Source organism: Schistocerca americana, chromosome 1 (genome assembly GCF_021461395.2).
Source record: "Schistocerca americana isolate TAMUIC-IGC-003095 chromosome 1, iqSchAmer2.1, whole genome shotgun sequence".
Lineage (NCBI taxonomy): Eukaryota > Metazoa > Arthropoda > Insecta > Orthoptera > Acrididae > Schistocerca > Schistocerca americana.
This window is the reverse complement of record NC_060119.1, coordinates 106,821,366-106,965,544: the sequence shown is the minus strand read 5'-3', so window position 1 is coordinate 106,965,544 and position 144,179 is coordinate 106,821,366. Positions and strand designations below refer to the sequence as shown.

At 41.6% G+C, this 144,179-nt stretch overlaps 1 protein-coding gene across 1 annotated transcript; it reads right to left on the bottom strand.

Moving 5' to 3' along the window:
* Window positions 1-24,682: 24,682 nt before the first annotated feature.
* LOC124620513 (heparan-alpha-glucosaminide N-acetyltransferase-like) lies at window positions 24,683-130,070 on the bottom strand. Its single transcript, XM_047147074.1, has 11 exons — window positions 129,755-130,070; window positions 108,908-109,020; window positions 108,710-108,813; window positions 108,407-108,534; window positions 87,326-87,432; window positions 69,570-69,677; window positions 60,946-61,215; window positions 53,145-53,431; window positions 49,899-50,023; window positions 47,407-47,590; window positions 24,683-26,902 (listed from the first exon to the last, which is right to left on the bottom strand). The coding sequence occupies exons 1-11, from the start codon at window positions 129,890-129,892 to the stop codon at window positions 26,724-26,726; spliced, it is 1,743 nt and encodes a 580-aa protein (XP_047003030.1). The 5' UTR covers window positions 129,893-130,070; the 3' UTR covers window positions 24,683-26,723.
* Between the last annotated feature and the right edge of the window lie 14,109 nt (window positions 130,071-144,179).

Below are 144,179 nucleotides of genomic sequence, written 5' to 3'. Positions count from 1 at the left end.
GACTGGCATATTGTGACGAGCCAGTTGCTCGGCCACCATTGACCAGACGTTTTCAGTTGGTGAGAGATCTGGAGAACGTGTTGGCCAGGGCAGCAGTTGAACATTTTCTGTATCCAGAAAGGCCCCATACAGGACCTGCAACATTCGGCCGTGCATTATCCTGCTGAATTGTAGGGTTTTGCAGGGATCGAATGAAGGGTAGAGCCATGGGTCGTAACACATCTGAAATGTAATGTCCACTGTTCAAAGTGCCGTCAATGCTAGCAAGAGGTGACCGAGACGTGTAACCAATGGCACCCCATACCATCACGCCGGGTGATATGCCAGTATGGCGAGGACGAATACATGCTTCCAATATGAGTGCACCGCGATATCGCCAAACACGGATGCGACTATCATGATGCTGTACACAGAACCTGGATTCATCTGAAAAAATGACATTTTGCCATTCGTGCACCCAGGCTCGTCGCTGAGTATACCATCGCAGGCGCTCCTGTCTGTGATGCAGCATCAAGGGTAACCGCAGCCATGGTCTCCGAGCTGATAGTCCATGCTGCTGCAAACGTCGTTGAACTGTTCGTGCAGATGGTTGTTGTCTTACAAACGTCCTCATCTGTTGATTCATGGATCGAGACGTGGCTGTGCGATCCGTTACAGCCATGCGGATAAGATGCCCGTCATCTTTACTGCTAGTGATACGAGGTCATTGGGATCCAGCACGGCGTTCCGTATTACCCTCCTGAACCCATCAATTCCATATTCTGCTAACAGTCATTGGATCTCAACCAACACGAGCAGCAATTTCGCGATACGATAAACCGCAATCGCGATAGGCTACAATACTCCTTACACGAGGCATCACAACAACGTTTCACCAGGCAACGCCGGTGAACTGCTGTTTGTGTATGAGAAATAAGTTGGAAACTTTCCTCATGTCAGCACGTTGTAGGTGTCGCCACTGGCGCCAACCTTGTGTGTATGCTCTGAAAAGCTAATCATTTGCATATCACAGCATCTTCTTCCTGTCGGTTAAATTTTGCGTCTGTAGCACGTCATCTTCGTGCTGTAGCAATTTTAATGTCCAGTAGTGTATTTTGGTGCATACTTTGAGCCTCTATATCTCGGAAACAGATAAAGATAGGATGAAGTTTTCGAGGATGTTCGAGATAGAGATCTTACTAATATATCATAAAAACCACACTCGTGTGCTGTGCATAGCCATCTTGGAATCTGCGGCTCGATTTTATTACCCAAAAACCACGTTTTGTGGTGTTTCTCATAACGGATAAAGATTATTGCAAACAGGGAGATGGCACTTTTAGATAAATGCCTGGAGAATACAACGTTAAAATTCAAGCAACTTGATGCGGTTATTTATTATCTTGATTATGCCTCACATCGGATTTTACGTGCGTAGTTTACGTGTAGATGTAGGGTAATTTTTGAGTCTCTGTATCTCGGAAACGAATGAAGATATCAAGAAAATTTAATACAAATATATGATAAATGTAATGTCGAAATGATACGGATACATCAGCTTCATGTACGTTGGACACTATTTTGCAATTCATGTCCCTCACCCACTTCGAAATGTTTCATTTGTGTCTATTTAGTCATCATCACATTATTTGTTTTTGATTTCAACAGCAATCTCCAACACGTATGGAACATGTACCTGAATGTAAACCACCTGAAGATTGGCACAAGCTCGAAACCGGCTGTGTGTTAAATAAAATTATCATCTATTGCGACTGGAAGCATTTATTATTCTACACCCTATTTTCAAGATTGGTCGAGATTGAGCTCTTAGGAACATATCGTAAAAAATTCAGCTAATTGCTGCACATAGTGTTGTGGACTGACAAGACAGCCAGTCCACAGTGACGGGTAACCGAAAGGCACGCACTTAAACTCACGCAGGCTGGCGTGAGGTCTGAAACAGGATACGTAATGAATGCTATAAAGAAAAGTACGTAGCTGCTGGAATACTTAACTTTAATCCACAATTGGTGAACATTGGTCTTGTTACTGTACATGCTTCATTAGATACATAGCAAAGGGTAAATGGCGCCTTGCTAGGTCGTAGCAATTGACTTAGCTGAAGGCTATGCTAACTATCGTCTCGGCAAATGAGAGCGTCTGTAGTCTGTGAACCATGGCTAGCAAAGTCGGCTGTACAACTGGGGCGAGTGCTAGGAAGTCTCTCTAGACCTGCCGTGTGGCGGCGCTCGGTCTGCAATCACTGATAGTGGCGACACGCGGGTCCGACGTATACTAGCGGACCGCGGCCGATTTAAAAGCTACCACCTAGCAAGTGTGGTGTCTGGCGGTGACACCACACATAGTAACTTGGAATCCGCGACTCGGTTTTGGGAAAAAAAAATTTTTTTGGTGGTTTTCTAAAGAATCGCCCAGAGCTAATTGTGCCTAGATAAGCTCCTTAAGGATGTTCGTAGATTACATCACATGTAAAAAGAACCAACCACTTTGCTTCATTTACCTAAATAGGAGGATATTCATACTTCGACCCTGTACCATGTTCACACCTAGAGCTGCATCTTCCAACGACAGCAAGCCACCATCAATATAGGACAAATCATTCAGCTGGTTTGTCAAGGGAGTAGTTTCGTCGCTCGCTTTACGTGGTTCCTTTACATTTGTTATGATCCTCATTAGATGCGAGGTACGGCAAAGACCCATCACCAGCGTTTGCTCTTTCATTGTTACACCCTATTCAGAAAATAAAAATTTTAAAAACTGTGTGGAGGAAGTGTCCACATTGTATGAATTAGAAGGGATGAGATCAGAAGCCAAAGTGTAGCGCACTTTTTGGATAAACAAACAGGAAAACTTTGAAACTTTGGAGATGGCAGAATTAATCCAACAAGCAGCATCTTTTTATCCAGAGGTGAAAACAGGCCTAGAAATTTTACTGACAGTGCCTTATTCCACGGATACAATTGAAACGTCGTTTAGTACACTCAGGTGGATAAAAGCAAGGCTCAGGTCAACAATGACTGAATTTATGTTAAATGAGCTTCGTATGCCCAGTGTATATGAAGAACTTGTACTCACTATGGGCGATTCTATCATGGAAAATATCATAAGCCATTTCACTGAATATCCTCGAAAATTACTTTTAGGACAGATGTCTAATCAAACAATTTAAAATAAATAAAGACATATTTATATTTATTTCTTTGACTATCCATTATGCAGCAATTCCCCGTAGGCTTTTCTCCTATACCCTACATACACCTAATGTTTCATATAGGTGTCTTTGTATAATTTGTAGGTCAAAACAAGAGCAGGGGACACAGCTTAAGAAATTTTTTTATTCCCTCCCTCCTGCACCTCCCCCCCCCCCCCCCCCCAAAGCCAACAGCAGGGTACGCCCATGACCTGCACTTGCAGGACAATGACACTAAGATGATCCTTCTGTTGGCTATAGAAAATGTGGTGTCACCGCCAGACACCACACTTGCTAGGTGGTAGCCTTCAAATCGGCCGCGGTCCGTTAGTATATGTCGGGCCCGCGTGTCGCCACTATCAGTGATTGCAGACCGAGCGCCGCCACGCGGCAGGTCTAGAGAGACTTCCTAGCACTCGCCCCAGTTGTACAGCCGACTTTGCTAGCGATGGTTCACAGACTACAGACGCTCTCATTTGCCGAGACGATAGTTAGCTTAGCCTTCAGCTACGTCGTTTGCTACGACCTAGCAAGGCGCCATTATCAATTGCTATTCATCTTTTATTCCCTCCCTCCTGCACATCCCCCCCCCCCCCCCCCCAAAGCCAACAGTAGGGTACGCCCATGACCTGTACTTGCAGGACAATGACACTAAGATGATCCTTCTGTTGGGTATAGAAAATGTGGTGTCACCGCCAGACACCACACTTGCTAGGTGGTAGCCTTTAAATCGGCCGCGGTCCGTTGGTATATGTCGGGCCCGCGTGTCGCCACCGTCAGACCGATGTTCACCAATTATGGATTAAAGTTAAGTATTCCAACAGATACGTACTATTTCTGCTAGTATAACTCCTTTAACTGTTCCAGACCTCACACCAGCCTGCGTGAGCTTAAATGCGTGCCTTTCGGCTTCACCTCCTTGTGGCTTGGCTGTCTTGCCAAGTCACAACAGAAATGCCCAAGTTCTACCCAAAGCAATTGACCCTACCTTTCTATCACTGTCACATGAATAGCGATTCTATCACTGTTGCATGCATACCGATTCTTTATTTCTATTTATTCTATGGCTGATCTGAAATGTGGCTCTAATAGACTTCTGAATTCATTCGTAGTCTCTTCACAGAGAAATGATATGTGGTCTACCCCACAGTGGCAGCTGATCAAAGGAGCCAAGGCAGGCCCAGCTTTCTCTCTTTTCTGTAGTAGAAGTAGATGTAGTAGTAGTAGTAGTAGTAGTAGTACAAAAATGGTTCAAATGGCTCTGAGCACTATGGGACTTAACTGCTGAGGTCATGCCCCCTAGAACTTAGAACTACTTACACCAAACTAATTTAAGGAAATCACACACATCCATGCCCGAGGCAGGATTCGAACCTGTGACCATAGCGGTCGCACGGTTGTAGGTGGTGGTGGTGGTGGTGGTGGTGGTGGTAGTAGTAGTAGTAGTAGTAGTCGTATAAGCAATAATTATTTTTACAATAAACATTTATACAGTTTTTTCAGCAAGCATTAAAGATGTTAACTTGCTATGTTTCTTCTAAGCCACCAGCACTTGACAGCAAGTCAAAGCACGAAAGCTTAGCCCTGACCTAAACTGGAGAGAGGCGTGAAACATATGGCGAAGTGGCCAGATACTGGCCAGGCTTCAATTCCAGTGAGAACTTGGGGTGCTGAAATACTGCTATTTTGCTAGATTTTTTGGAGAGAAAAATTGGGAGTAGGAATTAAAATCCAGGGAGAAGAAATAAAAACATTGAGGTTTGCCGATGACATTGTAATTCTGTCAGAGACAGCAAAGGACTTGGAAGAGCAGTTGAACGGAATGGACAGTGTCTTGAAGGGAGGATATAAGATGAACATCAACAAAAGCAAAACGAGGATAATGGAATGTAGTCGAATTAAGTCGGGTGATGTTGAGGGAATTAGATTAGGAAAGAAGACACTTAAAGTAGTAAAGGAGTTTTGCTATTTGGGGAGCAAAATAACTGATGATGGTCGAAGTAGAGAAGATATAAAATGTAGACTGGCAATGGCAAGGAAAGCATTTCTGAAGAAGAGAAATTTGTTAACATTGAGTGTCAGGAAGTCGTTTCTGAAAGTACTTGTATGGAGTGTAGCCATGTATGGAAGTGGAACATGGGTGATAAATAGTTTAGACAAGAAGAGAATAGAAGCTTTCAAAATGTGCTGCTACAGAAGAATGCTGAAGATTAGATGGGTAGATCACATAACTAATGAGGAGGTATTGAATAGGATTGGGGAAAAGAGAAGTTTGTGGCACAACTTGACTAGAAGAAGGAATCGGTTGGTAGGACATGTTCTGAGGCATCAAGGGATCACCAATTTAGTATTGGAGGGCAGTGTGGAGGGTAAAAATCGTAAAGGGAGACCAAGAGATGAATACACTAAGCAGATTCAGAAGGATGTAGGTTGCAGTAGGTACTGGGAGATGAAGAAGCTTGCACAGGATAGAGTAGCTCGGAGAGCTGCATCAAACCAGTCTCAGGACTGAAGACCACAACAACAACAACATTAAATACGTAGTTTACCGGCCATCTAAACAAATTGATGGCCTTAAAATCCAACCCCCCCCCTCCCTTCCCCATCACTATGTTTCCCTCCTGCATCAACAACCAAAAAAATTTTACCTGCACCAGCAATACCCATTAAAACTACAGAAGAGTATTTCAGTTTGTTGAAATAAATTGATCCACTATCCAGTGAACATTGAAGTTCACAAAGGCCTCAATCTATTGCTCCAATGCAGTTCAGAAATTTCAATAGCGGAAAATATTTTAATGTTACATTCTTGAGGTGCTTTTTGCTAACCGGAGGCTTTATTTCAAGTGCAAACTCTAGTACAATAGCAGAACATGTGTCAAAATATGAAAGTAACAGTACATCTTCTAAGCATAAATTCAAATGCTAGATGTCTTAAGTGGTAAAAGAGGCACACGTTGCCAAAACACTGAAAGAAAAGAGAACAAATTGTTTTAATATGAAATAATTTATTTCATATTGTTAAAATTAATCAGCAATTGTCTAATTAAAGAAATAATTAATAATTTTAATTATGATGGAAATAACTAATTAAACAGATTTGGCACTTACTAGCAGTGTAAGAGCCAATTCCGTTTATTTATTTTTCCACTATAAACAATTAAAGAACAGCAGAAATATGCTATTTTTGATTTTTTATCAAGATAAATTCTCATTGTTCTAAGGGGCGAAAGCAGTGGAAAAACGTGAAAGGTACATTCAGGAAGAATGTGCTAACTCCACATGTCCATTTTGTGTTGCCTCCAATCCTCCACACAAGAAGCGAAAAATTTGCACCTACCATGAGTTCGCCTGGGATGTTGTTCTTTTTAGCACAATGATAGGAAACCTTACATCTCCTTCAGGGGATAAGACCACACCACTGGAATCAATGGCAAATTACAGAGACCAATGACATAGAACCTATCTATCAACAATGCACAGTGAATATGACAATAGGCTTTCCAGACCCACCGTTCCAAGAAAAGCTTAAGGAAAAAAGACGTGGAAAAGTGAACGATGGGACTGTAGGAAGAAAATGCTATTTCAAATATGGGGAAACAAACCGCTACTAAGGGAGGTGACCATAATTTCTCTTAAACTTTACATCCGTAAGTGAGTCATTATATGGGAACACGAAATGGGGAAGGTGCATCAACAATATCCTCCATGCTATGAGTCATTGTCAACCAGTAGTAGTTATGTTGAAAGAGAAAACACCTATTGAGGAATGAACAGATACATGAATCAAATGAAAATATCATGTATTTTTTTAATAAAATAAACTGATTATTTTCTATGTTTACTCTTCTTTCGACTCTGTCAGCCACAGAATTCTACTAAAAAAGCTCCACTGCTATGGTTTTAAAGGTAAAGAACTATCTCTGATTAAATCTTATCTGAATGAGAGAAAACAACTGTACATTTGAACAAAAACAAATCAGACATTCTGGGTGAAACACAACGTGTCCCATAATGTACCATGCTTGGGCCCTTGCTTTTCATAATTTATATAAATGTCTTGTCCAACATGATAGGACCTTGAACACAATCAAGCAGAAAAGTGCAGAACACCTCAGAATATCCGGTATATAGTTCAGAACAAATGAATAACAAATTAACCACTCTAAAACTGTATATATTCTTTTTAGCCTATGTAACAGCAGCAGCAACAAAAACGACAACAACAACAACAATTGTAGTGCCTCATTTAAGCTTCTTGGGATTCCTCTTGATCCAAAATTAACTTGGGAAACTCACACTAAGTATGTATGCAAAACATTAGCCCATGTCACCTATCTGCTAACTAAACTTACGACTTATGTGATGGGCAAGCTACTGCTGAACTCCTATTATGCCGTTTTTTCCATATCTACATCACATATGCAGTACTGTAATGGGGAAAAGAACTTTTATTTGCCAGAAAAAGGCCATTAGGCGCATTGTTGGAGTAAGAAACCATGTATTATGTGGGGAATACTTTAAAGAACTCAAAATACTGACAGATCACTGTTTGTTCTCAGCAGCCTGGTGACTATTGAGGAAAACGAAGACAGTCATAAACTGAGTTTCTATACATAACCATGACACAATAAAGGCAGAGGATGACATTCCAGTTACTAGACTTTTAAAAAACCCAAAATATTTACATATACAAAGGGGTACAATCACTTAATATGTTACCACATACAGCACAGAGCATATCACTGAATGTCTTCAGAAATGTTACAAAAAGGTGGCTTAAGCAAAAAGCCTTCTTCACGGTAGAAGAATTTAAAAAAAGCAATTGAAATGATCTAATCTACTAAAGGTGCTGTATGATATGACCACTATATTACTTCAGCTTTTCCGGATATATTATTGTATCGTACACTCATGCTTTACTTTCATAATACTTTTATACTTAATGATTAACGTGTGTCAAGCATATCTCATTTATATTTGTCAAAATGTTTTCCTCAACATTGAGTATTGTTTTACGCATACTGTTTCTCCTTTTGTCATTCTGCATTACACATTTATATTTAATGATTACTAAAATGTGTCAAGTAAAAACCATGGATATTCCATCAAGATGTTAAAAATGTATGACTCATTATGTAGCTATACAATATATGTAAAATGCTGATATCAATTGCATGGAAAATATTTATAGATGGATCGATAAATTAAATCAAATCGACTACTTTCGAGATACACTCCTGGAAATGGAAAAATGAACACATTGACACCGGTGTGTCAGACCCACCATACTTGCTCTGGACACTGCGAGAGGGCTGTACAAGCAATGATCACACGCACGGCACAGCGGACACACCAGGAACCGCGGTGTTGGCCGTCGAATGGCGCTAGCTGCGCAGCATTTGTGCACCGCCGCCGTCAGTGTCAGCCAGTTTGCCGTGGCATACGGAGCTCCATCGCAGTCTTTAACACTGGTAGCATGCCGCGACAGCGTGGACGTGAACCGTATGTGCAGTTGACGGACTTTGAGCGAGGGCGTATAGTGGGCATGCGGGAGGCCGGGTGGACGTACCGCCGAATTGCTCAACACATGGGGCGTGAGGTCTCCACAGTACATCGATGTTGTCGCCAGTGGTCGGCGGAAGGTGCACGTGCCCCTCGACCTGGGACCGGACCGCAGCGACGCACGGATGCACGCCAAGACCGTAGGATCCTACGCAGTGCCGTAGGGGACCGCACCGCCACTTCCCAGCAAATTAGGGACACTGTTGCTCCTGGGGTATCGGCGAGGACCATTCGCAACCGTCTCCATGAAGCTGGGCTACGGCCCCGCACACCGTTAGGCCGTCTTCCGCTCACGCCCCAACATCGCGCAGCCCGCCTCCAGTGGTGTCATGACAGGCGTGAATGGAGGGACGAATGGAGACGTGTCGTCTTCAGCGATGAGAGTCGCTTCTGCCTTGGTGCCAATGATGGTCGTATGCGCGTTTGGCGCCGTGCAGGTGAGCGCCACAATCAGGACTGCATACGACCGAGGCACACAGGGCCAACACCCGGCATCATGGTGTGGGGAGCGATCTCCTACACTGGCCGTGCACCACTGGTGATCGTCGAGGGGACACTGAATAGTGCACGGTACATCCAAACCGTCATCGAACCCATCGTTCTACCATTCCTAGACCGGCAAGGGAACTTGCTGTTCCAACAGGACAATGCACGTCTGCATGTATCCCGTGCCACCCAACGTGCTCTAGAAGGTGTAAGTCAACTACCCTGGCCAGCAAGATCTCCGGATCTGTCCCCCATTGAGCATGTTTGGGACTGGATGAAGCGTCGTCTCACGCGGTCTGCACGTCCAGCACGAACGCTGGTCCAACTGAGGCGCCAGGTGGAAATGGCATGGCAAGCCGTTCCACAGGACTACATCCAGCATCTCTACGATCGTCTCCATGGGAGAATAGCAGCCTGCATTGCTGCGAAAGGTGGATATACACTGTACTAGTGCCGACATTGTGCATGCTCTGTTGCCTGTGTCTATGTGCCTGTGGTTCTGTCAGTGTGAGCATGTGATGTATCTGACCCCAGGAATGTGTCAATAAAGTTTCCCCTTCCTGGGACAATGAATTCACGGTGTTCTTATTTCAATTCTTTGCTAACATAAAACAATAAATACATAGTTTAAACCAGAAAGAATTTTTTTAAACAATTTTTCAGTAAAGTGTCTGTAATTTGGTAAATTTATTTTTTACATACCTCAGTGCTACGAGTTTCTCTGCTGATGTCATTTGCAGTGGAATGCTTGATTTTTTTCTGTGTTCAAGCTAGGAGCTATTTTATGGAGTATTTAATCAAATGTTAGACAGACATTCTTGCCTCAGCCAAAACCCTGGTTTGGTCATTTCTTAAATCACAAAATATGTGGTGCACACTTCATAAACTTTTCTACTCCCATTAATCGTATTCCCTCCAACAACTCACATTTCCAAAAACAGCTATTTTCACTCAAAATGAGGAGCTTAGCTAGATCATGTGATGATGCCATGTTACAAGCTGATGGAAAATATCGCTCTGCCACTTTTATCATTGCCAACAACACTCACCATTCCCCCACTCATGCCCACTGCTCGACGACTCACATTGTAACTGTGGCCTTACATGGGTCTTGCACTCAGAATCTGGTATTTTATGGTCACATCTCGAGAACTTGATAAAATACCAATATTTTTTCAGAAAAATATCACTATATATTTTTTCCCCATGTATCAACATATCGATATCGAAATGGCATTATTGAGTGCTGATATTTTTGTTTCATATTTTTTCACAGTTTTCGGTAAATATTTGAAATTCTTCTTTTGAAATTGTAGTAGAACACTATTTTACTTTAACTGTGTGAAGGAGTCTTACCAATTTTTGAGCCTTCATCACGTCCAGTCTTTCTCTTTGAGTGTGTGAAGCAAGTATTGGCGGCACAAAGAAGGAGTCTGATTGCACTGGGCATGGTGGTGTGAATAGAGTAACAGGATTTTTTATGCGAAGGGAAATAGCACACCAATTGCAGTAACAAACAATTTTTGAAGTAACTAGTGTGCTACTCCTTAACTTCAGCAGTTGCTGAAAATAATGAAAAAAAATCTAAATGAGCAGAGTGGTCTTTGCAGTGGGTGGAGACGTGTGAGGGGAAATGCTGATGTAATTGACACTCGGCACTACCAACAGAAACTGCAATATTGAACTTCACAACACAATTCTGACACTACAACTGCTATGTTCCTGGCATTTGCAGAAATGAAAAAACAGGGAAGTCAACATGAAGCACTTCAGACAAATCTGATGTGTGATGAAATCGGATGATAGACCCATCAGACACCTTTTACTGTGCCACTTACATGGAGTTACCATTGTTAGCAAAGTGGTTATCGCCAAGTGTGTTGTGCATCGTTTTCCTTTCAATTCTTGTCCTAAGGGGAGTAAGCAAGCTACTAGATTGTTGATGCACAGAATATCGAATAATAAATCAATAATGTACCTAAATATACAGCTCTAAAACTGGAAGTATATTTAAGATGTGGAGCCGATATTTTTATAGGCCAGTAAGTTGATATTTGCTCCTTCAATATGACGATACATGGATCTTTTTCTATATATCGAGAGCTGATAATGATATTTTTTTTAAATATTGATATAACGGATTCCCAATATTTGTAAAAATATCAATAATCCTTGTTACAACCCTAGGCCTACGTCTTATTGTGCAAGGGCATGGCAACAAAAAAAAGTTAGGCGAGCTTTGGTAAAAAAAGTTACAGCAAACAATCTCTGACAAAAAAATTGTGATATATGTTTGTAATAATGCACAGTAGGCCATAGTGGGGCAGAACATGTAACTAAAACTTTGGTGCTAACGTGCAATACGTAAAATGTTGTTTAAGGCAATAGAATTCCCATCAACTGAGGAACATTGCCTGTTTTTGGAAATGATTACTTTTGGGCACTTTACAAAGTTTCTGACTAACCAGTGCGCTCATCACAGTTTGCTTTGCACACAAACATGTTTAACAACTTCAATTTTGCGCATTTTCAGCATTTTTGCAGGTTTATACTGGTGTTTCTGCTTTCATCTTGGAATATATGATTTTTTGGTAGTCTAAAAAGGGTCTCACCCTTCTCATTCATTTACATATGGGAATTATCTATTTATCTTTCCTAATGATCCACATAATTCTCTATCAAATACACACATCAAAAGAAATTTTTCATTGGTTGCAAAGATGGACTTCGCGATGGACGTCGGGAGTGAAGTTGCGCATCATGCAGCCTACTGCGCAAAGTTTGAGTCGTAACACGACGTCCTGCGGCTGCACGAAAAGCATTATTCAACATGATGGCATTGCTGTCAGGGTTCCTCCGAACCATAATCCACAGGTAGCAGTCATCCACTGCAGTAGTAGCCCTTGGGCAGCTTCAGCAAGGCATGTCATCGACAGTTCCTGTCTCTCTGTATCTCCTCCATGTCTGAACAACATCGCTCTGGTTCACTCTGAGATGCCTGGACACCTCTCTTGTTGAAAGCCCTTCCTTGCACATAGTAACAATGTGAATGCAATCGAACTGTGGTATTGACCGTCTATGCATCGTTGAACTAATGACAACATGAGCCGTGTACCTCCTTCCTGGTGGACTGATTGGAACTGATTGGCTGTCGGACCCCCTCCTTTTAATAGGCACTGCTCATGCATGCTTGTTTACATCTTTGGGCGAGTTTAGTGACATCTCTGAACAAAGTGTGTCTGTGACTGTGATCCAGTATTCACAGCCAACGTCTATCTTCAGGAGTTCTGGGAACTGGGTGATGCAAAACTTTTTTTGATGTGTGTACAATTTAAGATGTGAAAATTACTTCGCATTACCTGGTAATGTTGCACCAGCAAGACTGATGGAAATGGGACAACTTTTTCTGCACTTGTTTTCAGATTGTGCTTTTTTTAAATTTTGTTTTAGATGCCATGATGCATGAGGACCAGGCTGGGAGGCAGCAGTGATCAAAGCCATCATGAAACTGCTCACCAACTTACTGTCTCTGCAACGGTTATTAAGGAAATGTGCAGTGGGACAGCAGCCCAAACATATTTCAGCTAGAACAATTGAAAATAAAGTGAAGTGCCTTTATCCAAAGACACCAGAGGCACCAGCTGCAGCACCTTCCCCCAAATCCCTATGGAAAAATTACGCTATCTTCACAGATGTAGCATTCTGTACCACCACATAGGCACATGCACCAGTGTAGCATCAATTTGAAGAAAGGCAGATCATGTAACACATAGTGACTAGTACCTGTCCAAAGCAGAAAAAGGAAAAATGAAAGACAAATTGAAATGGAGAGGAGAATTGGAAAATTAGTAAAATCAGTCAAATCACTCCTTTTTCCTCCCAAGTATTAGTCGCCATACGCAGATCAAGTGCACTGCTACGGAACATGACATAACAACCTGACATAGTGGCATTCAATGTACTAGTTGAAACTGATCAGTCAATGAGAGCAACCAATGGCAGGTGACTGCTACGAAGATTGCCAGCAATTTATCATCCATTTGTTAGGCATTTAATGAACTCACCGTTGAGCAGACTACTCAATGTGAAAAATAAGGTGGTGCACAGCAGCGTAAGAGGTCATGTGCAAATTATACAGGCTGCTTTAAAGCAACTACCACAGAATCACAGAAATGAAATGGCATTAAGTAGTGACATCCACAGTGTGAAGCCTATTGCTTAAATTATTGGTTTGACACCAAAGGTGGCACTGACCTATATGTATCCACTACTAAGAGAAGCGAGGAGCCAGAAAAATACTGGCATGTTGAATTGTGATAGAGGATACAAACTGCACTGACTTAAAGATGATTACTGTAATTATTTTCAGCAGAAGTATCAACTTCAAATTCCATTAAAATTCAACCCCTTTTAATAGCAAATTAGATTTATGACAAAAATACAGCTCAATGCACAAAATTTGTCTATAATAAGCTATAAATTATTATTCAAGTGTATTATTTCTAATGATATGTGCATGGAAAATGTCTTTTTCAAGACACTGCCATGACACATTCAACTGTTTGCTTTATCTGTGTGAATGAATAAGTGCAATTGGCATGACAACTTCAAAGGAGAAGGGATAATTTTTAGTAGTCTGACATTTGTGTAATTACAAAATTTATAAAATTCAAGTTTCTCCAACATAAAATGCTTCAGGCAAGTCGTGAAACGGTTTGGATGACTTGTTTGCATTATCAAACATCTATGAATATAACTGCCATGACCAGAATCTCCAATTCATTAAACATACACACTGGTGACAATTTATGTTATGCATCCGCAGAAAAAGGCAATTGATTTGATGCATGTGTTTTGGTTGCCAGGGACTGGCTACCCCCAGATGTTGTTTGATGATGGCTTACCTTCTGACTGCTATCACTTGTGTGTGTTGTTACTGTATTGCACAGTTTTCTTCTTTGCTGGCTAGGGATGAACACAGTTTTGTTGTCACCAACTGTTTTGCCTCAAACTGATGCTTAGCAACAGTATACCTGTTGGAGGGATCCTTGTATTGTGAGAACATGTCAGGCCAGCCTGAGTGGCCGAGCAGTTCTAGGTGCTTCAGTCTGGAACCGCGCGACCGCTACGGTCGCAGGTTCGAATCCTGCCTCGGGCATGGATGTGTGTGATGTCCTTAGGTTAGTTAGGTTTAAGTAGTTCTAAGTTCCAGTGGACTGATGACCTCAGCAGTTAAGTCCCATAGATTTCTCTGTGAAGAGACCACGTCCCATAGTGCTCAGAACCATTTGAACCATTCTTTGAACAGTGTCACATATTTACTCTCAGGAGTACATGTGGAAAATAATCCCCAGATAATTTAGGAAACCATCCTGTGACAATAGCAAGAATATAATTATGCTGGGGCAAGTGGAATAATGCCTAGGGACCTCAGAAAGGAACACTTGAAATGGAAATGCACAGTAGAAAATTTGTTGTTATTGAACTTGAAATAAACACGCGGTTACAGTGAAAGAGAACATAAATGCTTTTATTAACATGCATAGAACAAATGTAACCCAAGGGCAGGCAACACACTACTATGTTAATGGAACGACTATAAAAGCGTCCGTAGCAACTGCAGCAAAGATAAATATTAAGCAGAGGCATCAAGTCTAAATTCCAACACCCCCGCTAGAAGCGATGTCTCTCAGTACCTCATTCTCAGAGTCCAAACTCTTGTGTTAGTTCCTGATGTCTGGTTCTTGGCAGTGGCTTTGTCATCATATTGAAATTCGCTCCACTGTGATTTCTCCTGAATCTATCTTTTCCCCGATAAAATGATGCATGGTGTCAAAGTGTTTAGTGCGACCTCTGTATCCACTTGTCTTTGACGGATCAATTGCATCTTTGTTGCTGCAAAACAATCTTATCGGTCCCTCTTTTGGCAAAGAGGATATCTCTCTTTGTGGACATTGCAGCCAAAGTGCTTCCTGACATGCAGAAGTTACAGCCATATATTCTGCTTCTGTCGTCAAGAGAGCTAGTGTTGGTTGTTTTTTACTATTCCACGAAATTGCTTGCACCTTGTGAGATAGATAAAAAACCAGTGGTTGATTTCCTATCTCCTATGTCCCCAGCCCAGTCAGCATCAGTGTAACCTGTGATGTCATGATCGTCTTTGGAAAATTGTAGCTTGAAGTCTTTAGTTCCCTTTATATACCTTATGATTTGCTTTACAGCTTGCCAGTGGGATATTCCAGGATTATTATTAAACTGACTCACAATTCAAATTGTGTACGCTAGATCTGGTCTAGTATGTAGTTGTGTATACATTAGACTACCTATGGCTTCTTTATATGGGACTTTCTTCATCGCATCTCTTTCTCTCTCTGTTTTTGGGCTCATTTCATGAGTTAATACTTGGTTATTGTCAAGCAGAGTGTGATACTGGATTACAGAGATTCCATGTTATACTTTTGTAAAATCTGATTTATGTAATGAGTCTGATCCAACCATAAAAGTCCAAGCTTATAATTTCTTGTCACTCGAATCCCTAGACAACTGGATACTTCTCCAAGGTTCTTTAGTTTAAGTTGTTCCTTTTAAATGTATCGTATCACTGGTGAGTATGTTTCTTCATAATCTAAACCTTTAACTTGTGAACATCCCTTAACTACAAGTTGAGCTTTATGGTGAATTATCTGTCCTTATAAGTCTCTTTTTATCTTAAAGACCCACCTAGTTTCAATCGCTTTTTTGCCTTGAGGCAGGATAGCTGGTTCCTAAGTTTTATTTTCTGCATGCGACTTCAATTCTTCTCTACTGCTTGAAACCATTTCTCTGAATCCTTGGATTGCAAAGCTTCTTCCAGAGTTGATGGCTCAGATTCTTGTGAATCTTCTGTAGTACAATAGGTCACATAATCATCTATCTTCTTCAGTCTGGGTAGTTTGGAAGATCTTCTGAGCATTTGTTGAGGCAGTTCAGATTCTTCTTCTATTTTGAGTAATCCTGTTTCTTCTGAAATGCTGTTATCTGATCTGTTGTCCCTTGAATCATCTTGAATCGTAAAGTTCTCCTCCTTATTTGTGAATGGAATAGATATCTGATTTGGTTCCAGCAAATGATCACATGTTCCTGGCTTGTTATCATTCTCTTGAATTATTTCTCCTTTAAATATCACATCACTGGATTTAATGATTCTTTGTTGAACCAGACGGAACAACCGGTATGACAGCTGTCTTCACAGTATCCAATGAGTATGCACTGAACACATTTCTTGTCCCATTTTCGCCTAATGGTTTTTGGTAAATAGACAAATGCCTTACTGCTGAATAATCTTAGATGTCGGAGGTCAGGTTTCTTTCCTGAGAAAGCTTCCTGTGGCGTTATGTTGGAGGGCTTTTGTTGGTGATCTGTTAATGAAATAAACTGCAGTGGACACTGCTTCTCCCCAAAAATTTGTAGGTAATTTTGCTTCCAATAACATACATCTTGCCTTTTCCACAATTGTTCTACGAGGTGCGGCTAGAAAAAAACTGGACTGATGCTGGAAAAAACATTTATTTACAATTATTTACAATTTCATGTTATCTCCTTCAATGTACTCTCCTCCTCGGTCTCTACACCGCTCCATACGAATTTTCCACTGTTCATAGCAATGCTGCAGATCATTTTGGGTAAGTCCATACATTACTTCCGTCGCTTTTTCTTTTACTGCTTCTACAGTCTCAAACCTAGTTCCTTTCAAAGCTGACTTGACTTTAGGGAAAAGAAAAAAGTCACAGGGGGCCAAATCAGGTGAGTAGGGTGGATGATCTAAGATGGGAATGTTGTGTTTTGCCAAAAACGTCTTCACTGACAACGCACTGTGAGCTGGGGCATTGTCTTGGTGAAGGATCCATGACTTTTTTTCTCCACAAATCGTTCCGTTTTCTCCGTACTCGCTCACGTAGGGTAGCCAGGACGCTAATGTAGTAATGCTGATTCACTGTTTGTCCCTCTGGTACCCAATCAATGTGCACAATCCCTTTGATGTCAAAAAAAACGATCATCATTGCCTTGAATTTCGATTTTGACATTCGTGCTTTTTTTTGTCGTGGAGAACCAGGAGTTTTCCAATGCATCGATTGGCATTTAGTTTCGGGATCGTAAGTAAAAAACCACGATTCATCGCAAGTAATAACATTTTGTAAGAAGGTGGGATCACTTTCAATGTTTTCCAGGATGTCAGAACAAATCATTCTTCGGCGTTCCTTCTGTTCAATTGTGAGACACTTTGGAACCATTTTTGAACACACTTTGTTCATGTTGAAACTTTGATGAAGAATCTGCCTAACACTTTCCTTGTCAACTCCTGTTAACTCAGACACTGCTCTGATTGTTAAACGGCGATCTTGTCGAACAAGTTTACCGATTTTTTCATTGTTTGCATCAGTTTTTGCTGACAATGGTCTGCCAGTGCGAGTGTCATCACTGGTGTCTTCGCGGCCATCTTTAAATCGTTTAAACCACTCAAACACTTGTGTTCGCGATAAACAATCATCGCCGTACACTTGTTGTAACATTAAAAACGTTTCACTTGCAGATTTTCCTAGTTTGAAACAAAATTTGATGTTAACATGCTGTTCTTTCTGTACACTCAACATTTTCCGATGCACAGACAAAATGTCAACTACTTAAAACAGACGCCACAGGCAGGCTGAGTGCAGGAGGCAGATGAAACTCGAGCAGTAGGCGGAGCGAGAATCACGTGACAGGCCACGCGACTTTCAGCCTTATTGCATTCGTTTTATTGTTTCACCAGTACTAGTCCGGTTTTTTTCTAGCCACACCTCGTATAGCGCTTTGCAACACCATTTTGTTCTGCAGTGCAGGGAACAGTGAATTCATGTTTAACTCCTCCTTCCCTTAAAAAATTTGCCAGTCTATCATTTACATACTCTTTTTCATTATCAGTTCGCAAGATACAAAGCCTCTCGCCTGTCTGATTCTCTATGAACTTTTTAAAATTGCGTATAATGTCAGGTACTTGGTATTTATTGCTGACCGTATACAAAAAAATCTTTTTAGAGAAATCGTCAGTCAGGGTTCGAAAATATTTAGGTCAACCAATCGATGTGGTTTGCATTGGACCACACAAATTTGAACGCACTAACTCCAAAATTCTTTTAGCTCTAGAAGTGGAGTGAGGAAAGGAAAATCTAGTTTGCTTACCTTCTAGGCAGGTAACACATGGAGTGTCGACGGCTCCTTTATATTTGATGCCATTAGCCAAATCGTTTCGTAATTCTTCCATCACATCTTGTAGGTGGCCTAATCTTCTGTGCCTTAGATCAATCACTTGGTTGGTCCAGCCTCTATACATTCCGTTGATTAACGATGCTGTAGCTATCAGTTTCTTCTCTTTATATCGAATGCGACAACCTCTATTGTCCAAAATGACTGAGTGACCCTGTTGCACTATTTTGCTTACAGAAAGTAAATTTGTACTCAGCTGAGGAACATAAAGTACATCCGTCACCTTAATATTTATTTTCTCTTGGCCTGCCACAGTTTTAATATGCGTGCAACCTGCCCCTTTAACGGGGAAATTTTTGTTGTTGGCCATGACCACTTGGGAACTGGGAACTGACGCTACGAAATTTAAATCACATGGATGGTTTGACATGTGAGCTGATGCACCAGGATCGACAAACAACTCTTTGTGTATAGCTTTAGTTGACAGTGGCATCATGAAGAATGCCTTGTAAACTGATTTCTTTAATTACTGATTTTTTGCTTGCCTTGTTTTTACTGTGACAATTTTTTGCTATGTGTCCAATTTTGTGGCTGACACTATGACAGAGCACCTATCATAAGTGGTGTACACAATGTGTGCGAGTAAGAATAAAGTTACAATTTAGTCCTTAACGCCCCTGTAGATAGATGCTAAAACAGCCATATATTTCAAAACACTTGTAAATAAGTAAATATTTTTTATCATAGCATGCTTCTGTGGCAGGATTTAAAAACTTTTCCACAACTATGCCCAATATTATACAAAGGACACTAAATTCAATGCGTCTGGCTGCCAGATACGACACCATTTATTGGGCTGCCAGATATGACACCATTTATGCACTTAGAGATCGACTGATGTTCTAAAGGATATGACAAACCTAATTATTAGGAGTAAGAAAAATAATAAGCAGAGTTTAGAAATAGTTCCTAAAAGCATAATTGAATCATACAGATTTGTTGTACAATGCAAAGTACTAAAATGAATCACTATAATGCTCAAAATCAATGAGATTGGTGGTTGGAGTTACATGGCATCTTAGGCATGGTGCTTTCAGACAGGATCATTTGGCAAACATTCAACATCTGTGAAAGATGGGACATTAAGTGCAAATTTCCTAGGAAATACATACAAACAGTAAAGCAGCACATTGTCAAGCTATTCGAGTATGGGAGGCTGACAGAGCCTGTACATAGAGTGACGCTTTATTTACCCAATGACTGGCAACATTTATTCAGAACAAAATATTTTGTATTACAGAATGAAGTAAGTTATAGACCCAGACAGAGCAAACTAACCTTTGTTCATGCCTACTGTCTGTGAAGAAGATCTTTATAATGAAACGCTTTTTTTCTGTGGCATTTCTTGATGACATTCCTCTTTTGTTTCCAATGCAGTTGATGTTTATAAAAACATCATTTAAAGTATAAGTGCTGAAACTGTGTTATGTGCAACACTTAAGCACAGCTGATATTGACCTCCCCTGAAGTACGCACAAATGTCCTTATGTATCAAACGGAACCTACAACAGCTGCAAAAAGCAGAGTGTTCTCTTTCCAAGATAAAAATAATACACTGACTGAGGAATGGATGTCTAGTCTATCAGCAGGAGAAGGGCAGTGTGCATAGCTGCAGGCTGAGAGACTGGCGAGAGACTGTGGACCGAAATGATGAAAAATTTTAACTGGCAGAACTGGAAGTAAGACAACGCACATCTTGCAAGAATATACTGTGATAGATGACGAGATGAAGTGGTGATGTTTTGTTGAGATGAGAATGGGATATGGGCAGGCTCGAAATGATCTGCAATTCAATTCAGTACCACATCATTAGTTATCTGATCTTACCACTGAACTTCCACCATTATTTTGTACCACCACGTTTTGAAAGCTTCTCTTCACTCCTTGTCCACATTATTTACTCATACTGTCCACATTTCACCTCCATTATAGGCTACTAAACTCTATACAAATACTTTCAGAAAATGCTCCTAACAATTAAATTTATATATGGCTTATAACTATGAATCCTTTTTGCTTATCACCTCTTGCAAACAAACCATTCTTCCTTTCATCATAATCCACTACTAATTTTTCCCCATGAGGCAAATGGACACTCTCTGGGCAGGTCCTGATCTGTGCCTGTTCTCTGATAAACAAATTTCGGAATTTTCCTCACAGTTAATGCACATAACAATGTGTCCTTTCAGTATTGCAATCTGTAAGTCCTTGCACTTCAAAAAATTAGAAATGGCTTCATTATTGCAAGAATAAATCTAAAAGCCTGTGCAGACTCAACATCCTTGCCCGTGTACAGCCTCCTCAAATTTGTCCAGAAATTATCAGGCAACAAGAATGGAAACACATAGAGTAAAATCATTGTAATTGCTCTATATGGCCCTATTCTTGCTGGTACCTCATTATAGCCTGAATGTGGTGGGTGGCGAGTATGTAAAAAAGGCATGGGATGGGGAGGGTAAGGTATACAGTAAAAAAGACAATGTAGATGTATGTGCAAATACAAGAAGCAGCTAGTTATGAAGTGTGGTAAAATGAGGGTTGGGGGGATTGTTAACATAAATACTGAAAGAATAGTACAATGTGAATGTGGATTATCTGGAATGAGAGAAAGAGGCATAAAAAGTTTTAGAGGGGAGTGTGGAACTGACCTGAAGACAGGAGGGTGGAATGGAGTGGAAACAGAAACAGAGCAAGAGATGAAGAAAACAGTGACTGGTGAAAGAAAGAAAGTGAGACTAGTGTTTTAACATCCCATCAACACCGCAGTCATTGGAGCACCAGCTCAGGTTATGAAAGGATGGGAAAGGAAATAAGCCATGCCCTTTTCAAATGAACAATCCTGGCACTTGACTGGAGCGATTTAGGGAAATCACAGAAAACCTAAATCTGGATGGCCATCAGGGATTTGAATAGACGTCCGCCTAAATATGCGTCCTATGGACTAACCAATGCGTCATCTTGCTTGGTGAGACTGCTGGAGATTAAAGCGAGGAAGATTGTATAAATAAAGACTATGTAGGGGGGTCAGTTCCAATGCGATCTGTTCGATCAGCAGTGTTGGTGGTTGGATCCCAATGACCTATGTCACTGTTAGTCTATGTCCTCAACATGCTCTTATCACCCACTAGTGTTCTCACCATGTTATACTCTCCCAGTTGCTAGCCAGCTTCTTTTTCCACTGCCAAAGTTCATCTATGTTTTCCTTCTTCCCTTTACTCATCTCTCTCAGGATTCTATATAGTTAATTTGCAACAAAGTTTAGCATTTATTCTTTTGCTCCCCACCTCATCTTGATTCCAGTGTAGGTGACAGTCCTTCCCATTTGCACACCAGCATGTTTCAAAACTGCATTACCTTTCTGTATTAATGAAGAAACAGCATAACAGTTGCTGAATGAACAATCTTTTGTTGCATATACGACCGGTTTTGGAACACTGAAAGTTCCATCATCTGTTATAAACTGTAATAATGAAAATATTATGTTACAAGATAATGGGAGGGGATCCTCAAGTCTTTTGTTGGATAAGGAAATATACAGTTAAAAATTTCTAAGTAAAATAAAACAGAGAACAGGATGTTACTTACAAATAAAACAAGTTAACGCCTCTGAGGTCATCTTTGCTCCCAAGTGTTGTCATGGAACAAAAGTTCCATGTCAGAAGATTAAATGATTTTTTTTTTTTTGGGGGGGGGGGGGGGGGGCGCTAGAAAAATTCTAAATACCAACATTACAACTGGACACCAAAAGTTACCACGATCATAAAACATGTTAAGATTCAATAAATATGGGAAGAGAAACCATATATTGTGTGGAATTACATCAATTCTGTAAAAACTATTCCCCTGTGCCGCCTAACCAGGAACACTAAGAGGAAAATTATGCAACAGTAAATATCTACTAGGCGTGAGTATTGGGGGTGTACACAGCCTGTAGCACAGGTGCTGTCTTTATCAGGTACATGATTGGTAAACTTTTTAAACTGGAAAAGTAGGAAGTAACAGCAAAAAGGAGACAGAATCATCACAACATTAGGAGAGAAGAGAAGAGGGGAGAGAATCTGTACATCTATTACGTTACACACACACACACACACACACACACACACACACACACACCTTAACTTGCCTGAATCATGTTGTAACTAACTAAAATATTTTTGTGATACAAGTCACAGCATTAATTAATAGTATCAAGAGAATGGGAACGGAGACTTCTTAAGATATCAATTTCTTCCAGGACATGGAGTATTTGACCTTTCTCTGCAGTGTGTAAGACAGATAAATTATTGCTTACCTGCTACAGCTGATGCTGGCTGTCAGTCAAAATCATTATCAAAGATCACCTGGAATTGGCTCGATCTTTGTGCTCTTTAAACCTCATATGAAAATTCCCATCTGTCAGGCCAATACATCTGCTCTTACACATACAGCTTGTATCACACTCAATACGACACTCAAGAATAGGAGAAGAATGCTTTTTGAAAAACTCACAGTTCCTTAACCAAATTTTTTGGTATGAGAACTGCTGGAATTATGTTAGCTGACAACAGTTTCTTTCCCGACCTCCATGATGCAGAATCTTATAACACTTGTTCCTTTTCTCCACTGGATTGATAGCGATTCCCTTCAGTGCTCCCCTTCCCCACTAGTATTTTTTTATTCAGTTTCTCAACCACAGACTACAGATATACATTACGTGTGGCAATATACTTGATTATACTGAACTCCCTTTCATATACCTCTGGTGTCAGGGGAAAATTATTTATCTATTCAGGAAAGACCTGAAGGCAGCAATTTAATGTTTAAATGGGTGGTTTGATGTTAAATGTTCAAATGTGTGTTAATTCCTAAGTGACTGAACCGCTAAAGTCATCAGTCCCTAGACTTACACACTACTTAAAGTAACTTACACTAATGTATGCCAAGAACAACACACACACCGATTCCCCAGGGAGGACTCGAACCTCCGGTGGGAGGGGGCACACGATCCGTGACATGGTACCTCAAACCGCGTGGCCACTCCACTTGATGTTTCATTTGGAACTAAATCACTGGTAGACTCTTTTCTAAAAATATCAAACTCTATCTTACCTCCATTTAAGGTGATCTTCAAGTCAAAATACAGCAAGGTCCCCTTGATTTTATGTTAAACAGAATATTTAGAACTATTATTTTTTTCTGCATAATCCACGAGTGCAGCAATTAATGAAGATACCTACGATGTTTCAACATCATGTGATGTATACAGCTCACACTGCAGCACTCTGAACACTATCATTTTAATAAATAATTTTCAGGCAGTTATGGAGATGTGAATTTATTTCCTACCTACCTACCTATACCTAATTTTTAAGTCTGCTTGTAGGAGCCCAAAAACTGTCTTTTCATAAATCTGAGATTTTTACATGAACATATTGAATGCAGATTGGGAATTAAGTTACAGATGATGAAACAGCATACTGAATGATGCTCAGTCACACAGCGTAGGGCTACTCTTGGGTACAAATTTGTTGATATTTGGGACATACCAACTCAACACTATTTCGTTATTTTACAACTGGTCCCATAACCTCAAGGAACAAGTCCAGCACTAATAATTTTATTTGCAACTACAGGTGGCTGAATATATTAAGACATTCAATGTAATACATTTTGGCACCATTTGCTTGCAGCTCTACAATGCTTATATGTGTTGTTCATAAATAATTTTACTTTTTTATATTTGCTTTGAGAAGAACACTAACTCAACAGTTATTTTAATGCCAACAAACTGCTAATACTATTCATTTCCTGTAGTACCACTGATTTTTATTTTCTTGACTGTAAAATTCCATGTTTGAATCATTTCCGTTTACGTACATTTTATTTTTCTTCTTAGTTTTTTCCTTTATATTTTGCTTCTATTTTTATTCTCAAGCAAATAATTCTTTATGCCTGTTTCACTGACACTTTTTTTGGGAATCTTTATACCTCATCATTAAAAAGGGATGAATAAACACATTGTTTATAAAAATATTTCAGAGTCACAAATATTCAGCACGAACTGTTTGTTACTGGGCATTTTCTCCAGTGTGAATTTCCATTTCATTTAAAACTCTGTATTAAGCTGCGTTTGAATAAAAAATTAAAATTTAGGAGCACTTGTAAAAGAAACGTACATTTAAACATTTCTGTTATTTTTATTTATGCACATAATATTACAATGTAAGGAGATCTAAAAATAGGTGTATCTAGCATAAAAGTAGTTAAAAAATACTTATTTCTCTGTATGGTTTCGTTCTTTAACTTTTTTTCAGTGCTGATACCAATTAAAACAGATAAAAGACTATTAACAGTAGGTCTTAAGGCCATATTTTTACACATGAATCACATTACTATTGATAAACTGATTTTACACCAATGTTTTAAAAGAAAACTATTCAATAAATACAATAAAATTTTAAATTCATGTGCTCAGATCATTTTAAGCCAGTATTTGCTTGAATTAAATTTGAATCATATTCAAGTTCACTTACGTCACGTTGGATTTTTATTACACGCAAAGCGCAAATGTTCAGCTAATGTCACACTTACAAAATTGGGAGGCAAGCTCACCGATCAGTTGAAGTAATCAGTGGTTGCATATTGTACACTCTTAAGGCACAAATTTTATTCTTTTTCTTATGGTACTTTTAATGATAACAAATAAATCCTAATGACACATGATTAGCTGTTTCTGAAATTAACAACAATGCTGGAGCAGTCTTATTAATAACAAATAAAATGCAATCTATTTTGCAAAAATACTCAAAGTTTGTTAAATAAATAATGTATACTAAAAACAAGCCCTAGAACAGGGAGATTAAAGTCAAATTTCAGATTTAATGTAGTTGATAATAAATGGCAATGGGACATTGGGATTCACATTTTGCTTCCTGCTCTACAGATTATACTTGCTAGGGAAATCCTTCATGAAACGTGAGGGACAATAATGCTTTACGAAATGTGCAACATAAACTGAAACAGATAGTTCATAGTTGTCAAATACAAAGGAAAGGACAATAAATCCTTAATCCTAAGGACCAGCAGTGCTGCTTCTGGAATGCAAAATAAGACAAAAGAAGTGACTGTTAAGGAAAGACAATGACGTAGAAGAGGCAGCAGTGATCACCTGGATCTCTTTTACCAATCCAGGTCAGGTCCACATGGTCCTTTTTTTGTCATTTACATACTTATCTTTTTCTATTTTAGACAGTAACCGTTTGTCTCTTATGTGACCTAAGCATTGCCACTGACCTCAGTGATAAATATTACAGATGTGGACTGAATACTATATGAGGATTACTGATGGGAATATGAACTGTGGCTGTAAAACACAGAGTGGTTAAATTCCCAATTGTTCAGCAATATGAAGAGTAACAGGACTGTCTGCTCCTCTGCTCCTATATGAAGGACTGAATTGACTGACACAACTGAGTAAAATACATATTAGAGGATCACAACATCATAAATACAGCTTTTCAGGGAAAATTCATTTCACTGCATAAATGCTGGACACAATGTTCTTGCATATGAGAGGACTTTTTCAGGGATGACAATGACGACTACCTTTTACACAACACAAAATTATTATGAAGTTAAAAAGGATAAGGACAAGACAAGGAAATTTTAAGATAATCACAGACATGTTTGTAAAATAAATTGTAAGCTCACCAGAGTATTTTCAAAAGTTGGAGAGTTGGATGAGGACAAAGTACATGAATTCCAAGCAACTGAATAATGAAATAATTCAATGTAAAATGTAACACAATAGTTTGCAGGGAATATATATGAAATCCTCACTGATTCTTTAAAATTGTAAAATATAAAATCTGTGTGTTACAGTAACTTAAAACAACTAGTATCAAGTGACAGCAGTCTGAAAATTAATATAAACTAAGATAATTTTTTTACACATTATTTGGAAAACAATAATTAACAAAAAGCTGCCAAATGCTATGTTGACAAAACAGAATTTATAAATTACCATTCATTCAACAAAGAATAAAAATAAATCAAAATCAACTTCTGCTATATGAAGACAGCTGTATAATCAATTCCTGTGTACCTAGTAGTACTCAGTGACAATAAATAGTGTACAAGATATATCCTTGAGTATTCATCTCATATCACGTGTGTGTGTCATGTATAGCAGATAAAATCAGTCTCTTAGTAACACTTCTCAAACAGTCACAAAACAGTCTTTGCGATACATAAAATATGCTATTATTAACCACAGAGCAGTACCCCAGATGTTCATTGCCAATAGCTCAGAATGATTATTGTAGAGAGGTTTCCAACTCCATGGAAACATATGCCTTGTCAACTCATGGCCAACATACAGCACCAATGAATTCATGCCTGAATAAAATAAACAACCAGTCAATTTTACAATTACTATACAAACAAATGGGTAATACAGGTACAAGCAAAAAAGAAAAAGTCCTAAAACAAATAAAGCAACAAGTGGTAAGAACATCAAAACCGCTCCTTTCCATGATGAGGCATGCTATGAAGGCAAAAAATTAAAACAGTGAAAGTAAAAGTTATCACATGTATATGAAATAAGTTATTCAACACCTCCAACTCAATGTTTCTTCTTACTGAAACTGTTTAATATGCACACACTGCAGCAGTACTTTTTGGGTTGGAGTGATCATACTGTGGTAAATCTGAGAGAAAACTCCTGCTTAACTTAAGTATGACATCAGTATTCACCATTTGTTCTTCTCCAGTGCAAGGACTTGTATCGAATTTTATGAGAAGTTACATTACCACATAATTTATTTTTACTTCACAGTAAAATAAAGCTGAAAGGGTCCACAAAAATAGCAATTCAACATGTACAACTATCACAACATGCTCAATCTTTATGTTATAAATTATTTCAGTCTCCCTCATACAAGAAGTGATTACGCAAATACTTTAAACTAATTACTTACGTTTTTAAATAATACAGGGTGTGTAAAAAAGAATCACTCAATTTTAAAAAATCATAACTATTATGTTATTTGAGATATGGGCGTGAACAATGTACTGATGGAAACAGAAAACTCTTGAGTTTTACATGGTTCCCAGTAGGTAGAAGTGTGCGCCTACTTCAGTTCTAGCAAAAATGGTGTCAGGACAACAGAAAACGTTTTGTGTTCCACATTTTGTGCAGTGCAGGTCAGTAATAACTGTTCAGCAAGACTTTCGTACTAGTTATGGTGTTCCTACAGCACATAGCATAAGGTGACGGCATGAACAATTCCGAGAAACAAGTTGTTTGCGTAAAGGCAAATCACCGGGCTATTCTTGAGTGTCTGACGTAGATGTCGAGCGCATCCGCCACAGTTTCACAAGGAATCTGCAGAAATCCATTTGCCACGCAGCTCTATGGCTCAACATGCCCCTGCTGTCTATCTGTCATGTTTTGTCAACGTTTATGCATGAAACCATACACAATTCAACTACTGCAAGCTCTTCATGAAGGTGACAAGGAACAATGTTTGGAGTTCTATAATTTCATTCTTGGAAAGATGCAGGATGACAGTTTTCTTCCACACTTTGTGTTTAGTGATGAGGCAACATTCCATTTAAATAGGAAGGTGAACCGTCACGATGCGAGAGTATGGTGTACATAATAACCACATGAATTTTTACAACATGAGAGAGGTTCTCTAAAATTTAATGTGTTTTGTGCAGTTTCACGGGTAAAAGCATATGGTCCATTTTTCTTACCCGAGAACACTCTTACAGGAAGCACATATCTTCATTACTGGCCTCCAAGGTCACCGGACCTGACTGTATGTGATAATTTCTTGTGTGTGTGTGTGTGTGTGTTTGGGGGGGGGGGGGGGGGGGAGTTTATAAAAGAATTTGTTTATATGCCTTTGTTACCAACAAAAATGAATGAACTGAGACATTGCATAACAGCAACTATGGAAGCTGTAACTCAAGACAAGCTCGCTGCAGTGTGGGGACAACTTGAATACTGCATTGGCATATGCCGTGTATCTCAAGGGAGTTTCCCATTCATCAAAAAACAAAATTCATTGTAGATGTTTATTAGTTTCAGAAATATAGACATGCTAAATCAGATGTTTCTTTTTGATACACCCTGTATTATGGCACAGATATCCAAGGCCAGTGTCAATTTACTTGAAACCTTTTTCATCATTAGAACGCATCACTCTGTAACAAATATAGAGCAAAATATGATGTTCAGACCAAATTTTAAAAAATCTTCTTTGGGGTGACAAAATCCTAAGGTTTAGTTTCAACGTCCCAAAGAGGACCATTGAAAATTCATTGAAACATTGGCTTCTGTTTTATTGATATTTAATTTTCAATCTGTATATGGACTTCACCCAAATTGCTTTATAGCAGAAAAGCTTGGATGCTGACACAAAAACAACTGAGTAAAATACAAAGAAGTGTTAAGGGACGTACGAGGAATGGTGGGATGTGAAATTAATATATTAAGCATAGAATTGGTACATAGTAAAAAATAAAATAAAAGACAGAACTGGATGCCTAAAGACAAAAATGATATTTTCATATCTTTAAATAATGTTGTTTCTGCCTTCACTTCTCACTGGTTCCTTGTAGGCCACAATCAGCAATCTCAAGACTGTTACTTAAAGCCCCCCCACCCACCCTAAGCAGCCATTTTTTTTTAAGTGGCCCATCTCCATAACTGAGGCTCTGAAGGCCCTAGTCAGGATCGGGTATAGAAGTAAATTAATATAATTTAAAATCATAAATGACAATTTGATAAAAAAGCTCAACTTAGTACGTCGTCACAAATTTTTTCGTGGGGAGGGAAGGGGTGAGGGGAGGGAAGAGATGTCATATATTGATGACATGTTGACATGTATGTTGTTAACTTCAGGCTATTGGAAGCCTGGGAGGACACTCCAAGATAGCAAATCAAGAGACACAATGCAGAGAGAGGGCAAAGCATTACCATTTAGGTTACCAGAAATAAACAGTAACACTGTGGCCCTGCAAATTGCAGTCACTCTGCGCAGCTGTCCCTGAGTAGATGTTCCAGTTCATTTCAGAAAATTAACTGCTAACTCCATTTACAGCCTAGATGCTGTTGTAAGGCATTAAAGTAGAAGATGGTCACAAACAGGTATATCTTAGCACATGCAGCAAGCTCGATGCTCTCTCCTGAGAACAGCAGCATCAGTGGGTCTACCCAAGTTAGAGCAGATGGGAAATACGTAAACCTGCTCGGACAGTGGTCTCCACTCATGAGTAGCCTCAGAATGGGACAATGTGATTTACAGCACCGTCGTTACTAGCTATAACTGCAAGGGCAATGGCATTTAGCTTTCAGCTGAAAGCTGTTGCTACCAAACTTTGTGTTTCTTAATGTGAAAGCCAGGAGCATCCCTTTCCACAGAGTAGGAGACAATGAAGAATCTGAAAGTGGTTGGACAGAAGCACCAGGGAGATGCAGAGTCACACATTACATTGGCCAATGTCTGTAAAGTGCTGGTGGATTGATGAGCCAACTATAGATAAGCAGAAATAGAGCGCTGCCACAATCCTTTAAAAACCCAGAGTTCTCGTTCAGATCATTGGGATTGCCAATTCTGTGTCACTTGTCACCAGCCTTGGGTACACTGCCACAAGTCTGTTTATCACTTGGAGTGTTGCTCTCTATTGCTACTTCTGACAACTCTCACCCCACACATTCAAAAATTTACTTATGTTGTGCAACCAGTTACATCCTTTACTTTTTCAGATGTGTAGAATTAGCTTTCAGTGTAGCAGGTAATTTGAATGCAAATAAATAGTGTTATTCAGACCTCTGAGTTCCTTGAGTCTCCTGCTGCAAGTATCCTATTGAGTCCAAAAATGCGTGCCTCTCATAAGTTCCCTTTGACAGTATTTGGGGCCAGTTGAAGAAGTCAATATGCCGTCACTGAAAGTTAGTCTGTCTGCATTTGCTAATTGCTCGGAAACTGGAGAATGACCTGTAGAACCCTTATTCCCTCTCTCCTATCCAGAAAACTACAATATGCAATGTGTTATTGCAGCCACATTCAGCCAAATCTACATAGAAGTCTTAAAAAATTCGATGAAACTATTATGTTTATAGTCATCTCAGTAGCTGATTACTGCCAGGAACAAATGGCAAACTCCAAATGATTTGAGGGTTGGAGTCTGGTACACCGCTGCACTATAGAAAGATATTCAAAAGCGATATACTATTGTGAAAGTTTCATATCAGCGCACACTCCACTGCAGAGTGGAAATCTCATTCTGGATATACGATTGTACCACCCAGCGATGATGATATATCAGCCAAAGTAGTAACCATCTACCCAGCTTCACGTGCTGTCTATGGCAGCTGGTCCTCCCAACAAGTATCTAACAACAGGAAGTCACATGATCACTGAGATTCGACTTACTGCAGCCAATGATATTCGAGGGACAGTTCTGTATGCTGCTAAATTCATTCAGTCTTTATGTGCTAGTCCCACACTACTGACACAATACAACAATCAATAGATAACAATAAGGGAAATTCCTGGAAGGAACAATATGTAAAATAAGGAAAAGGGAACCACTCACCTACAGTGGACTGATGGGTGAAACACAGAATGAGCTTATCAAGTGACTTATTGGGGGGAGGGGGGCAGCCTCCTCCCCCACCCTCCCCCATTTTCCATGACCCCTTTGGGGACAGATTTGCAGCTTCATGTCAAATTCCTTTTTGCTCACTTGCGGGCTGAATCTTGGAGGGGCTACCCCTCTGTCTAATAAACTATATGCAACCAAGGGCACTCCCACCATGTGGCATTCTTCCTTCTGCCTCTCCCAGCAGGAATCTACTATCCTCTGCTGTCTTCATATTGGCCATCCCATTTTGACCCATGGTTTTTTACTCTTTAATGAGCCCCCCTCCCCTACCCCTTTTGTGTTTGCATGGCCCCTGTCTTGGTGGTTCATATTTAGCTGGACTGCCTCTACCGTTTGACCATTTACACTAAACATGTCCTCCCACCTTTCTTGTCTGTGGTGTTAGAGGATGGCCTTTTTTTTTAAAGTAGTTTGTCCTCCCAGATTTAAGTACCTGGATTTTCTTCCAGAAGTTGGGTCCCTCAGTGTTGGCTTTGAGAGGCCTTCAGTCTTGCTTCCATGCTGGCCAGGTTTTCCCCCCTTTTCCCCTACATTTTGTCTGGTATTTTATACCATTTTGTTTCCCCTTTTCTTGTGTCTTCTTCTCGTGATGTTGTCTCAGTTGTGATGTGATCATGGTATGAGTGAGGATTGAAATAGGTTGGTGGCAGTGCTGCTGCTCCATTCTGCATAGTGCCTTTGGGCCCCCCCTCCCCAAACTCTTGTCCTTTACTCTTTTTGCTGCCTCAACTTTCCATTTGTCTCTTTGTTTGCCTATTTTCCTTACCCCTTGACTGGGGTGTGCTATTTGTGTTGTCCCTGCCTTAGTTTCTGTCACCTTAGATCCGATGACCTCCCTGTTTGGTTCTCCCAACCGTCCTCCTTCCCCCAAAATCAACCAACCAGCCAACATCTGCTGGTTCTTTAGGATTTGTGCAAAGAATTTGTTTTTGGAATTGGATATGCCTGGAGTGTAATCAAATTAAATCAGGTGATGCTGAGGGAATAGATTAGGGAATGAGATGCTTAAAGTAGTAGATGAGTTTTGCTATTTGGGCAGCAAACATACGATGATGGCCAAAGTAGAGTGGATATAAAATGCAGACTGGAAATGGCAAGAAAAGCGTTTCTGAAGAAGAGAAATTTGTAAACATCAAGTATAGATTTAAGTGTCGGGAAGTCTTTTCTGAAGGTGTTTGGAGTGTTGCCATATATGGAAGTGAAACATGGAATATAAGCAATTTAGACAAGAAGAAAATAGAAGCTTTTGAAATGTGGTGCTACAGAAGAATGCTGAAGATTAAATGTGTAGATCATGTAACTAATGAGGAGGTACTGAATAGAATTGGGGAGAAATGAAATTTATTGGCACACACTGACTAGAAGAAGGGATCGATTGGTAGAGACACATTCTGAGACATCAAGGGATCACCAATTTGTTGCTGGGGGGAAGTGTGAGGGGTAAAAACCGTAGAGGGAGACCAAGAGATTGATACAGTAAACAGATTATGAAGGATGTAGATTGCAGTAGTTACTCGGAGATAAAGTGACTTTCACAGGATAGAGTAGCATGGAGAGCTGCATCAAAACAGTCTTCTGGCTGAAGATCACAACAACAACAACAACATGCCTGATACTGATGTTTTACATCAAGATTGGAATAAAACACCATGTTGGATCCTAAGACTCCACGTAGCAGGTGGCCCACTATATGCATGACTTCAGAGTATGCCCATCCTGTACTTGACTGTCACTCCAACATCTAGTACAAAGACAGACAATCTCTCTCTCTCTCTCTCTCTCTCTCTCTCTCTCTCTCTCTCACGCACCCGCACACACCACACACACACACATACACACACACACAAAGAAATGGGACATCTTGGAGGGGCTTCCATGCACAGGGCAGGGTGGAAGATTGGAAAGTAATGAAAGGCTTCCGCTTATTCCAGATGGAGCACATTCATCTGACATTTCAATATGATGTCCTTTACCAATATTGTGACTGTTTGGACACGACTTTATTGTACAGAATGTGTGAGCCATCAACAACCTGGTCGCTGTGCATCCCAGCGCTCACTACTTTATTTTCATAAATGCTGCCATAAACAGTTACATTTCTGCCCCTAGCGAGAACATGCCGTCATTATATGCAGCAGGCAGTATGTTTACAAAATTCAGAAAACCAGAATGTAGTTAATGTTCTAGTTTCTTCAGATGTGATTGTCACAGTTTGTATACCTGCAGCGAAGAACATGTGTGTGTGGTTTTTTTAAATGTTAAAGTATTGGTTTTAAAGTGACCAAATTAATCCTGCCAAGGACTTTGGACTTCGAGAAAGGAATACGATACTCAGCTTTCTGTTCCTGTGTTACATATTGTAGTATACACTGAATGGAAACCAACCATGCAAGAAGCATGTGTAAAAGCTGTTAGTTATGGCTACTGATACCATAGTACAAAGAATGTACTGTTATCTGTGTACAATATCCTGCCAAATTATTCAAGTACAAAAGTCGTTTTCGTCCAGGCCTGTCTTTCAGGCTTAGAATACAGCTGTTTCACCACATGGGCCAGTTGGTTACTTCGTTCCAGTACAAGTGTTTCTGAGCTGTGCAGGTGGTCATTGTCTCTGCAGCATATCCTGCATTCTCACATTTTCCCTGTCCTAAACCTCCACTAACCTGTTTCCCACTTCCTCATCCTACCTTTCCCTTGTCTCTTCTGACCACACAACTCCTTCCCCATCCAGATCATGCAGTGCCTTCTCCTGCCACTTGCCCCCCCCCCCTCCCCCTTCCTCCATCCCTTCCTCCATCCCTCAAGTGAGTTCCCTCTGTGGTGTCACCGCCAGACAGCACACTTGCTAGTTGGTAGCCTTTAAATCGGCCGCGGTCCGTTAGTATACGTCGGACCCGCGTGTCGCCACTGTCAGTGATTGCAGACCGAGCGCCACCACACGGCAGGTCTAGAGAGACTTACTAGCACTCATCCCAGTTGTACAGCCGACGTTAATAGCAATGGTTCACTGACAAATACGCTCTCATTTGCCAAGACGATAGTTAGCATAGCCTTCAGCTACGCCATTTGCTACGACCTAGCAAGGCGCCATTACCAGTTATATTGTGAAGCATGTACAGTCAAGAGCGATGTACACCAATTGTGGATTAAAGTTAAGTATTCCAAGAACTACGTTCTTTTCTTTATAGGATAATTACTTTACCTTGTTCCAGACCTCACGCCAATCTGCGTGAGCTTAACGCGTGCCTTTCGGCTACCTCCGAGTGGCTTGGCTGTCTTGCCACGCCACTACACCCTCTTCCTCCCCTCCCCTCCCCTCCCTCCCTCTTTTCCACCAGTCTCCCGTACTCTCTCCTCTTCCTGTTCTTCTCCATCTTCCTTCTCTCCTGCCCAACCCTCTCCCCCCTTCCTCTATCTCTTATGTTCTCTAACCTCTGTACCCCTTTCTTCTTGTCATGCAACCTCTGAGTGATCTGTCGCAAAACCGGCTACACAGTATCTCGCTACCTCCTCTTCGCCCTGTGCATTCTTCCATATCTCCTCCCCACCTCCATCAACACAAGCAACTGCTTTCACTAGTAAGTAATCAGTCCCATAATTGGGAGTGTGCACTTGGGTGTCTATGTAGTTGTGTGTGTGAATGTGTATACTTTTGCAGAAATGAGAGAGAGAGAGAGAGAGAGAGAGAGAGAGAGAGCACTTGGAAGCTAATATGAATATGAATATGAATATGAATATCCAGGTGGGAGAGAATGTGAGGAATAGGGCAAAGAGGAGGGAAGGTGGAAATCACAGCGAAGAGAAGTGTGGCAGAGTCCAACTGGTAAACCCACCCAAGGGCGGGCAGCAGGTACGCAACATCTCGAAGCCACAAAAAGAATAGAATAGGATGTGTGAGCAGGGGAAGAGCAGCCAACGATGACACAGGAAACCAAGAGCTGAGACCACTGAACCAGAAGAGGATGGGGGTGAGGTCCCAGTGTCAACTAGAAGACTATCAACAGTGCTTTTGTAAAGGGCATCTTTGGCCAAACAGATACCACGATTGCGAACTGTGTCCAAGAGGAGCAGTGTGGAAGGCGCAGCTGAGCCATAAGCTTGATAGCAATAGTCCAGATGGGACAGAACTAAGGCCCAAGAAACAGAGAAAGTACAGTTCTGGTTCAGGATGGATCATAGTACGGAGACAGAAACGCACCACCCACGATTAAAGGGGTGGACAATTAAAAACCATGCAAAAGTGTCCATGTGGAAGTGCACCAGACGGGACCCTGCAGCTGTTGGTTTGCAGAAAATCCTAAGAAATTTTGGTCTTATGTCAAAGCGGTAGGTGGATCAAAACAAAATGTCCAGACACTCTGTGACCAAAATGGTACTGAAACAGAGGATGACAGACTAAAGGCCGAAATACTAAATGTCTTTTTCCAAAGTTGTTTCACAGAGGAAGATTGCACTGTAGTTCCTTCTCTAGATTGTCGCACAGATGACAAAATGGTAGATATCGAAATAGACGACAGAGGGATAGAGAAACAACTAAAATCGCTCAAAAGAGGAAAGGCCTCTGGACCTGATGGGATACCAGTTCAATTTTACACAGAGTACGCGAAGGAACTTGCCCCCCTTCTTGCAGCGGTGTACCGTAGGTCTCTAGAAGAGCGTAGCGTTCCAAAGGATTGGAAAAGGGCACAGGTCATCCCCGTTTTCAAGAAGGGACGTCGAGCAGATGTGCAGAACTATAGACCTATATCTCTAACGTCGATCAGTTGTAGAATTTTGGAACACGTATTGTGTTCGAGTATAATGACTTTTCTGGAGACTAGAAATCTACTCTGTAGGAATCAGCATGGGTTTCGAAAAAGACGGTCATGTGATACCCAGCTCGCGCTATTCGTCCACGAGACTCAGAGGGCCATAGATACGGGTTCACAGGTAGATGCCATGTTTCTTGACTTCCGCAAGGCGTTCGATACAGTTCCCCACAGTCGTTTAATGAACAAAGTAAGAGCATATGGACTATCAGACCTATTGTGTGATTGGATTGAGGAGTTCCTAGATAACAGGACGCAGCATGTCATTCTCAATGGAGAGAAGTCTTCCGAAGTAAGAGTGATTTCAGGTGTGCCGCAGGGGAGTGTCATAGGACCGTTGCTATTCACAATATACAGAGCCCACACAGAGGCATACCGACAATCCTTCTTTCCACGAACAATACGAGACTGGAATAGAAGGGAGAACCGATAGAGGTACTCAGGTACCCTCCGCCACACACCGTCAGGTGGCTTGCGGAGTATGGATGTAGATGTAGATGTAGATGAAGCCATTGAATATGAACTAGTGCAGATACAGCATCATCCACATACAGAGCAGGAGTGATCAACAGTCCAACACAGACCACAAAGTCCACTAACAGCGATGAGAAGAAAGGCACTTAATATAGATCCCTGTGGAACGCCATTCTCCTGGGACTGTGGAGATCCGAGAACATTGCCAACCTGAACCTGGAATGACCACTGGGTCAGGAACTGGAAAATAAAAATCAGAAAGGGACCCAAAAGGCCCCAATCATGGACAGTTAGAAAGATTTGATAGCACAAAGTCATGTCATAGGCCTTACAAAGATTGAAGAAAACTGTGATAAGATGCCAATGCGGGGAAAGGGCCTGTCATTTTGCAGTTTCCAATTGATGCAGATGATCGACTGGAGACCGTCCCTTCCAAAAGTTAAGACTGGCAAGGAGACAAGAGGTCCCCAGATTTGAGGACCAAACAGAGCTGATGAGCTACCATCTGTTCAACTAACTTGCAGAGGACATTGGTCAGACTGATCGGCCTGTAACTATCAAGGGGTGATGGCTTCTTCCCGGGCTTTAGGACAGGAGCCACAATACTGTTCCTCCACTCAGGGGGAGAAACATATTGGAATCAAATATGGTTAAATATCTGGAGGAGATATTACCAATGTGGAGGACTGAGGTGTTGAAGCAGCTGCTTATGTATGGAAGTTCCCATTCATTAGAATGTTTATTGTACGATTCGTCTGACAAGGGGTAAAATGTAAGTGGGAAGCTTCAGCCCGTTTCTGGAGGAGGACAGCACCTGGATAGGAGGCTGAGGCTGAGGCCATCACAAAACGCGTCGCACCTTGGGAATGTGTTCTGTGAGAACTGATGGTTCTGTACAAAGGCCACCCGAAACAGAAAGATCCGGGATGGAAGACTGCCTCTGGCAACCTTGCAAGGTGTGGAGCACAGCCAATAGCTGTGACATAGGGACAGAAAATCCCAGGTAAGAGACAAATTGTTCTCTACACCCCACTTGCTCTATTTGATTACGTAATGGACTTTGGTATGAAGATGTTTGAAGGTAATATGCCTGGTGGAGAAAGGATCTCACTTAATACACTGCAACGCCCGATAACAATCACAGATGGTGATAACAATGGCCGTGCTCCACCACAGGACTGGCCAGCAGCAAAAGGGGCCTGTCGTGTGGGACGGCAATGCCGGCAGCACAAATAACTCTATCGGACATATGACAAACAACTTCATCAAAACAACTGACAAAGAGAGAGGGGAGGGGGGGGGAGTTACACAAGACCTGGGAGATATATAGTGATTGATAGCCCAGTGGGGTGTGGGAAGGGAATGAGAGACTCAATGAAAAGTAATCACTATCTCAGAGGTCATCACGCAGTGACTAATGTAATGAAGGGAGAAGGGGAGGGGAAGTGAGCGAAAGATCTATGGTAGAGGAAGTGGCATAATCAGGACTGAAATGTGTAGTGGTACCATCATTAAGGTAGCACAGGTGATGGTCCGCCAGGAACTGTGTACGAGACCCCGACTAGGCAAAGCAGCACTGACCCACAAGGAGTGATGGGCATTAAAATCCCCAAGGACAAGGAAGGGAAGTGGTAGTTGCTGAAGGAGGGAAATTAAAGGAGTGGACATATGTGCTGCTAGATCTGTGAGGATAGTAGCTTCTATGACAGAATTTCGCCTAGATTTAATCTGAAGATGGGTAGGATTACAAAGTTTTGGAAGATTCAGATTCTATAGTAGTATTCTAATCAGAAGTCAGCAAGCCATTAGTACAATATTTCTGTTTTCTGTTAAAGCTGATTGCAGGAAAATAGCACACAGCTGTGTGCACAATTTTAGTAAAAATATATATTTGAAAATATATAGCCTATTTCCGTTTGACATTTATCAAAACATTGAATAAAAATTTTAAGTAAATCAGTCACAAACTTTCTCAGATTTTTGCTAACAACCTTTCCCTGTTATATGAGATATACTTATAATTTATACATATTAGAAAAATATACAGCCCCTATCTGTCCAAATGTTTATCAGAATACTGTGCTAAATTTTGTAATTTAGAGAGTTTTGGTAAAAACTTTAAACAACAACTTGTCTTTATATAGTGGTATTGAAGAAAAATAAAGGTATTAAAAATTAAACTACTACAATTACTTGGCACATTTGATACTTTCCAAGTTTTAGTGTTGTGACTCACTGATCTTTCAAAGTGCCGCCGCGCAGTTACGCGCATCCTCTGCATGTAGCGCTGTCTGCCAGCCATGCAGCAGCAGCGCCACCTAAGGGGCCAGCCGGCCAGCGGCCGCTAGACTTGGACTCAGTTATGATTTGACAGTTAAAGTGTACACACGTTTTACTCTGTTTACTTGATCTGTGACTTACATGAATTGCGTCTTCCTTGAAATATATTTGTTCAACTTGAAGTTATAACAATTGGCAACAAGGATGGGATTTTTCTTTTCCATCGTTGACCCACATGTTTCCATGGCTACTTTAGTGCAACTATTGCAAGGTCTCATCGAACAGCAAACGCTTCTCACAAATGCGATTTGTGATTTTGTCGCAGCATCAAATGCGGGGCGTCTCTTGTCGTTGTCTCTACCTCCTTTTCCTCCTTACGACGAGACGGCGGAAGACTGGTCTGATTACGAAAAACGTCCTCGACAGCACTCCTTGGCATTTCATGTCGCGGACGAACAAACATGTAAGTCTCTCTTCCATTCATGGATTTCACCTCAAATGTATTGGGTGTTGTCGCAATTGGCTCCTTTGAAAGATTCTGCATCTTCGTCCTTTGCTGAAATGTGCTCACTTCTGTCTGTCTATTTTCAAAAGCAAATGCATGTGGTAGCCTCTTGTGTTGCCTTTTATCGTTGTCAAAAACAACTGAATCAAACCTATCGTGCTTGGGCTGCTGAACTTCCCGGCCTCAGTAGAAAGTGTCAATATGTTACTGAAGTTCACAAAGAATCCTACGCCGATTCCATGGTACAGGATGCTATTATCCGATTGGCGCCCGACAAAGAAGTTAGGCAACATGCCCTTCAGTTGGCAAATCCGACTCTAGATGAAGTCCTATCCATCGCTCAGTCTTTTGAAATTTCTCATGCTGCTGGAGCGCAAATAGAGGCATGGGGCAATGTCGAGGAAATACAACCTCTGTGCGATGTTGACGAGAGCGTGTGGCGTGTCCCCGCCGGCCGACGTGGCTGCAGTACACTCCCAAGCGCAGCCTCAGCCTAACCATAAACAAACCTCTAAGAAACCCACGGCAACTTCCTTCATGTCCGCGGTGTTTTACGAAACATTCATGAGAAAATTGTCCACAACATTGGGCCGTGTGTCACAAATCAAAAAAAAAAAGTGGTCATGTGTCATCCGTTTGCAAATCCGACTGCATACATGATGTTCATGAACATGACGCTGATTCTGATTCTGTGTTGTCTGTCAATTGTACTTCTTCCCTTTCAAGGAAGTTATTCCTCACTGTCCAAATACTTGGTCGAGATGTTCGCATGCAGGTGGATACTGGTTCTGCTGCCACTATCATCAATTCTCAGATGTATCTTCAGTTGGGTTCTCCAATACTGTCACTAGGCAATTACAGACTTACAATAAACAGAAGATTTCTCTCTTGGGAAAACTGATGCTGAGGTATCTTACAAATCTGTCGTTCGTACTGTTCCCATATTTGTGGTCGACCACAGTAACACATTCTATCTTTTTGGTTTCGATGCCTTTTGCGTTTCTGGGTTCTCCATAGATGGCTCTGTCAATATCGTCTCTGATGCTATTCCTTATGCTCAATTGGATTCCTTGTTGATGACATTTTTGTCCCTTTTTTCTCCTGGGTTAGGCCATGCAAACGACTTTGAAGCTCATATCACGCTCAAACCCACTGCTCAGCCTAAGTTTTTTCGGGCTCGGCCCATTCCTGTGGCCCTTCGTGATCAGGTCAAACGGGAGCTGGATTGTCTCACTGCTTCAGGGGTCTTGCTTCCTGTCACTTCCAGTGAGTGGTCCTCTCCTGTCAGCCAAATGGTGATATTTGTTTCTGTGGAGATTTCAAAGCCACTGTAAATGCTCAATGCCTTATCGACACTTACCCTATGCCTCGACCTGAAGAATTGTTCACTAAACTTGCTGGAGGCCAGTATTTTTCTAAACTTAACCTGTCAGAAGCTTATCATCAAATTCCTCTCGACGCTGCTTCCCGACAGTTTCTGGTCCTTAACACGCCTTTCGGCCTCTATCAATACCGAACAATTGCCATTCGGGGTTGCCAGCGCCCCTGCTCTCTTTCAGCGATTCTTGGAACAATTATTGCTCACTGTCCCTGGGTGTATAAATTACCAGGACGACATTGTTGTCACTGGCTCCACCACTGTCCAACATCATCAAAATCTCCGCACACTTTTTCATGTCTTACAGCCTGCCAGTCTTAAGTGTAATCTTCAGAAATCAAAATTTTTTCAGGCATCTATCACATACTTGGGGTTTCAACTCTCTCGGGATGGTATTCGTCCGCTTCAGCAAACTGTTGCTGCAATTGATGCCCTTCCTCGCCCTACATCTGTTAAGGAACTGCAGGCCTTCTTGGGGAAAATAGCATACTATCAAAAGTTTTTACCGTCTGCTGCTTCGGTGGCTCAGCCGTTGCATCGCCTGTTGCATAAAAACGTGCCTTTTCACTGGTCCGTGTCATGCGATGCTGCTTTCCAGAAACTGAAGACTATGCTGAAACAGGCCCCGTGCCTGGCTACTTATCAACCTGGCCAACATCTTGTTCGTGCCACGGATGCCTCTCAATACAGGGTCAGTGCAGTCTTTGCGCATCTTTTTTCTGATGGTTCTAACAACCCATTGCTTATGCCTCCAAAACGCTCACGGATGCCCAACAAAAGTATTCTCAAATTGAAAAAGAAGCTCTGGCCATTATTTATGCTCTTCATAAGTTTGGCGTTTTTCTCTATGGATCCAAATTTCATCTTGTTATGGATCACAAACCACTTGTTTCCTTGTTTCATCCATCAACGTCACTTCTCGACAAGGCTGCACACTGCCTCCAGCGTTGGGCTCTTTACTTGTCTCATTTCAATTATGAGATTCATTTCCGGCCGACGGCTCAACATGCGAATGCTGATGCACTGTCTCGCCTTCCCATGTGTCCTGATCTGGCATTCAATAGGGACGAACTTTTGTGTTCCCACCTGGATGTTGCCGAGCAGCAAGTCGTGGACGGGTTCCTCCTTTCCACTGAAAATGCTTCGACGTGTGTTGTGGTACATGCGTCTTTGCGTGCTTCGGTCTTGCGCCTCCTTCACCAAGGGCACTGGGGTGTCTACTGCAGAAAAACTCTGGCGCGTCGTCAGTGTACTGGCCCGGCATCGACTCTGAAATCGCACACATGGTCGCTGCCTGCGGCCCTTGTGCGTGACAGGCCACCGCCCCGAAGTCATCTTTGTCACTGTGGCCTTCGCCTGAGAAGCCCTGGCAGCATATTCATGCTGACTTCGTGGGACCTTTTTTAGGTACTTATTGGCTTCTCGTTATTGACACCTACTCTAACTTTCCTTTCATTGTCCATTGCACGTCGCCTACCACCGCAGCAACCACCAATGCTCTAGCTTGCATTTTCTCTTTGGAAGGCCTTCCCTCTACTCTTGTTACTGATAATGGTCTGCAATTTGCCTCTTCTGATTTTGCGGATTTTTGTGCCCGTCATGGCGTCATGCATGTCACAGCCCCTCCGTTCCATCCACAGTCAAACAGTGAGGCTGAACGACTGGTCCGCACATTTAAGGCTCAGATGAGGAAACTCCTGACTTCTTCTGCTGATGATGCGCTTCTCCAATTTCTGGCTTCTTACCGTTTCACCCCCGTGGGCGACCACAGCCCAGCTGAGCTCTTACATGGCCAACAGCCCTGCACGCTACTTCATCTTCAGCGGCCTTCCACCTCACGGCCGCCTTCGCTTGGCCGGTTCACCGCCGACGACCTTGTATGGGTACGGGGATATGACAGGCGGTCAAAATGGAGTCCTGGCCGCAGCTTACGATACCATGGCCAACGTCTGCATGAAATCCAGACGGACACAGGTGTTGCATGTGTCATTCGGACCAGCTTCGGCCTCGTGCGCCAGCAACGCGTTCCGGATGCCGCTACACCACCTTCAGCTCTACCTGATGCTCGGGATACTGCAATCTCTCGTTACTCACATCGCTGTCCTCTCACCATCATATCGGTGCCAGCACAAGAACTGACACCACCAGGAGACGTGCCCATGCAGGAACCAGATGACCATCATCTGTCGGAGCAACTCTACTCGCCTCCTTCTCCTACGGGTGCGGACACATCGCCCATGTCTCCTGTTATAACAACCGGACTTGATGCAATGGGCAGATTGGTGCACGGGGCCCCAGCAGATTCGACCCACACGTCTCCTGTCATCTCGACTCGTTATCATCAGAGACACTTTTGTTCATACGTGAAGCCTCCTCCTCGAGACTTTACGGCCAGTCAAACAACACCTATGGACGTTAGCAATCTACAGGCCATCTCCATCAAGACCTGTGCAAAAACTTCAAAAGGGGGGAAAAGTGTTGTGACTCGCCGATCTTTCAAAGTGCCACCGCGCAGTTACGCGCGTCCTCTACATGCGGCACCGTCTGCCAGCCATGCAGCAGCAGCGCCATCTAAGCGGCCAGTCAGCCAGCGGCCGCTAGACTTGGACTCAGTTATGATTTGACTGTTAAAGTGTACACATGTCTTACTCTGTTTCCTTGATCTGTGACTTTCATGTATTGCGTCTTCCTTGAAATATATTTGTTCAACTCGAAGTTATAACATTTAGAATGGAAATTAAAATGGCTCTCTTCCCTGAGATAAAAACTGTCCTGCTTCATATATGAAGAAAGGTCGAGGATGACTTCTTCAGCATTTCTGGCAATGTACTGCAACATCATGTGATGCTTTGGTCATGATATGGTGACATGTCACTAGTTGCAGCAAACTGGTGATTTTTGAGCCTGATAAATTTCATAGGCTTCAGAAGTAGGTATTTATTTTGAAACCATTACTTTTTTTTATCTTTGATGAATCCCTTACAGTATCTGACTAACACAAGCTCATAGTTAAAACAATTTACATGTTGTTAAAACAATTTACATATTTGTTTGGCGCAGCAAGCAACATTCTTGCCTCATGTGTGGCTTGTCATACTTGCCACATATAGTTTCTCTCTTCTACACTTTGGCCATTGTTCATAGTGCTAACACTTTGAAGACTGCATGGGATGAGAAACATAGGGCCACACATCAAGCGCATGGTATAAGCCATTATGGGTTTAGACTGAGATGGTGATTTATATGTTGTCATATTATGAGCTCCCAATTTTCATTCTGTAATTCTTTGATGCCGTGTGCTTTAGGGCTGTGCACAATACATCATAGCTACAGTTGAGAGTTCATTGATGATCCATGTCTGTCTTCATACTTTTGCATGCAGTATTTGCAGGCATGACTGTTGATATCTGTATCTGCTAGTAAGTGTCCCAATACACTGACGCTTCACCGATTTCAGGATTTTTTCATATAAAAAGAAGAAAAACACTTTTTCAAATGATTCCTCTATTCTTTTAATAATCAAAAAGACGTTTTATGAAACTGTGTTGTGTTTACAGCTTTACAAACAATAACTAAATATTGTACTGGGTTATTCAGTACTGTCAAAACCTACGAGCCTGTTACAAAGCATTTCTTAGTCATTACTTTTGTTACTAAATATCATCCCTTATTAAGATATTTTTGCTAACCTATCAAGTTGTGAGTATAGCCATAGTGAATGTCCCATTTGAGTGGGATCTCTTTGCTGAAGAGATTTTTCCTGTCTACATACTGATTAACAGCCACGAAGGCTGTACGGGCATTAATAGTAACAGATGAGGTTACAACAGTTGAGCTCATTGCCACACCAAAATAATTTCAAATTAAATCACCATGCTACTATCTGACGAATGCCAATACAGACAGACAAGGCAGTTATGCTGTACTGCAGCAGATCTCTGAAGTGGCAAAGCACAGATACATACATACTTTGGATGATAGTAGTCGTTTTCTGTCCACCTGCCGTAGCCCTGTTAAAACACCCATTTCATGTTGTGGACCATTGAAAAGCTGGCAATTTGCCCTACCCAGTGGAAACTATACTGTGTGAAAAGGACTGCTGACTCCACCTGAGTTGTACATGAACTGCACGCAGCAAAAAAAAAATCATGGCAAGTGACAAAATGTATTTGGTATGCCACATCAGTAACAGCTTGCTCCACTGAAAATTATAATTTTGGGGAATACAAAATCTACAGAGTTGCCACAAATGTGCAGGAAATATGACAGGTGGGTAAAGAAATATTCCTTACTCCACGTCTTCTGAGCATAATGAAGTGGAAAAAGAGACAGACTGAGTTGGGCATGAACTACATGTGGTGAAACCTCTTAGTAGAGTAGGTTTTATAACTCCCAGGTAGTACAGACACACTGTTGGATAGGAATTATTTGAGGAATTGAAAGCTATGCTGGAAAGCTAGGGACACAAATGTTGATTCAGATACAGCCCCACTTATCTCAACACAACCAATAGAACAGTGCCTACTAGTTGCCCATTAATGAGAGTTTTGCCTCATCTGCTGTCCACTTCACCAGAATATAGCACACGTTTAGGATGAAGTTTTTTAAATAAACCATTCTTATGGTATGGGCAGTTTAGCCACAATTCTCATTTGCTATGACACGCAACATTCTAGTGTTCACCATGCAATGATCGCTGAAGCATGCAGAAAAATGTTTACAGAAGGCTGGTGAGCCAGCTCAGCTTCATTGCTATCCTTTGGCGATATAGAAATGTCCCAGTTCATTATGGAGCGATCAACTTCAAAAGAACATGATGAATTACTAGACAAATAGGATTTCACTTCAATTTGCAGAAAGTTTCTTGCATATCATCACCTAAAGCTAAAATGATATGAGCATAATGGAAAGAGATTAGATCAGTTGAGCTGGAGTACTAATGAATGAGAGTACATAAATTCACATTTATTTTTATGGTTGGAGGAATACTGTCAGTGGCCAAATGCATAGAGATGAGGAAATGTGTTTACTAGAGAAACATTCATATAATGCCTGTCCATACTGAAATGATTAGTGGATAAGATGAAGAGCCCAGTTATGTCTCTGGATCTGAATCCTACAGATGCGTGAGACAGATGAACTGAGTTCATGAGCTGCCACCTATGACTGTTACAGACTTCCTGACAGCTTTTTGTCAGAAAATGTGATCAACAAGCAATAGCATTCTTGTCTTGATCAACACAGAAAGCATGCTATGCACATAATAAGAATATGTGTCATCTAAGAGCAAGTGTATCATTTTGCTGCTATGGAAGCAAATTTACAGCTCAGTAACTTTTCCTGACATGTCTACCTTCACTTTCATAACTTTTCTAATTACATGTTTTGGAACTGCTTTATGCCAAATGGCTTCTGATTGAGCTATATGTGAGAAATGACTGGCAGATTGAGAAAATAAGGCACAGCACTAACACTGCCTCATTCTACACAATAAGTGCTTTGTTCCATTACTAATATAGACTACTTATTAATAACTCTTGGTGATACATCATATATAACTGAATAATCTGCACGTATCGGTCCTGAGTTTAAGGATGAAAAAGTGTGGTGTGCGGATTAACTGCAATAATGTTGGAACCGCTCCACCTCTAACAATAGATCTCTTTATATTACAGCATTGTTTGGCCTGTGATGCATCAGTAGCAAATTAGAAATAAATTTGTTAGAAGTTAACTTCTTAATAATGACTATAAGTCCTTGTTAACACTCATTCACAGCTAAAGAAAAACTTAAAATTATTGAAGAAGCGCAGAACCTTGGAAACCATGCAGTGAGAAGAAAGTAAAATGTAAGCGAGAGTTGTATTTACCAGGAAGGGGGGAGGGGGCAGGGAGGGAGGGGGGAGGGTGGCGGGAGTGGAGGCCCACAGCTCCAAGAAAAACAAACGGTAATCAACATGCATTTTGTGGTCAAGCATATGGACCTCGAAAATGGCTCTGCGGTTATGAAGATGAGATGCGACAATATGGATGCTGGTAACACGGATCAAAAGAAGAATCCAGCCTCCTGATATGAACTGGCAGCAATAAGAAGCAAAGGTGTACAGTGATGTGTGTAACTGGCAATGCACAAAAGCTACCACTTTATGTGATATTAAAAAGGAATACTATTCCGAAAACATCACTGAAAGTCATATTGGTGAGAGCAAATCCGAAAGGATGGATGGAATGACCTTGTTGACTGGGTGACACATGTTTGGCAATGTCACATTGGTGCGTTATCGAATTTATGTAACATGTCGGTGCTCAACTGCTTCCATGGACGTACAACTGAGGAAGTGCGAGACAAGCTATAACAAGGGAAAGCTGCCTTGGGTATTATCCCTGGAGGTCTAACAACCATCCTACAACCACTAGGTGTGTGTGTATGTGTATATCAGCCATTCAAACCTGCACTTAAACAGCAATTTGGGCAATGGATGACGCATGCATGCACACAACCCCCCTCCCCCACTCACTCACGGACAAAGACAATTTGTCCTCCCCCCCCCCCCCCCCTCTTTCAAATAATTACGGTGCACAGATTATTTGAATGTATGGTATATGTGGTGACTGACACACTTCCTGCCCCCACCCTCGTCTTGCTCTCACCTCAGCTTATTGTGCACAGATTATTTGAATGTATCCCGTATTTACGCTGACAGACACAGCAGTTTTAAATCGTATGGTACTCAAAATATTTTCAGCAAGTATATATCTTTAAATGAGTATTAGTTTACCTGCATATAGGAATGGAGCTCCACTCCACCAGCGATGACAGTCTGCCACAAAGTACAATATGCTAAGCAGAAGGAAAGCCATGCTTGCAGTTGCCAGCACATATGACAGGGACCAGAGATTCTTATTGACTGGGATGATTCCATCTTCTTTCGAGAAATGACAGAGGATTCCAGCTAATATGCCCTGTGTAATTTTTTCAATGGAACATTATTTTCATGAATAATTGATAAAATACACAAGATAAATGAATCTAACAGGTGTTATTAGTTGACTCTTAGTCTATAATTCACTACGCAAATTTAATCTCAAAATGAAGTGTATAATTAACATTGCTGTGATTTAAATAATAAATAATTCTTCCTTAAAAAATCCGGGATGGAATAATGACAATATTATGAAAAGGACAGATTGCTACTCACCACAAAGTGGAGATGTTGAGTTGCAGACAGGTACAAAAGAAGGCTGCTAAAAAAGTAAGCTTTTGGTCCAAAATACCTTGTTCTAAAAACATACACACACACACACACACACACACACACACACACACACACACACATATTAAAGGACAATTCAAATATACATGACCACTGTCACTGGCCACCAGTGCTGGACTGCATGGAACTGCAGACAGGCGAGTGGAGCAGAGGAGAAGAGTAGTAACAAGACTGTGGAGTATTGGTGGGATAGAAGGCTGTGTAATGCTGGAATAGGAGTGCTGAAGGGGATAGGTGGGCGAAGGCTAGTGACTAATGGAGGTTGAGTCCAGGAGGGTTATGGGAACATAGGATATATTGCAGGGAGAGTTCCCATCTGTCCAATTCAGAAAAGCTCTTATTGGTTGAAAGGATCCATATGGAACAGGCTGTGAACAGTCACTGAAGTGAAGAACTCCATGTTGTGTAGCATGCTCGGCAACTGGATGGTCTAGCTGTATCCTGGCCACAGTGTGCAAGTGACCATTCATGCAGGCAGACAGCTTGTTGGTTGTCACGCCCCATAAAATGCAGTAGAGTGGTTGTTCTTTAGCTTGTAGATCGTTTCACAGGTAGCCCTACCTTTGAAGGGGTAGGTGATGCTTGTGATTGGGCTGGAGTAAGTGGTAGTGGGAGGATGTATGGGACAGAACTTGCATCTAGCTCCACTACACAGACATGAGCCATGATGCAAGGGGATGGAAGCAGGGTTAGAGTAGGGATGGACAACAATATTATGTAGGTTCAGTGGGCAGTGGGAGGGGTGGGAAGGTTAATGGGTAGGGTATTACATCTCACTGTGCTCTGAAATGATGAATATCCTGCCCACTATCCTTTGAACCTCTCTCACAGTGGTATTCCCCTGCCCACCGAACCTACACAATGTTCCTGTCCATCCCTCCTCCAATCCTGCTCTCAAATCCTTGGCTCATGGCCCATATCCCTGTAGTAGTGCTGCAGGCAAGACCTGTCCCACACATCCTCCCATCACCATCTTCTCCAGTCCAGGCACAAGCATCACCTATTCCATCAAAGGCAGGGCTATCTGTGAAACTAGTCATGTGATCTACAAGCTAAGCTGCAGCAAATGCGCTTTTCTACATGGGCATTACAACCCACAAGCTGTTTGTCTGCACAAGTGGCCACTGACAAACTGCGGCCAAGAGACAGTTGGAACATCCAGTTGCTGAGCACACTGCCCAAACTAATGTTCTTCACTTCGATGACTGCTTCACAGCCTTGCTATCTGGATCCTTTCTCCGAACACAAACTTTTCTGAACTGCACAGACAGGAACTCTCCCTGCAATATACCCTACTTTCCCGTAAGCCCTCTGGCCTCACCCTTCATTAGTGACTGTCGTTTACCAAACTAACACCTTCCTTGCTCCCGCTCCAACACAGCCTATTCCACCAACACATCCACAGTCTTTTTACGTCTCTCCTTTTTCACTCCTCTTACCCCTCCCCCTCACTCATATCTGTCTAACTGCCCTACCCAGTCACCACCATGTCCGCTATCTCTCCCATTCCCCACCCCAGCCTCCTCCTTACCCACACCAACCAGACTGCTTCTTCTGTTACACACAGTTGCTCACAGTCCAGCCTTGGCAGCCAGAGGCAATGGTCATATGTGTGTGTGTGTGTGGGGGGGGGGGGTTACTTTAGAAGCACACCTTTTGTCCGTGCTTGTCTGTGACTCAATGTCTCCACTCTATGATACGTAGCAATCTATCCTTTTCATAATATTGCCATAATTCTTCCTTACTTTTTTTTTCTTTTCCCCTGCAAAGATAGTCTGTGTACCTAGAAACAGATAATAACCACTGTTTCCTCCGCAACTGTTACTGTGTCAGACGCATCCGAGTTCACTATTGCCAACTCATAGACTAATGGCCACTGGCCTACACTGTGCTACTAAGCAAACTTTGAACAACAGACAGATATATAAATGATAGCCTGATAGACAGTTAGATGGATGGACAGAATATTATTTTTACAATAGACTTTGTGGACTCACAGTAATCACTCCCCATGACAACCAGCGGGAAATTCTCATAAAGGTGTAGTTATAACACTGCAGGATTCTACCAGCATGAACTCCTAGGTACACCATCAGAATTGATGTCAAGGTTCCAAGTATACCTGCAAAGACAAAAATAAAATTGTGGAATGACAGCAACCTGCACACATATTTATTAGTTATTAGTAACAGTCTATCTTCACTCCACATCACCGTGGATTGTGAACATCAGTATGTTTCATCTGTTGGTGTAATGTTAATTTGCAGAAATGTAAATAATTAATTTCAGTATTACTGAACACAACTGACTGCAGTCAAGACAAACACACTGCAGCAGTGGTGCTTCACTCAATGGTAGGCCATTTGAATTCTTATGGATAAAGCAACTTTATTACAAGAACATTCTCAACTTCAGGGGATGGATAGCAATGTGATGTTTCCTATCAGTATCCTATGCATCATTGAATTCATCATCAAAGCCCTCTACAACACTTGAAAATGGCACATCACTGAAATCAGCTGATCATGTGAAATAAACAACTGTAACATAATACAGCCAAGGTGGAAAATTGAATGATCATTTAATAAATTTCTGGAAAGCAGAATGTGCTTTCTTCGTAATTTTGTATTCTTGAATTTGGAAGCCACCTCAGTGCTATCTCTCCCTCATTGCCATCAAAACCACATTGACACGACATTACACTCTACATGATCCCATCACAGCACCCTCTATGAAGAAATTACGTGTCAGACATAGCACTAATGGTTCACAATTTAAAAAACAGGTAGGAAGGAAGATTAGGGTTTAATGTCTTATTGACAATCGTATCATTTACAGTGGAACACTAACTCAGATTGGGATAGGATAAGAATGGTAATCAGCTATGTCTTGTTCATAGGAACCATCATGGTATGTACCATAAGTGATTTAGGGAAACCACGGAAAACCTTGTAGGCCAAAAGGGGATCCAAACAGCCGTCCTCTCTCATGCGAGTCCAGTATTCTTAGCATGGCACCACTGTGGTAAGTCTCAGATACACAAATTTAGGTGGTTGAAGACTTAATGGACATCAAAGTCAGCAATTTCATATAACATTTACTCTTTTGCATTACTAAAGAGAGTAATATTGTCAAATATGAAAAGCTACTGACACAATCTAAGAACACAAAATTATCAAGAAAGCACATTCTGTACTGTCAAACTGAGTAAGGATTATTATGCATTATGTAGGGATCTTGTCTCAGTGGTGGTGGTGGTGGTGGTGGTGGGTGGTGGGTGGTGGGTGGTGGGTGGTGGTGATGGCAATGGAGGGAGAGGGAGAGGAAGAGGATGAGGACGAGGATGAGGACGAGGAGAAAAACAAACAGGAGTGATGGTAAAGTGTGAGATAGTGCGAGAACTTGGAAGTGGAGTGGATGCAAATGCTATGGACAACAGTTACAGTAAAGTTCTGCTGAATTACTATAAAATTAACTGATATTAAAGGAAGTGTGTACATTGTAAAGACAAATTTTCTGGATGAAAAACAAGAGCTTGGGAATAAGACAATTTCAGTGGACAGAGACTGTGGTCATGCGTGTTTGAGATGTGTTTATGTGAGTGTGTCTGTATGCTATCTATTTGCATTGAAGGCCTTGTTGGCTGAAAGCTTACTTTCTGACAGTCTTTTCGTTGTGCCTATCTGCGACACAGCATCTCTGCTATATAGTGAGTAGAAACCATTCTTTTCATCATATCATTATGTAAGAGAAATAATCATCAGAACAGTGTTGTTGTTGTTGTTGTTGTTGTTGTTGTCTTCAGTCCTGAGACTGGTTTGATGCAGCTCTCCATGCTACTCTATCCTGTGCAAGCTTCTTCATCTCCCAGTACCTACTGCAGCCTACATCCTTCTGAATCTGCTTAGTGTATTCATCTCTTGGTCTCCCTCTACGATTATCAAGAAAGCACATTCTGTACTGTCAAACTGAGTAAGGATTATTATGCATTATGTAGGGATCTTGTCTCAGTGGTGGTGGTGGTGGTGGTGGTGGGTGGTGGTGATATACAGAACAGTGTAAGAAAATAAAAATAATAACTAGAAGAGTAAAGAAAAATGTTTACTTGCACAGAAGTTCAACCCTTTTACTCATTTCTTCATTTATATTTTCCATTTAATATAAGGATAGTGGGTAGCCTATGAAACAGCCTGGACAACTTGAAGCATTAACACGGAGCTTCCAGGATACATTGAAGTGAGCCTGCCTGAATCAAATCTGCCTTGTGGATTAATGACGAAGGCTAGGGAGCCAGCCAGCCTGGATGTGGTTTTTACGCAGTTTCGACATACAACTAGGTAAACACTAGGCTGGTACCAATGTCCAGTGCCAGACACACACTATGCAGATATCTAGGAAATGTCCTCCCACTTGAACATGAGATTTATTTTAGACACAAACAGATGGGGAACACAAATTCCATCCCAGGGGAAATGGTGGCATCAGTAATGGCATCTGTCAACCACCTTACACTAACATTGCCCATACTACAACACCAATCCTCTCAAGAAATGGGCCAAGCAAAGGAGGAAGAAGAAGAAGAAGAAGAAGAAGAAGAAGAAGAAGTGGATAGCTTATGTTCCTGCTAAATCAAACAAAGAAATAAACTGTTTTATATATTTACTCTTTTTCCATTATTGGTGGTTCATTGGTGAGGAAAAAATCATTATGAATAGTTACAGAATTTTCACTACTGGCAGATATTCTGAAAGTAAAATAAAATTCTATCTGCACACATTTTGTATCATTTGAGGAATGACCCCTGTAGCACAAGAAACTGATTAAAATTTGGAAATTTGTGGTAAGTTCTAGTGGACCAAACTGCTGAGGTCATCAGTCCCTAGCCTTACATGCTACTCACTCTAACTTAAACTAAGGACAACACACACAACCAAGCCTGAGGGAGGACTCGAACCTCCAACAGAGGAAGCTGCGCGAACCGTGGCAAGACGCCCGAGACAACATGGCTACCCCGCAGGCAGAAATGATTGAGCAGCAGGGTTTATTGTCAACTACTACACAACGATATTCAAAACAGCTCAGTCTAATAAACAGATCAACAAAGCTAAGCCTCTGACAGATGAACTTGCAGAACTCGTAATGTGCATGATACAGGTGTGTACATTCTTCTGAATGTGAAGCTCAACATAAAACATCAAGTATCACATTTTTCTGATGATATGATTGCTGCAAGCTGTACTAACCTTCCGGGTCATATACTTGATCATTGTGGTAAATGGACTTGCATGTAGGGTTCTTGTACATGTGCTGCGGAGTGAGGATGAGGCGATCAATGTAACCGGCAGCTCCACCAGTGCAGTTGGCATACTGTCCATGCATGTGCCATCCACCAGGTCCCAAGTAGCCCCGCGGGCAGCCAGGAACAGGTAAAGCTAGTGAGATAGCAACGTGGGCCGTAGCCAAAGCTATCACCACCAGCCACTGACACCAGGATTCTATAATATCTGATAGTACTATGTAGCGCCCATACCTACAATGGAAAGATACCATTATTATAATGCATCTGTTATTATCTAAATTTGTTTGTTGAAACCAGTTTGTAAGACTAAAATGAAACCTAACGAAAAGTCTGACAAATGTAGGCCTTATAAAACTGTTGTTACAGGACAAAGGGAAATTACAAATATCTTCATCAGTTTTCTACATCTGGGAAAATAACTTCTTCTAAAGATCATCATAATCAAGGAGGATTTAGGTATCTTTTTTATTAAATCCATACCGACAGACTAGTTTTGCTTTGATCAATGGCTGAAAAGAAAATAGTTTAACACAGCATTGTCAAACAAAATGAAAAAAAAAAAATCCCCTGATTTCCTGGTCAAAAATAAACATTTTTCTGGATGAAGATACTCTTTTCCTGTGTTCAGTAACAAGCAAGGTGGTGCAGTGATTAGCACACTGGACTCACATTAGAGAGGACGACGGTTCAATCCCGTGTCCTGCCATCCTGATTTAGGTTTTCCTTGATTTCCCTAAATCGCTCCAGGCAACTGCCAGGATGGTTCCTTTGAAAGGGCATGGCCGACTTCTTCCTTCCCCGTCATTCCCTAATCCAATGAGAGCGATGACCTCACATTTTGGTCTCTTCCCCCAAACAACTCATCCCTCCATGTTCAGTGACAGTACACTTTCCCTCACAGTTGCAAAACTAATCAATCCTTTGAATGGTGTAGAGCTACCGGCACTATAGGAAACGAAACACCACAAAAAAAGTTTTTTGGAGAGATCTTTGACACACAGCAACATGTAGTATTTTCTTACTACAGAAATGTAAGTTCAAATTCCACCAAACAGAGCACATTAGTTTCTGAAGCACTGAAATTGAGATTGTGATGTGGTTTTATCAGCTAATCATAGCTCATTTCACTTGATCTCACCAGCTTATAACAGCAGATATTCGTAGTATAGGCCACGAGATGTAGTCAGCCAATAGCAACATCACTGCTAAGTAGTGCTAACACACAAAGAGGAGAAGTTGATGGTTGATATATTAATATGGAGATAGTATAGCTACATGCAAAGCTAAGCTTTCAAATATAATATTAGTCCTTTTCTGTGTGTGTTACCCTTTAAGATATATCAAACACAAATGTGTCAGTAAAATTTTAAATAATAATGTAAATGGCTGGTCTTCTGGGACCAAAATTTTTCTAAGTAACTGGTCCTCTAAGTATTAAGTTTTGAATGAGAGTCAAACACTCTCCGATTTAAGAAATTCATCTCACATTCTCACACGTAATGTAATTCATTTACTTCGAAAGTAATACTTCTCAAATCACCATCCGCAATATTTTCCCATGACCTGTTAGATATAGGTTCATTTAAACAGTTGCCAGAAAGCACCAGAAAGTACGCATTACTGCGCATGTGCAACTACAATGATGTAGGAAGCCGATGCTTGGTGTTTGCTCTGCTCATACACCTTTCGACGTATTTCTGCTTGGAATTTCATGCGTAGTGAGGCATCACATGACCATGTGCTGCACTGCAGCATGTTATTCAAAGGGACATACAGTTTTGTACTTAAGGAAATTGTTTTATCATATCCTGTCCAGATAAGGAATGCAAAATAAGAAAGCAGTCCTTTGCATAATATTCGTTTATAGACTCTACACTTTGAAGTACCCTCATAGCTTGCTATGTGATGATTTTAAAACTGATATTTTTTATTCATACTCTGCAATACTGTTATGTAGAATTTCCAATCAGGTTTACATCCACATAGCATTGAAAAAAAGCTAATTATACGGAATACACACTTGGAAAAAAAAATAAAAGCCAGCTATTTGTATACACCAAAACGAAGGATGATAAGTTCTGCATCTTTATTTTAAACGACATGGTTTTCTGTAAAGCCAAAGGCCAAGAAACTGTATACTTGGAAGTTAAAATTTTACTCCAGGAGTAAATATAAAGCCTCATGGGGAGTTAAAATTATAAAATGCAGTGGGCTATAAGTTATTGAAGAATGGCGTTCTGCAAATTTAGACATAAACAACACAATTCGTCTGACCTGCAACACTGTCTGCCACTCCCACCATACTATCCCCCTCCCCCCCTTTTTTCCAGTCGCCACTCCCATCATTCACTGGTGCTGCTGCTCGCAGTGTGGTTTCAGTTGCCTGAGATTGTAGTCGCATGTGTGAGTATGTGTGTGTGTGTGTGTGTGTGTGTGTGTGTGTGTGTGTGTGTGTGTGTGTGTGTGTGTGTGTATTGTTGACAAAGGCCTTAATGGCCGAAAGCTTTAACTGTTAGAGTATTTTTGTTGTGCCTAACTGCAACTCAGCATCTCCACTATATGGTGAGTGACAATTTTCCTTCTCATAATATTGTTACATTTTCCATTGTTTGAACATATTCTTTACAATATTCTTAAACTTAACTGCAGCAACAAAGACATACAAGCTGCACAAACTTCAGAATCCAATCAGAATATACTATCTACAGAACAGTGAACATGCTCGTACCAGGCACTGATATTGTACCACTAGTACAATTTGGCTATCCACTGCTTGTTGTGAGGGACTGTACAGCTTATCACACATCATGGGGATATGACTGTGAGAATTGCAGTGGTGAGCTATTAATGACTATCCTAGAAGACAAAAACCTAATGCTGCTGAATGACAGACACCCACAAGAATAACTTCAACATTACAGACAAGATTGGCAATAGACCTAAGCTTTGCATTACCTCATGTGACACAACTATCCAACTGGAAAAGAAAAGTACATCCTTTGTGTGCCTGCTATTCTTGTGTGGTGGGGTATCAAATATCAGAGAACCGTGGAAAAACTGGGGAAATATATGAGGCATAATACCCAACAAAACTACATTAACCTGCAAAAAATACAAGAGAAAACAAAGATTTTTTTAAAAAAATAAACAAGAACAATTGGAAAAACCTGTGCAACTCTACAACTAAGGTACCAGAATGTCAAGTGTAGAGAAGAATGTGAAGAGCTTTAAAAACAATCGTTATCGCACCATTAGAAGTCACTGTCTATGAATTGCGTTATGGAACAGATGTTACAAAATCTAACACCTAGCTCCATCAAACACCTGCCTAGCACAGATCTAAATTCCAATGACATCCCCTTCTACAGTCATTATCAATGGCTGAGCTGCAGAGCACTTTCTCCTCTGGTAAAAATACTGTCACTACCTCAGGTAACTTCCACTACAATATGCTATCATTTCTGCCATATGAAAGACAACAATACCTACCGGCTACTTATAATAAAACGTGGTTTGAGGATCACAATAGTAAGCCCCTTTAATGATACTTGTGCCCAAACTGGGAAGAATCCAGACTCGGTGCCTTAGGTCTATTGCCAATCTTGTCTGTAATGGTGGCATCATACAGACAAATAGTGTTACTATAATGCCCCTACAAAGTGCTGGAAAAACTTGTCAAATTCCAGTAAGAACATTCATTTGAATGCCATGAACTATTCCCTAGTAGTTAGGTGGTTTTCACAAAAGGAAACGTACTGAAGATGTTCTGATACACCTAGTTAGTGATAAACAGTTCTGTTTTAACCAAAACAACTATCTACTAGTTTTGCTGCTGGACCCATGCAACCCCTACAATGATGTAGTATTTCCAGTACTAACCACGAAACGGAACAACATATACCCCGCACATTTACAGAACACTTGGCATCTTTTTTGTCTGAATGGATGCTACTAGTTATACATGAATGACATACAACAGGACCACAAACTATGAGTTTAGGGTTGCAGCAATGGTCTGTTTTGGCACCTACTCTGTTTGATATCTACGCATATGAACTACATAGGATATACTGTGAAAAGGTGAAAGTTTTACAATACGCAGATGAGACTGTCTATGGGACAGTCCAGCTGGTTGCAGTGGGCAATCTTACTCATGATAATGTGATGGGGCCAACAATTTCAAAGCCAAAAGTGCCGCTGGGTCTTAGCTTGGCAACCAATCCAGTTCAGATGAAAGCAGCACCCAGTAAATACAAAGTAGAATAGTGTGACCCACAACCCAAGAGCAATAAGCAAAGAATCAGAGAGTGTTTAGCTTCTACATGCAGCTATTCTCAAGCTGATGAATACTGGGCAGCAGGGTAAGCTTTTCATCAACGAGGAGTGCCAACATAACTGTGCAACAATGTCAAAGTGCTGGGTAGCTAAGCAGCTATCAGTGTCAGGATGAACCGTGGTATGATAGAAATGCGTGGCTCATACAAGGATATTGGAACCATGGGAAAGGGTCTAGGGCAGGGCCCTTTGGAGGGCACCTTGGAGCTGGCATTTGGCCTTGGATGCAGATCGAGAGCTACAGCAAATGCAAAAACTAGTAAAATTACAGCCCAGGACTTTCTACTGGTCCAACGGACATCACTAACCAATTTATGGTGATAAGGAACGGTGTAACACCCAGTACAGAGCCCTGAGGGATGCCATTCTCTTGGACCTGTGGGTAACTGAGCAACATCCCAACTGCTACCCAAAATGATTGGTGACGTAAAACTGGGAAATAAAAATCGGTACAGAGCCTTGGAAGCCCCCAGTCTTAGGGCGTAAGAAAAATGTGATATTTGGGACAGGAAAGACTGCAGTGAGATGTTAGTATTTAGAAAAAGTCTGTCGGATTGCTGTTTCATCTAACCAGATAGTCAGTTGTGGATTGTACTGAGGTACTTCCCAGTGTACACCCTGATAGGGGGACAAAAGGCCCCATGATTTGAGAACCCAGTTTCACCATCACACTACCATCATTTTAAGCAATTTGCAGAGTGCGCTGGTGACACTAATTGGTAAGTACCTGTCAATGGACATTGAGTTTTCCCTGCTTTAAGGATTGGGATGATGGCATTACTGACCCTCTGTAAAACAATTCATGGCACAATTCAGTTGAAGACCCTGAGTAGATGGAGTCTATGAGCCACATTCAGTTGTTGGATCATCTGATTGTGCATTGAAACATGGCCTGGTGCTGCAATTGTGCTACAAGACTCTAACAACCTTGTTGATACAATCGGATGAAGAGGGGGTGAAAGTGATGACAGAGACATACAACTGCCAAATGGCTCTTCAGAGAACACACTGTTTGGCAACTGGATCACTGGGTGGTGGAAAGCAAATGACAGAACTACTGGAAAGTAATGACTGCCACAAAGATTTCCATACAGTGACCATTTTCGTAAAGCTATGAGATTGGGGGAAGAGATCGTAAGGTCTGTGGTGTTAGGTATCGATACCACCCCATGGGTGTCACAGTTGGCAATGGAACTGCAACTTTCTGTCTGACACTGACAGCAGCTGTGCGGGATCTGGCACACCCAATGGTGCGCACCTGCTGCCCCACACCTCCAGCAGCCAAGACCACAAGTGCCCTCTGCCACAGCAATATAGGACGGCTGGTGGTAGCCACTCAACTCACTTGCACTTGGAGCCTCTTCGCTACAATACCTTCGTTCACGCTTAGTACAGCGAATCTCTTCCTTGTTGACAATCTGATAGTTGGACTCTTATTTCTTGCTGCATTATTTGTAATGAGTTTTCGAAAGCTTGGAAAAATACAAGTTAAATAAATCTGTTTACTGTGTTAACTTGTTCGCCAATCATTTCTGCTCCTGGCCAGTTTTCCTGTGACAACAGTATTGCACTAATCTGTAGCCCACCTCTCCTTACCATTGTGTACGAAGTTGTATACAACAAGATCAATGCCTAAAAAAAGTGTGGCACTGAACTGAGTAGGTGTACCATCAGTGAGGAAACACAGATAAAGATTGGAAAACAGTTGGTCAATCAGAAGGTATCTAAAGAACAATGTTGAATTCCCCCAGAGAGGGTGACTGAAATAATCAAGCAGGAGATAGAGGAGGGAGAGGGTTCTCAGATTACTGTGGCCATTTCAAGGAATGTTACGTGCCCCACCCAGGGGTAAAGAAACATTGCAAATTGTGATGCCTGAAGATCATTTATGATAGCACTGCCATTGCTTTCAATGGTGTATGGAGGGGAATCCATCCACTGACAACATGCATGTGAACAATGTACAGATGCCTCCAGTATGGTTCTTACTGAAGGCACAGTAATATGAAACGGATGAAGAATGGTCATCAGTGAAATGCATTTATTGGAGAGCAGCAGAGACCAGAAGGACAATAACTGTTATATTTCTAGTGGGTGACAGTAACATTCAATGCTGTTCCACTGAATTAACACATTAAGTGCATCCTGGGTGTGAAGGGGATACTCCATGATCACTGTCTGCCACTGGTGAGAGGGGAATAACATTCGAAAACACTGCTTCTGTGTCCAAAGGTGTGGGGTCACAGGAGTAGCCTTCTTCCAAGATTCATTTTTCTCCTTAGCTACTTTAAAGGGTTAGGACTCTCACAAGGGCTTATCCACTGAGAGGGTAGGGACTGAGGGTGAGTGTGCAGCTCTAGGACCCACAGTCCATGCTCCCTTCAGCCACTGGATGGTATCGGCTTGCTGGTGCATAGATTTACAGAGAGATGATTCCCTAAATGGACCCCTGTCACTAGTAGATGCTGGGGAAAGATGCACCTTCTCCAGTCAGAAGCAGACCGTTGAGGTCCCCAAAGACAGTGCTGCAGGAACCACAAGAAGGGAGGTTTTAGCTATGATAGGTAAACATTGAGGCAATGAAGGGAGTAAATACTCAAGATGCAGCCGATGACCTGGTGACAGTAGTGGCAAAAGTTTATACAACTGGGACAGGATCCAACTGAACATACCTTTTCTGAGCTTCAAAACATAAGAGGCAACTGAAGACCTAAAATCCCTTAGTTTTACATTCCTTAATTAGTGTAGGATACTTCATAGAATGAGGAAGATGACTGTCTCAGCAATAGACAGAAAGATGGTTCCTCACATGTTGAGTTTTCATGAAATGGCCAAAAACAGTCCCCACAAATTGGGTTGTTCATCCAATGGGAACACATATGCCTGAAGCATTGTCACTGAAAGCACCACATTGGAGATGGAAAATATGGTTTTACATCACAACAGATTACTATGATTTTGACTTTCTCTGGAAGCAAATCCCCCCTCAAAAGTGAGGATGAATGCTCTGGTTGTGCAAAGTGAACCCCTTGCTTCTCCAAGATATCATGTACTTTCTTATCCATCAGCAGGTTTTAAGTCCCAGTGAAAAATTAGTTTTTCTTATTTGTACACTATTCGAAAACTCATGTTCCTCTCAGACACAGATGTAATCATTAGTAAAGATCATCATTAATTACCATTTCAACAGAAAAATCATAAAACTGCAAAATATCATTGACAACAAAAAAAACTTTTATGTCATATATACAACACTAACAGTGACGAGTATTTCTTATGTACACAAGCAATAAAGTCTCTGTAGTTCCTTAATTCGTTGGTATATTACGTAATACACATCACAAAACGTAGATCAAAATTATAGCCTGGAAAAGTCTTCTAGAAACTTGTAAACATATGCGGTGAGTTACCTGAATGCCCCTTCTCGTGACATTAGCAAACTCTCTATTGTGCCAATCACCATGTAGCAGACACCAAGCCTCTGCAACACTCCAGGCAGCCGCAGGGTCTTTACATCAGGTTTTGTACCATGGTTACCACATGAATTCAGAATCACTCCTAAGGCAATAAGGAAAAGTGACCTACGTAACACGTGTCCGAGGACATGGAGCCTCGGTTTACTGGAGCGCAACTGTGTGCGCAGAGATATTGCCAAGCTCAAACCCATTATCCACATAAACCTGTCAACAGAAAATGGTTTCAAATACTCTTATTTTATTGCACTGAACTATAGAAAGGATGTATGTTTTCTCTCTCTCTCTCTCTCTCTCTCTCTCTCGTGCACACACACACACACACGCACACACACACACACACACACAGAGAGAGAGAGAGAGAGAGAGAGAGCACTGTATTTCACAGATTAAAGAAACATTTGTTTCTCACTCGAATCTTTTCATTTCAGGCAAATTATAATTCATTGTATACCAAATCACACATACAAGCTGCAAATACTTGAATTTCTACATAAACTTGAAACTCTTAATCTACTTTCAGACAGTGGTGCCTGCCATTCTTACAATCTCTGTATCAGCACATATACTCAATCTGACTTCCGTTCATCTGCATATCCACTTTTGCATCTTAGGAAGAGCTGTTTAATATAGCATCCCACATATGTTAAATTTTGAGTAGCTACACTCAAAAAATGAAAAATCAAACAATGGAAATTATATTTCTATACTGTTGCACACATACTTGCAAGATGATTGTGAATCATTTCTTGGATAACGATAAGTGTTTTTGATTAAGAGCTGTAAAGAGAGTAGTAATTGTTAGGGTCTTTGTAGTCTGCTGTGTTATAAGCATAAATCTTCAACTGAATTCATATGAGGAATGGGCAGAATAGCCACATATTTTTCTTTGTGCTTGCATGTCAGGTGCCTACAAGTATAGATTTTTGTATTTTCATAAGTAGTCACTGTTATTCCTAAATGTGCTCTCATGGTATTTGTATTTAACACTAAACAACGTTGGCACTGTGAATTAATGTGAAAAGAAAGAATGAAGGAAGAAAGGTCAGGGTTTAAAATTCCATTGATGACACAGTCATTATACATGAGAATTATGGATCTGACTAGGACACGGAAAGAAATCAGCCTTGTCCTTTTTGAAGGAACCACTCCCTAGCAATAATCTTAACTGCTTTATAGGAAACACACAAACCATACAAAACTTAATCCATCCATGCAGAGGGACTTTCAGTCCTTTGAGAAGTAGTTTACTATGGTTTGTGCAACTGGAGAGCCTATTACTGTGCCATTCATTATTCTGTACCTCAATAAAAATTATGAATTTCCGAAAATCTGCATCTACACTGATACGTTGAGTCCACCTAACGACATGTTGCGGAGGATACCACATACTAATACAAGTTATTTCCTTTCCCGTTCCACTCACAAATACAATGTGGGAAAAATGACTGTCTATATGCCTCCATACAAGCCCTAATTTCTCGTATCTTATATTCATGATCCTTACAAGCAATGTATGCTGGAGGCAACAGAATTATTCTGCAGTCAGCTACAAATGGCAGTTCTCTAAATTTTCTCAATAGTGTTCCTTGGAAAGAGTGCTGACGTCCTTCCATGGATTCCCATTTGAGTTCCCAAAGCATCTCCGAAACACCTGTGTGTTGCTCGAACCTACCAGTAACAAATCTAGCTGCCCACCTTTGAATTGCTTCAGTGTTTTCCTTTAATGCAACCTGGTAAGCATCCCAAACACTTGAGGAGTACTGAAGAATAGGCCGCACTAGCATTCTATATGTGGCCTCCTTTATAGATGAACCACTTTTTTTTTAGAATTCTCCTAATAAACTGAAGTCTACCATTTGCCTTTCCTACTCCAACCCTCACATGCTCATTCCATTTGATATTGCTTTACAACATTATGCCCAGATATTTAAATGACATTACTGTAATGCAGGAGAAAACACAAAAGTTAATGAAATTTGCAAGTTTTTAGAACCAGTGGTTCCTCCTTCAGCAGCAGGGTTGAAGGGAAAGAAAGGGGGATCTAGGAAAATGACTGACAAGGTTTAAGAAATTGTAAGAATTATGGAAAAGTCAACCATAATTGTGGGTCAGGGGAGACTTACTGGATGGCATGAGGAGGACAGCTTTCCTTCTCATCCCATCCATTAAGTCTACCCAGGCCAAGGTTTTGGGTGACTTTTCTGTAATCCTCCCCATTTCTTAAACCTTGTCAGTCATTTTCCTTTATCCCTCTTACTTCTCCCTCAACCCCGTTGCCAGAAGAATGGGTAGCTGATTGTGAAAGCTTGGACATTTCGTTAACTCTCACGAGTGACCTCGTGGTGAGTAGATTTTTTTTGTCTATCCAATTATATTTCACTATTTCATGGCATTGCCGATCACACTGATAACATATCACCTTCAAGGTGTGTTACAGCAGTCTGATAACAGGCACGAAGTGACCTAAGGTGTATATAGTATCAAAAAGAAAATTCTCTCAATAAAAGTATATAATTATGAGACAGAATTGCTGGCCAGTACCTACCTTCGGAAGAAATGGCAGTACTGCTGACAGACACATATAAAAGTATACACACTATTGTGGCTTTTGGAACCAGTTACTTTCTAGTGGAGGACAGAGGGAAGCACTGGGAAAGGTTAAAAATTATGAGCATGCCACTCAGCCCCAGTATGACAGGGGACCGACCAACAGTTGTGAGTATGAGATTCTCCCCCTAATTAATACTAACAACACTGAAAACAACAATTTTTATTGCCAGCAGTACTACTACTACTACTACTACTACTACTACTATTACCATCACCACCACGGCAGTGAAAACTTAACAGGAACTGTATGAGGTGCCACCACAACTGTCCCCAGATCATCCAGGGTTGCCACAAGTTTCCTGAAGTGATATTCCCTCCTGACAATTCCTCAATTTCCAAATAAAGTTTTAGCTTTTTTCCCTGTCAAATTCTGAGATCTGTAGGGTAAGTTGACAAAAAATGTGAGGACTTCTATATTTCTGAACATATTACTAACTCTAAATTAGAATGAACAGCACGTTATTTTCTCCTTACAGGATTTATGATCTGATGGGTAAGTAAAGAGGTTTCGGTGTTTATTAACAAGTTGACTTGAACTTTGAAGTTTTTGCTCCTTCTCCTATACATGATGTATGAACTTTACAGGCAAGATAATGTGTCAGGTGTCTGACCACATTGTCCGTAACTGGTTTATAATAAGTGAAGATATTTTAAACTCATCTTTGCAACTATTGTACTAGAAGCAACATTGCCAAATGAGAGAATACTTTAAAACATGCAAATAGATGGTGTTTCCTGATCCGACTGAAAATCGGACATAACATGTCATAAGTAACATCAACCACTCTTGTCACGAACTGTTTTTAGATTCAGAAAGTAAGCCAGATTGTAAATATGTTTCACTACAGACCACTATGGTATTTTATTTGGTGACAAATATATGCATTTTCTTGTAGTTACAAAGATGGATTTAAAATACTTTCAATAACTTAAGGAGAAAAATTAGAAATATGTAGGCCTCTTCAAAAAAGAGTAAAAGAGTTGTATAAACCAATAATATAGTGAGCACCAATAAAATGTTGCTTCTTTTATGTTCATTATTGTAGGCTATTACCCACTGTGTTATGTCCTTTGTTTTACACATATTGCGCAATTTTTCTCTCAAGAAAATTATGAGTGCATAACACACAAACCACCAGGACTGCCAAAGTTTTCTTCCTAGCATCACTCTCTCTTGAACATACACTCTAAGACAAAAGACACAATGCATTACAAAGGAATTATCTGTATGGAACAGAAATTGGTAGATCTGATGTACTTGTAGAGACAAACAAAAGCTTCACAAATTGAGCACATCAAGAACAAGTTTGTCCATCTCGGCCCACTATGCAATCAGTTATTTGGCTCAGAATTGATTGACAGAGTTGTTGGATGTCCACCTGAGGGATATCATGCCAAATCCTGTCCAATCGGCATGTTAAATCATCATAATCCTGAGCTGGTTGGAGGGCCCTGCACAAATGCCCCAAAAGTTTTCAATTGGGGAGAGAACTGGTGACCTTGCTGGCCAAGGTAGGGTTTGGCAAGCACAAACAAAAGGAGTCTAAGCTCTCACCATGTGAAGTGGGCATTATCTTGCTGAAATGTAAGTGCAGGATGGCTTGGCATGAAGGACAACAAAATTGTATGTAAAATATCGTCGACATACCACTGTGCTGTAGGGGCAAAGCAGAGGACAATCAAAGATGTCTTGCTATGAAATGGCACCTCAAACCATTACTGCTAATTGTTGCTGAATGGTGATCGACAGTCAAGCTGGTATCCTACCACTGTCTGGGGCTCAATTTGAAGCAGGGCTCATCACTGAAGACAGTTCTACTCCAGTCAGTGAAATTCCAGGCTGAAGATGTATCTACATCTACATGCATACTCCACAAGCCACAAGCATGGTGTGTGGCAGAAGGTATCACATACCATTACTAGACACGTACCATTGCTAGTCGTTTCCTTTCCTGTTACACTCAGAAATTGAGTGATGGAAAAACAACTGTTTATATGCTACCGTATGAGCCCTACTTTCTCATAACTTCAGAGTGCTTATGTGAAATATATGTTGGCAGCAACAGAATCGTTCTCCAGTCAGCTTCAAGTCACAGTTCTCCAAATTCTCCAACAGTGTTTCTCAAAAAGGATGTTACCCTCACTCCAGGGACACTCATTTGAGTTCCCGAAGGATCTCTGTAGCAATTATGTGCTGTTCGGACCTACCGGTAACAAATCTAGTAGTCCGCCTCTGAAATGCTTCAATGTCCACCTACAGTACACTCAAACAGCTCACAGTAGTGTCCCACATGTGGTCTTCTTCACAGATGAACCACACACTCCCAAAACTCTCCCAATAAACTGAACTTGACCATTCCACCATCTCTATCACAATCCTCACATGCTCGCCCCACTCCATGTTGCCCTGGTACACTACACCCACACATCCAAACGGCATGCCTGTACCAACCAGGACACTACCAAGGTTGCATCTGAACATTATGGGTTTGCTCTCCTACTCATCCACCATTCCACATTTAAAACCAGATGCCATTCATCACACCAACTAAAAACCTTGTCCAAATCATTCCACACCTTTCTACAATCAATCAACTTTTGACACCTTCCTGCACACCATAGCGCATCATCACCAAAAAACTGCAGACCACCAATGTATACAGAAAATAATAGTGGCCCCATCACACTTCCTTGAGGAACCCCTTATCATACCGTAGTCTCTGAAGAACACATGCTGTCAAGGACAACATACCGGATTCCATTACCCAAGAAGCCCCCAGAGACACTGGCATATCCATGATCCATGAATCCATTCAATATCTGCCCCCTACCTCCCCCCTCCCCCTCCCCAACAGTCCACAGTGGGAACTATGTCAATTGCCCCCCAAAAACCTAGAAATACAGAATCTGCCTGCTGCTCCCAATCCATAGCCTGCAGCATACCACAGAGAAAAGGGCAAGCTGAGCCTCACAAGAGCAATGCCCTCCAAATCTGTGGTGACTCATGGACAAAAGCTTCTCAGTCTCAAGAAAATCCATCACATTCAAATTGAGTATGTGTTCAAGGATTCTTCAGCAAAGCAATGCTATGGATACTAGTCTGCAATTCTGCAGCTGCAGGTCCGCTCTTTCACTGTTCTCACATACAGGAGTCCCCTGTGCTTTTTCAAGTCACTTGGGACTCTGCACAGGGTGAGTGATTCACAATATTTGCAAGCTAAGAAAGGGGCCAGAGCCGTAAAGTACTGCTAGTAAAACCAAATTGGGATTCCATCCAGACCAGGCAACTTATTTGTTTTCAACTTTTCAGTTGTTTCCCTACTCCAGTACTGAGCGCCTACAGACAGCATGTTTACTTTACTTTGTTTCCGTGTACGGGTGGAATTGTGAGGTTTTTGCTTGTGACCCCATTGCTTCTTGCATGTTGTTGTTGTTCGTACGGTCTTGCTCAGTCATCCGTCATCTTTCTTGTACATCCTTTCCTGTTCGTTTTGTTTGTGCACGGGCAGCTCCTGTTCAGTCCCGCCGCACTGTCATCCTCTGCAACCCCGTGACCCCTCTGGTCACAGTTACAACACCTACACCAGAGATACTTAGTACTATGTTGTTCATATGAGAGTCTGTTCGATGGTTAAATGACAGTATGTCTGTATGATTCTCTCGCATGAACAATTTCGTAAACACAAAACTTAAAACTTCAACTTTCCTTTTGCTATCTTCAATTGCAACACCAGATGGGACAATTAGTGACTACATGGAAGTCTTACACCCACTTAGCAATTTTACAGAGGACGAGAATTTCCTCAGGTTCTTTGCCAGATCTTTTGCTAAGGTACGGCACCAGTAGTTATATGGTTTGCGCACAGATCTTTTCACAGATGCACATACGTCTACTACCCTTTGTCTGGTGACACAGCAGACAGCAGTGGGATACCAAACTGACAGTCACCCACCAAATGACCTGATAACCAGGAGTGATGGCCTGAGGTCCCATTACTCCTCATAGCAGGACCCCTGTGATTGTCATCTGCAGAATCCTTAAAGCACAGAGCTACGTCGATGCTCTTCTATGCATTCTTTTATATTTCAGCAAGGCAATGCCCACCCACGCACGGAGAGATTTCCTGTTGCTTATTTTTGTGCTTGCCAAACCCTACTTTGGCCAGCAAGGCCACCTGATCTCTTCCCAATTGAGAAATTTCAGGGCATTATGGCCAGGCCCCTCCAACTATATTGTGATTTTGAAGTCTAACACACCAATTGGAGAACATTTGGCACATTATCCCTCAGGAGGACATCTAACAACTCTGTCAATCACTGCCAAGCCGAATAACTGCTTGCATATGGACCAGAGATGGGCCAATGCATTACTGACTTGCTCAGTCTGTGAAGCTCTTATCCAACATTTCTGAAATTGTAATCATATGTTTGTCTGCGCATATACATCATGTCTACCAATTTCCTTTTTGCTGTGTTGTTTTTTGTGTCTTAGAGTGTATAAACTACTTTCAAAGTGCAAAAATGCACTGCAATAAATAAAATTCCTATCAAATGTTGCACAGTACAAAGTACATGCGGTGAGACACAGCCGCAACTCCTGAAATACACTGCTCATGGCCTCAGGCCAGTAAAGCAAGCACTGCAGCCCTGGGTTTGTTGATACTTCATGAAAATCTGTCAGTTTACACCACACATGAACAGAGCCAGCCTGTGGGCAGATCGGAGAGACTACTTCCAACAGATGGCGCCTGCACATTAGTGGTAAATGATGGACCTAAGCTCGGTGGGTGCGATTTATTAGAGATACCCGGAGAAAAGGCCCGCAGTTTTGACCCATCGCAGAAATCTGCTCATGTGCGGCCAGCTATTCACTTCCGTAATCATGAGTCGCTGACAGTGTGCTTTTGAACTGAGACCATGGTGATTAATACGGAAATGGCTCACTTGTGTGAATACTGAGAGATTCAAACAACCCACTACTCACTCCTCCCTCCTGTTATCGCCGGCAGCAGCTCGGCTAGTGGCAAGCAATGGTGGCTGCACTGACTGCAAGGTGAGAGCTACTGGTGGGGAGGGGAGAAGCAGTAGGAAGGATGGAGTAGGGAGGAGGTGCACAACACCCAGCAGCTAATAAGCTGTGTCCAGTCAGCAACCTGTGTGGTGGCTCCATAAACAAACCATTTCATCCATTAAGTCTAAAACAAGATATTTCCATCCCCCTCCCCCTCACCCCAGATTCCCAAAACATTTCCCTGACACGTTTGAAATTCACTGATAGTCCATGATTTTCAGAAGTTGGGGTGACCCTGTCATCAACTTCAGCTCTTTCATACTCAGTTGCAGAATACTGTTGTTCCAAATGGCTAAACAGTGCTCACACTAAAGTAATTGAAACACAGCTCAGTCAAGCAATGCATGCATCTTATCACAGGATGTACTCATTCTACGAATGCACACTGGCTACTGGTTCTTAATTATATTCCACTGCCATTTCTAAGAAGACCACAATCATTTCTGAATGTGTGGACAAGAATAAAAAACAACCCAGAATTACCATTTCATTCAGAAATTTATGGAACATGGAACATTCAATGGCTGGAACACACTTCCTTGAAGCAATAAATTAACATTCCTTGAGAGTGACCAGTAGGTTTTCATCCACCCTGACGACACTGGTGTATACTGATTCAAATCAGAACTGACTGGGGCAGATATGGGGTACTACTGCACCATCGAGCATGGAAATCGCCTCCTGAATGTGAGTGCAGTGAAGAGCAGCAAACAGTACATCATATACCATTTGAATGTTCTCTTAGAGCATTCACAGGAACAATTGAAGACCACGATTTGTATGCAGAAGCTTATGACTTTGATACTAATAACAAAACACTATACTGCAGAATTAATAAAAATGGTTTTATGTAACTATAAAAAAGAGATAAACATACCATGGGAATACAAGGTCTGCTACTGTGAGACCGTTCCATACGGAATGCTTGAAAAACCAGTAGTGGCCTCCTCCATAGTTGACAAATATCATCAGTGCTATGCATAAGCTGAAAACAAAAAAAAAAGAACAAATTTGTAAAATACTGAAATCAACATATTTTATTATTATTATTATTCTAATATTGTTCATACTCTCTCCTGCCCCCACCTCTCTCTCTCTCTCTCTCTCTCTCTCTCTCTAACATATCATTACAACTGAACCATCAATGTTTGTGTTACCATAACAGGCCCATCAGGCTACATTATCAAGCAAAATTACGAAAGGAATCCTCTCTTGTACACTATGATAGGTGGCATATACACATATAACAGACCAAAAAATCACAAGAACTTTTTAGCTATGTGTTCTGTTTTGCAATGCATGAATAGGTAACATTTACTATGAATTTGTCTTACATTCAATGCCAATAACCATCTTGGCAAGAAAAACTGTTTTCTGGTAATACCTCTACAATTCAGTAACAAGCCTTATGATTACTGACTATCTGTATTTGACCTGTCCTGGAATATTATAGGGTATTCACAATTCCGGTTACACAGTTGTAGGTGTTGGGACTCAGGACAGCAATATTTGGTAATAAACCTATGTCCAGAAATGCACCATTGGGAAGATAATGACTTTAAACAAAGATAGGCAATACATATTGACAGGGGAGGCTTGTCAGGTGATGTGTGAAGTCAATGTCACATGTTATCAGAGAACAATCCAATGAATTGAAGTGCATGTACATCTGTTATCATGAACTGATCAAGAAAGACAGTGCACTACAGAATGGCAGAGTATATGATTTCTGAGTACACCGACATTGTTAAATCCAGCCTAGTCGTCAAATATGGGGTGTCTAGGAAACCTGATTTCTCAGGTCTATAAACAACAATTCAACAAACCATATTAATTAGTTACAAGTTTCACTACAAAATAAAAAAATTCAATACTTAACTTCGTGTTACACAGGTGTGTCACAAGCAAAGGGCAACATACAAAATAAGCAACAATACATAGAAGGTACAGCAAAGTAACTAGTGTCAATGATGCTATAGAACTTGCTAATCTTGAAACTAATCTTCAATTGAGCTGCGACCCGTTGGATGCAGTACTTATGTCCTTTTCACATAGAGGCCACTACTGCCGCGTTGTCATCTTGGAGAGCGGTCAGTCAGCATGCTATTGGCTGACTTATTCTCACAGCCGTCTCTTCTCTTTCGTTCCAGACTGGCATGCCAGCACCTGACTTTACGCCGTAACAGACATGTTGCTCATCTCCCCCCTTTTCCCCCTCTCTTAGCATTCTGTCCACTCCTCCACCCCTTCTCTCTGCCCATCACCTCCTTCACCCCCTCTCTCTGTTCATCTCCTCACCTTTCCTTCCTGTGTCCATGTCCACCTTTTCCCCTCTCTCTATCCATCTCCACCCCTTCCCTTTCTCTGTCCATTTCCTCCTCTCCCTATGTCTATTCATCTCCTCCTTCCCATCTCTCTGCCTGTCTCTTCCTCCACCTGTCTCAGTCCATCTCCTCCTCTCCTCTCTGTCTGATCATCTTCTACTCCTCCTCTTCCTCCTCCTCCTCCTATCTGTGTGTATCCCGTCCTTCCATCTTGCTGCCTGTCCATCTCTTTGTCCTCCCTTCTCTTTCCATGTTATTACACTCATCCCAATAAAAGGCTGAAGGTTCTTATGCCTACAGAGTACCAAACTTGACTGAAATCTTTCCATGGATTTCAGGAGAGCTTTTTACCCAAGGAACTCTATGCATATGCACTCGTGAAATATATTTTACTCATATTTAACATATTTCATGCACATTTGAACACATATTTCACCTGTATCTATAGTGAAATCCCCCTGCAGTTTCATTTTCACACAGCTCAACGTTTATGATGACATACCTCCTGAAATGTGTGTTGTAAAATGATGTATCTTTCTACATACACTCAGCGGCATATGTGAACACTGGCTGTAAAGAGTGTTGTGAATAGAGTTAGTAGCAAAAAAATAGTAAATTAAAAAGTCCTGCAGTTTTTCACATATCTCAGTATTTGTATCATCTGATCTGTGTGTCATACAATGATACAATTTTTGTAGATACATTCAGTGGAAAATTTGTATACTGTACATGAAAAATGTTGCTCATATGCAGCAGTGATGAAGTAATAAATTTAAATGTCTTGCATGATGTGGTAGTTTCTCATGCATTCAATGTTTATGGCGTCTTACCACCTGAACTAAGTGTCTTACTGATTTAATTTTTTTCGTACATTTAGTGGCATATGTGAATACTGTCTGAAAAATGTGTCATGAATACATTTAGCAGTAAAGAAGTAATAAATTAAAATGCCTTGCTTGATGTGGCAGTTTTACTGCACGAACAGCAAAACTGTAGTAAGTTACAACTTTTTCTTGCTTTTATCACTTTGTAGGGTTGGCAGTCAGAAAAAGTTTTGTAAAGATTTGAAATTATTTGTATAGTCTTTTACACATCTCTAAGTGCTCTCATTCTCAAATACCGGGTAGCTAAAGCATGAATATTTTCGCATCGTGGGTTACACTGCTTTTTCACACCCACTCCTGCACCTTTGACAGACGGATGGTTCTAACGCCCAGTGATTCTTTCCAGACAGTAAACGAAATGTGTACCAAATTAGGCTGAAATTGGTCCAATGGTTTAGGTAGGGATGCAGAACACACATGCATACATACATTTGTTATAATTTGTGTGGATTCCAGAGTTATCTCTTCCTCTTCCCCACTTCCCCCCATTGCCCCCCCCCCCCCCCCCCCCACCACCACCCCACTCAAATGCAGTTTCCTATCAATAAATGTTATGCGTCATCTGTAAATCCTTCCGAGGTCATGTTCATCCCACTGCTCCTTTATCCCTGACTTGGGTCTGACAGTTATTTATGAGGGCTGGTGAAATTTCTGAGTATTCAGGCTGATTGTTATAAGAGCACCTCCACAATACAACTTGAACAGCTGGCATCTCACTATATTCTTCAGATGAAAACTTCTGGGAAAGGTTTCTCCACCAAAAGTGACACTGAAATGGTACACGCTATGCCACTTCTCAGACAGGGAGAGTATTATTGTTGGATGAGCATAAGGAAATACAGAAAGACTTAAGAGAAAATTTCCACTACATGTAGCAAGTGTTGGTTCCTGTAAGTGAGGTTAATTGCAAGATAATGACAGTAACAAAGAGAAAGAACACAACAGTATCCAATTACAAATTTAGTGATGAACATCTGGAGTATGTCACACTGTCTAAGTATGGAGGGGTAATAGTAATAACCAATATCTAATGAGCGGGTCACATTACATGAATACTAGGGAAGACAAATGGAAGACATATGTGTTGGACGAATTCTATAAAAGTGCAGTGTATCTGCAGGGTAAATCCCATTTAATAGGTTGCTCTTTCTGTCATCAGTCTGGTTTGGTGCACTCTCCTGTGCCAACCTCTTCATCTCGGACTAGCCCTTTTACCAAACATCCTCAATTATTTGGTGGATACATTCCAATCTCTGTCTTTCCATGCAGTTTTGATACTCTACATCTTCCTCCAGTAAAATAGAACTTATTCCATGTTGTCTTAGCACATGTCCTATCATCTTATCCCTTCTTGTTGTTCCACATTTTTCTATTCTCATCCATCCAAGGGCAAATTCCCTCTTTTTTTATCTTATCATACACACATGTTCAGTGATGATAGGCCCTGCAGAATCCTGCTTCCAAAAACTGCCTTAACTCCTTTCTGTGTTGTGCTCAATTTCCTCCAGGTGCCTTCAGTCCCTAGGGCCACCAGGTCCTTCACCAGATAATCCATCCAGCACTGACTCTGTCATCATATGGAGCATACAGTGTTTGGTTTCCCCTCAAGTACCTTCTTAACCTGTCTTTCTTATAGCATACAGGCTACATGGCCCACCCACTGGATTCTTTCGCTCTTCAGCTTCTGTAGGATTGTTGGCTGTTTATTCAGAGGTAAATTTCCTCAGGCTTCCTTCTCTTCTTCGATTCTCCTTTATCAGAGATCAGTCCCCATATCTTCCTCATATCTCTTCTTAATAGTTTTTCTTTATCTCGTTTAGTCATGCTCCATGTTTATGAACCATACATGACTCCTAGTCATATCACTTTGTTATCTATTCTTACCTTACTGTTCAATGATACTCATTCTGAACTGAGTGTCTCCCTCAGGGAATACATGCATTTCATATCCACATTCCTTGATGTCCATTTTTATGCTGCTGTCACTGGTAAACCAAGATTTCAAATATCTAAATTGGTGAACTCTCTTGAACCTCACGCCATCTACCTCAAGAAATTCTTCCTGCTCTTGTCATCTTCCTAACTGCATTAACACCATTTTGTCTTGATTCACCTTTAGCCCAACCTTCTGTGCATAGTTGTACTCCAGCCCACTCCCATTGCCTAAATTCCCTTATTACTTCCTGTAAGATGACACTGAACAGAACACATGAGAAAGCATCCCCCTGTTTGACACCTATCACAATCTTGAATGTTTCTGATGTTTAGCACTCCACCTAATTTTCAGTATCCTTCTATAGCACCTCATGCCGAATGTTCCAATTCTCTTCTTCCCCAGTTTTCCCACAGTCCATGATTCACTCCCAAACAATGCTGTGCTCCAGACATACATTCTCAGAGGTTTCTTCCTCGAATTAAAGCCAATTTTTGATTCTAATAGACTTATTTTGGCCAAGAATTCCCTATTTCTTTATGCCAGTCTGGTTTTCATGTTCCCCTTGCTTCAATCATCATTTTATTGCCAAGGTAGAACAATTCCTTCAGTTTGTTTATTTTGTGGTCCCCAGTTTTGATGCTAACTTTATCACAAATCTCCTTTCTGTTGCTCATCATTACTTTTGCCTTTCTTCAGTTTACTCTGAATCCATATTCTGTGCACAGTAGACTGTTCATTCTATTCAGTGTGCCTTGTAATTCTTTCTCGTTTCCACTGAGGATAGTAACATTATCAGTGAATCATATCATTGGTATTCTACAACCTTGAATTTTAATGCCACTCCTGAACTTATCTTTTATTCCTGATGTTGCTTCTTCACATTACAGGTTGAATAGTAAGAGAGAAAGGCTGCATCTCTGTCTTATGCCCTTTTTAACCTGAGTACTTCATTCTTCATCTTCCATTTTTATTGTTTCTTCTTGGCTCTTATACGTATTACGTGTTCTCTCTCTTTCCTGTAGAGCTTGCTCCTAATTTTCTCAGAATTTGGACCATCTTGAGCACTTTACATACTGAATGGTTTTTCCAGGTCAACAAATCCTATGAATGTTTCTTTCTTTATTTATTTATTTTTGTATTCAGTCTTGCTTCCATTATCAATCACATCAAAACAGCCCCTCTGGTGCCTTTACCTTTCCAAAAGGCAACCTAATCTCCACCAGACCCTCAATTTTCTTTTCCAGTCTCCTGTACATTATTCTTAACAATAACTTGGACGCAGGAGCTGTTAGTCTGATAACTCTTGTGCTTATGTGTATTTGCTATCTTTGGAACTGTGTGGATGATATTTTTCTGAATGTTTGATGGTGTGTTTCCAGTCATGTAGATACACACAAGAACTTCAATTTTCAATTGGTTGCATTTTGCCCTAATGATTTTAGAATTTACAAAGAAATGATATATATGCCTTCTGCAATATTTGATTGCAAGTCTTCCACAGCTTTGTCAAACTGATTGTAATACTGGATCCCCTGTGTCTTCCAAATCAACTTTCATTTCTTCTCCCATTATGTCAGCAGACAGTTTCTCTCCCTTGCAGATAGAGCTTCAGTGTATTATATCACTCATTCACTCTCTACTCTGTGTTTAATAATGGAATTCCTCTTGCAGCCTTCCTTCACTGCCACCTTTCTTGTAGCTATATTTGTCAGTTTGTGAAGGCATTGCTAATTACGCATATAAAATTTTTTACCATGATTTTCTTTCGTTTTCTACTTTTTTCTTTTGTTCCTGCCAGCATATGTAATTATGATGATGTAATGCACTATTGTGGTTTTTAAATGTAAAGATGTAATTTTAATTATTTCATTTGCCAATGGATAAATATGTTTCTTCCTTTGTAACTGTGGAAACGTTTGTAAATTTCTTTTTTGGTATATTACTAATTGTAAAAAATGCAGTCAAGAACATTTATAAAGATTTATGAAATTTATGATAATGATATAGCATCTGTAGAAAGAGGACAGTGATAGTGATATCGACAGTTGAACAGAGGATGTGTAGTAGAAAGTATGGTGGACGATGCATCTGTGAAGCATGCGCGGGAAAATGATACTGCAGTTTTATGAAAAGCACCCGGAATTGTATGGACAGTGATACCGAACTACGAGAATTTCAATTTGCTTCAGCACTGCAGTACGGAATGCCATCGCCAGTGAACTTTAGGAGCAAATAAACCAGATAGTGAAAGTGCCGCTAACAAGACTTCGTTGTGACTGACACTAACAGCGCTTTTATGCGAATGCATTTTGCTGGCATTGATATTCGGGTGGTGGAACTGTTGCCTTTTGCATTCTATCAAACCATGAAAGTGGAAACTTTAATGAAATGTGCAGTATGTCTGACTTTCAATGACACTGCAGAAGTTTGAACTGCGAGAACAGAGTGGACATTATTTAAGGGGGTGCATCACGTAAAAGAACAATTCTATGAGCTACGTATTTGTGGCTACAGGTACATGAATGTGACAAACTGTGTAGTTACAGACGAAAGCATCATGGACAGTGCACAAAGCGTAGAAATGAATGCTGCCTACGTAATGTGCTTTGCAAGGGGGGACATGTCAACAACGGTCGCATACCAGCATCTTGTGGTCTGTTAATCACTACTGGGTTACTGATACAGCTATGCAGAAACTTTATTCGCATTTCACCAGAGAAGTTTAATAAGTGGAACTGCCTGTATCCTGCTCACATCATCATAACCCAGCGACGACGTGCTGCCCAGCGCAACGCTTTGTATGCAATGAAAGGTTAAGATATTTCACCGAACACTATCCCCTGATCTAAGCACTTCCTTTCTCTATTAAAAGTAGTAGAATTATAGACACTATTCAAATCAATTCTTTGTTTGTTTATGTTTGTTTTCTGCTGTGGACAATAAAAGTACCATTAGTGAAGTAACAGTTGCACAGTAGTCATTGTTGAAACACCAGTAAATATAAACTACTACTTCTCATTAGAACTATTTCTCCTTGCATGTCAAAATTATTGCAGTCACATTATTTTAGGTGATTTTATGTATTTTTGTGAGTACAGCAATGTGATAGTGACTAATAAGAGTATTTTGTCGCGAAATACAGCTGTGTGCGTAAATTACAGTGACCGCCACAACTGTCTGAGATCAGATCAATAACATAAAAGCTGCTATTTCACCATTGATGCACTTCCTGCCATGAGTGCGAATCATATACTTCAGTTGTCAAAACACATGGGAAATGTTTAAACAGTATTAAAAGCTTTGACATTGTACTGCTTCGAGTCATAATATTGAGAGATGCTGGTTATACTCAAAAGCGGGTAAATGTACGGTGAATCCCCACAGTGTTCATGTAATTATTAACTGTGTTGTATGTGATTCACATAATTTTGTCACCTTTTCTAAATTCTATCAGATATTGTCTTTGATATTTTTGAAGTTTTGGAGGGTATATACACAATTTTGTTGACTCAGGTTATTTTCAGAGCAGTTTCTCGTAAACATTCGGTTTTTCAGTTCATAAATGAAGTGGGATTGTGAAATGGAGTAGTGTGACATATAGTTTGGTTTTACAACTAGAATTTAGTGTGACTTCACAGTTCAGATTTTGAGAATTATTTTTCCTATGGGGTAGGTCATCACAAGTCCAACTTCTGTGATTGCCTTTTCAGAGACATCCTCTCCTCTTCAGCTGAAATGCCCACTGTGGTACTCATCAACACAGTATCTACAACCCTAGAGAACTTAAAACACATCTCATCATTCTTCAGTACTTTGGCTCCCACAACTTTCCACACTGATTCTTCCCGATGATTCTCTCAAACTTCAACCTACTGTTACTCATTTCTTAGTTGAGTCTGATTCTAAATCTGCACCTCACAATTCAACATCTGATTTCTGAATCTCGGTCTCACCACGATGTAATCCAGCTGGTATCTTCCCATGTCACCAGGCCTTTCCAAGTACACTCTTTCCTTAAGTGATTTTTAAACAGTGACACACTATTATTAGCTGAAACTTCCTGCAGAACTCAAATAATATATCTCCTCTCTTTTTTCTACTACTGAGCATATATTTTCCCGCAACACCATCTTCCATTGCTTCCCCTATGATAGCACTAAGTGGTTCTCTGCAAATGGACTCTCACTACATTTTGAGAAAACACAGTATATACAATTCTGTACAGTAAATGGCATAACACCATTGATAAACATAGACTATGAACAGAAGTCTGTTGCTAAGGTGGAAAATTCAAAATTTCTGGGTGTGTGCATTGATGAGAAATTGAAATAGAAGAAACACATTGATGATCTGCTGAAAAGGTTAGGTTCAGCTACTTATGCTAGTAGTGTTATTGCATATTTTGGTGAAAAACTTATCGGTAAATTAGTCTACTATGCCTATTTTCATTCACTGCTTTCATATGGCATCATATTTTGTACTAATTCATCATTAAGAGAAAAGGTATTCATTGCACAAAAGCTTGTAATCAGAATAATATCTGGAGCCCTCCCAAGATCGCCCACTGCTTGAATACTGCTCAGCAGTGTGGGATCCGTACCAGATAGGGTTGATAGAAGAGCCAACGGAGAGCAGCGCGCTTCGTTACAGGATCATTTAGTAATCGCGAAAGCGTTACGGAGATGACAAATAAACTCCAGTGGAAGACTGCAGGAGAGACGCTCGATAGCTCGGTATGGGCTTTTGTTAAAGTTTCGAGAACATACCTTCACCGAAGAGTCAAGCAGTATATTGCTCCCTCCTACGTATATCTCGCGAAGAGACCATGAGGATAAAATCACAGAGATTAGAGCCCACACAGAAGCATACCGACAATCCTTCTTTCCACGAACAATACAAGACTGGAATAGAAGGGAGAACCGATAGAGGTACTCAGGGTACCCTCTGCCACACACCGTCAGGTGGCTTGCGGAGTATGGATGTAGATGTAGATGTAGATCACCTTGGAGACATTTATTTAAGGATCTCTGGATGTTCACAGCACCTTCACAATATATATATTCACTTACGAAATTTATTATTATTAATAACCCATCCCTGTTCAAAACTAACAGCGATGTGCATGGCTACAGCACTAGAAGAAAGGATGATCTTCACTATTCTGGGTTAAATCTGTCTTGGGCTCAGAAAGTGGTGAATTATGCTGCCACAAAAATCTTTTGTCATTTGCCACATAGCATTAGAAGTCTGAGAGATAGCCAACCAACATTTTAAAAAAAATTTAATTTTATAATGAAGACCTACAAAATTTAAAGATTTCCTTATATCAGTCCTAAAATATTAATATATAATTGAGAAACAACTTTGTCGATGAGCACCCATAATACAACGACTTATGTGGATTGACGGCAGCATGATGAAGGGAGGATTGTGGTACACCGATGCTACGGTATCTAATGCTACAGCAGACGACACGTACGAGGAGGCTACTATGACGACGGTATCCTAGCCAAATAGGCTAAGGGGCACTTGATATACTTTTTCTCTAATATGTTAATTTTATGACAGAGAATACACTGGTTTTGAAGTTTTTTACTAATTACTAGGAACAACTTTTATGGATAGCAGCCAGAACACACCACAATAACGCATGCTGTGCAAAGATAACGCCGCAGCAGAAGACCACATGGATTAACAACAACATGGCAGAATAATGGTTACGGTATGCTGTTACCATAACAACGAATGCCGCGCAAAGATGGTATTACAGCAGCAGACTTATACAAAGTGGCTACCATGATGACGGCATCCCAACCACACAGGCTAGGGGGTGCTTGATATATACAATCGCCCGTGGCAACAGCGTCCCTACCACAAAAGATAGAGGGCTCTGCTCTAGCCACAAATGATGTGAAAAATGAATGGGACAACGGTTACCTGCATTTTAAATAATTGTAAATTTCTCGAAGTTTAATTAGTTATATTTATTATGCTTTATATTACAACTGGAACAAATTCTAAAATTTACGATTTCTTGCTTAAGCATGTAACACCGTTGGTCACCGTAGAGGGCGTTACCGTCTGCCCACGTGTTGTTGGCCGTTATTTAAGCTCATGCAGAGAGCCAATCATGCATAGTTACCAACCAAGTACAGGCAATGCGACGACTCCAGTGAGTGACCAAATGGGTATAAAAATCTGTAACTTTGACTAATTGCTTGTAGATTACGTACATGATTACTTACTAATATTATAACTTTACAGTATAAATTGCCCTGAAGATGACCCCATCGCGGGTTGAAATCAGTTGGCGGCAAAATAAATAATGCGACTGTGACTGTGATTTTGAATAATTGACAAGAATAGGAAATGCTGGGTGGCTGGATTGGGCAGGTTTTGCATGTGGGTGATCCACAGGGATATGATCCTTGTGGTAAGGGGTTGGGATTGGGAGTAGCATAGGGATGGACTAGCATGTTGTGGAGGTTGGTTGGGTGACAGAACATCGCTTTAGGAGAGATGGGAAGTATCTCAGGTAGGACGTTCCTAATTTCATGGCATGATGATAGGTAATAAAAGCCCTGGTGAAGGATGTGGATCAGTTGTTACAGTCTGGTGTGGGATTGGTGATGAAGAAGACATTACTTTGTGGCTTGGTTCTTGGCGTGCTGGGAGAATTGGGGACACAAGGGGAAATGGCACAAGAGATCTGCTTGCAGACTAGGTATGGGGGATAGTGTCTGTCTGCGGAGACCTTCGTGAGACCCTTAGGATACTAAGCAAGAGAGTTTTAGTCACAGCAGATATGCCATCCCCAGGTTGCCAGACTACATGGGAGGGATTTTTTGGTGTGAAATGGGTGACAGCTGACAAAATGCAGGTACTTTCGTTGGTTGGTGGATTTAATGTGGACACTGGTGTGGATGGAGCTATCAGAGACAATGAGGTCAAAATCTAGGAATGTGGCATGCTGGGTTGAGGAGGACCACATTAAGCAAATGGGACAGAAAGTGTTGAGATTGTGAAGGAGTGAAGATAGGGTGTCTTGGTCCTGAGTCCAAATCATCAACAAAACTGATACACACTAGGGATTTGGTGTTTTGGGAGGCTAGGAAGGTCTCCTGTAGATGGCCCATAAAAAGGTTGGCACAGATGGGTGCCGTGAAGGTGCTCATGGCTGTACCATGGATTTGTTTATATACCTTACCTTCAAATGAGAAGTAGTTGTGGGTTAGGATAAAGTTAGTAAGATTGTATCAGAGAGCCAGACCCTGGTGGTGGAAATCAGTGAGGAAAACCCAAAGGCAATGTATGAGCAGGACCTAAAATTGTATTTACGATTCTTGTAGGTTACTGTCAGGGTAATCAAGTACATCAGAAGTGATCGTGGTGGTATGTTGGCAGCAGGAAGTATTGCAGATGAAACTGCAACACAGTAAGTGAGCAATTGCCACCTCGAGTCACCTTCTGCGAAGGCACAAGGTGGATGCAGTCTTGATCCAGGAACCCCATTTATGTACGGGGGTGTTATCAGGCCTCTGAGGAACTGGAAGTAAGTTGGGCTGGAAATCTAAAATAACCTAGAACATACTTTTATGTCAAAAATAGAATTTTATTCATGCCAATGCCAAATTTTTGTTCTGGGGACTTAATGGCCATCAGGATCAAACAGCATGGGGAAGGAAGCACAATGGTATTTGTACTAGTTTCAACATATCTTCCTTTCTTACGAGATCAGTTCTCCTCCTTTCCAGGAATTGAGGAGACTTGTAGGCAGCCACTGGCAGATGCCAATAAGGGAAAATTGTCGTGAGCATTGAAGCAATCATCTCACCAACACACCAGGTTGAAGATATCATTTGGTAAAACAATGTCTTGCTGCTTGAAGAAGTCTGTAAATGCCTGCTGCACTCCCTCATCCAACATGAATTGTCAACCCTTCATGGCCTCTTTGAGGGACTAACGGTGTGATAATTACACGGGACAGGTTAGGATTATAGGACAACACTTGACTGTCTTCCAATTGTGCATAATGAATGAGGTTGGTCTCCCAGGTCAACAGGTGCCTTTTGCTGAACAGTGACCAGCACGGAACTTGGCACACCATTCCAAAACAGTGCTTTTCGACAGACGTGCCGCCCCATACACATTCTTCATTCTCTGATGGATGTCTATCACTGTTTGTCCTTCAGCAGCCACAAAATGAGTAACAGTAGAAGATCCTGTTGGAACACATTTGGTAATAATCTCACCATAGTTCACACTTCCACTTTTACCACATGCCCGCAGAAAAACATGAATGCCACACTAAACCCTTGCCTACGTGATGGTGCTTCTATGCAACCAACAGAGTTGTATTACATGGTATTTATGCTGTAGCAACAGCCTCAGACGGAAACTTTTTGATCGTCCTTTAAGAAAGAAGGGAAGACATGACTGATATAACTTTTGGGTCCACCTTAATTGATAGTTATGTCTAACAATGGTAAATGGTAATGGAGCCATCCTAATCTGATGACATCTGTAAGGGGAGTTCAAAAAGAAACGAGCCGGAGGCATAATTACAGAAAGCCATACCTGTACGTTAGATGTATTGACCCTGGTTGTTGAGACACTTATCCCACTGTGACGCAAGGCGATGAATGGCTGTCCCATAAAATTCCCGGGGCTGTGATGTTAACCAGTTTCATTCATACAGCTGGACATCGTCATCCAAGGTGAATCGTTTGCCCCTCAGAACTTTTTTAAGGGGACCAAAAATGATTCACTTCCTGTAGCATGAGACAACAGTGAATGCCTAGCTTTACTCGCTAGCCTTGACCACCCTTCGCCAAGTGATCAAATCAAAACGACCAGGCAATTTCACCCATGAGGTCATTCTGCTCCACAACACTGTAAAGCCTCGTATGGCCAACACAGTCGTGACATTCCAGCAGAAATTCAAATGGGATGTTCTCGGCCACCCTCCAAACAGTCCGGACCACTCTCCCTGTGATTACGTTATTTTTGGTTCCCTTAAAAAGGGTCAGAGGGGCAAACGATTCACCTCGGACGAAGACGTCCAGCTGTACGTGGGGAACTGGTTAACATCGCAGCCCCGGGAATTTCATGAGACAGTCATTCACCGCCTTGTGACACAGTGGGACAAGTGTCTCAACATCAAGAGTCAATATTTTTAACATACAGGAACTGGTTTCTACAATTATGTCTCCGGCTCGTTTCTTTTTGAATGCCCCTTATATATAAAGTTTGCAGTAGAAATGGGTGTTAAACTGACCATGGTCTATAGGAATCTTAGAAAAATAGACTTGGACTCCTATAGCGAAGACTTATACTCACACTTATCTGAAGTTAAAACTTTGGTAAGAAATCCCAAGCACCTTGAGAAAATGGCAGATGAAGTGATGTCTGCCACTGTAAACTCATACTTAAAAAACTATCCAGTCACCAAGAAGTGCACAAACAGGAATGTAGATTGGTTGATCAATAATCTGGAATTGCTAAAGAAGAAGGTAAGAAGACTATTCAACTTTGCCAGAAGGAAACGACAATGAGCAAAATATCAGAGCCCTTGCCAAAGACAATCTTGATATTAAGCTAGCAAATCCATCATCCTGGGAGGTATTTTGTGAGGAGTCAGAAAGTGCAGCTGTTAGGGCTAGACTTTCACAAGAATACCAGCAAATCCAGGAGGCACTCAGAGAAAGGAGGATAGTGAGTATACAAGAACAAGGCACGAGATGCTGGACGTGCTTTGCAAGACTCACTTCTCTCAGTGCATTCTTGCAGATAACACAAACTAAGATTCAGTCTCCATGACACACTGGTTTTCAGGTAACCAACAGGAGAACTGGGGATCTGTCAGAGATAGTGTTGACATTAGGAAAATCCAGTGGTGGTGGGAACATTTCAATCATTTATGTCACCAGGCCCAGATGGAATATTTCTGGCTCTATTACAACAAACAGGAGAGAGATTAACCAGACACCCATATAGCCTGTTCAGAATTGGTCTAGCAGCAGGGGTCATTCCTAATGCTTCAAGGACAGTGAAGATTGTTTTCATTCCAATGCCTAGGAGAAGTAGTCACACTGAGGCTAAGGACAGAGGACGATCAGGCTGTCCTCCTTTCTCATAAAGACATCAGAAAGACTGGTTAATGTTTATATTAGCGAAAGGAGGTTAACTGAGGTTCCTCTACATGAAAACAACACACATTTCAACTGAGCAAATCATGCAAAACTGCAAACTTGTTAGGAGGTGGAAAAAGCTCTACACTTTCAGAAAATTGTTCTCTGCATCTTCCTGAATACTGAGGAAGCTTTTTGTAATATGACCTTCAAATCCATGGTTAGAGCTGCAGAAGCGCATGGCATTAACATCATTAACTGGTGGATTAAGACAATGCTTGGTAGACAAAGGTACAAACCACAATGATGAATGAGAAAATGGCAGTCAGCACCACAAGAGAGTTTCCTGAAGGAGGAGTTTTGTCTCCACTACTGTGGAAGCTAGAATGAACTCATAAAATAGTTAAATGCTGGAACTTATTTTTTTGCAAGCATATACAGACAATTTAGCCATAGTAATACTTGGCAAATTTGCAAGTACTGTTAGAAAAATAGCACAATTCACTCTGAACACTGTTCAATACTGGTGCAAGAAACAGTGTCTAAGTGTAAGTTCCAAGAAAATTGTTATGTCACCATTAATGAGGAAGCATATCAAGGGCACGTGCTTGAACCATGAGCTCTCCCATGGAATTCTACCAGCAGTTAAGGTAGTGAAGTATCTAAGGGTAGCCCTGAATGCACAACTAACATAGACACCCCACACAAACAATATATGTTCCAAGGAAAAGGTGGTCTCATTTGCAGCAAAAGGGTTGTTGATAAAAACTGCAGTCTAAGCCCTGGGAACATGTGTCAGATATTCACCTCTGTAATAAAACTTATGATAATTTATTTGATTACAATGGGGTACAATGAGGTACAAGAGAAGGTGGCTGCAAAAGAGCTTGTGGAGGTAGCGGCAGGGGCATACAGGTTAAAAACTGGAAACATTTAGGATAGCCAGAATTGCACACTAATACATTGGATGTGATGAAGATAGGAATGATCGGGGAAATGTCGGCTGACTGCACAGAACCTTCAAGCTGCTTCAAAACTTTTGAGAGTAACAATTGGAAGTAAGGAGCTGTGGAATAATGAATGACAATACCATTCGGGAGACATAGTCGGTTCACTGATGAGTTAAAAACGGGTGAATGTGCTGGAGCCAAAGTATACGGGGTACAGCCTAGACTAAAGTGTGTAATCTCTCTAGGAAAGCTCACCAAGCTACTTCAGATAGAGATATTTACTATCAGCGTGTGCACAGTGGAGAATCTACATAAGTGCTACAATGAGATCAAACGTTGTTGCAGAGTGCCATGAATCACTTGTGAGGCTAGGGGAAAGCATCATGGTAAACATGCTTGGGTTGTAGGTCAATCAGGAATTAATGGTAATCAACAAACTGACACACTGTCTGGGACAGGAGTAACAACTTCATTTGTTGTACCGGACCCTGTCTTAAGGCCACTAAGGTGATGGAAAAATCAAAACTATGTGGCTGGGTAGTAACCCTGATGAAAGATATTAATCCACGTTTTTGAGCAGAGGAACAAGGTGCCTGCTTTCTCTTTGGTACACAATTTTGATCTGAAAGACAGACTGACTGATAAAAATTGACTGCTTCAGGTTACTATTTACGTCAGATTTTTACTATGATCAATAAACATAATTTAAATGTATTTACTGCTTATGAAAATATTCTTGCTTCAAAGTAAAAGATAGAATTTAGGGCAGTTTGAACTGAGTTCGATTGCAGGCTTTTTAGAAGAGGAAGGGGTTGAAATAAAGAGGAAATTCATTGGATGACATTCATTGAAGAAGTTATTCAGCACCTGATAAGTTTAAATGGAGTTTGTAATCAGTTTTTTCCAACCGGACAGTGGATTAAACATCAAAATTAACTGTAGATTGAGAATCCACTTACTGTCAGTGCAAAACTTTTGAGTGCATCTAGAGAGGAATAGAAATATTTTTATTGATAAGCATATCATTTACTATTGGAAGAAGGAAAAACAGATGAATGTCCTCAATTATTGCAACTACATATAAGTGCACAACAGTTTTCTCAGGCTTTGTCAACAAAAAACACACTTCTTGCCAAACCTATCACCAGAATTCATCTTTCTTAAATAAAGTCTAATATGAAGAATATCTGGGAAAATAAGGACCAATATCACTCATCTCATAAAAAGTTGTCTTGTTTGGTTATGCTACTTTATAATTAGGTTATTTTGAGAACTTTTAGTTATTTTTGAAATTACTTCTGGAAGCAAAATATTATTTAAAAATTATCTTTTCTACAAATGTTCCATTTATAAACAGGTTCCAAAACAAAGATGGTTGTTGAAAAGGATTCCTCTTATTGAAAAGATTAAGAAATGCTGCTTGAGAGGATAAAAGAATAATTAATGGTGATTAGTGTGCAAAGATTGTTTGCCACAAGTCATCAGGAAAGACAACTGAAAATGTCGCATCATTCTCCGCCATGACAATGCCAGCATGCTAACAATGGACTATTTGAGGGAGAAAAACTTCAAATCAGTGTCTCTTTGTCCTAATTCCCCTAATTTATCACCTAACAACTTCTTTTGATTCCCTTATGCCATGTAAATATGAGTGGACAGAGTTTCATTACCTCAAGAGCCTCTTAAACCTTTTCAAAATCATGTTTTTGAGGTAGTAACATCAGAGTAGAAAAAATATGCCCAGAGCATGAATGCATGCAAATGCGTCCAAATTTTAAAGGTGAATATTTCGGGATTAGTATCAAAAACGTTTTTCTTTCATTGATCTTATGAAAACTTATATGGCAGCAATCCAAACCAGCCAATTGCTACTCTTTTAACTGACGTAATAATTTTGCTTCACAAAAACATATCAAGGACACATAGTAGCAAACTGACAAAAAGAGAACCCTTGGTCTTGCAATACAATGGTGCTAACTCTTTACTGTATACACTAAAACAGTACTCAAGTAATCTGCAGTTAATACTGCCTCTGTACTCTTAGTAATGTTTTTATGAGTTGTTCAAATGATAAACTTTACGGCCAGTAATGTCTCAGATGTGTTGACTCAAAGTGAAAAAGAGATTACTGTGTTGAGATGAAAAGTGGATAAAACAGCAGCAACAGTGACAGTAATGACAGTAATAATATTAAAGGTGATAATACAAATCAAAATAAAATAATCTCCCTCTTTTACCTTTTACAGAACATTCTCTTTGTTCAAACCATCAGCTTCTTACCATTATCTGTCTTTGTTTTACCAATGACTGTAATTTTCATCTTTTTAAACAAATAATTACTTTGCAGTGCATGTACAGTAGCATGAAAGTTTATTTCTTTAGTTAGTGACGTGAAGAATATTCACTTACCCTCGGAAGATGTCTACAGATGCAACCCTATTCTGTCGACGGATTATTTGCAGTACCTCATTTCTTATGATTGGAGGTGCATCACCAGGGTTTGGGCTACCAAGGTCCTAAACAAAATTTAAAAAAACCTCTTAGACCATCCCACACATACATCCAAGTTGCAGATATAATTTATAACCCATTTTTAATCCAAGAGACTTACTATTTCATAGTGATTCAAAACGATATTTGCAAAATTTCTATTAGAAGAACATAAACACATACAGTGAGATACTGTTAAGAAAAAGTAACATTTTCTTTTTGAAATGAGACAGTGAACAGTTCAGAATGGAAATGGTTATGGCATCAAATGTATTTGCACACTTTTTTGTTTTGTTTTGTTTATCATGGTAATGTAGCGAAACAGAACAAATTTCAATATGATGCACGGGAGCTGTAGCACTACCTCACCTTTAGCATCCACGCAAGCAGGCATCATGATGGAGGCAGACGATCTGGCGTGGACAGTACAGCAGAGTAGTGTGGAATCTTGCCACGGAGGGTGCTTGTGACACACGGTATGAACAGATCTGCTGGCAGAGGTGTTTGCCTGCATACTGCAGTACGCCGTGTGGGCCAGAGCTTACTTAAGAGTTTGACCACCACAGACATCACCTAGTGTATCATATGTCACGTGTTGTGCCAAGTGCATAGCTGTTAATTGTCCACACCAGCCACTTGCCGACTTTTTCCTATCCTTATCTCTACACAGGTTCAAACTGCCTGCTTCCTCGTAGATCGACTCACTATGTGAGCTCATTGCCCTCCCACAGGGTTCTGTTCCCTGGCTATCATCGAGCCACCTTCGGTCCATAAAGTATCTATGCCAACTATGTAGTGAAGTGGCATTGTCACGCCTGTGAAGATTTTAAAGTGGTGACAAAGGACATTCTTATGCATGTGACCCCCCCCACCCCCCTATATTTTCTTTTCCCCTCTACTAGCGCCACCATGGGGCTGACATTTCTGCAGTGCTGGCAGGCATAGTTGCGCCTACAGAAGAGCCAGCAGCAGCAACAGGAGCAGGTGCAGATGCAGGTATACCACAATGCAGGCTGGTTGAGTATGGGGGATGGGGGGGGGGGGGGGGAGACGCATGCGTCTATCGTACCATGTGCCACACCTGACTGTTTGCTGGTTTCAATGACTCGATGGGAAGATGGGAGAATTACCTATGCTGGTTCTTACTGTACATCCAGGTAAACTGTATTGACCATCCAGTATATATGGCTGCCTTATTGTTGCCTAGCAATGCAGGCTTATACAAAGTTCTCCACAGTTTTAAGCCATCCACTGAGCCTGAAAAACTTTCCTTTGATGAGCTTTGTCAGTTGCTTACGCAATATTTTGGTCATCAAACCCATGTGATGTGGTGGTGGTGGTGGTGGTGGTGGTGGTGGTGGTGGTGGCAGCGGCGATGCATTTGCAATTTAACCAGCACCACAAGCGCCCCGGGCAGCTGTATGCAGTCTGGATAACAGATTTACATGGCCTCTCACACAAGTGTCGTTTTGAGTATCCCAAACATGCTACTTCTTAAGCAAGCCCACTAATTCAGGACTTGGCAGTCAGGTTTACTCCTGACCACAAGGTGCAAACTAAGGTGTTGACCTTGACTGACCCTTCTTTAGCCAACATTGCCCAAATTGTGATACACATGAACTTACGGTGGTGGCAAGGGCTTCCTTCCTGGAAGTGGCACAATTGGGTGTGCATGTTAACAAAACCCTGGAGCCATGAATAATATCACAAATAGCCTCCCCAACTTCCGAGTCACCACGTGTCCTGGTGCAATGCCATTTCGGTACTGCCTGCCCTCACCTGTACTGAGCTTATCGAGTTTGTGCTGCTCGCAGTGTCGTAATTCCCACCAGCAGCGTGTTTTGGGTCCTTGGCATGGTTCTTCTTCCTCCTGTTGGGTGAGCAACCGGTCCTGCTCCAATTGTCATTTGTTGCACATTCGCAGAGATTGCCCACACCTGCAGGCACCATGTGAGGTGTGCGTGTGGATCGGTCATTGGGCAAATGTTTGTGACACTCCAAGGGCTGTAGCCAGTCTTCAGATGTCCAAACATTTTATGTGGACTCTAGGGTTGCCTCTGACACCCCGCACACATTCCCTCAGGGTATTATGCTAACATTGGTAGTGATAAAATTTCAGGTACACACTGAAGCAACAGTCAGCCATCTAACTCAGATATGTACAGGCTATTGGGATGTCCCAAGTTACAACAGCCGCTCCATAAGGTTGCTTATAGTGAACAGCGTATTGCTTTGCGGAGGCAAATGTCCATTTCTGTGCATTATAAGAATGTGGAATGACAACTTGCCTCAGCAGTAGTCAATTCACCATTGCCACAAAACATTTTTGGGCTCAACACACCTTCTGTTTTTTGCTTCCAGATCATTGACAAAGTGCATTTAGTGACTCAACCCACATCTTTTCATGATTTGGACTCCTTACAGCAGTCCTATAACCTGCTACAAGAGAACGCTTTGGACCGAGCAGAAAATTTTGAGGCACATGTTTCTCTTACGTCATTTGTGGTACCCAGTTTTTGTGCCCCACCCCATTTCCATTGTCACGTGTGACAAAATAAATGCTGAGTTGCAGTGTTGGCTGGATCTTTTTTTTTTTTTTTTTTTTTTTTTTTTTTTTTTTTTTTTTTTTTTTTTTTTTTTGGTAGGGTTTAAGGGCGCTCAACTGCTGAGGTCATTAGCGCCCAGTCACTGGTGTTAGAGCACAAGGAACCTGCTAAAACTCAAGGGGATGGGGGGACATCAAAAGGACCTGACAAAGATGCAGATGAAATAAGTAAAAAGGTTAAATGTCTTTGGTCAAGCCAGTTAAAGTTACAAAACGCAGAAGACGAGCAGCTGCTCGAGTGTCATCAGCTAAAACATCCGGTAAGGTAGATGGTAGGGACAGGACAACACGAAATTGACTAAAACGGGGACACGACAATAAAACATGGCGCACCGTTAATGCCTGACCACAAGGGCACTGCGGGGCTGGGTCACCAGAGAGCAGGTAGCGGTGGCTAAACCGGCAATGCCCAATCCGCAACCTGGTCAGAAGGACCTCCTCGCGCCGAGATGGTCGGGAGGAAGTTGTCCAAGCAGTTGGGAGCGGTTTTACTGCCTGGAGCTTGTTTCCTTGGAGGGATGACCAAGCATCCCACCACAAGGACACAAGCCTCTTACATACATCCCCACAAACGTCAGATGACGGGACACAATGGGAGGCTGGCCGAGGCTGGAGGACTGCAGCCTTGGCTGCAGCATCCGCAGCCTCATTCCCAGGCACTCCTACATGTCCGGGGACCCATAGAAAGCTGACAGAACCGCCATTATCAGCGAAAGAATGGAGGGACTGCTGTATTTGTTGAATCAAGGGATGGACCGGATAGGGAGCCCCAAGGCTCTGAAGAGCACTGAGGGAGTCAGTGCAAAGTACATACGATGAATGGCGGTGGCGGCGGGCATACTGAATGGCCTGATGGAGAGCAAAAAGCTCGGCCGTAAAGCTGGAACATTGGTCAAGGAGCCGGTATTTAAAGGTGGCGGTCCCGACGACAAAGGCACAGCCGACACCATCGTCAGTTTTGGAGCCATCGGTGTAAATAAAGGTGTGACCAGCAAGTCGAGCACGAAGTTCGACAAACCGTGAGCAATACACTGCAGCCGGAGTACCCTCCTTCGGGAGTGAGCTGAGGTCGAGATAAATACGAACCGGAGCCTGGAGCCAAGGTGGTGTCGGGCTCTCACCCTCTCTGAAGGTGGTAGGGAGGGCAAAATCCAATTGTCGAAGCAGGCGACGGAAGCGGACTCCGGGGGGCAGCAGGGCAGACACATACAACCCGTACTGACGGTCGAGAGAATCGGCGAAGAAGGACTGGTAAGAGGGGTGTTCGGGCATAGACAACAGCCGGCAGGCATACCGACACAGCAGTATGTCGCGCCGGTAGGTCAATGGTAACTCGGCAGCTTCAGCGTAAAGACTCTCGACAGGACTAGTGTAGAAGGCTCCGGTCGCAAGACGTATCCCCCGATGGTGGATGGAGTTGAGCCGGCGTAAGAGGGATGGCCGAGCGGACGAGTAGACGAAGCTCCCATAATCCAGCTTCGATCGGACTATGGACCGATACAAGCGAAGCAGGACAGTGCGATCCGCTCCCCAAGATGAACCGCTAAGAACTCTGAGGACATTAAGGGAACGTGTACAACGGGCCGCCAAATAAGAGACATGTGGAGACCAACACAGTTTCCGGTCCAACGTGAGCCCTAGAAACTTAGTTGTGTCCACGAAGGGGAGAACAACGGGACCGAGATGTAAGGATGGCGGAAGGAACGCTTTATATCGCCAAAAGTTGATACAAACCGTCTTCTCTTCAGAGAACCGGAAGCCATTTGCCACGCTCCATGAGTAGAGGCTGTCTAGACAACGCTGGAGGCAGCGCTCCAGGAGGCATGTTCTCTGGGCACTGCAGTAGATCGCGAAGTCATCGACAAAGAGGGAGCCTGAGACATTAGGTGGAATGCAATCCATAATTGGATTGATCGCGATGGCAAAAAGGGCTACGCTCAAGACGGAGCCCTGAGGCACTCCGTTCTCCTGGAGGAAGACGTCGGACAATACGGAACCCACACGTACCCTAAACTTTCGATCCGTTAAAAAGGAATCAATAAAAAGGGGCAGACGACCGCGTAGGCCCCACTTGTGCATAGTGCGGAGGATACCTCCTCTCCAACAGGTATCATAAGCCTTCTCCAAGTCGAAGAACACGGCTACCGTTTGGCGCCTTCGCAAAAAGTTGTTCATGATGAATGTCGACAAGGTCACAAGGTGGTCAACAGCGGAGCGGCGGCGACGAAAGCCGCATTGGACATTAGTAAGTAGTCGTCGAGATTCAAGAATCCAAACTAACCGAGCATTAACCATGCGCTCCATCACCTTACAGACACAGCTTGTAAGAGAAATGGGGCGGTAACTAGAAGGAAGGTGTCTATCCTTCCCGGGTTTGGGTATAGGAACAACAACGGCGTCACGCCAACGCATGGGGACCTGACCTTCGGTCCAGACGCGATTGTAGGTACGAAGAAGGAAGCTTTTGCCCGCCGGAGAAAGGTGTGCCAGCATCTGAACGTGAATGGCATCTGGCCCCGGAGCAGAGGACCGGGACAGTGCAAGCGCACGTTCGAGTTCCCGCATAGTAAAGGGGGCATTGTAAGTTTCCAGATTCAGCGAGTGGAAGGAAGGTCGCCGAGCCTCGTCTGCCTCTTTCCTGGGAAGGAAGGCAGGATGGTAATGGGCGGAGCTTGAAACCTCCGCGAAAAAGCGGCCAAAGGCGTTGGCGGCAGCCACAGGATCAACAAGGACCTCATTACCTGAGGTCAGGCCAGGTACTGAGGAGTGGGCCTTAATGCCCGACAGCCGGCGCAGGCTACCCCAAACAACGGAAGAGGGAGTAAAACTGGTAAAGGAGCTCGTGAAAGAGGCCCAGCAAGCTTTTTTGCTGTCTTTGATGACTCGACGGCATTGCGCTCGGAGTCGTTTGTATTCAATACAATTCGCCAACGTAGGATGGCGACGAAAGGTGCGTAAAGCACGTCGTCGAGCACGGATAGCGTCCCTACAAGCCTCGTTCCACCAGGGGACGGAAACGCGACGTGAAGAAGAAGTAGTACGAGGTATGGAACGTTCGGCAGCATGGATAATAACAGCCGTGAGGTATTCGACCTGACTGTCACAGCTGGAAAAATCGTGGTCCGGAAAGGTCGCCAGGGAGGAGTAAAGTCCCCAGTCAGCTTTCAGTATGTTCCAGCGCGAAGGACGTGGGGATGGGGTGTGGTGCAGGAGACGAACGACACAGGGGAAGTGGTCGCTCGAATAGGTGTCAGAAAGGACATACCACTCGAACCGACGGGCAAGAGTGGTAGAACAGATTGAGAGGTCCAAGTGGGAGTAGGTATGAGTAGAGTCCGAGAGGAAAGTCGGGGCGCCGGTATTGAGGCAGACAAGATTGAGATGGTTGAAGACATCCGCCAAGAGTGAGCCTCTTTGACAGGATGCAGGAGAGCCCCAAAGGGGATGATGGGCATTGAAGTCGCCAAACAATAAGAACGGCGGGGGAAGCTGATCGATCAGGTGCATCATGTCAGCCCGACTAACAGCAGATGACGGTGGAGTGTAGATGGTACAAACTGAAAAAGTAAAAGCAGAAAGAGTAATGCGGATAGCTATTGCTTGGAGTGGGGTGGTCAATGGGATGGGATGGTAATAGACATCGTCCCGAACGAGCAACATGACCCCACCATGAGCTGGGATACCGGCCACAGGGGCGAGGTCATACCGCTCCGAGGTATAGTGGGAAAAAGCAATACGGTCAGTCGGGCGCAACTTGGTTTCCTGGAGACCAAGGACGAGCGGACAGTGCAGGCGGAGGAGCAGTTGTAATTCCTCCCGATTAGATCGAATAGCTCTTATGTTCCAATGAAACAACGCCATTGCTAGTCAAAAAGTTGGGGGAACGAGACGGGGAAGAGCTGGTCACCTCGATGGCCGCGGAGGGCCAGGTTGCGAGGCAACAACGCTACAACTGACGGCAGGCGGATCCGGTTCCATCGACTCGTCGCCAGCTGCGGCCGCTGTCCCTGATGGTGTAGGAGGGGCCGCATCATTTGCCGACAAAAGGCCGGCGGAACGCCTGGCAGCAGAGCGTCCCGGCGAAACTGAGGACGGCCGGGAGCAGCGACTCACGGATGAAGCGTCAGATGAAACGCGCCGGGGTGGAGAGGGGGATAGAGACTTCTTCTTGGAGGCCTTCTTGGAAGGCCGAGGAGGCACAGGGATGGTGGGCTGGACCCGAAGAAGGTCCTCACGCGCGGGGTCCGTTTTGGAACGCCGGACCTCGGAAGCTGGGGTCCGGAACGTTTCCCCGATGGACGCCTGAGAAGAGGATCGCTTCTCAGGTGGCGTGGGGGGAGGAGGAGGAGGAAGGGTGGCCCCTGGGGCAGGGGGGGTGGGGGCCGCGGGGGAGGAGGAGTTGGAAGGGAGGGATTTGGGAGGCGGAGGCAGAGCCCCCTGATGGGCAGAGGAGGCGGAGGGGGGACAGGATAGAGGTGAGGATACAGCGGAAGGAGTGGACACAACTGAGGCAAACGAAGTGGCTAGTGACACGGGATGAAGGCGGTCATACTTCTTCCTGGCCTCAGAATAAGAGAGCCGATCCAAAGTTTTGATCTCTTGTATCTTTTTCTCCTTCTGATAGGCGGGGCAGTCTGGGGACCTAGGCGAGTGGACGCCAGGACAATTAGGGCACCGAGGTGGTGGGGTGCAAGTATGTTCCTCACGAAGAGGACGCCCACAGTCGCCACAAAGGGGCTCAGCCTCACACCGGGACGACATGTGCCCAAAGCGCAAACACCTAAAACAGCGCATAGGAGGCGGGACGTAAGGTCGCACGTCGCACCGGTAGCACATCACCTTTACCTTCTCCGGGAGAACGTCCCCCTCGAAGGCGAGGATAAAGGCCCCGGTGTCGATGCGACGGTCTTTGGGGCCGCGCTGGACTTGCCGGACGAAATGCACGCCGCGGCGCTCGAGGTTGGCCCTGAGCTCCTCATCAGACTGTAGCAGGAGGTTACGATGAAAAATAACCCCCTGCGTCCTATTTAGTGCCAGATGTGGGACAATGGAGACTGGGATGTCCCCTAGGCGGTCGCACGCCTGGAGTGCCGCCGATTGTGTGGCAGAGGTGGTCTTGATAAGAACGGACCCTGATCGCATCTTGCTGAGAGCCTCGATTTCCCCGAAGACGTCCTCAATGTGCTGAACAAAGAACATGGGCTTGGAGGTGGCGAACGTCCCCCCATCTGTTCGAGAACAGACCAAATAGCGGGGGAAGTACTTCGCCCCAAGCCGGCGGGCCTGTCCCTCCTCCCATGGAGTGGCCAAGGGGGAAAGGGCAGGAGAACCAGAACTAGAAACGGTACCTTTTCTTTTGGAAGACTCGGCCGCAGAGCGACCTGATACGTGTTGACGTTTCATGTGCGAAACGTCCGCCCCGATACCACCCACTCCGACCAGGGGCTCTCCCCACGGGCGCCACCCAGCCGCAGCAAGGGCCACCTGGCAGGATGACCATTGCCGGGAGTCCTGATGCCCCAAGGAGACGGGCATCTACTCCTTGGCCAACGTGGGGAGGGTGCAGCTCAGGTATCGGCAGTACGATCCCTGTGTTGTCAGGGGGCTACAACCTAGAGGGTACATGACGACCCCACCACAACGGGCTGGCTACCGTGCTGGATTTCTGGTGCCATGGAAAGTCCATCATGATCGCTGGTGCAGATGGAGATGCACTATGGGCGTAACTTGGACAACCCATCAGGCGTTTAGGCCCAATTTGAGGAATAATGGGTATGGTGACAACGCCGGTGCAATGCTGAGTGCCAAGGTCTTAGTGCACTTAGGACCAGTGGTACACCATGTAAGGTGTCCTTCCCCAAAAGGCTCGTACTTCTGTAGAATTTTGAAAAATGGAGGTCAAACCCCAAGGGGGACCATCACATTAAGGCCAAAACATTTGAGACTCCTTTTAGTCGCCTCTTACGACAGGCAGGAATACCGCGGGCCTATTCTTACCCCCGAACCCGCAGGGGGGTTGGCTGGATCAGGGAGTCATTTCTCCTACTCCATCGCACCAATGGGCCACTCCTTTGATGGCGATTCAGAAGCCCAACAGTGTCATGCTCCACTGTGATAATTTTAAACAAATGGTCAATGCGTAGTGTATCAAAGATTTGTAACCCAATCCACAGCAGGCAAGGTTGTTAAAGTTATTAATGCGGAGGGGTGTGGTGAGGGGTCGTATTATTTTTCCTGCATCATCTTGCAGTTGCCACTAGACACAGTTTCTTGGACTTTCCCGGGCCTCAATATCTCTTTTGGGTTTTACCAGTTTCATCACTTGCCATTTCGAATATTTTCTGTGCCAGGAATTTACCAATGGTATCTGCAGTCCAGGACATTCCTTGTTGCGTCAATTATCTGGATGACTTCTGGGTAACAGGCTCTGATCAGGAGGAGCATTTACAAAACTTTTTAGTCAGTTTTCCAAGACCTTCTGCAGAGTGGTCTTCATGGCAAGCCGGAGATGTGCAGATTTTCACCCTGAACCCGTATTTTTTGGGTCATGTGCCTAGTAAAAATGGTCTAGTCCCCACAGACAAGCATATCTCAGCCATTGTCAACCTACCAGCATCCATGAATCTTAAGGAACTCCAGTCTTGTTTGGGAAAGATTTTGTATTATGCTCAGTTCATTCCCAAGGCCATCCACGTCTGCCATCCTCTTAACTGGCTTCACCAGAAGGGCTGTACATTTGTCCGGTCGGCACATTGTAAATGAGCTTTTCAATCTCTCAAGCAGTGTTTGTGCTTCGCTCCCTGTCTGGCTTCCATTACACTCGGTAAACCTTCAACTGTGGCCTGTGATGTGCCTGAGTATGGCCTTAGTGCCATCCTGTCCCATCAGAACCCAGATAGCACCGAACAGCCCATTACTTATGCATCAAAGATGATTGAAATTTCTAATTAATTACAGACTGGAAGGTGATCTGTATTGGCTTCGAAGAAACCTTTAACAATCAAGATCACTTTCAATACTATTTATTCCTGATGACCAGTTTCAACAGTTAAGACTGTCATTTTCTGAACTTCAAAAAACTTGTTATACATCCTATTCCATTATGCCTGTATCACACACACCATATTGACATTCTAGTGGATGGTATATAACACATTCCACACAGGTTTGTTAACAATAAAAACAGTTGAACTCTGTACTTCAAAGAATGTGAATCCCTGCTACATTTAACTTGTTCTGTAAATGTAACAGTGTGCACAAATCTGCACTGCTGCACAATTCAACATCTGAACAAGCATCAGCAGAATGCATGTGCGTGGACATCACTTGTTAAGTAAGGTATTTTTTTAACAGTATAGTTTTTGTTGGTGACAAATCTGTTTTTGTTTTTAACAAACCTATGTGGAATGTGCTATGAGGTTTGATCAAAAAGTAATGGGAATTTTTAATTTTGCAGCCTTTATGCCTCCGATTTTTAAAGGGTGTTTTTCTTTTTTTTTATGAGGTTGGTACACATGTTCCTAATGTGTGTTTGCATATTCAGCTGTTCAAAAAGGTTGTGTGTGTTTATGAGTGCGCAGTGAATTTTTAATTTTGGAAAAGATAGCTCAAAAAATTTGTATCAAATTTTGCTTGAAAAATGGGGTATAAACATTTCAAAAAGTGTCGAGAATTCACTGAAGGTGACGACTGCCCTGAATGTACTATCACACCAATTACTGATGACACTGTGGAAGTAGTAAAGAAAATGGTTCTGGAAAATTGCCAAATTATGATCAGAGACATTGTTGATGACACTGGCATATCCTTTGGCTCATGACAAGCAATTTTTTCAGATGTTTCGGACATGAAACTTGTAGCAGAAAAGTTTATTTTGAAACTGGTCATTTTCCACCAAAAATGACATTGTGTAGACATCAATCAGCAATTGCTGAATGAAGTTGACAGTGATCCAGAACTTCTAAAGAAGGTTATAACAGGTGACAAAACATGGGTGTATGGTTATATGGGTATGACATCGGAGCCAAAGTTCAATAGTCCCAATGGAAACTGCTTGAAGAGCCACAACCGAAAACCATTTGACAAGTTCAATCACATTTGTAGGTTCTCCTCATTGTTTTCATTGATTACAGTGGACTTAAGCATCACGAGTTCCTGCCTTAAGGGCATACTAGCACCCCAAATAAAACAACCAGAAGGGTCATTCCATGTCAATTCAACCAATTTGAGAAAATGTTCCAGCTGATAGTCTCAGATTTGGCCGAAATTTACACCAATGCTACCAAGTGTGGAACACTCATGTACAAAATTTTAAGTTCCCCAGCCAATTAGTTCCAGAATTATGGCTTGTGAAAGAAGGTGGCATGACCCGGAAATTGCAACCTGCATCTGGCAATCTATCTTGAGACCCAACTTCAGGTCTTAACAACTTTGGAACTATTCTGCACAGTCCAGTGAAATTTTTACAACCCAGTAACATCCACTTAGAGAACACACTCTGTGAATCAAAACACCAACAACATATTTCTGAGGGAAAATAAAAAATTCCAAAATGTGATTAAAAAAATGTAATACGTTAAAAGGTACATATTGTAGGTGCCCTCTATGCCAAATATAATTCACTCAAAAAGGGTATAAATTTTTTTGTGGTAAGCTTAATGTGCCCTAAACACACACAGAACTCATCTTGCCCATAACAGTCATACAAACAGAGTTACATCCACACGAAAATACAAAAATTTGAAAAATTACCTGAAAAACACGGATTTTCTAAGTGTGGTAGCACAAAAGGGACAAGTGATATACAAGCCAAATTTCAAACACTGCATAAGTAGATCATAATATAATATGTGGCAAAATTTCAACTTGTTATTGCAAGATATTTGTGTACAATAAAAGTTGACAGAGATGTATTTGGTTACGTTTCTTTTAACACAATTTAGCAAGTAATAGTGATGATGCAGACAGCTTGTTTCAGATTAAGCTGCAGAAATTGTTGGGAACCATTAGGCAACAGAAAGTTAAACAATGGTAGTTTTCAGGGACAGAATGAGTCATTGTTAGGCAGGAACAACAAAGGAAACAAGCAACAATTACAGGTTATTCATGTTTTTAAGATTCTAGCTCAGACTGGTCAGCACTGTTGTGGAAAGTCAGTATGGAGGCAGAAGAGTGTACTAGTGGTGCTTTTGTTCAAACAAGTTGCAGTATTGGTAGAGCACAAGCATTTGAATGTCATAAAACAACATATTGAACAAAATGTGGCATTCACTTTGTACTGTATGATCTGCATGAATCGGACCAAGATTTGTTGCTATGGAGATGCGGGATACACCCTGTGGGCACAAGAAGTACAGTTCCAGGAAACTGTAGTGTTTGTTATCATCATATGAAAGTGTTTCTGGATAAGTATTCTTTCCTACAAAGAAGTCGTTTTGATCCATTTTGGATTCATAAGAAGACAGTGAAGTGTAGCCTCAGAGAAACTGATATAAAATCAGTATTGAAAGTTTATCAGTGCATGGGACTTAACATGAAACCAGGACAAAAGTTATGTTCCAGGTGTGTTATACCGCTAAAAAATGAAGAATATTCTGATAATTTATGTGACAAGACGAAGAGTATCAGCCACCTACAACCACAGCGGATGAGCAATTAAATACTTCAGTGACTGCTCTTGGGGAAGACACACAAAGTTGGGAAAAGAGACAGGACCAGCTAGGGTAGAAGAAAACTACAAGAAGCTCAAATGGAATTAAAACACAAAATAGCTGACACACTAATGATGGCAGAGGAAGAACTATCTGCTTCAAAGGAACAGAAATCATGCCAGAAATGCTCTGATTTGGACAAAATTGTGCATGATTTGAAAGAAAAATGTGCCATATCCACACGCCAGAAAAAAGTTGCGATTCTTAGCCTTGCACCTTCCAGCTGGTCTATTGACTACACTGCAAAGAAATTCAATGTTTCTACATATATGGTAAAGCAAGCTAGGAAAATATAAGCAACCCAAGGAGTGCTTCCACAACTTCAGCAGGCTCAGGGTAAGCAACTGAGTTCAGAAATAAAGGTGCTAGTGTCGGAGTTTTATGAAAATAATGGCTACAGCCGAATAATGCCTGGAAAAAAAAGACTATGTAATGGTGAAAATGGGAAATGTATGTGTACAGATGCAAAAAAGACTGTTGCTATGCAACATATCAGAACTATATGTAGAATTCAAGGAAAAGTATCCCATTACCAAAGTAGGTTTATCATCTTTTTTCAATCTTCGGTCAAAATGGGTTGTGCCTGTAAGTGCAAGGGGCACACACAATGTTTGTGTATGTGAGACCCATCAAAATACTAAACTGATGTTTGCTGCTATAAAGGATTCTGGTCTGGGTTATAAAGGTGCAATAAAGATGCTAGTGTGTGACATCAGTTCCTACCAGTGCCTGATACACAGGTGTGAAAAGTGTCCTGGTAAGGCAAATCTTGCAGAACACATGAATAACAAACTGTATGGTGAACTCCTTATGGATGATGATGAACTTGTTTCTTATAAACAATGGACACACGTGGATGCACAAGTCTTGAAACAAAGCAAAGTACAGTGGAAGATTTTGTTGAAATGTGTTGTCAAAAAACAGACAAACTGACCACACACAACTTCACAGCAACAGCTCAATCGCCTTATCTCCAGTTTTGTAAGGATAATTTGAAACAAGATGAAATTATAGTAATACTAGACTTTTCTGAAAATTATACATTTATAGTTCAAGATGCCATCCAAGGATATCATTGGGAAAACAGTAAAGCAACTCTCCAACCATTTGCTATTTATTATAGAGGTGAATCAGGTGATGTGTCTGTCATGAACCTGTGCATTTTTAGTGACTGTTTAATTCATGATGCCATTGCAACATTTTGCAAAATACTTCAGTGATGGGGCAGCTAGTCAGTAAAAAAACTGTGAAAATCTCAAAAATTTATGCATGCATTACCATGATTTTCAGATTCACACAGAATGGAATTTTTTCACAAGAAGTCATAGTAAAAATGTATGTGATGGTACTGGTGCTACCATTAAGTGCATGGCATCACGAGCTAGTCTGCAGCACCCTACAGAAGGTCACATTCTAACACCTCTTCAATTATTTACCTGGGTACAGAAAAATATCTGTGGCATATAATCATTCTATGTTTCGAAAGATGAGGTGAAATCAGTCGAAGAGTTGCTAAAAAGCAGACTATAACACCCTGTTGCAGGCACAAGGAGCCATCATCACTTCTCTCCAGCGGACTCTGACAATGTGCAGATGAGTAGATTGTCCGGTTATAGCTATAGGTTCATGCACAACATGTGTCTTCACAGTGTGTCTGACTCAGGATTCAGAAGCAAAAACAGCAACATACAACCAGGTTGCTATGTTATTGCTGTTTATGATGACAAATGGTACTTAGGATATGCTGCAGAGTGCTGTGAACCAGAAGGTGATGTATTTGTGAACTTCATACCACCAGCACGACCAGCGAGATCATTTCATTGGCCACGTTTGGCAGACAGGTGTTGAATTCCTTTTGAACATATTCTTATGACAGTTCCAGTTCCCACCACAGTGTCAGGAAGACAGTACAATTTGCCACTCAATGTACAGAGTATAGTAGCTAAAGCGTGGGAGAACTACTTTTCGAAGCAGAATCGACTGGTTTTTAGCAGTTAAGGTGCAGTAAACATTAATGATAGGTTGTGTTAATCTGTATATATGTTGTTGCTTAGTGATTAAACAGTTGTGGGAGAGAATAAGAAGAGGCAGAACAGTTTACGATATGTTTTTACAAAATTGTGTTGTGGAACAATTGCCACATCACAAAATACATCTGTCACCTTCCATTGTACACAAATGTCTTGCAATAACATGCTGAAATTCTGAGATATATATCATTATGGTCTACTTACACAGTGTGTAAAATTTGGCTTGAATACCACTTGTCCCTTTTGTGCTACCACACTTAGAAAATCCATGTTTTTCAGGTAATTTTTCAAATTTTTGTATTTTCGTTTGCACGTAACTCAGTTTTTGTGACTGATATGGGCATGGTGAGTTCTGTGTGTGTTCAGGGCACATTAAGCTTACCACAAAAAAATTTATACCCTTTTTGAGTGAATTATATTTGGCATAGAGGGCACCTACAATATATACCTTTTAATGTATTACATTTTTTTAAATCACATTTTGGAATTTTTTATTTTCCCTCAGAAATATGTTGTTGGTGTTTTGATTCATTCACAGAGTGCGTTCTCTAAATGGATGTTACTGGGTTGTAAAAATTTCACTGGACTGTGTGGAATAGTTCCAAAGTTATTAAGACCTGAAGTTGGGTCTCAAGATAGATTGCTAGATGCGGGTTGCAATTTCCGGGTCACACCACCTTCTTTCACAACTCATAATTCTGGAACTAATTGGCAGGGGAAACTGATACTTTGTACACGAGTGGCCCACACATGGTAGAAATAGTGTACTTAATTTCAGTTAAACCTGAGACTATGAGCTGGAGCCCATGGTTGAACTGACATGGAATGACCCAGAACTGTGGCAAAACTAGTAATGGAAATTGCAGCACTATAACGCTCCCACTCACATTTCAATGGTTCATGATTTTTTGGCAAAAAACAAAACTGTTAATCTGCCTCAGCCACCATATTTGTCGAAAATGGCCCCCTGCGACTTCTTTCTATTTCCAAGACATGGGAACCATGGAAAGATGACATTTTGCCACCATTAATGACATAAAAACAAAATCACTGATGGAGCTGAACACTATAATGAAAAAGGAGTTCCAGAAGCACTTCCAAGACTGGAAAAAGCACTGCACAAGGGTATTATATCTGAGGCGGATTACTTTGAAGACGACAAAGTTGATGATGAATAAATACAGAAAAACAAAAATTTTCATTACTTTTTGATAACCTCACATATACTATCCACTATAATGTCGACATGACGTGTGATACAGTCATAATGGAGCAGCACTTATAACACCAAGTTTTTGAAAGATCAGAAGGTGATAGTCTTATCAAATGAAACTGGTCATCAGGAATAACTACTACTGAGTGCAATCTTAGCTATTAAAAGTTTCTTCAAAGCATCAAAGACACTTTCTGCCGCACAGTATAATTATTCACAAGTGGAAGAGGAGGCGCTAGCTATTATTTTCGGGCTTAAGGATTTCCACATCTTGAGTATGGGGTGAAGATCCTGCTCATCACTGCTCACTAATCATTGGTTTATTATTTGACCCCTCATTATAAGCAGCTGGATATGACTATCCACTGGTTGCAGCACTAGGCCCTCTTTCTCAGCATCTACTGTGACAACATTCATTACCACGCCACTGCTCAAGGGGTCAATGCCGAAGTGCTATCACAGCTGCCGATGGAGCCCAATCCAGAGTTCAATCAGCTGAGGGCTCTTGTGTTCGCACTGGATGAGACCTTGCAGCAAAATCTGTCAGACTTTCTGTTGATGACACATGAAGTCGTGACCCCCATGGACCCCGACCTGCTTTTCCAGAGTATCATTTCAGCAGTCGAGTTGGTTTGGTAGGAGTACATTTCTTCAGGTGTAGGCCCAGTGTAGTGTCCATTTTCCCTTTTCCATGATTGGCTCAACATTGCCCTGGGGGTTCATACAGTCACAGATGAATGATGCTGCCATGTTGTCATCCCCCTGGCATTGCATCCTCACATACTCCAGCTGCTATGTGCGTCACACTGGGGTATAACTCATATGAAGACACTGGCTCAACGTTAAGTCTGATGGTCAGTGACTGATTGTGTCATCGAACATCTGGAGTGTTCTTGTGGGGGTCTTACACAGAACCAGGCTGCACCGCCATCCCATTTCTCTCCTTGGCGATTCCCAGAACACCCTTGGCACAATGTGCATGTCGAGTTCACCAGGCTCTTTTTGGGCAGCATGCAGTTGTTGGTGGTCACTGTATTTTCCAGTTTCCACCACTTAGCCAAGCTGTCCTCCACAGCATTGACTGCCACAGTTCACTCACTGCTGGTTACTCTTGCGATCGAGGGATTTCCAAGGACCCTGGTATCAACAACAGTTGGCAGTTTGAGTCACAGCAGTTTGAGGACTGTTGCGTTTGCGGTGGTATATAACATCTGATCACCACTCAATTTCACCCACTTCTAACTTGGAGGTGGAGTACTTTGTGCTTACATTTAAAGCCCAAATGAAGACATCCGTGTCCGTTGCTTGACGTGATTATGCATTGTTGAGCTTTCTGGCTACATACTGTGCAATGCCAGTTGAGGGGGCAGTCTAGCAGCACGTTTGCACAGATGCCAGCTGCAGGCTCTCCACGGTTAGCTGCACCCTGAGTCGCAAACCAACTGTGGACCACTCTGTTTTCCTCCCGGAGCTGCCATTTGTGCCCAGTCTTTTGACAGGTGGCAGGGTTGGCTGCTGGGTGTCATGGTGAGCAACAAAAGTTGGAAGTGGTTTGTGGTTGATGTTGGTAGGGAGCAACTGACCCGCCATGCCAATCAGTTCCACCTACAACCTGTTGGAACATCACTACAGTAGCCTCCTGGTCTGCAGGTTGGGTCATGACATTGTTCCAGATGAGCGCTCCTGCTCGCAGCGACGTGCTTTCATGTTGTCGCTCCATGTGCTCTGCTGTCTCCTGTCACCAACAACAGCAGCTCTCAGTGGAGCCCACACTTGTGCCTGCCAATCTGGAGCTCATGGATTTGGATCCACCCTCCTCCTCTTCCTCTTCCTCCTCCTCCTCCTCCTCCTCCTCTTCCTCTTCCTCTGCCTCCCCACCCCATCATCGATGGAGGTGCCATAATTTCCGCTGCTACCAGTGGACTCCCACTGCCACAGCATCCATGCCCATTTGGGTGGGGCCAGTGTCACTGGAGTTAACTCTCTGCACGATTGGTCCACTGCCAGTTTTTCCAGGGACTTCTCTAGTTCTGTGTTGGTGGTTTCGGCCCAAGGCTAGTCACTTCCGACTCTATGTGGCCTTTTCAGAGGGGAGGGATTTACTATCTCTCCCAGCAGACGCACGATGGAGGCAGCCAAGCTGATGCGAACAGTGCAGAAGCCTGCCGTGGGAGGGTGCACACGACAACGTAGTATGGGCAGACCTACTGCAGGTGGCAACAGGACAGGCGGGCTAGCACTTATTTAGAGTTCAACCACAATGGACCTCAGCTAACGTATCATGCTGTGTGTTGGGCAGAGTGCTGTCAGTCATATGTACCAGCTGTGCACTGAATTCTTCCCATGCTCATCTCTATGAGGGTTCAGTCTCTCTGCTTCCTACAGATCAATTCACATGGCAAGTTCATTTCCCTCCCATGGAGTTCTTTTTCCCCGGCTATCACTGAGCCAATGTCAGCCCATGAAGTGTGAGTGCCAACTGTATAGCGAAGTGATGTTGTCACGAATGTGCAGATACCAACTCACCAACATTCAATGATTAAGTGAGAAAATGACTGTTCAAATAGAAAGTGTACAAAATGCACAAAACACTAGCAGGTAATAAAGTGCATGAACTGGTTGTACTTAAACCTGTTGCTTTGTTGATGGTGAAATATATATCAGAGAATATACAAGAGGCAGTTTAAAATGAAGTTTGTGCGATGAAATATTAATCTCCACCTTGAAACAGTACAATGCATACTCTGGAGCACAGCAGATGGTGCAGAACTGGTAGGAGGTGGTCATGTAACTTGGCTGGTTGATTGGTTGGGTGGTTGGTTTTCAGGGAGGGGACCAAATAGCGAAGTCATTGGTCCCATCGGATTAGGGAACGATGGGGAAGGAAGTCGGTCATGCCCTTGTTAGGCAGTGCACTAACAACTGCGCCACCTCACTCAGTTGGTCACGTGACTCTCACCACTACAACACTAGCATACATCTTGACGGTGAAAAGCGTGTGTACATGACAATCACTTACATGGAATCAAAACATTAAGACTGATAACTGTGGAGACGTGACAGAATGATAGAAAGGAGCCACTGTGTTTGAATGTGCCCATGGCCACAATGTGAATGAAATTAACTGATTTGTTGGCATATCAATGTGAATTGTCCAACATGTCTATAAGAATGATGTATTAGTCACAGTTCAAACTCAACAAGAATTGCTACTGCAGTGAATGCAGGGCCATCTCAAGTAGTTTGTGAGCAAACAAAGCAAAGGCAATACCATGCAATGTACAGGGAGTAAGACCATTGCTGAAAGCTACACATACAGTTACAAGTCTTCAATGGGCCTAACAACACAAAAACTGGGCAGTGAGCGAGTGGAAGCATGAGGTGTGGTCTGAAAAGCCAAAATTATGTAAGACACTGATGGCCCAGTGAAACAATTAACTCACAATGTGTGGAGGTAGTTCAAGACTGAAGGTGATTCTGAGATGCTTTGAGTTACATGCTTTGGAAATGTTTTAGTTCTATGACCCGCTCCCACTCATTTAGGTCACTGTGAATGTGTATTTTCTCAGCCACAAAAAGTTGCCCTTTCTTCAACATCTTCACAATGAGTATTTGTTGACACACCCATCTTCCAAAATGACAAAATGTGTGTTCATAGGTGTGCAAGCACATGTTCCTGGTTCGATGAACACTTAAGCATCCTACTGCATCTTGACTGACTCACTAAATCAACCAACCTTAATCCAACATAAAAAATCTGGCTCTATTTGGAACAGCAAGTGAAATGTAGCAATCAATATCTCAGCAATTTCCTAGCTCTACAGGGCATAATTATAAATGAGTGACTTCAACTGAAAAATGACGTATCTAAAGAAACTTGACAACCCTCTTCCTTACCAATTAGAAAACATTTTGAAGGCCAGGGGTGGTGTTACATAGTACTAGCGTGATGTCTTCTGGTCTTGGTAAATTCTTTTCTACAGTGTGCTTATAAGATACACTTAAGGAACTGGGGAAGTGACAGTTAAGCAGGAGCAAATGAGGCTTGCAAAAAACACACACACACACACACACACACACACACACACACACAGTCAAGCAAAGGAACCAAAACAAGCAGAAGACTGTTGAACAACATTGTAAATGTGGTAAGTGGCTGCTTACAAGCCCGTAAATGGGATTAAACATTAATTTTCAAACAAAATAGACAGCTGTTTACTTGTAGGGTATACTAATGTAAGGAATGAAAACTTGTTTCAAAGAGCATTAGACATGTGAAAGAAGATCACACAGAAGTTACTAATCTTTCCTACATCATTATAATCTTTCCCTCTCCACACATTACCTCAGTTTGACTTGAAATGCTGCAAGTAAAATACTATCTCCAAAGGATTAGCCAACATCCAGCACGTCTACAATACGACCTAGCTGAAACTGACTAACTGTGCTAACTGACACCATCTATGCCTAACATCCTATACAACAGTCAAAATAACAGATTGCTCTTTCGGTAAATTAAATGAAGTTACTATGGGCTCAGCATTTTCATGTATAGTACATGATTTTTAGTACGTCTAGATCAACTTTCAGTCAATCATCGCATTAGTAAGTGGCTTTTAGTATGTCTAGAGCAAGATTCAGTGAATCAACACTTTAGCTATCAGCAAACAAGCAAATATGACTTCAACAACTTCACATTCTATCTTGTCTTTCCATTTCCTCCTGGTAAATGCCTGGCAGGATGCATGGGTGCATTACAACATACACAACAGGAGTGCAATAGTTTAATACACTACAACAGGGGCATAATACAGCTCTGACGAAATGTCAAATACTTCAGTGGGGTAACATATGGTGAAAATGAATAGTTATTTAAATGAATGTAATGGGAAAAATCACACAACAAACAGTGTGCTGACAAATAGTTGAAGAGAAGGAAATAAATAACACATTAAGAACAATTCATGAAATGTTGAATGAGAAGAGAGATGATACAGGGACTTGGGAATGAAATTAATTTCACATAGGACATTATCATTTAATATTCCTCCATTGTACAGGTTCACAGAAATGTTTGAAGCAGTGTGGTAGTTTACATATAGGAAGCTGTCATTAAAGACACAAATGAAAGGAAAAGATGTGGTCCTTTTACACTGATATCATGATTAATCAGGCTATCATATATATGAGCAAGACAAAAATAGTTCTTTGATTCTAAATGCAAACACAGTTTCCAATGAAGGAAACTGTTTCATTACACACAGCATTTGAACTTTTCAGGATGTAGGGCATATACCTCCAATGTCAGCAGCAAACAAAAAGATAACAATGTGTTTAATACCTTTCACTTTTTTTTTCTAAAAGATAATTTTCTACAATTACAATGCTACTCAGTAAAGTAAAAATGTACACAAATAATTGATAAATAGTTTTCATACTAACATTTTCTAGCTCTGTGAAGGAGAGATTCCTCCTCCATAGGTTTGTAAACCATCCTGATTCCACAACTGTAGCAAATGCGTAAGATATTATACTAAGAAGCAGCAGCAAACAGACAGCCACAATGAGTGCTGTAAGAAATAAAAATAACTGAACCATGACTGAATAAAAACTATGAAAATAAAAATTATGAAAGAGAACAGAAACATAATTTAATAACTTTACATAACATACTTAGACAAACAGTTATGATGCAAATATGAAAATATTTCACACTACTGAATCATTTGTATCATATATACATACGAAGAAACTGTGAGTCAGGCTTCTTTATAATGTATAAGTCACTGCAAGCATCATCAGATATATTCCACCCATATACACCATACTCTTTGAATGTAACGTTCCTCCTGCAATAGTTGCATCCAGACCATTCAAATTAAGACAGTCAGCAATCTCCTACATGGAGAAAAATACTAGTATGGCAGAAATATTTGTACTTACAAACACCATTTGGAAGCATTGAAAGAGTAACGCAATAAAAGAGGAAATGTTGTTTTCACTGTAAATGAAGCATTTTCTAATGCCCCAACTGTGTACCAAGGCTGATAGTCACACTGAAAAGAAAAGAACATAAGTATGATTTCTTTTACATTTCTAAGACATTCTTAAATGCAGTAAGGATTAATTAAATTTTAGAGACCTTGTGAGTTCAGCATCACCATTTGTTTGACTATAGAAAAGTCTACATTCAGTTGCATGATAAAATTATAAATGAGCTATGCAATACACACTAATTTTTGCTTATCAAACAATAGAATATCCAGAATAAATAACAATAACAATATCAATTAAGAGAGATTGCTGTTCCTTAAATAGAGAAGGTGTTCACCAGCGCACAGCCACATTCAAAAGTAGATTGTTGGATATTTTCAGCTTTCATGAACAATCCTTCATCACATCAAGAAACAGCACTCACAGACGACAACAAGCGCATGCTTGTGCGCACGCTGACACTGACCAAATAGTCTACATTTGAATGAAGCTGTCTGCCTTTCAACACCACCTCTTTGTGGTTAGTACCAATCTATCCTAGTTGTTAACCTGTGCATTTGCATGTTTTCCGTAAAAGCATAATGCTATAACAAGACAGGTAAGCTATTTGCTTAGCAAGACTTTACCATAGCAGCAGGAACCAGAGTCTCAGTAAGAGAGTAGGTAGTGGTTTAACACTGGATTATGAAGGGGTGAAATAAACAACATTCCAGAGGATTTCATTTCTGCATGTGGATGTTCTGCACTTGTCTAAACGAGAAGGTTAATGTCGATCTGCGTGTAGTAGGTGGTATACATACCATGATTAGCGCAACCACAATATAGTGCACAAATGATGCTTTAGAAAACAAGACAAATTATTCAGTATTTAACAGTTTACCTATGCCTCTTGCTCAGTTTCAAAAATACACTAGACTCTTGCTAAATAGGCCAATCCTCGCACATATGGGTGCCGGATTAGCGGAAGTGCCAGATTGTTGAGTGTGTCTAAAATTTAGTATAAACACACAGGGATTGTACTTTATCAAATCAAAAGATACATCCATTTTTACAGAAAACTTAGTCCTTGAGTGTGTACATGCATATTAGTATCACCTGTCATTGACTATTAAACATGTCCCAAAGTTTTAGTTGTCACCATGATGATACGTGATGGTACTGTGCTTTATCACACAATGGGCTTTAAGAGCATTTCATAGTTACTGCCATGTTTCTGATTGTTGGTCAATGTACTCCAGGAAGACGTCTCTAACTTCAGCACCAGCAGTTTGAGATATCCTCATGTTCTCTCCTCCTATGTCCTCTTCTTCATCAGTTTCATCATAGCTTTCCTGTGAGGTTATGATTACCTCTTTTATGCTGAAGTTTGGTCATAAATAGTTGCTCATCCAACACCGTTGCCAGCAACAATGGTTTCCTGCGAAGAATCTCAGTTGAGTTTATATCTAATTCTGAGTTTGTGCTTGAGGTCTAGCATAATGTGTCTCCCTTTAGAAGCCATGACAATGACCTGTAAGGAAAGCCACAATTTCAAAGTGTACAGGATTGTTGAACACTGTTGCAGACGAAATTTCATTACTGTAGGCATCATTTCAGGTTGAATGACTAGAGGTTGGATGTGTGCCGGATTACTGAGAGGCCGGACTACTGAGGGCCGTATTAGTGAGACTTTAGTGTAATGCATGGCAAGTTGTTAAACAGACTTCAATGGATTTGGTCACACTCTAAATGTAATATCCAGATAGACAATAAGATGGCATAGACTGACTATACAGCTCAGCTGCTCAAAGAAGTAAGTCTATTTCACTATAAGTGAAACACTTGGTTTCAGAAAAAGAACAGTTTAAACAGAGTTTGAAAGACTTTTTAATAAGCAACTACTTCTACTCTATGAATGAATATCGTAACAGAGACTGTCAGGCCAGCTTAAGTAAAAATGTCTGCCAGGTTTCAGTTTCGACAGCACTTGGTCACAACAGTCAAGATTAGGTATTTTGCGTATGATAAATTTCTTAATAGTGCATAATAATGTTTCATTCTGACAGCGTATTAATTCCGTAAATATAAGCTGTTCCAGTTTACTGTATTGTATTCACCTATTTTGACAATCTCCTGACAAATGATCCATAATTGCTGTCCTATGAAAAAATGTTATTTAGAGACACTGTACAAATGCATGAAGTATTGAAAGGTGGAAATCAAAACACATACAGAAATCAACAACAGTCCTTTTCTGAAGACCTTAATACCAAAACAACTACTTTTTCACAATGAGTCCATCTTCCTTTCAAAAATACAAGCAAGAATTATACACCTTTAGAGGCACATCGTAATCATTACATCCTACGAGGGTCACTCCAAAGGAAATGCACACTATTTTTGTAAAAATACAGTTTTCATTCTGCATGTGTGAAAGTTTTACAGTGTGTAGATACATCCTTCCCACTTGTTTTCAAACTTAGTTCAACCCGTTCCCGTGAGTGGCGCCATCACAGCATGTCTTCATGGTGGCTGCTACACTTGACGTTCACCAGAAGCAACGCACTGTCATAGAATTCCTGTGCTGTGAAAATGAGACAGGGGGAAATATCCAGAAGAGGTTGAAAAAGGTGTATGGAGATGCTGCTGTCGATCGCAGTACAGTTAGTCGGTGAGCAAGCAGGTTACGTGATGAAAGCGGGCACGGCAATATTGAGGATTGTCCTCACAGCAGCAGGCCTCATACTGCACACACTCCAGACAATTTGCAGAGAGTTAACGAATTGGTGACTGCTGACAGACGCATCACAGTGAACGAATTGTCATGCTACGTTGGGATAGGGGAAGGAAGTGTTTGCAGAATACTGAAAGTGTTGGCATTAAAAAAGGTTTGTGCTAGGTCGGTTCCCAGGATATTGACAGTGGCTCACAAAGAAACAAGAAAAATGGTAAGCAGCAAACTTTTGGAGCAGTACGAGAATGGTGGAGATGAATTTCTTGGAAGAACTGTGACAGGTGATGAGACATGGCTCCATCATTTTTCACCAGAGACGAAGAGGCAATCAATGGAGTGGCATCATGCAAATTCACCCAAGAAAAAAAAATTCAAAACCACACCTTCTGCTGGAAAAGTTATGGCTACGGTGTTTTTCGATTCCAAAGGACTATTGCTTGTGGACATCATGCCAAGTGGAACCACCATAAATTCTGATGCATATGTGACAACACTGAAGAAACTTCAAGCGCGACTGATCAAGTTCGACCACATCGGCAAAAAGCAGGCTGTTTTGATGTTGCATGACAATGCACGGCCACATGTCAGTCAAAAAACCATGGAAGCAAACACAAAACTCGGATGGACAACACTGAAACACCTGCCTTACAAGTCCTGACCTGGCTCCATGTGATTATCATCTCTTTGGGAAACTGAGGGACTCTCATCGCGGAAGAAGGTTTGAAGATGATGACTCCCTAGTGCACACTGCCAAACAGTGGCTCCAACAGGCTGGTCCAGAATTTTACCGTGTGTGTATACAGACGCTGGTCCAAGATGGCGTAAGGCAGTTGAGAGGGATGGAAACTATGTGGAGAAATGAAAATATTGTTCCTAAGGATGTATCTACACACTGTAAAACTTTCAAACATGTAGAACAAAAGATGGCTTTAAAAAAAAAAAGTGTGCATTTCTTTTGTAGCGACCTCATAGATGAGATTCCTGAAGTAAAAAGGAGAGATCAGAGTTTAACACCTCACTGATGCTGAGGTCATTAGAGATGCAGTTTTGTGTCAGTTGAACAAGGAAAGAAAAGAAAATGGCCATTGTTCTTTTAAGGAATCATCCCAGTGTTTGCAATACATAATTTAGGGAAACAATGGAAAATCTAACTCATGATGGCTGGACAAGTATTTCACTCTGTTTCTCCTTAGTGTAAGTCCAGTGTCTTAACCAATATGCCACCTTGCTTTGTGTTGAACTTAAATATCATGGCGGTAGTCCAATCAACAAGCTACAATGAAATGGCTTCCTGTGTAAAGAAAACTGGGAGCAATTTGATCCACACATATGACAACAGTTCAACAGGAAGTGCTACCGGTATGTATGAAGTTTTAAAAGCACACCAACGTTAACAACAGTGCACTGATAGAAAAAAATTAATTTATTACGCAGAATCAAAACTCAATCACTGCTGGCTAATGACGAGAATTTCCCTATAAATCAGATTACTTGCTTCCTAAGATGGACATTAGTGCATCTGCAAATTTTGTTCCACCCATCTTCAGTGAAGAAATTCACAAGGATTAGACCACATAAAAAAAAAAAGTACGTAACACATATTTATAAAAGAAGAGAGCTAATGTTCATTCTATGAAGCCAAAATGAAATGGTACTTGAGAAAGTTGAACAAGTAAAAAATCTGAAGACTTTCAATTTAAGGATGACATCAGACACACAATGGAAGGGTCCTCACACAAATGTGAAGATTATGCCACTCTTTGAGTGATATTACATGCCCTGGATGAAACATTCCATTGAAAGTGTAAATGTAGGCCTACAGGTGTCGATCAACAGACGGGCAATTATACAGAGGTCCATTACACAGCATGATCTAAATCTCAATGTTTACAGTAAGAAGTTACATACACAACTAATTTCCAAGAGTCAGGGTCTATGTATTGGGAGACTGAAGTAAGTAGTAGTAACACCAATATACAAAAGTGGAGACAAGCAACTGACTTCTAATTACAGACCAATCTCAATTTTTACTCTGTTCTCAAAAATTTTGAGAAAGTAGTTTCCAACAGAATGCTGAACAATCTTTCTGAGTATAGCCTTTTAACAATAGCACAGTTTGGGTTCTGTAAAGACTTGTCGACTGAGAATATAATGTGCAGTCTCACAAATTCACTTCCAATAGAACAAAACAAACACAAATTGCTCTGTTAGCCCTTCTGTGATCTTTCCATGACCTTTGACTGTTAGATCACAAAATTCTGCTGGGGAAACTAAATGATAATGTATTAGAAGTCTCCTCCTTGCATGGATAGAGCAATACCTTAACAACAGAAAACAGAGGGTCACATCAGCAAATGATGTAACAATGTGACAGGGATAAGGTTAAATTCAGAGTAGGGAAACTTTAAACATTGGAATGGCACAAGATTCAGCATTTGGAACACTCCTCTCTTTGGTCCACACAATTGATGTACTGGGAACTTTGGAGGACTTTTCAGAAACTATGTTTGTGCTGATCATACAAATACAAGTATGGTCCCCCCCCCCCCCCCTTCAACTGTCTTCTGACAGATTTGATGTGCCCCCTGCCCCAAGTTCCCCTCCTATGCCAGCCTTTTCATCTCAGAGAAACACTTTCTATCTATATCCACAATTATTTGCTGGATGCAATCCAATCTCTGTCTTCCCCTACAGTTTTTATGTTCTAAAGATTCCTATAATACAATGGAAGTCATCTCCTGGTGTCTTAACAGCAAACAGTCCATCTTTCACTACCATGCAATGTTCTGCTCCAAACACACACTCTCAGAAACTTTTTCCGCACATTAAAGTCTACATACGATACTAGTATACTCCTCTTGGTCAGGAACGTGATTTTTGCCAGTGCTAGTCTATTTTTTATGTCCTCTTTGAACCATCCATCATGAGTTATTTTGCTTCTTAAATAGCACAATTCCTTGACTTCGTCTACTTTGTGATCCCCAATTCTTATGCTAAGTTTCTCGCTGTACTTGTTTCTGCTACTTCTCATTGTATTTGCCTTTCTTCAGTTTATTCTCAATCAATATTCTGTAACCATAACTCTCTTCACTCCACTCAACTGATCCTGTAAGTCGTCTTCACTTCTATTAAGGATAGCTACCTATGTCATCAGTGAATCTTATCATTGATATCCTTTGACCATGAATTTTAATCTCACACTTGAATCAATCTTTGATTTTCATCATTGCTTCTTCAATGTGTAGATTAAACAGTACAGGTGAAAGACTGCATCCCAGTCTTATACATTTTTAACCCGAGCCCTTCGTTCTTGGTCTCCCACTCTTACTGGCCCCTCTTGGTTCTTGTACATATTATATATTATTCATTTTTCCCTATACCTCATCCCTACTTTTCTCAGAATCTCAAACATCTTGCGCCATTTTATACTATCAAATGTTTTTTTCAGGTTGACAAATCCTACAAATGTGTCATACCAGACATGGTTTCCTATGCTGGACAGGCCTCTATCAGAGGAGCCGGACACAGAGTGTGTCACACTGCTCCATCTTTTCCTTATCCAATCCCAAGCTCTCCTTTCTTGACATAGCAACATAGGGTGGTGGGGTGGGGGAGGTGACCCAAAAGTAGAAGCCCTTGGGGAGTCCACCGCTAGAAAAAAAAAATCCAGGTCCTCTAGGTTAAAACAGGTTCTGCTATGTTTCCCAAAGAAAATGAAAGGAAACTTGATGAATCAAAAGGCATCGACTCTGATTAACAACAATGGTTCTGATTTGTGGAATGTGGAATTAACATGGATTGGAAGGAATACTTGAGAATATATGGAAGCACTGAAAATTGATATCCTGGTAATGACAGAGAAAAAAAGAAAGGTATTTTATTCAGCTGGTTTCAAAGCATAAAGCCACTAAATAATTATGGGAACATAAATGTGTGGCAACTGAGTCAGCTAGTCATTGGGAGTCACATCTAAGTCAAAAAGACAGGTGTCACACCTAAGTCAAAAAGACACATGGGAGCAGAGGACCAATAACCACAGTGACCACCTGGACAGCACAATCCAGAAGTGACTAGTGCAGGCACTACTCACTTCCATGTCATGCTGTCCAGACTATCATGCATTTGTTTGACATTGGTGTGAGCCCCATGACTGACTGACTTAATCAATACACAGTTATGTTCCCAAAATTATTTGGTGGCACCTGAAGCTGAAGCTTTATGCCTCAAAACTGACCGTAGAATAAATTAAGAAATTATTGGCAACTAAAGCGGACTTTTATTCTACAAATATGTTCCTCACTTGTGGATGTTCACTTTATCAAATATTATGTAAAAAATAAAAGATGTGGAAAAGAAGTGATTTGAGACTATATTCTGTATTGGAGTGGAAAAAACTGAAAGAGCAAAATCACTGGCAATAGTTCTTACAAGAAGAAAATGCAAACAAGGAATAATTAACTAGAAGGAAGTGAATGAAAGAATAATAAGTGTAAAAATAAAAATTCATGGAATAAAACTGGAATTAATTGGGGGTGTATTGGCTTAATTAAGTTGCCCCTGAGAAGAAGAAAAAGACTTTTTCAATGACTTACAAGAAGTGGTCGATGAATGTCTAGATAGACGTGAATTCTTAATGATGGGAGACTTAAATGGACAAATTGGAAAAAGATTACTTGAGGACATTCATGGTCTGTGGGGGGAGGATGTAGAGAATAACAACAGTAGGAGGTTTATTAACTCCTGTAAGGTACAGCACTGGTCAATTTCAGCACAAAGGAATTCATAAATACATCTGGGTTAAGTCATCAAGGAACCTCAAATCAGTTATAGACTGTGTAATAGTGCAAAGACCATGGGAGATTTAAGTACAAGATATAAGGCCAGAAACAGGAACAGCGTGTCTCTGATTATTACTTAAAAAACTGCTTTTTCAATTAAGATCAAGACAAAACAGGCAAAGAAGGTTAATGAGGTTGGAAGTACAACCCCAGAGGACGCCAAATTATGATACATCTATTGCAAGAAAAAGTGTGAAAAGTCTGTAACAGCAAAGATTAAATCACAAACTGGATACAGTAGTGGAGCACTGAAGCATCAATAACAAGACTGGCGTCCAAAATTAAAGCAACAAATTACTATTTCCCCGACTTGCATCTAATTCACGATATAATCATACAAACTCAACCAAACGTCTGTACAATTGTTTTCTGCCTGGATGATGACATTCCAGTCAACAGACACCCATGCCAATGGTGACATCACGGCACCTATGAAACGTAGTGTTTGCTGGGTAGCCCCACATCCACAATCACTGTGTACAGTCACACATGGTGCAGTATAGGACTCAGAAGATGCCTACCAGACTCTCTGCAGTGGAGAACCACAGAAAGAAAGGAAGCAGGACACTCACAAACTGATGTGGCCCAAGGGCTTAGTGCGAATCGTTTTGTTGTTTCTTGTATGTGATGACAGTGTATACAAACCAAAACTGTATTCCGAAGACCAAAGCAGAGCTGACCACATGTCACTTCAGAAGAGAGGACCATTATTTGGCTGTAAGGCCACAACAGTAACACCTTAGTACTGCAACGGCAACTGTCATGTGAGCTCGCAACATCAACTGGACGCGTTGTATCGATGCAAATGGTGTGCAGAAGGCTTCAGCAAAGTAGCCTTTATTATTGGAGACCTGCTGTATGTCTACTTCTGAGGCATTTTCACAGAAGGGAATGTATAGTGTGAAGTCATCAACATGCCACCTGCGTGGTCGAACAATGAACCAAGGCTGTGTTCACAGATGAATCCCAATTTAGTCTGGATAGTGATTCTCAATGGACTCGCATATGGAGGGAATGTGGAACAAGATTTCAAAACCCAAACATTGTGAAAAAGAGACCGATATTGAGGAGGATCCCTAATTATATGGGCAGGGATTACATTGACCACTCAAACCGATCTTCAAGAAATTGTACAGATGAACAGCACCGTTCAACTGCTGTCATGTACTGTGACGAGGTCTTGGGACCTCATTTGCAGATGTTGAGAGAAGCCGTGGGCCCAGACTTTGTTTTGATGGACGATAATGCTGTACGGGTGGTTGATGTTTTCTTGAAAATGGAAGATACCGCACGCATAGCTTGGCCTGCTCATTCTTCCAATTTGAATCCAATAGAGAATGTCTGGGATGCACTACGGAGACTGCTTGCATCACATCAGCATCCACCAACCACTCTTCAAGACTGCGAGCAGCTCTACATGACGAATGGGCATTCCTGCCTCAACAAGAGACCGATGACACCATTCACAGCATGCCCCATTGTCATCAAGCCTGTACTGCTGGTCACACCCCATACTGAGCATATTAACCAGTTGTCGAAATGTGTGTGCAAATCCATTAAGCTGAAAAAATTAAAGAGCATTTTTGTCTACCATTATGCACATTGCAGTTGTTTACATTTTGTATTCTTTACATTGTTTCTACTTTGCTATCACCTGTTTGTACTGTTTAGTGGCAAAATAAATGCAAAATTACAAAATTTTTGTTTTGGACACCAGTGTATAATGTTTCCTCAAACAGTCTGTTAAGGCGGCCAGGTGGGCAGCTTCAGAAAGGGAAAGGGAAAAAGAGTAAGAATGGAATGATGACCATGGAGTTGTTGAAGGTGACTGAGGAAAAGAAGAAACTATGTCACAAATGGTGAACTTCAGGGAATAAAGAGGACTTGGAATACGATATTGCAGTGCCTGTGTTATTCTGATTATGATGCACAGTTCCTATGGAAATGCATGCATGACCAGTACGGGAATATACATAATGGATGTACAAGTCCAGGTTGTAGACACATGGTTGATGACACTTGAAAGTTTGCCTCTCACCATGAGTCATGCATGGATAGCCAAATGATAAGGCGTCCGCTTGCGATAAGCGGGAAATCCGGATTCTCATCTCGGTCCAGCACAAATTTTCATTGTCATCATACCATTCCACAGCTGGTGGTTGTCATGATTCACAGTTGCAAATACATTTTATGAAGAGGACTTGGATAGGTAAAATGCTTAGAGCTACAAAACCAACAATAAAGTGTAAGGAAGAGGCATGGGAAAGAGTATGTGGGGTAATAGAGCATTTGCTTGGATGTAGGACATCAGCAGAGTGCGGAAGATCAAAATGGCTAGCAATCCCACACCTACAAAATGATCTATATTTCTTGAACAGTGGAAAAAGCACTATGAAGAACTTCTGGTAGAAAGAAAAAGGAACCAGGTGATAGAAGTCTATAACGAAAGCAGTAAGCTAAGTAATACAGAGCCTACATTAAAGGAGTAAAAGAGGTATTGAAAAAAGCAATAAATGGAAAGGCAAATGCACTGGTAGTAGTTGTGACAGAATTCTGAAAATATAGACCACCTCAAATGCTGAGACTTATAAGTAAATTGTTCAATCAGGAGAGGAAATGTCAACAAAGTGGTGTAAATATAAGTAATTGGATAGGTAAAGAATCTACTCACGAAGCAGCAGCAATAGGAGAACACACTTACAAAAGGTATTACAGTTTGCAAACTTTCAGAGCCAGTTTTCTGGGAGAAAGATTGAAGGGGAAAGAAGAGGGTCGAAGGAAAAGAACTGATGAGGTTTAGGAAACAGGGTAAACATCGCAAAAGTCACAATGACCAGGGTTTTCTGGGTGACTTTTCCTAGCTCTACCTCTTTTCTTGAACTTCGGCAGTCTTTTCCTTCCCCCTCTTCCTTCCCTTCCAACTCTTCTGCCAGAAGGAGCCACTGGCTTCGAAAGTTTGCAAACTGTAATACCTTTTATATATGTGTTCTCCTGCTGCTGCTTGGTGAGTACATTCTTTTCTACTCAATTACTTACATTTTTAAAAACTGATTATTTTCAAGAGAGTGGTGTGTATCACACATATGTGCTACCTACAAAAAAGGAAACAAGAAGCACCCAAGCAATTATGGGGAATTAGTACTATGGCATCTATCAGCAGATGTTTTAAAACTGTACTAAAAAACAGGTTGGGAAATGAGATCAAGGGGAAAGATGTTAAGGGACCAAGCAGGTTTGACAGCTGGACAATCTTGCAGGGATCATATTTTTAGCCTTAGAAAAATAAGTGAGTGGATATATTCTAAGGGTCATGAAGCACATACAATATTTGTGACTTCAGAAGAAGTGCATGGGGAAAGTTTAAAGACCCATTCAAACACTGACAGGACAAAGGCAGGGCTACAACATGTTGCTAACTCTGTTTAAAATACGTAGGCTATGCATTATATATTGGAACAGTGGAATCAGCCAATCCGAGATATGAGTATTCCTCTCCAGCATGAAACTGTCTACTCATAATTTGCCAATGATCAAGTAGTATAGCTCAAAGTAGAGGGTATGTCAAATTTATGATAAAGTAGTTACTGGATGGACTTGAGCAAAGTGGGTTTAGAATAAATATAACAAAATATTTAGTAGTGGGAGGAGATGGAAGGGGTCTAGTACCGAGATAAGGAACCATTCAAGCAGTTTAAATACTTAGTACCTTTTTCTTATGGTTTTAGGGTGCAAAACTGCTACCAATGGGAGCGAAACTCAAAAAGTGGGAAACTGAAAAACAGAAGGAGAGCTTAGAAAACCACTATAGAAGGAGGGGAGATGGGGGGGGGGGGGTGGGGGGGGGTTGTTTTCCCCAAAAAGAGCTTCGTATGACCGACGTCATCTCACTGACACTGATAAACTGGAGAAGGTGATCCGCTGAGTGCGTGTCATCTGCTAAAATGGAAGATATATCAGGTGACAGCTGTAAACAGGGGTGTAGCAGAGTAAAATAGGGGCACTGAAGTAAAAGGTGTCTCACCGTCCACAGTTGAGAGCAGTGGGGACAAACTGGGGGCGGATCGCCACTTAAAAGATGTCGATGGCTAAAAAGACAGTGCCCTATCTGGAGTCTAGTTAAAATTACCTCCTCCTGATGACGAGTTCGGGAGGAAGAGGTCCAAGCACAGGGAAGAGCTTTCATGTCCCACAATTTATTATCGGGAAGTGTAGACCAATGAGCATGCCATAAAAAAGCAACACGACGACATAAAACTCTGTAGATCGGTGAAGGGAACCATAAGAACAGCAGGCTGAGGAAGAGAGACTGCAGCCTTGGCCGCTATATCGCGCGCCTCGTTTCTACGGATACCAACGTGTCCTGGGATCCAGAGGAATGCCACAGACACCCCCCCACCCATGTGGAGGCAGTCCTGTATCTGGTGGACCAGAGGGTGGACATGGTAAAGAGCTTGGAGGCTGAGGAGAGAGCTGAGTGAATCTGAGCATATAATATACTGTATCTGCTGATGGTGACGGATGCATTGGACACCCTGGAGAACAGCGTAAAGCTCCGCAGTAAGAACCAAACACTGGTCGGAAAGCTGAAATCTATTAGGGGTAAGCCAACAATACAGGCACTCTCAACACCAAATGCCCGATGATAAACAAGAGAAAGGGGTACCATCCTTGGGAACCTGACAAAGGTCACGGAGCAGGCAGGTCCGGGGGTGGAACCAAGGTGGTGCTGTACCCTCAGTTGTCAAGAGAGTTTTAGGAAAGTGGAGGGAAAGAGATGCAGCAGTTGATGGAAGTGGACTTCCGGTGGTAGTAGAGAGGAAGGGCGGCCTGCATACCCTAAATCCAAGAGGCATCGAAAAAAAGGTCATGGGCCAGATTAGCAGGCATCGAAGGCAGATGGCTAGTGTAACGGCTCAGAAGGACAGCTCGCCAATTGGACAGCAGAAGTTCAGCAGTCTCAGCATAAAGGCTTTCCATGGGGCTGGTGTAAAAAGCTCCAGATACTAAATGCAATCCACAGTGGTGAACAGAGTCAAGACGCCGAAGAATAGACGGCTGTGCAGAGGAACAAGACAGGAAACGTGGGAGGACCAGCACAGTTTTCTGTAAAACATAAGTCCCATGAATTTAATGATGTCCACGAATGGAAGGTTAACAAGGCCTAGATGTAGGTAAGGCAGAGGAAACTCTGTACAACGCCAAAAATTTAAAGAGATGGTCTTACTGGGAGAAAATCGGAAGCCGGTTTCGGTGCTCCAAGAGCGGAGGCGATCGAGACATCCTTGAAGACGTCATTCAAGAAGGCTGGTTCATTGAGAGCTGTAATAGATCGCAAAATTGTCGACAAAGAGGGAGCCCGAGACATCGGGAAGGAGACAATCCATAATTGGATTTATGGTGATGGCAAACAGGACAACACTTAGCTTGGAGCCCTGGGGTACCCCATTTTCTTGGGAGAAAATACGAGAGAGAGTAGTGTTAATCGGCACTTTAAATGTACAAAAAAAAGGGAGTAGCCGACTCAAAAGCCCCAAGAGAACAGTGTGCGGAGGATGCTTGTCCTCCAACAGGTATCGTATGCTCTCTCCAAATCAAAAAATATTGCTACCGTTTGGCGTTTCCTGAGAGAATTGTTCATAAAATAAATGCAGAGAGCAACAAGATGGTCAACTGCAGAACGATGCTTTCAGAAACTGCATTGGGCAGGTGTTAAAAGGCTTCGGGACTCAAGCCACCAGGCTAAACAGCAATTCACCATACGCTCCAAGACCTTACATACACTACTTGTGACAGATATGGGGCGATAGCTAGAGGGATGTTTGTACTTTCCAGGTTTGGGAACAGGAACGACGATTGCTTCCCACCATCTTCTGGGAAAAGTACTGTAGGTCCAAATTCGATTATAAAGGCGAAGGAGATAGTGCAGACTATGGTATGATAAATGCATCAACATTTTGATGTGGACACCATCCGGTCCTGGGGCGTAAGAGCCAGAAGAAGAGAGTGTGTGTTGGAGTTTCCGCTTTCGCTATTTTGAGAGGAGAAAACAAGAAGTCGCACTTCCGCTGCACATTTCTTTGGGAGAAAGGCTAGCGGGTAATTTGAAGAGGTCTAAATGTCAGCAAAGTGTTGACCCAATGGAACACTGAGACCAGAGATCGGGGAGAAACTAGGTGCACCAGATAACCCTGTAATTCAACTCCAAACTTCCGAGGAGGGAATGAAGGTGTTAAAAGAGCTAGTACAGAAGTCCCAGCTGGCCTTCTTGCTATCATGGATGATGCGACGGCAACGCACATGTAACTGCTTATAGCAGATACAGCTGGACAAAGTAGGATGGTGGCGGAAAACACGAAGAGCACGTCTCTGCTCGCACATTGTGTCATGGCATGCCTCATTCCACCAAGGAGCTGGGGGGCGACGGGCCAAATCGGAGGTGCAAGGTATTGAACGTTCCACGGCTGTAAGAATAACTTCTGTAACATTAGTGACCTGATCGTCGATGCTAGGTAAGTGACAGTCATCGAATTTGTTCACCTCTTACAAGAAGGTCAAATAATGTATTGTAGCCACACCTAAAATCTCTCTGGATATTTAGACTTGAGGACGTAAATCCTGGCAAACACTAATTTTCATGCTAAACATTTTCTAAATTTTTCCAATATGTACTGTATATAGCCCTCAGTGGTGTCTGAAATCAGTACAGTTACACAAATACTTAATATGCAGTATTAGATATAAAAAGTGACATTGGTTATTTTTCAGGTACATGCTTTTCTCCCAGTATATAGTAATCTACAAGTAATTCCTATGCCTATAACTGTGATTGGGTTAGCACTAGTCACCATTTGTCGTTAGCATACTTCAAAAAAAATTGCCTGCTGTGACTGCTCTGCTGTTAATGTATAAACTGACTCATTTTTCCATCCTTGAAAGCTCTGCTTCATAATGGGATCTGTGAAACAGTGAGGAAAGACTATGTCAAGATAATATTGCCAGTATTGGAAGATTATGGCAGCAATCAAGATTTTTGTCATACCGTACTATTAGCCAGTCACTGCAGCAGGTTTACAATAGTCAATATATTTGTTGCAGACTATACAGTGCCATATTTTCTTTATAACGCTTAATTAGCAAATCAAATTAATTTTTAGTTGCACGCTTTGTTAACAATGGAAAATTGCTGTGTGTTATTAAAATTTTCCTGCATACAAGGACTAAAACTCCATGACAATCTGTTGGAGTCAAATAAAAACTGCGGTACCAAACATGGGCATTGACCTGTGATGTAACTGTGTTGTGTGACATTATTGTGGCATGGTATCTTTGAAATGGATTGTGTTTGCAGATGGCGAGGTGGAGCAAGTGGTTGCACACTCTATCCAGGGATGTTTGTGTTACTAAATTGTTTGTGAGCTATGTTAGTACAGTAGTGAGCTTAACTCTGTGTGCTATTTGGGGTTTTGGGAGTTTGTTTTTGTTGGCCTGTCAGCGAGTTTCTTTGATGTCATTAGTTATTGGCTATTACTTTTGGAATTGTTAGATTGTTGTACTGTTAATGATCTGAGATTTAATTTTTGTGTTTTTGTTTGATACTGGGTACAGATCAGACGCAAAATCTACTACTTGTTCGTTAGTTGCTGCTACGGGCAACAATATGCCTGTTACAATTAAATTTCTCTAGTTATATGGCCTCATGAATCAAGACACTGCTTCTCACACCATGGATGAGTCCATGTGGTGGTATCAGCATGACAATATTTGGAGGTTCCTGGTTAAGTAATTGTTATTTTGTTTTCCGTTTTAGTGTGTGTGTGTGTGTGATTTCTTTGTCACCAGAATATGGATGGTAAGTATGTTTTTATGTTCTTGTTTTTCTTCAGTGTAAGAAGTGTAGTGTGTTTGTTTAAGTAAAAAATTTCTCTGAGGTGTGGGTATCAAAATTTATGTTGGAGTGGTCTTTTTATGATTTTGTGGTTTGGTTCGGTAGTTGATAGTTGAAGTTCCATATGTAGCAATTTTTGAGATGGGTATCATGGTGTGTGTGTGTGTGTGTTGTAGTTATTTCAGTCTAGATATGTTTTCATACTTGATTGTACTGTTAGTTGTCGTTTATTTAAATTGTGGACTTCGTTTAAGGTTTATTAGGCATTAGTTTTATAGATCCCCACCTCCAGGCATAAGGAAATACGGAAGCGTCCGATCCCACCCGTCTGCTTTGACCCATGACGTCACAAATATGGCGGAAACAAAAACAAACACACACACTTTCCACAAGAAGCCTAATGACACTAACGGGACAAGCGCAGGAAATAGGGTGTTTTGGGTGGGGGGCACACTAAATATAAATAAATTTAAATGCCTTGCGTAGCTACAACGTGTAAGTGAAGACAGCCACGCATGAATACCCACCCACCTCCCCAGGGGTCGTAACCCCTGCAACCCATAGAAGATAAAGATGCCTCAGTAGCTGATTAGTGTTTTTTGTCTTTAAAAAAAAAAAAAAATCTCACGGGATAGAACGAACAGATCAGAAAGATAAATATAATGAACTAAAACAGAAATTCGAGGAAACAAATAATTAAAATAAGTAATAAGTGTTTTTAAATTTAAAAAAAAACTCACGAGATAGAACGAACAGATCAGAAAAGTAAATAAAATAAGATAAAACAGAACTGGAGACAGCCACACTCAAACCAAACTCCGCGCCGTCATGACGTCACACACGACAACACCCTTACGTCACGGGTCAAAGCCGACGCGTTGGATCGGACGCTTCTGTCGACCCAGGCATAAACATAAGTGTTAACCATTAATATATTCTGTCAAGGCAACACAAGTTTTCATATGTTTGTTTTGCCAAATTTTTGTTGTATATTCTCACATTCCCTCAAAGACAATTTGGTTATCCAGCACATTTTACCAATTTCCTATTATTTTTCCCTTTAAACTCTTGCCCTCTTCAATACCTACCTTTTTTAGCTGACATTTTTGTTCTTCTGTTTTCCTGTAACAAATTTTGCTACTTCCAATAAATAATAACCCGTTTCATATGAGTGTGTATGAGATCATGAATATGCTATCACATGTATCTCGTGTATCTCAATCTCGCTAAATAAATTCCCATAAAAATAATTTGAAATTTCCTGTCTGCAAAGTTAGGTTGTTCCCAGCTTCGTATCTGTTTTCAGTACGCACATTTCTGTGCTATAATCAATTGAAATTCTACAGTGGCGAAGGACTGCCACATCACATATAATTGCTCTATTTTTTTATAAAATATAGTCAGTTCCATTTTTAGTCCTATTTAGTCCCGGTCATGACCACTTTCAGTGTGGTTTCATCTGGTAAAATATGTTGAGAACATAGCCTGCATGTTGCTGTACAATCTACTAATGACCCCTGTCAGTTTTGATAACACAACTGGTTTTTCTCACTGTCATCAGTATTAATCCCATTATAGAACAAAAATTCTACATCATCATTACATAATAGGATTTTCTGCCATTTATCTGTTTCTTCAACTCTTTATTGAGGTCTTCTACTTCCCTATCACAAAACATATTGGAGCAGACCTGAATGATTTACATAGAAACTGTTGTTTATTGTTAACAAACTACTTGCTAGTTGATCTGAACTTTCTTCAATATCTGTAGTACTATTTTTAAATTCCTTGTTTTTTAATAAACAAGTAAATTTACTCCATGCTCTGTCCCTCTCCAATAAAAAAAAAAAGGCACCAACTTTAATTCTATTGGCCTTAATTCTTAGGCTCACTTCTGATAACCCTACTATATCCCACATAATTTCATTTTACTCCTCTTTCAACTTCACTAACCTATCATCAAATTGTAGAGTCAGTCAGAGTTAGAGATGGTGACAAATTTGGGAGAGCACTTGAATGGAACAGACAGTGTCCTGAAAAGAGATAATAAGATGAAGATCAATAAAATTAAAACAAGAATAATGACATGTAGCAGAAGTAAGTTGGGTGATGGTGAGGGAATTGGATTAGGAAATGAGACACGAAAAGTAATAGACGAGTTTTGCTATTTTGACAGCAAAGTAACTGATGATAGCTAAAGCAGTCAGATACAGCAGACTGACAATAGCACAAGAAGCACTTCCGCAAACCAGGAATTTGTTAACATCTAATGTACATTTAAGTATTAGGAAGTCTTTCCTGAAGGCATTTGTCTGGAGTGTACCCTCATATGGAAGAGAAATGCAGACAATGGACAATTCAGGCAAGTAGAAGATAGAAGCTTTTGAAATGTGGTGCTACAGATAAATGATGAAGGTTAGATGGGTATATCGAAAAACAAATGAGGAGATACCGAACCGGAATGGGGAAAAGGGAAATTTACGGCACAACATGACTAAAAAAAGTGACTGAATAATGGAGCACATCCTAAGGCATCAAGATATACAGAGTTTGGTAATGCACGGAAGAGTGTGGTGGTGCAAACTGCAGAGGGGGAACAAGGCTTGAATACAGTAAGCAAGTTCAAATGAATGTAGGTGGTAGTAGTTATGCATTGAGGTTTAAAATTGGACAGATTACCATTGAGAGATGTATTAAACTAGTCTTTGTACTGAGGACCACACCACCACCACCACCACCACCACCAAAACAACAACAACAACAACCTCTGGCTTACCCATAATACATTTAGTCAAGAAGGAAGCAAAGTGACTCAGAATACTGCATGCAATTTGGCTCGAGAGCAGCAATCCATATTTTTTTCTCCTCTATGTGACTCGATAAAATATTTTCCTTATGGCTATTAACAACAACATGATGCAAATGTCAGGACTGGATACAGAATCTTCCTTCGTTGATCTCCTCAATTGTCACAAATGTGAAACTGACGCTTGTGTGCTAGTTCTTAGAAGATTCGGGTCGACAGAGGCGTCCGATCCCAGGCGTTGGCTTTGACCCGTGCGTAAGGGTGTTGTGTGTGACGTCATGACGGCGCGGAGTTTGGTTTGTGAGTGTGGCGTGTTTGAAGATGTCGTCGTATTGTGGTTTGTTGTGCTCTTTGGTGGTATGTTCAGGGTTTTCGTTTGTGTGTTGTAATGGGCTCAGTTTGCTTTTGCTCATTATCCACAATTGTTCGAGTGTCGGCTGTGTTTGTAGTGGAATTCGTTTTAGTGAGTTAACGATTTTGTGTGATGGTTAATTTAGTGATGTTCGCTGCATATCGTGTGGTAATTGTAGTAAAATAAATCGGTTTTTGTTTTTGTTCAGGAATGGATATGACTGATAAAATTAACAGTGCGCAGGTCACGAGAAGTGTTCGATCCCAATGTGTGGCTGTGTATGTTGATATTGGTATCGGGAGATGTTTTTCAGCTATATAGGCCAAGGGAAGTGTTTGATCCTAATTTATGGGATCGGGAGCTGCTGTTGAGCTATATAGGTCAAGGGAAGTGTCCGATTCCAGATGATAATGTGTTTAGTGGTGTTTGGGGAGTTTTGTGATGTCGGATTTTTTCGTCGTTTTGTGTGGTTTTGTATGGGGGTGGGTGTCTAAATTTGTTTATATTTAGTTTGTCCCCACCCAAAAACATCCCATTTCCCGCGCTTGTCCCGTTAGTGTCATTAGGCTTTTTGTGGAAAGTGTGTGTGTTTGTTTTTCGATGTATTTTCGTCCTCATAATGTGTACGTACCGACTTTATATGCGCCATATTGGAATCGTGGTTTATGGTCGTTTCCGCCATATTTGTGCCGTCATGGGTCAAAGCAGACGGGCGGGATCGGACGCTTCCGTATTTCCGAAGATTCATTTTTTTCCGCCCCAACCCGACTTATAGTTTAGTAATGTTAAATGACAGATTAAATTTTGTATTAGCAACCCCGACACATCATACAGGAAACAAATATCAAATCTAATGAGGTAGGTATTGAAGAGAACTCTGATTGGTGATACACACAAAACATGTAGGATGGCTGACTTAACAACCCGTTCTCACCCAGCCTTGTAATACTAATGGTTCAAATGGCTCTGAGCACTATGGGACTTAACATCTGAGGTCATCAGTCCCTTGTACCAATCACCCTACTGGCCAATGTAAACAAATGATATAAAAGAAGTGAAGCCATCAATATTGAAATACCTAACTGGACAGCAGCATTTTTCATTGCCTAATAAAGTTTACATGCTTGTGCCTTCTTCTACATCTCATGTAGGTACAACAATATTTTGTCAGAAGTGGACAATGGTCTGGCAGAGATCTTGTTTATAATCCACAGGAATATAAAACTGAATAGGAATCCTTTAATATCAATTGTCTTCTCAACTACCAACATAAACAGAATATCTCTCTTATTGATGGACAAGTATTTCCAGTCAGTCTCAGAGTAACAGTGATTTTGTGCCAAACTACAAATCTGAGGGTCATGAATTCGATCCCTGTAGAATTTTAATCAGTCACTTATTACTTTTTTCACTGCTAGTAGTGGTTGTTATGTGGAAACTGGCGAATTGCACAGTGTTCTGGAATCCATATTAAACTGGAAATATCCCTATACTGGGTGAATAAGTCAGTTCAAAGGTCAGAGGAAGGTGAGATATACTACCTCCAATAGAGCCAGGTCCAGTAAGGCGTAGAGATCAACCTTTGGGTTGATAAAAATATCTGTAACCATGTCACAATTAGTTTGTCTCTATTTTACAATTATTTATATTACAATCTTCTGTGCAAGTTTAATAAGTTCTCTCCTATACCAGTATTCCAAAAGTTTTCATTTGAATTGGGGCATTTGAGCTATTTGATTCTTCGATAATTTTAAGTTCTATTGGCACATTTTTTAAGCATCATATAACAGCATATTTACAGTATTGTATTTCTGGATAGCTGACAGTTAGCTATACTTGAAATGAAATAACATTATTCTTTTAAGCTTTCGTTTTTCTAGAGTGGGTAAGGTACTTCGAAATTATAACAGTGATAGTTAGAACCTGACACTTTTGTTTTCTTGTGCTGCACAAGATACATATTCATTTGTGTTTGTTTTGTCAAATAGTAAACAAAAGACCGTTTGTCTTTCACTGCGCAGTTGTCACTGTTGTTCTTAATAGCATTATTTACGAGGTGGTGATGGCTCGGCAACAGTTTAATAAAGGCACAATGTGGCATCCACAGCATGCAGTGAACAATTTTGTAATTTAACTCAAACGGTTTTCTGTCGATCAAGAGCTGTATATGTGAAGTAATGTTGTTTAATACTTTTATCTTACCGAAACACATTCTTCAGATTGAGCCCAAAGCTGAATGTTGTTCTCCGCTGCAGAATTCACGACGAGGCATGCTTCATCAATGTTCAGCACAGAAGTATTGCAGTTTATCACGCTGTTTAAAATATTTAATTGCGCCATTCTTAACAGAGAATTTCAACTGCACGTCATAAAGTAATAGTAAACACTCACAAAATCACATGTAAGAACATCACAGGCTACTGTACAAACAACACAAACAAGTCTATGCGTCACCCATCATTAATACTTCACATGACACAACTGTCATCACAACGCCACAGTGACTGTACCAAGCAGAGTGTACCAGGCTGACCAACATTAGCGTCAGCTGCTCGAAACTTTTGAGATTTTCTAAAGTGTCAGTTGCAATGAACTGCGCATTTCTTTCAAAGTCTCGCTACCTTCAGTTTCACGGAAGAAAATAATGTTTATCTATACGGGTTTTTCTATGTTCGAAGCGTTATCTCTCTAATCAAGATTCAGTCATTAGATTCAGAATGCACAGATACAATCACATGCGAGTTGTCCAACTGTTTTTACGACCTTATACTGCACGAGTGGCTAACTATTCCGATTAGAGAAATGTCCCGGTGACCCTTTGCGCACCAAAGAAAGTAAGGGAAATAATAGGGAATAACTGATAATTGGAAAGAAAAGGAAAGTGGAGAAACAGAAAATGCAATATGTATTTAAGTATGCTCTTTTCATTGTAAAATCATGTAGGAAAGAGAATTGCTACACTACATGAAGAAAAACGCTTGAAGTGCAAATAAACATACAATTAAAGACACAATCGAATCGAGAAGCCTTACCTAGCACTTTATGGCTGTAACAGACAAGAGAAAAGAAACAAGGTCGTACAAACTACAATTTATAAAGAAATGAAAGTGCCTCGAATTGTCGTAACAAATAACGTGAGCTGGAACGGTGCTTCCGTTCTCCGTATTCGAACAAAAACGCTATAGTCCGATTAAAATTACTTGATAGTTGACGTGTGTCACCGCAAGAGCGTTGCTACGTCGGCCGCCAGCTGCAGCTCGGTTGAAGATAACACATGAACACGTCGAGCCACTTCACAAGTACTGTTTGTCCATGTGTAATGCGGAGCAATGTTGGAAACGGCCGCTGCAAGGTACGACTGTAATGCGAGGTTCTCTGTCTACAGCGATTTTAAGTGCCCAATGACCGAACGATGTGCAGCCTCGTGAAGCACAATGTATCTGAGAAAATGGGGGTGAAGCCCAGCCCAGTAGCTTCCATACTAGCAGTCTGCTGCTTGTTGCAATGGTAGCCATTGTTGAAAGTGCTATGTTTGCTCTCGTTTCGTTCAAACGACGTTCAGGGAACCGCACGACTGTTTTGGCTGAGTTCGTCTGCTTAGTTCTTCGCATTGTGGGTGATAATAACTCTGGAACTATATCAGGTAAACCTGGTCCATTGTATGTGAGAACAGACGATCCGTAATTTAAAGAAAGGCTTTCAAGAATTATCGATGAAGTAGGGAGTGACATATCCGGCTTTGAATTTTCTGCCGTGGTAGATGGTGATTTTATTCACAGTGGACATGATCCGGAATCCAGCGTGTCTGGCGAGCGTGAAAGTGTCGAGGAAACGGCTGAAGGAGAATCAGAAAGCGGGAAAAGATGAGGAACGTGCTAGAAATACTTCTATAGCAAGGTCCAGGTGGTCGGTAGTAGAACGAAACAGGAATGTCAGAAATCCAGCTCGTGTTGATACCAACACTTCGATACTATTTCAGAACACAATCATAGGTCAACCCACTCACCGCTTGGAGCTACATTTTGCTGGATGCTTACTTACACGGGCAAATAAAAAAACTTGAAAAAAATCGAGGAAAGTGCAGGAATATGCAGAGAACACAAGTCGGACCTTGTACAATGTCTGAAGTGAAGAGCTGTATCGGCCTTCTAATCTACACTACTGTAATCAACGCGAGTAACGAAGACATACGTTCTCTCTTTTGTGCCGATGCGATTGGCCGTGATATTTTCCATATCACCATCATCAGCAAGACTTGCTGCAATTCTCAACTGCCTGACGTATTACAATCTTGACGACAAGGAGTTACGTAAGCTTACTGATCCAGCAGTTACTACGCTACTGGCCATTAAAATTCCTACACCAAGAAGAAATGCAGATGATAAACGGGTATTTATTGGACAAATATATTACACTAGAACTGGCATGTGATAACATTTTCACGCAATTTGGGTGCATAGATCCTGAAAAATCAGAACCCAGAACAACCACCTCTGGCCGTAATAACAGCCGTGATACGCCTGCGCCGGCCGGAGTGACCGAGCGGTTCTAGGCGCTACGGTCGCAGGTTCGAATCCTGCCTCGGGCATGGATGTGTGTGATGTCCTTAGGTTAGTTAGGTTTAAGTAGTTCTAAGTTCTAGGGGACTGATGACCACAGATGTTAAGTCCCATAGTGCTCAGAGCCATTTGAACCATTTTTGATACGCCTGCACATTGAGTCAAACTGAGCTTGGATGGCGTGTACAGGTACAGCTGCCCATGCAGCTTGAACACGGTACCACAGTTCAACAAGAGTTGTGCCTGGCGTACTGTGACGAGCCAGTTGCTCGGCCACCATTGACCAGACGTTTTCAGTTGGTGAGAGATCTGGAGAATGTGCTGGCCAAGGCAGCAGTCGAACATTTTCTGTATACAGAAAGCCCCTTACAGAACGTGCAACATGCGGTCGTGCATTATCCTGCTGAAATGCAGCGTTTCTCAGGGATCGAATGAAGAGTAGAGCCAAGGGTCGTAACACATCTGAAATGTAACGCCCACTGTTCAAAGTGCCGTCAATGCGAGCAAGAGGTGACCGAGACGTGCAACCAATGGCGCCCCATACCATCACGCCGGGTGATACGCCAGTATGGCGATGACGAATACACGCTTCCAATGTGCGTTCACCGCAATGTCGCCAAACACGGAATCGACCATCATGATGCTGTAAACAGAACCTGGATTCATCCGAAAAAGTGACGTTTTGCCATTCGTGCACCCAGGTTCGTCGTTGAGTACACCATCGCAAGCGTTCCTGTCCGTGATGCAGCGTCAAGGGTAACCGCAGTCATGGTCTCCGAGCTGATAGTCAATGCTGGTGCAAACGTCGTCGAACTGTTCGTGCAGATGGTTGTAGTCTTGCAAACGTCCCCATCTGTTGACTCAGGGATCGAGACGTGGCTGCACGATCCGTTACAGCAATGCGGATAAGATGCCTGTTATCTCGACTGCTAGTGATACGAGGCCGTTGGGATCCAGCACGGCGTTCCGTATTGCCCTCCTGAAGCCACATATTCCATATTCTGCTAACAGTCATTGGATCTCGACCAACGCGAGCAGCAATGTCGCGATACGATAAACCGCAATCGCGATAGGCTACAATCCGACCTTTATCAAAGTCGGAAACGCGATGGAACGCATTTCTCCTCCTTACACGAGGCATCACAACAACGTTTCACCAGACAACGCCGGTCAACTGCTGTTTGTGTATGAGAAATCGGTTGGAAACTTTCCTCATGTCAGCACGTTGTAGGTGTCGCCACCGGCGCCAGCCTTGTGTGAATGCTCTGAAAAGCTAATCATTTGCATATCACAGCATCATCTTCCTGACGGTTAAATTTCGCGTCTGTAGCACGTCATCTTCGTGGTGTAGCAATTTTAATGGCCAGTAGTGTATAACAAACATTCTTCATATTTTCAATAAAAATTCACAGCAGTTCTATATTCTTGGGGCTAATGCTACAGTTGATGAAATGCGAATCGGCTTTAGAGGACGCTGTAATTTTAGAATTTATATTCCATATAAACCGGCGAAGTACGACCTGAAGCTTCTATGCCTCGCCGATTGTAGGAGTAATTATGTCTTCGACACCTGTCTCTACTTAGGAAAAGGTACCGATGGAGCAGGACTTAACGCCATACGAGAACAAATACGCCGTTCCCACTGAGGATGTCCTCAGATTGTGCAAGCCAATAGCACAAAGCAATCGAAAAATTCACGCTGATACATGGTATGTGTCAATAGAACTTGCACGTGCTGCGGAAAAATGGTTTGACCATACTGGGAACAATGTGAAAGGACTGCACGAGAATTTCGGCATCTTTGTTGCCTTCCCGTGCATGTTAAGTTGGAACAACGCTGTACGCATTTACCAAACACATCACGCTGATTTCCCACGCATCTAAGAAAAGGAAGATGAGTAATTATAATATCAACACTGCATCACTCCGTAGAAGATGATGGGGAAAACGAAAAATCTGCAACTATAGCCCACTATGACAACACAAAGGGCAGTGTTGATACTGTAGACGAAAAGAGTGGTAAATATTGTTCAAGCTGCCGTACTCGAATCTGGCGCATGGCTATGTTTTTCCGTGTTCTTGTTATGACTGCTAACAAGGCATATATTGTTCATAGTCTTGCAAGGAAAGAACTGTACTCATCAGAATGAACTTCATACAGCTCTGGTGAAAGAACTGATCAAACCTTCATTGCGCGAAAGAAGAGAGAACAAACACTTTCCACTACAACTAAGATTTTCTTTCGGTCGAGTTTTAGGAAATGAGGTACATCTCCATGAAGACCTGCAAAAGGACAACAAACTTGCTAGGGATGTAAGGAAGATATGTCGCATTTGCCCACCAAAAATTATGAGTAAGACAAGGTATTTATTTCGCAAGTGTACAGTCCCAATATGTTTGGAATGCTCAAGTAAGGTGTGCGAGGTGATGTAAAATGTAGCCTCTTTCAGTTTTGCATATTTTTCTTTGTAATTCGCCGTCGAGAATACTCATTAATTTTAACATTGTTAGGCCGGCCGGAGTGGCCGAGCGGTTTTGCCCAGTCTGGACCATATTGGAAACAATGTGATAGGACCACAAGAGAATTTCGGGATTCTGCTTCAGTCTAGAACCGCGCGACAGCTACGGTCGCAGGTTCGAATCCTGCCTCGGGCATGGCTGTGTGTGATGTCCTTAGGTTAGTTAGGTTGAAGTAGTTCTAAGTTCTAGGGGACTGATGACCTCAGATGTTAAGTCCCATTGTGCTCAGAGCCATTTGAACCATTTTTTTAAACACTGATAGTACCTCTTCAGCATTAACCTGCAAAAGCCAAGCTTCAAGTAAGGAACTACACTTAAATACACTGAAGCGCCAATGAAACTAGTATAGGTATGCGTATTCAAATAGAGAGATATGTAAACGGGCAGAATATGGGCCTGTGGTCGGCAACACCTATATCAGACGATAAGTGCCTGGCGCAGTTGTTAGATCGGTTACTGCTGATACAATGGCAGGTAATCAAGATTTAAGTCAACCTGAACGTGGTGTTATGGTTGGTGCACGAGCGATGGGATACAACAGCTCCTAGGTACGCGATGAAGTGGGGATTTTCCCGTACGACAATTTCACGAGTGTACCGTGAATATCAGGAATCTCGTAAAACATCTCCGACGTCGCTGTGACTGGTAAAAGATCCTGCAAGAATGGGACCAACGACAACTGAAGAGAATCATTCAATGTGACGGAAGTGCAACCCTTCCGCAAATTGCTGTGGATTTCATTGCTGAGCCATCAACAAGAGTCACCATGCGAACCACTCAACGAAACATCATCGATATGGGTTATCGGAGCCGAAGGCTCACTCGTGTACCCTTGATGACTGCATAACACAAAGCTTTACATATGTGAAGATGGTATCTGTTCTTTCGGACTTGTCCGAAAGAACAGATACCATCGGTGACCATGCAGCTCGTTAGAATGTAATTACAATGAAATGAATACCCCTAGCTGCATATAGGCGTTGATATAAGTCAACTGGGACAGTTGAAAATGTGTGCTCCGACCGGGACGAACTTGGGATCTCCTGCGTACATGGTAGACGCTCTACCCATCTTTTTTTTATCTCATTTTGTTCTATATTGTTCGTGGAATTTATTCGAGGTGGACGTCCGATGACACCTGTTTAGGTTCTTCGTTGATTCGTTCACTCAGTTTTTTATTACAGAGAGAAGCTAACCCTCTGACCGAACACGCTGAGCTACCGTGCCGGCAAACCATCTGAGCCACCGAGGACACAGAGGATAGTGCGACTGACGGGACTTTTCTCTGGCATGCCTCTCGTGAGACTCACATTCCCATCTTATTGTCCCGTACTATATTCAAAGTCCGCCCGCCCATTATACTCGTTACTCGTGGCACGTTGCCGATTCACGTAAGAGTTCGGGCACTGTGCATCCGCACAGAAGAAGATGGTCAATGGCCGGTGAGCCTTACATCTAAAAAAAAATAGAGCTAGATGATGGTGTATATATATATATATATATATTGTTGTTATGGTCTTCAGTCCTGAGACTGGTTTGATGCAGCTCTCCATGCTACTCTATCCTGCGCAACCTTCTTCATCTCCCAGTACCTACTGCAACCTAAATCCTTCTGAATCTGCTTAGTGTATTCATCTCTTGGTCTCCCTCTACGATTTTTACCCTCCACGCTGCCCTCCAATGCTAAATTTGTGACCCCTTGATGCCTCAAAACATGTCCTACCAACCGATCCCTTCTTCTAGTCAAGTTGTGCCACGAACTTCTCTTCTCCCCAATCCTATTCAATACCTCCTCATTAGTTACGTGATCTACCCACCTTATCTTCAGCATTCTTCTGTAGCACCACATTTCGAAAGCTTCTATTCTCTTCTTGTCCAAACTAGTTATCGTCCATGTTTCACTTCCATACATGGCTACACTCCATACAAATATTTTCAGAAACGACTTCCTGACACTTAAATCGATACTCGATGTTAACAAATTTCTCTTCTTCAGAAACGATTTCCTTGCCATTGCCAGTCTACATTTTATATCCTCTCTACTTCGACCATCATCAGCTACTTTACTCCCTAAATAGCAAAATTCCTTTACTACTTTAAGTGTCTCATTTCCTAATCTAATTCCCTCAGCATCACCCGATTTAATTTGACTACGTTCCATTATCCTTGTTTTGCTTTTGTTGATGTTCATCTTATATCCTCCTTTCAAGACACTGTCCATTCCATTCAACTGCTCTTCCAAGCCCTTTGCTGTCTCTGACAGAATTACAATGTCATCGGCGAACCTCAAAGTTTTTACTTCTTCTCCATGAATTTTAATACCTACTCCGAATTTTTCTTTTGTTTCCTTTACTGCTTGCTCAATATACAGATTGAATAACATCGGGGACAGGCTACAACCCTGGCTCACTCCTTTCCCAACCACTGCTTCCCTTTCATGCCCCTCGACTCTTATAACTGCCATCTGGTTTCTGTACAAATTGTAAATAGCCTTTCGCTCCCTGTATTTTACCCCTGCCACCTTCAGAATTTGAAAGAGAGTATTCCAGTTAACATTGTCAAAAGCTTTCTCTAAGTCTACAAATGCTAGAAACGGAGGTTTGCCTTTTCTTAATCTTTCCTCTAAGATAAATCGTAAGGTTAGTATTGCCTCACGTGTTCCAACATTTCTACGGAATCCAAACTGATCTTCCCCGAGGTCCGCTTCTACCAGTTTTTCCATTCGTCTGTAAAGAATTTGTATTAGTATTTTGCAGCTGTGACTTATTAAACTGATAGTTCGGTAATTTTCACATCTGTCAACACCTGCTTTCTTTGGGATTGGAATTATTATATTCTTCTTGAAGTCTGAGGGTATTTCGCCTGTCTCATACATCTTGCTCACCAGATGGTAGAGTTTTGTCATGACTGGCTCTCCCAAGGCCATCAGTAGTTCTAATGGAATGTTGCCTATTCCCGGGGCGTTGTTTCGACTCAGGTCTTTCAGTGCTCTGTCAAATTCTTCACGCAGTATCTTATCTCCCATTTCGTCTTCATCTACATCCTCTTCTATTTCCATAATATTGTCCTCAAGTACATCACCCTTGTATAAACCCTCTATATACTCCTTCCACCTTTCTGCCTTCCCTTCTTTGCTTAGAACTGGTTTGCCTTCTGAGCTCTTGATATTCATACAAGTGGTTCTCTTCTATCCAAAGATCTCTTTAATTTTCCTGTAGGCAGTACCTATCTTACCCCTAGTGAGACAAGCCTCTACATCCTACATTTGTCCTCTAGCCATCCCTACTTAGCCATTTTGCACTTCCTGTCGATCTCATTTTTGAGACGTTTGTATTCCTTTTGGCCTGCTTCATGTACTGCATTTTTATATTTTCTCCTTTAATCAATTAAATTCAATATTTCTTCTGTTACCCAAGGAATTCTATTAGCCCTCGTCTTTTTACCTACTTGATCGTCTGCTGCCTTCACTACTTCATCCCTCAGAGCTACCCATTCTTCTTCTACTGTATTTCTTTCCCCCATTCCTGTCAATTGTTCCCTTATGCTCTCCCTGAAACTCTCTACAACCTCTGGTTCTTTCAGTTTATCCAGATCCCATCTCCTTAAATTCCCAGCTTTTTGCAGTTTCTTCAGTTTCAATCTGCAGTTCATAACCAATAGATTGTGGTCAGAATCTACATCTACCCCTTGAAATGTCTTACAATTTAAAACCTGGTTCCTAAATCTCTGTCTTACCATTATATAATCTATCTGATACCTTTTAGTATCTCCAGGATTCTTCCAGGTATACAACCTTCTTTTATGATTCTTGAACCAAGTGTTAGCTATGATTAAGTTATGCTCTGTGCAAAATTCTACAAGGCGGCTTCCTCTTTCATTTCTTCCCCCCAATCCATATTCACCTACTATGTTTCCTTCTCTCCCTTTTCCTACTGACGAATTCCAGTCACCCATGACTATTAAATTTTCGTCTCCCTTCACTACCTGAATAATTTCTTTTATCTCGTCATACATTTCATCAATTTCTTCATCATCTGCAGAGCTAGTTGGCATATAAACTTGTACTACTGTAGTAGGCATGGGCTTTGTGTCTATCTTGGCCACAATAATGCGTTCACTATGCTGTTTGTAGTAGCTTACCCGCACTCCTATTTTTTTATTCATTATTAAACCTACTCCTGCATTACCCCTATTTGATTTTGTATTTATAACCCTGTAATCACCTGACCAAGAGTCTTGTTCCTCCTGCCACCGAACTTCACTAATTCCCACTATATCTAACTTTAACCTATCCATTTCCCTTTTTAAATTTTCTAACCTACCTGCCCGATTAAGGGATCTGACGTTCCACGCTCCGATCCGTAGAACGCCAGTTTTCTTTCTCCTGATAACGACGTCCTCTTGAGTAGTCCCCGCCCGGAGATCCGAATGGGGGACTATTTTACCTCCGGAATATTTTACCCAAGAGGACGCCATCATCATTTAATCATACAGTAAAGCTGCATGTCCTCGGGAAAAATTACGGCTGTAGTTTCCCCTTGCTTTCAGCCGTTCGCAGTACCAGCACAGCAAAGCCGTTTTGGTTAATGTTACAAGGCCAGATCGGTCAATCATCCAGACTGTTGCCCCTGCAACTACTGAAAAGGCTGCTGCCCCTCTTCAGGATCCACACGTTTGTCTGGCCTTTCAACAGATACCCCTCCGTTGTGGTTGCACCTACGGTACGGCCATCTGTATCGCTGAGGTACGCAAGCCTCCCCACCAACGGCAAGGTCCATGGTTCATTGGGGATATATATATATATATATATATATATATATATATATATATATATATATATATATATATATATATATGGGCGGATGAGTCTCGTTTCAAATTGTATCTGGCGGATGGACGTGTACGAGTATGGAGACAACCTCATGAATCCATGGTCCCTGCGTGTCAGCAGGGGACTGTACAAGCTGGTGGAGGCTCTGCAATGGTGTGGGGCGTTTACAGTTGGAATCATACGGAACTCCTGATATGCCTAGATAGGACTCTGACAGGTGACACGTACGTAAGCATCCTGTATGATCACCTGCATCCATTCATGTCCACTGTGCATTCCAACGGACTTGAGCAATTCTAGTAGGACAACGCGACACCCCACACATCCATAATTTCCAGCAAGTGGCTACAGGAACACTCTTCTGAGTTTAAACACTTTCGCTGGCTACTGAACTCCGTAGCCATGAACATTATTAAGCATATCTCGGATGCCTTGCAACGTGCTGCCCAGAAGAGATCTCCACCCCTTCATACTCTTACGGATTTATGGACAGCCCTGCAGGATTCATGGTGTCAGTTCCCTCCAGCACTACTTCTGATATTAGTTGAGTCCACGCCACGTCGTGCAGCGGAACTTCTGGGAGCTCGTGGGGGCCCTACACGATGTAGGCAGGTGTACCATTTTCCTTGGCTCTTCAGCGTATTTCGATATGTGCCCACCACTGTAAATTTCGATCAGAATTTCGGGTGCAATATGAATAGGCCTTTTCCACAGCACCAGAACAATATTTTGTACATATATTACCATTTCTATATAAATGAAGACTAAATACGTAGTACTAAATGCAAAAAATAGAGCTAGATGATGGTTTTTACGTGTTTTTGCCGCCTCCCGAATGCAGTTCACGGGACCGGACGACTGTGGTTACGTGAGAAGTACTCACGACTGTGATTACGCGTTAAAGCTAACCCCTCCGAGCGAACTCGAAACAGAAAAAATTCAGTTTCAGCGCTAAAAAACGAACTAATTTCTCACTACCGTTCATTGGTTTCCTGAAACAATGCTAACACTGGCTGAACGAATTGCCGCTTTACCGACCGATGAGAAGTCGTGGTTGGTACTTGATTGTGGATTATAGACGATGCTGGTGGATTCCATAGGAAAGAAAGAAGGATAGGAAGAAAAATAAGGGCAAATAAAAAAGTCAACACGGTAATGAAAATAACATGACAAAGTTTTCGAAATTAAAACAAAAAAAAACATTTAAATCGATTAACTGAATTGAAATAATAATGAAAGTCGTTTGGTTGGATTTACAAATATAAAAAGAAATTCACTGCGATTTACGAATTTCGAACGCCCGACCTTCTACATGACATGGATATACGTTAACCACTACAATAAAACACTACAATGCAGATGTTAGTGCTGATTAGTGCTCATCGTTCAGTAACGATGATATTGCAGCCTTAAAAAAAAAATTTTCACGTCATTTCGTGCATAACTTTCTAATGTAAGCCGATCTCTGTCATCATACACTGAAGCGCCAAAGAAACTGGCGTAGGCATGCGTATTCAAATATAGAGAAATGGAAATAGGCAGAATACGGCGCTGTGGTCGGCAACGCCTATATAAGACAAGTGTTCGTCGGAGTTGTTAGATCGGTTACTGCTGCTACAATTGCAGGTTATCGAGATTTTAAGTGAGTTTAAACGTGCTGTTATAGTCGGCCAACGAGCGATGGGACACAGCAGCTCCTAGGTACGCGATGAAGTGCGGATTTTCCCGTGCGATAATTTCAAGAGTGTACCGTGAATATGAGGAAGCTGGTAAAACATCAGATCTCCGACATCGCTGTAGCCGGAAAAAGATCCTGCAAGAACGGGACCAATGACGGCTGAAGAGACTGTTCCAACGTGACAGAAGTGCAACCCTTTCGCAAATTGCTGCAGATTTCAATGCTGGACCATAAACAAGTGTCAACGTGCGAAGCATTTAACGAAACATTATCGATATGGACTTTCGGAGCCGAACGCCTACTCGTTTACCCTTGATGACTGTACGACACAAAGTTTTACGCCTCGCCTTTGCGCTTCGAACATCGACATTGGATTGTTGATGACTGGAAACATGTTGTCTGGTCAGACGAGTCTCGTTTCAAATTTCATCCGGCGGATGGACATGTACGGGTATGGAGACATCCACATTAATCCATGGACAATGCATGTCAGCAGGGGAATGTTCAAGCTGGTGGAGACTCTATAATGGTGTGGAGCGTGTGCAGTTGGAGTGATATTGGACCCCTTATATGTCCAGATATGACTCTGATAGGTGACACGTACATAAGCATCCTGTCTAATCACCTGGATCCGCTCATGTCCATTGTGCATTCCGGGGGACTTGGACAATTCCTGCAGGGCAATGCGACACCCCACACGTCCAGAATTGCTACAGGGTGGCTCCAGGAACACTCTTCTGAGTTTAAACACTTCCGCTAGCCACCAGACTCCCCAGACATGAACATTATTGAGCATATCTGGGATGCCTTGCAACGTGCTGCTCAGAAGAGATCTCCACCCCCTCGTACTCTTACGGATTTATGAACGGCCCTATTAGGCAGATGTACCAGTTTCTTTGGCTCTCCAGTGTAACAAGTAACTTTATACAGGATCGGATTGGCCATGTAGCCGAGATGGCGTTTGCCAGCCGCGCCCTAGCCTGGTGCGGTCTCTCTACTCTACCTGCTATTCCTTGGTTTACGACCTGCATGTAAAATAGTTCATACAGAGAAATGAAACAGAAAAAATTGAAAAACTGTTGACTCTGAGGCCACCTCTGAAGCTTCCCGCTATTTTCGAGCTCAAAAATTGGAAATTTTTTGTTCGTTTTCGAGCTCCTTGAGCTCGCAAAATAATAATACCGCTTTTTAATTTTTTTAAAAAACAGTATTTATCGATCGATTAACGGAATTGTGGCAGTCGATGTTTTCTTCGTATAAAAAAGTAATGTCTCCTCAAAAATATACTTGAAAGCTATTTTGAAGAGGCACTTTTGTGAAAACCTTTGTAGCAATATCTTCTAAATGAATTAACCGATTTTGACGCCGTTCGACGCGGTATCTTTAGTACTATAAATAGTGTCCTTACAAAAAAGCCAGTTGTTCAGGATATCTTAAATTTACTTTGGAAAAACCACTTTTTTGAAAATTCTTGAAGGGCGATAACGTTTGACCGAATCAACCGATTTTGATAAGATTCGGGGCATTAAGTGCTGATTAGATTTTGGAGTCAATCAGCTGATACGTTTAAAAGATATTTAAAAAATGTATACTTTTAATTTTCATTTTTGTATTTTTTCAAAACTTACTCCATCGATTTGTTTGAAATTTTCAATTTAGTGAATACCTTTCAAATGCTGTGAGTCCCATTTCTATCGGTCAATCGATTCAGAAGCTTTCGATCGGTCAATCGATTCAGAAGCTGTTTAAGAGTTACACACACATACACGTACACAGCAGCGGATTCAGGACTGGGGGGGGGGGGGGGGGCTAAGAGGCTCAAGTCTCCCCTCCCCCTCAGAATCATCTGGTTGCACCCGTGACAAATCTCAAATTAAACTTGATATTATCCTACTGTCTTAGTTCTATACTATCTACAGACAATTTTCATCACTTGATACGTAATCCATTTTAAGTAGCTGTAGTATGTTTTCAAATTCTACATTTCTCTACGAAGATGCTTATGTGGCTAGTTTTTAAATCGCGCGCCACCCATTCGGTAGGCAGATACATACACGCACACCACTGCCACCGCCACCACCCTCGGTGGGTAGCACACTGGACTCGCATTCTGGAGGACGACGGTTCAATCCCGCGTCCGGCCATCCTGATTTAGGTTTTCCGTGATTTCCCTAAATCGCTCCAGGCAAATGCCGGGATGGTTCCTTTGATAGGTCACGACCGATTTCCTTCCCCGTCCTTCCCTAATCCAATGAGACCGATGACCTCGCAGTTTGGTCTCTTCCCCCAAACAACCCCAACAAAACGCCACCGCCACCCGCCCGCCTGATACGAGTGTGCGGTTTGCGACTGCTCGCGCCGCACTGCTGTACACATAGTGAATTGTCGTATGGTTTGTCGAATCAGACACAATAGAATGCGCTGTTCAAGTGGTTTTTAATTGTGCTTTTTGTTTGTATTTGTCAGATTTTCAAAAAAATGACATCGAAACGTAGACAAGTAGATCTTCGTCAGTTTTTTTATTTATTTATTTATTTTTTTTTTAATTGGGTTGAATTTGTTGATCTTTCGGTCAGTGTGGTGTGGGTGGCTTTGGAATGGACTCTGGATAACTATTGCGAAGTTAGTGATTTTCCCCACCGAATTTGGTGGTTTTGAGTACCTGTTTAGTGTGCAGATTTTGTATCTACTGGCTGGTGCGGATTATGGTGGATTTTAAAATGATTTGGGTGGTTTGTGGTAAAATTATTTTCTAAAATCACTTGAGCCACTCTACATACAGCAAAAACACTTCAATTAGCTAACGTCTAGTAGCTCTTAAATTTATATCACCGAAGAATTTATAATACACGGTATTTTGTCATCGTTTCCGTGTCGTTTTGTGGCCGCAGTGTTATGCACTTTAGTATCAATAAATCTGCAATTGCATGCACAGTGCATACCTGTAGTGCTGGTGGTAATGTGGTGTCTCTTAAATCACTTGCTGTTGTTTTTGTGCTAAACATATGTAAAGTAGAGACAGTATACCCAGAAATTTCG

Bases quoted from the DNA above. Each gene is read 5' to 3' on its own strand.
- LOC124620513 (XM_047147074.1), bottom strand. From the start codon at position 129,892: ATGGCGCAATTAAATATTTTAAACAGCGTGATAAACTGCAATACTTCT. The intron at 109,021-129,754 runs GTAAGATAAAAG...TTTTCTTTTCAG, and splicing joins AATCTGAAGAATGTGTTTCG to TGTGACTATCAGCCTTGGTA. The intron at 69,678-87,325 runs GTAAGTGAATAT...TTTTGTTTTCAG, and splicing joins TCTGTAGACATCTTCCGAGG to CTTATGCATAGCACTGATGA.